A 144,179-nucleotide genomic window follows, 5' to 3' on the forward strand; every position below is an offset into this window, starting at 1 on the left:
CTGAACTCTGCACTCTGTGTGTTGTGCAGCCCTGAACTCTGCACACTAGATGCAGCTCACCCCTGAACTCTGCACTCTGTATGCAGTGCACCCCTTAACTCTGCACTCTGTATGCAGTGCACCCCTTAACTCTGCACTCTGGATGCAGCACACCCCTGAACTCTGCACTCTGTGTGTTGTGCACCCCTGAACTCTGCACTCTGGATGCAGCGCACCCCTGAACTCTGCCCTCTGGATGCAGCACACCCCTGAACTCTGCCCTCTGGATGCAGCACACCCCTGAACTCTGCACTCTGTATGCAACACACCACTGAATTCTGCATGCAGTGCACTCATAAACTGTACACTATGTACATAGCTCACCTCCAAACTCTGTGTTTAACCCCCCCCCCCCAACTCTGTACTCTGCATTCTGTATATAAGACCCTTCTGCTGAAATTGACTAAACCCGTTATTTAATGCAGTTTGGAGGGTGTGTGTTGGGGGAAAGGGGGTTTTGGGGGGGTCGTGGTTAAAGCGGTTGTAAAGGCTCAAGGTATTTTACCCATTCTGTGCATGAAGGTAAAAAACCTGTGTGCAGCAGTGCCCCCCAAACATTTACCTGAGCCCCATCACGATCTATCAATGTGACATGGCTCCATGTGTGAATGGACACACTGAACAGCGAGTGCCCCCATAGCAAGCTGCTTGCTATGGGGGCACTAGACAGAAAGAAGGAGCCAGGAGCACAGGCGGGGGACCTAAAAAGAGGAGGATCCAGGCTGCTCTGTGCAACACCACTGCACACAGCAGGTAAGTATAACATGTTTGTTATTTAAAAAAAAAAAAAAAGAACCTTTGGTAGCACTTGAAGTTCCTGCACCCTATTTTCTAAGAAAAAAAGCCCTGGGTACATGTAACCTTTTTTTACAAAGTGGCTGAACAACACAGTCACAGAATGCCCAGCAGATAGTCAAAACCTTCTACACCTACATCCTCCCATGTGAAGGGCAACCAATTGTCTGCCAGCTTTCCTAGTGCACTCTCTTCCCCCATCTTCTCTTTGAGGCTGTCCATAAACATCATACTGTTCCATAACGCCTTGTACAGCTTCCACACATCCCCCCAAACCTGTAATTTAAAGGATTTATGTACACTGCTCAAAAAAATGAAAGGAACACTTTGAAAACACATCAGATCTCAATGGGGACAAATGTCCTGCTGGATATCTATACTGATATGGACTGGGTGATGTGTCAGGAACGTAAGGATGCCCCATTGTTTGTTGGAAATGAGAATTATCAATCTACAGAGGACTGAATTCAAAGACACCCTGAAAATCAAAGTGAAATAATGATGCAGCAGGCGAGTCCATTCTGCTGAAATGTCATTGCAGCAACTCAGAATGGTCCTCAGTAGTCTGTATGGCCCCCACGTGCTTGTATGCATGCCTGACAACGTCGGGGGAGGCTCCTAATGAGACCACGGATGGTGTCCTGGGGTATTTCCTCCCAGATCTGGACCAGGGCCTCACTGAGCTCCTGGACAGTCTAAGGTGCAACCTGGTGGCGTCCGATGGACCGAAACATGATATCTCAGAGGTGTTCTATTGGATTTAGGTCAGGAGAGCGTGGGGGCCATTCAATGGTATCAATTCCTTCATCCTGCAGAACTGCGTGCATACTCTCCCCACATGAGGCCGGGCATTGTCGTGCACCAGGATGAACCCAAGACCCCCTGCCACCAGCGTAGGGTCTGACAATGGGTCCAAGGATTTCATCCCGATACCTAATGGCAGTCAGGGTGCCATTGTCTAGCCCGTAGAGGTCTGTGCGTCCCTCCACGGATATGCCTCCCCAGACCATCACTGACCCACCACCAAAATGGTCATGGTGAACCATGTTACAGGCAGCAGAATGTGCTCCGTGGCTTCTCCAGACTCTTTCACGTCTGTCACATGTGCTCAGGGTGAACCTGCTCTCATCTGTGAAAAGCACAGGGTGCCAGTGGTGGACCTGCCAATTCTGGTGTTCAATGGTAAATGCCAATCGAGCTCTGTGGTGCCGAGCAGTAAGCACAGGGCCCACTAGAGGATGTCGGGCCCTCAGGCCACCCTCATGAAATCTGTTGCTGATTGTTTGGTCAGAGACATTCACACCTGTGGCCTGTTGGAGGTCATTTTGTAGGGCTCTGGCAGCGCTCATCTTGTTCCTCCTTACACAAAGGAGCAGATATCAGTTCTGCTGATGGGTTAAGGACCTTCTATGGCCCTGTTCAGCTCTCCTAGAGTAACTGACTGTCTCCTGGAATCTCCTCCATGCTCTTGAGACTGTGCTGGGAGACACAGCAAACCTTCTGGCAATGACATGTATTGATGTGCCATGCTGGAGGAGTTGAACTGCCTGTGCAACCCCTGTAGGGTCCAGGTATGGCCTCATGCTACCAGTAGTGACACTGACCCTAGCCAAATGCAAAACTAGTGAAAAACAGTCAGAAAAGATGAGTAGGGAAAAAAATGTCAGTGGCCTCCACCTGTAAGACCATTCCTGTTTTGGGGGTCGTCTCATTGTTGCCCATCTAGTGCACCTGTTGTTAATTTCATTAAGACCAAAGCAGCTGAAACTGATTAACAACCCCCTCTGCTACTTACCTGACCAGATCAATATCCCAGGAGTTTTCATTGACTTGATGCTAGACTCGGATTAAAAAGTGTTCCTTTCATTTATTTGAGCTGTGTGTATTCATTGTGGCCCTCAAAGTCACAAGAAAAGGCTCTCTCTCTGATATAGGTTTTTTATTATTTATTATTATTTTGTTTCATTCTTAGATTGGTACATGTCCCTTATTGCAGTGTGCAGGTTCCAATGCCTCTTTTTTTTTTTTTAGAAGAGCTTTATTAGCCCCACAAAAGGAGCAATATCAAGATCCACCCCTTCTAGAGACTTATAGGATTCAAGGAAAAATCCAGATTTTCTGAATTTTTTCACTTAAGTGGCCACAAATCAAACCTGGACAGGTTCACACATCCCTACTGGACAGCATGGCAAGGCACAAAGCTACAGCAATACTTCTCAGCATGTGAATGCCATCCAACAGCTGTATTGTATAGGCCGAGGCTGACACCTAGTGGTGGATTTGGTTAATGCACTAATACTATAAAAATTACACAAAAGCAACAAAATACAGTATACAGTCTGCATTGATTTAGATACTTTTGTAAGGGCCTGTTCACAAGAGGGGTAGGGACTGTGTCTCCTCTGAAAAGTGATCTATGCTTGGAACACTTTTCAGGAGGTGTTTGCCAGGCACCGAGGAGGCCTATACCTGCCATACTATGGTGCCACAATCGTGGCACAACACCAAACAGCTGGAATAGTCACATTTGGCAGCAGCACTGGCCACCAAATGTGACATGCAGTTTAAGTTTTGCTGCGGCCACAAAGCACAACATCGCAGATGTGACATTTGTACAGCCATGAGCTGCTGTATTAAGGTACAGTTGGGGGGGGGGGCGGTACAGCCGCGACTCAACCTCCTGGTTCTACTGCCCCTCAGCTTCACATGTGAACGAAGCCCAAGGGAATGCATAATCTTTCTAGCACTCGATCACACAAAAGGTTGGGGGGTGGTAAAACCTGGCAATCGAGTCACAGTTTCAATGCTGCTTGCCCACTAACCCCTTTAGTGGCCTGGGGTGTGCACATGCTGTTCGCTGCAGTTGCAATGCTTTGGCAGGAATTATACCCTGGCAGGGGCGGACTGACAACTCATGGGGCCCCCGGGCAATAGGGGATCATGGGCCCCCTGTGTCCTTGCCCAAACTCAAAAAACCTATGAAAAAGGTACCAGGGGCATCTCATGGGGCCCCCTACTGACCCCGGGCCCTCGGGCAGTGCCCGAGTTTCCAAATGGTCTGTCCGCCCCTGTACCCTGGTCACTTTTGGCATGTGTTAGAGCCCACCAAATGCAACCCATACAAGTGAATGGGGCTGCTCTGCAAGCCCCCTTGCAGCCACAAGCAATGAAAGTCAATTATGTTTTAATCAAAACATTCTAATAATAATTCCGAATCTGCTTGCTGAAAATAGATAAGGGTTTTCCTTTTAAAAACAAATCCTTGACCCTAGGTTCACATCTGTGTGGGTGATGCCGCTGCGGATCCGCATGAAAATCCATGCAGCCGCACCACCCGCACAGAGAAATGCGGACCCGCGGGCAGATGACATTAGTTCTAATGGCACGCCGCCCGCACTGAAAAAACGCAACCGTACTGGGAATCGAGGTTTCCATGCGCGCTGCGTTTTCAGAAGTGCAGGGACTTCTTTCACTGCGTGTCACGGGGCACGGGAATCCATTCAAATGAATGGGCTCTAGTGCTCGAGCAAAACGCGTCTCGCAGGGCCGCATAAATGTGAACAGAGGGTCACATGTGGGGGAGCGGATGAAGAAAAGGCAAATGTGATCTTGGTTTTATTGGTGTTGGTTTTGCCGAATATTCAGCAATGGGAGGCATTGAGTTGTTTTCTGTTTTCATTTTTTGTGCCATACAGTTGAGTACTTCCCGCGCAAATGTTTTTGATTTGCACTAATCTAGCTGGTAGTATTTGGTGACATTCAACTGGACTCATTCTGTAATGTTGAAGACGTTTCAGGATTCTAGCCACTTCCTCAATTCCAATGAGCACCAGGAACATACCCCCACCTTCCCCACCTCCACGATCTTCAGGTACAGCAGGGGTTAGTACAACTAAGGAGCACAAGGGACATAACCCCTATGGAAGAAAAATATATTTGAAATACTAAAACTTTGGCCATGTTCAATATATTTCAAAATATATATGTATATACTGCATGTTGAAATGCGCTATTATTACAAAATATATGAAAAATATTTTTAAAAATATATTTCAAATGTACTGTATGTCTTTAAAAATACAAATCTACATTTTTGGAATACATTTACAAATATATGTTAAAATGACTTTTTTATATGTTAAAAAAAAAAATCTGAAGAATATATTTTTTAAAAAAATATATTTTTAAAAATCTATTTTTTATCTATCATATACTGTATGTCTTTAAAAATACAAATCTACATTTTTGGAATGCATTTACAAGATATATGTTAAAGTGACTTTTTTATATGCTAAAAAAAAAAAATCAGAAGAAGATATTTAAACAAATATATATTTTTAAAAATTGATTTTTTTAAAAATATAGTCTTCAGATTTTTTTAACATATAGAAAAGTCAATTTAACATATATTTTTACCTATATTTGTAAATGCATTCCAAAAATGTAGATTTGTATTTTTAAAGACATACAGTATATTTGAAAAGTATTTTTAAAAATAATTTTCATATATTTTGTAATAAAAACGCATATATATATATATATATATATATATATATATATATGTGTGTGTGGGGGGGTGTATATATATATATATATATATATATATATATGTGTGTGTGTGTATATATATATATATATATATATATATATATATATATATATATATATATATGTGTGTGTGTGTGTGAAAATATATATGTGTGTGTGAAAATATATATATGTGTGTGTGTGTGTGTGTGTGTATATATATATATATTTATTTATTGAAATATATTGAATATGACCAAAATTGTAGTATTTCAAATATATTTTTCTTCCATGTGGGAATGTGCAGTCAGCAAAATGTATCCCTTGTGCTGACTCCTCTTCCCTGTAGGTTCAGGGGACTGTTCAAGAAATCTAGGTCATACCTGTTTGTTGGCACAAAGAGGAATGCTTTCCGGTGGCACCTGGATTTGAGCCAGGGACAATCAAAACACTCAACCACCAAGCTATCCCCTGCATTTTCACTTGGGGTTTTATCAGTAGTTTGGAGGGGGGAGGTGCTGTTCAAAACAAGACATTTTCAGCCCATCATTCAAAACCTATGTTTTCTTTCCTACTTTTTTCTTTGATGTGGGTGTGACCTGATGGACACAGTGAAGACACCTTCTAGGGGCACAAAGATTTGCACCAGGGACCTCTTGATCAACAGTCGAGTGCTCTACCACTGCGCTATACCTCCATGTTCTTACAGAATTGTTTGAAACCTTTTTTCTTTGATAACTCCCCAAAAAAAGATATTTGCAGGCCATTGTTCAAAAATCAGAGGATGTGACCTGGTAGATGTGAACAATTATGAGGTTTCTCCTGGGGTAATCCTGGATTTAGCAAAGGACCATATCATTCTACCATCCAGTGCTCTTCCACTAAGCTACCCCAATGCTTTTCTACAGCTTTTCGACTTTTTGTTTCTTTCTCTTTCATAATTTCTTGTAAAGTTATTTTGCTGCTCAGAAATCTGAGGACGTGACCTGGCAGACACAAAGAATGATGACCACGGGACACATGGATTTGAACCAGTGAGCACTTGTTCTGCACTCTACCACTAAACTATATCCACCATTGTTTACACAGGCTTTTTATACTTTCTTTGTTTCTTTCTCTTTGATAAAAGACATTTCCAGGTCATTACTCAAAAGTCAAAGGATGTGACCTGGTGGGCACAAACATTTCCAGGGAGCACCCAAATTTGAACCTGGGACCGCTCAGGCTTTAGTCAAATGCTCTACCACTGATCTATAATACCACATCCTTTACCATTTTTTGTTTCTTTTTGATAGCTCCTAGAAAAGAAATTGGCAGACTATTGCTTGAAAATCAAAAGATGTGACCTGGGAGAAACAAAACAATGATAATGCTTTTTAGGGAGCACCTGGGTCCTCTCCATGTACAGTTGAATGCTCTACCCTTGAGCTACACCCCCATCTGCTCACACATGTTTTTCTCTTTCATAACTTCCTGACAAGAAGTTTGGAGGCCATCCCTTGAAAATCAAAAGGATGTGAACTGGCAGACACAAAACAAGGATATGCCCTAGTAGACATCTGAATTGGAACTAGGGACCTGTTTCTATCACTGAGCTATACTCCCATTAGCATTGCCTTGGTTTTTTTTTTAGCGTTCTCTTTGACAACTCCCTGACAGGTGCTTGGTGGCCATCCTTTGAAAATTAAAGGCTGGGACCTGGTAGACACAAAATATGGTGATGATGCTTCCCAGGATGCACATGGATTTGAAACAGGGATCTCTTGATTTGTAGTCCAATGCTCTACCACAGAGCTATGACTTTCCTTGAACCTGTCTATTTGATAAATTTTAGACAAGACGTTTGCAGGTCATCAGATAAAGTATGTGATCTGGAAGATACAAAGAAAGCGGATGCCTTTCAGGGGGCACTCGGATTTGAACCAGAGACTTCTCAACCAGCAGTTGCATGCACTACATTGAAGCTATACCCCCACAGGTTTCACAGCTTTTTAAATAGTTTTTTTTCTCTTTGTTAACTCCTACTCAAGATATTTGTAGATCACCTTTCAAAAATCAGTGGATGTGATCAGACAGCCATCAGCAAAGATGATGCTTTCTAGGAAGGAACCTGGATTCATAACAGGGACCACTCAATCTGCAGGTGAATTCTCTACTACAAAGCCAGAGTGCTTTGGGCTTCTCAACCTATTCTGAAAATCAAAGGATGGGACCTGACAGACTCAAAACAGCAATGAGGCCTTAAAGATGGTTCCTGGATTTGTCCCTAAAAAGATGTTTGCAGGCTCATGCTTGCCAACACAAACAATGATGATGCTTTCTAGTGGGCACCTGCAGTTGAGCCAGGGACCTCTTGATCTGCAGTCAAATGCTCTACCACTAAGCTATACCTCACATACTATCCAAGGTTTTTTTTTTTTAACTTTTTAAAAAATGTAGATGCAAATGGAGAGTTTGAAAAACTTAGAAGGATCTTTAACAAACATTGCATCCCTGTGTCTTTCAAGCCCGTAATATGCCAAGACAGAGGCTTGTTCATCGAAAGGACCCAACACACAAACACCAGCCAAGTAACATGCAGTATAGTGTAGTGAGGAATGCAATGAAATTATATAGGCCAAGCAGTCTTCCTAAATATTAAGAAAAATTAGCATTCTTTTGAAGACAGTAAGGGCCACATTTTGGACAGAGATGATAATTGGGTCACAAGCAGGGCCGGACTGACAACCCAAGGGGCCCCCGGGCAATAGGGGATCATGGGGCCCCTGTATCCTCGCCCACACACAAACCACACCCAACAAAGCCTATGAAAGGTACCAGGGGCATCTCATGGGGCCCCCTACTGACCCCGGGCCCTCGGGCAGTGCCCGAGCACCTGAATAGTCATTCCGCCCCTGGTCACAAGAGACGTAAAAGTCCATCTATGTCAAACTGTTCAACAACTATCCTTGACCAGGGGTGGGGGCTTTCAACACCTTCTGTATTTAGCCATGTGCCTCAAAGAATCCACACCTATGCAGACTTTCTGATGCCAAGGATGGGATTACGTAACTAGAACTCGGTGGTTCCACAACTTTTACACCTCCCATCCACTTCTTGCACATGAAACATTTACCCTTTACACATTCCGTGATGATTGGAATAATGTTTTGATGCTGCCAGTGTGGAGGTAAATGTCGGGGAATGTTTTCTGACACTTATTAGCTCCAAGGAAGCTTCTTGGATAAGCTATGAAATATCTTCAACATTTCAGAACAAATCCGGTTGAATGTGATTAACTACTACCAGCCATACCATGACCTGAATAAATAAAAATTGTCAGATATATCTGCACTAACCATTACTTTTTCAGTACAAGCTTTTTGGGGTCTCTCTGGCTCGGTCACACTAGTGCAACTCCAAAGTTGCACAATTTTCCAGTGTGACTTCCATGCAACTTTATAATTAGAGATGAGCGAATTATTCAAAAATTCGATTCGGCTGATTTGCCGAATTTGCGGGAGAAATTCGATTCGATGCGAATTTATTCGCTACGAATTTAACTTATAAAAAGGGTTTCTAGGCTTCAGAGAGCCTTTAAATTAGTGCAGAACACTGTACCTTTAATTTAAATGCCCTTGGAGATGAGGAAGGAGAAGGAGAAGGAGAAGGATGAGAAGAAGGAGAAGGAGAAGGATGAGAAGAAGGAGAAGGAGAAGGATGAGAAGAAGGAGAAGGAGAAGGATGAGAAGAAGGAGAAGGAGAAGGATGAGAAGAAGGAGAAGGATGAGAAGAAGGAGAAGGATGAGAAGAAGGAGAAGGATGAGAAGAAGGAGAAGGATGAGAAGAAGGAGAAGGATGAGAAGAAGGAGAAGGAGAAGGATGAGAAGAAGGAGAAGGATGAGAAGAAGGAGGATGAGAAGAAGGAGAAGGAGAAGGATGAGAAGAAGGAGAAGGATGAGAAGAAGGAGAAGGAGAAGGATGAGAAGAAGGAGAAGGATGAGAAGAAGGAGAAGGATGAGAAGAAGGATGAGAAGAAGGAGAAGGATGAGAAGAAGGATGAGAAGAAGGAGAAGGATGAGAAGAAGGATGAGAAGAAGGAGAAGGATGAGAAGAAGGAGAAGGATGAGAAGAAGAAGAAGGATGAGAAGAAGAAGAAGGATGAGAAGAAGAAGAAGGATGAGAAGAAGAAAAAGGATGAGAAGAAGGAGAAGGATGAGAAGAAGAAGAAGGATGAGAAGAAGGAGAAGGATGAGAAGAAGGAGAAGGATGAGAAGAAGAAGAAGGATGAGAAGAAGAAGAAGGATGAGAAGGAGAATTCCAAGCCGGCAAAAAGTGTATCTGCAGAGCTCCGCTATTTCTTAGCGGAGCTCTGCAGATACACTTAGCGGAGCTCTGCAGATAAACTTAGCGGAGCTCTGCAGATACACTTTTTGCCGGCTTGGAATTCTTCTTATTTTCATCCTACTTCTTCTTCTTCTTCTTCTTCATCCTCATCCTCAGAAGAAGAAGAAGAGGATGAGGATGAGGATGAAGAGGAAGAAGAAGAAGAAGTAGGATGAAAATAAGAAGAATTCCAAGCCGGCAAAAAGTGTATCTGCAGAGCTCCTCTATTCTGCAGATACACTTAGAGGAGCTCTGCAGATACACTTTTTGCCGGCTTGGAATTCTTCTTATTTTCATCCTACTTCTTCTTCTTCTTCTTCATCCTCATCCTCAGAAGAAGAAGAGGATGAGGATGAGGATGAAGAAGAAGAAGTAGGATGAAAATAAGAAGAATTCCAAGCCGGCAAAAAGTGTATCTGCAGAGCTCCGCTAAGTGTATCTGCAGAGCTCCGCTATTTCTGACAGTTCTCTGACATTCACTCCATACAGCGGTTGAAACATTGTATCTATTTGTTTCCATAAATGGAAACAAATAGATACAATGTTTCAACCGCTGAGCTCTGCAGATACACTTAGCGGAGCTCTGCAGATACACTTAGCGGAGCTCTGCAGATACACTTAGCGGAGCTCTGCAGATACACTTTTTGCCGGCTTGGAATTCTTCTTATTTTCATCCTACTTCTTCTTCTTCTTCACCCTCATCCTCAGAAGAAGAGGATGAGGATGAGGATGAAGAGGAAGAAGAAGAAGAAGAAGAAGTAGGATGAAAATAAGAAGAATTCCAAGCCGGCAAAAAGTGTATCTGCAGAGCTCCTCTATTCTGCAGATACACTTAGAGGAGCTCTGCAGATACACTTTTTCCCGGCTTGGAATTCTTCCTATTTTCATCCTACTTCTTCTTCTTCTTCTTCATCCTCATCCTCAGAAGAAGAAGAGGATGAGGATGAGGATGAAGAAGTAGGATGAAAATAAGAAGAATTCCAAGCCGGCAAAAAGTGTATCTGCAGAGCTCCGCTAAGTGTATCTGCAGAGCTCAGCGGTTGAAACATTGTATCTATTTGTTTCCATTTATGGAAACAAATAGATACAATGTTTCAACCTCTGTATGGAGTGAATGTCAGAGAACTGTCAGAAATAGGCTATTTCTGACAGTTCTCTGACATTCAATACTCCATACAGCGGTTGAGGAGTGAATGTCAGAGAACTGTCAGAAATAGCCTATTTCTGACAGTTCTCTGACATTCACTCCATACAGCGGTTGAAACATTGTATCTATTTGTTTCCATAAATGGAAACAAATAGATACAATGTTTCAACTGCTGAGCTCTGCAGATACACTTAGCGGAGCTCTGCAGATACACTTAGCGGAGCTCTGCAGATACACTTTTTGCCGGCTTGGAATTCTTCTTATTTTCATCCTACTTCTTCTTCTTCTTCATCCTCATCCTCATCCTCAGAAGAAGAAGAGGATGAGGATGAGGATGAAGAGGAAGAGGAAGAAGAAGAAGAAGAAGAAGTAGGATGAAAATAAGAAGAATTCCAAGCCGGCAAAAAGTGTATCTGCAGAGCTCCTCTATTCTGCAGATACACTTAGAGGAGCTCTGCAGATACACTTTTTGCCGGCTTGGAATTCTTCTTATTTTCATCCTACTTCTTCTTCTTCTTCATCCTCATCCTCAGAAGAAGAAGAAGAGGATGAGGATGAGGATGAAGAAGAAGAAGAAGAAGTAGGATGAAAAGAAGAATGAAAAGAAGAAGCAGAATGAAAAGAAGAAGAAGAAGAATGAAAAGAAGAATGAGAAGAATGAAAAGATTCTTCTTCTTCTTTTCATTCTTCTTCTTCTTTTCATTCTTCTTCTTCTTTTCATTCTTCTTCTTCTTCTTCTTCTTTTCATTCTTCTTTTCATTCTTCTCATTCTTCTTTTCATTCTTCTTTTCATTCTTCTTCTCATTCTTCTTCTTTTCATTCATTCTTCTTCTTTTCATTCTTCTTCTTTTCATTCTTCTCATTCTTCTTTTCATTCTTCTTCTCATTCTTCTTCTCATTCTTCTTTTCATGAAGAAGAAAAGAAGAATGAGAAGAATGAAAAGAAGAATGAAAAGAAGAAGAAGAAGAATGAAAAGAAGAATGAGAAGAAGAATGAAAAGAAGAATGAAAAGAAGAATGAGAAGAATGAAAAGAAGAAGAATGAAAAGAAGAAGAAGAATGAAAAGAAGAAGAAGAAGAATGAAAAGAAGAATGAAAAGAAGAAGAAGAATGAAAAGAAGAAGAAGAATGAAAAGAAGAAGAAGAAGAAGAAGAATGAAAAGAAGAATGAAAAGAAGAAGAATGAAAAGAAGAAGAAGAAGAATGAAAAGAAGAATGAAAAGAATGAGAAGAATGAAAAGATTCTTCTTCTTCTTCTTTTCATTCTTCTTTTCATTCTTCTTCTTCTTTTCATTCTTCTTCTTCTTTTCATTCTTCTTTTCATTCTTCTCATTCTTCTTTTCATTCTTCTCATTCTTCTTTTCATTCTTCTTCTCATTCTTCTTTTTCTTTTCATTCTTCTTTTCATTCTTCTGTTCATTCTTCTTCTCATTCTTCTTCTTTTCATTCTTCTTTTCATTCTTCTTCTCATTCTTCTTTTCATGAAGAAGAAAAGAATGAAAAGAATGAAAAGAAGAATGAGAAGAAGAATGAAAAGAAGAATGAGAAGAATGAAAAGAAGAAGAATGAAAAGAAGAAGAATGAAAAGAAGAAGAAGAAGAATGAAAAGAAGAAGAAGGAGAATGAAAAGAAGAATGAGAAGAATGAAAAGAAGAAGAAGAAGAATGAAAAGAAGAAGAAGAAGAATGAAAAGAAGAAGAAGGAGAATGAAAAGAAGAATGAGAAGAATGAAAAGAAGAAGAAGAAGAATGAAAAGAAGAAGAATGAAAAGAAGAATGAAAAGAAGCAGAAGAATGAAAAGAAGAAGAAGAAGAATGAAAAGAAGAATGAAAAGAAGAATGAGAAGAATGAAAAGATTCTTCTTCTTCTTTTCATTCTTCTTTTCATTCTTCTTCTTCTTTTCATTCTTCTTCTTTTCATTCTTTTCATTCTTCTCATTCTTCTTTTCATTCTTCTCCTTCTTCTCATTCTTCTTTTCATTCTTCTCCTTCTCATTCTTCTTTTCATTCTTCTTCTCATTCTTCTTCTTCTTTTCATTCTTCTTTTCATTCTTCTTCTCATTCTTCTTCTCATGAAGAAGAAAAGAAGAATGAGAAGAATGAAAAGAAGAATGAAAAGAAGAAGAAGAATGAAAAGAAGAATGAGAAGAAGAATGAAAAGAAGAATGAAAAGAAGAATGAGAAGAATGAAAAGAAGAATGGAAAGAAGAAGTATTCCAGTACAGCAAAAAGTGTATCTGCAGAGAGCTCCGCTATTTCTGACAGTTCTCTGACAGTTCCTTCACATTTACAGCGGTTGAAACATTGTATCTATTTATTTCCGAATAAAAACATCTGTATCCTAAATGGAAACAAATAGATACAATGTTTCAACCGCTGTACATGTAAAGGAACTGTCAGAGAACTGTCAGAAATAGCGGAGCTCTCTGCAGGGACACTTTTGCCGGCTGATCGGGAAAAATCCGATTCGCGCACCCGAATTATGCAAATATTCGGATTCGACGCGAATCAAATTTTTCCTGAAATTCGAAACGAATTCCACTTCGCCTGGTTCGATTCGCTCATCTCTATTTATAATGTATGGCACTTAAGTCGCCAGAAAGTTGCATAAACGTAGTGCAGGAACCTATTTCAAAGATGTTGCGACTAAAGTCACATAGATTGGAATCGGTATCATTGAAATAAATGGGTTGCGACTTGTCATGCGACTTTGGACATATGAAGTTCACTCGTGTGAGCCAAGCCTCCAGCTCATTTAGGTATTTGATCCAGATTAAGAGGATAGTCTGCTGACAGCTTGTTCTGAAAAACTGAAATATAACTAAAAGGCAATTTACACTTTTGGACAGAGTAGAGAGGGATTGGAATACCTGTCAGGTTTTTATTGCTGTCAGTGCCCCCATTAGGGACATTTACCTTCTCTATTTGCCCTGGTGACTGTTATCACCTATGTAAGTAAAAGAAACCCCCAAATTTTGGGTTGTCACCAGAACAAGATTATTATTATTCTTATACAGGATTTTTATGGTGCCAACAGTTTGCTCAGCACTTTACAATATAACGGGAGACAATACAGCCACAATACAGTTCAATACAAGAGGGATAGGAGGGCCCTGATCCTGGGAGCTTACAATCTAGGAGGGAGGGCTAGTGGTACAAAAGGTAGTAACTTTGGACTGGTAGGAGGAATAGAAGATACCATTATTAGCTGAGGGCAGGATAGGCTAGAAAAAAGGGGGATATTTCCATTGGGGACATTAATGGATTTTCTCTCACTTCCTGTTTTGACTATGGGACAGGGAGTGAAGGGAAATCTCCCCAATGGGACACCCAACTGTTGTATTAGTGACTTATCCCTTGCTGAGAACTCTAGGCCTGTATAAGCAGATACAATCACCGCAGACACAATCACCGCAGACAGTCTTTATCAGATAGCTGAACTCACCAAACACCTGTTTTCTCTCATCCACGGATCTTGATTTCAATTCAGAAGGTACAGCAGACAACAAGATGTAAAAGATGAATGAAAGGATGGTACGTGCGTGCCACACCGGGTGACACCTACCGCACGGGGATCCCCGCAGGATAGATCAGATCTGCGAATTGAGCATAATGGATCGGAGTCCGATCCATTATGCTCCCCAGTCCATAGATCCCATCCATCCTGCGGGGATCGTCGGCTTGCTTTACAACTTACCTTTATCGTGGAGCGGGTCCGGTGTCACCACATATAGGTTGCATGCTGACGATCCCCGCAGGATGGATCAGATCTGTGGATAGGGGAGCATAATGGATCGGAGTCCGATCCATTATGCTCAATCCGCAGATCCGTTCCATTCTGCAGGGACCGTTGGAGGGGGTGTCACCAAGTGTTATCGCACCAGGTGACACCAACCCTAGGGACGCCCCTGGTAATGTGTCCCCAAAATGTGAGCAGATTACATGTGGCCGAAAGACTAGCAGCTATATTCATCCTTCCCAAGAAGACAGTGAAGTAGAAAGAGGAAATACATCACAAGTGGGAGGGACCACAGAAAAGGATGGTGCCATAACCAAAATTTCCACAAGATGGCAGTATATTAACATTAGCCATAACTATGCATTGCATTCTATTGTTACACAATAAGTGTACCAGCATAGACAGGGATGGCAAAATAAATTCTGACAGGGGTTAGAACACTCCCTAGGTCTATCCAAAATTCAGAAAAGGTTTGTCTTTAGTTCTACTTTAACAGTTAATGTAGTTTAAAAAAAAAAAAAGTATCACAGATGGTACTCCACTGCAAGTGCACTAATGGTTGTAATCACCTGCCACCTGTAGAGAGATAGATAGAAGCTGCATGGAGTCAGTATATCAGAGGTCGCTTTGTGCCAGGACTTAGCCAATAGTTCAGAACAGCTCAGTAAAGGTAGTCATGTAATGTAACATTTAAAGTAACCCTGTCATTAAACTATAAGGGAGGCCATTGCCGACTGCTTTCTGTAAATGCTAACCGCCTGGCTCTCATGCTCACCGGCTGGGTTAAGTCGCTTCGGCAGCTGACCTGGAACAAATCTGCAGACGGAGATAGACTCATTCACTAATTAACCTGCCTAAATAATTTCTGCAGTTTTGTTTTTTTTTTGGCTATGCGGTTTTGTTTTTATTAATTTGCATTTTCACTTCTTTTACATTTATGTTTTTTGATCCATTTGTTTAAATTTGTTACATTTGTTTATTTTACACACTGTAACAAAGGCAGTCTGCCAGCTTCAGCTGTCATAGCACCTTTCTTTGTGTGACAGCTGCATCCTTGCGGGTTTTGTTTGTAAACAAACCTCATGGGGCCACCATAAAGATCCACTCCGATTGGTTTCTGGAATCGGAAGCTGTTGTTGACAAGTGTGGTTTATTGAACTAGAAATGAGCACAGCTGGAAGGTAGTTTAAAGTTGACTCAACATTGGGCACCATGAGAACATTATTCTACAGACTGCAAGCAGAAAGGGTTTTAGGGGTGTATGGCAGCCAGGCAGTTAGCATTTTTCAGAGGGGAATTGATGGATTGATCCTTGATTAGTTAACTCCTTGGATCACTAATTGATATTTATTCATTATCTTGCAGATATCACTGTTATATGTCCTTGGGAGGCGTTCAGCCACCTGGAGTTGCATGAACTGTCCCAGTTCGGGATCATCTGAGAAGGAATGGACCAGCTCTGCTCTTGTATTTTGTGCTCATTTTCTCTCCTGCCAGTATAATATGCTACCTCCGGGGGGCTCCACAGTTATCAATGAATGAACACATCTTTGTTGGAATTAAAATGATAGAATTTAGAACAAAAAAGAAAGACCTTATCAGTGTCTCCATCAGATTCCCCTCTTACATCATGGTCCACATCATGTTCATCATCAAACCCCCCCCCTTACATCATGGTCCACATCATGTTCATCATCAAACGCCCCCCCCCCCTTACATCATAGTCCACATCGTGTTCATCATCAAACCCCCCCTTACATCATGGTCCACATCATGTTCATCATAAACCCCCCCCCCTCCCCTTACATCGTGGTCCTTATGAGAGCGTCCCCTCCCCCACCTTATACCATGTGCTTCACCAGAGTTCCCGCTTTCATCATATTCCCCATTAGAGTCCCTCCTTAGATCATGTCCCCATCTGAGTTCCCCCCCCCCCCCCTTACATCATGGTCCACATCATTGTAATCATCAAAGTCCCCCCTTACATTATAGTCCACATTATGGTTCCCATCAGAGCCTCCCTTATACAATGGGCTCCACCAGAGTCCCCCCTTACATCATGGTGCCCATCAGAGTTCCCCCTTACATCATGGTCTCCATCAGAGTCCCTCCTTACGTCATGGTCTCCCTCAGATTCCCTCCTTATATCAGGGTGCCCATCAGAATCTCCCCTTACATCATGGTCCACATCATAGTTCCCCTCAGAGTCCCTACTTATACCATGAGCTCCAACAGAGTCCCCCCTTACATCATGGTCCATGTCAAGGCTCCCATCAGAGTCCCCCCTTATACCATGGGCTCCATCAGAGTCCCCCCTTACATCATGGTCCATGTCAAGGCTCCCATTAGAGTCCCCCCTTATACCATGGGCTCCATCAGAGTCCCCCCTTACATCATGGTCCACATCATAGTTACCATCAGAGTCCCCCCCTTATACCATGGGCTTCATTAGAGACCATCCTTACATTATAGTCCCCATTAGAGCCCCCCTTCCACCCCTTACATCATGGTCCCTATCAAAGTTCCCCCTTATACCATGGTCCCCATCAGAGTCCCCTCTTACATAGGTACACATCAGAATCTCCTCCTGCCTCATGGTCCTCATCACAGTCCCCACTTATATCAGGATCTCCACAAGAGTACCCCATTACACTAGTGTCTAAATCAGAATCCCCACTTATATTAGTGTCCCCTAATATGAATCCTCAGTCTGTGCACTGATTATAAATGATTTTCCACTGACTCTAGCTGCAGGCTGGATAAAATCCCATAGAAGGGTAGATTTGGTCCACGGGCTGTAGTTTGGAGAGCCCCGTGCTACTATATTAAAGTATACCTGTCATATACGGCAACATGTAGAAAAAAAAAAAGAAGTATAACAATAAATATATATGTTTTGTATTACTGTAGGCACCAGAAAATGTAGCTGCGCACACTATTGTTAGCTTAGAATACACTGCTCAAGAAAATGAAAGGAACACTTGATCGACCGACGGATGACTGAATTTAAAGACACCCCAAAAATCAGAGTGAAAAAATGATGCAGCAGGCGAATCCATTTTGCTGAAATGTCATTGCAGCAACTCAAATTGGTCCTCATTAGTTTGTATGGCCCCCACGTGCTTGTATGCATGCCTGACAACGTCAGGGGAGGCTCCTAATGAGACGACTGATGGTGTCCTGGGGGATTTCCTCCCAGATCTGGACCAGGGCATCCCTGAGCTCCTGGACAGTCTGAGATGCAACCTGGTGGTGTTGGATGGACCGAAACATGATATCCCAGAGGTGTTCTATTGGATTTAGGTCAGGTGAGGGTGGGGGCCATTCAGTGGTATCAATTCCTTCATCCTCCAGGAACGGCCTGCATACTCTCCCCACAGTGATCAGTGAGGTCAGGTATTGTCGTGCACCAGGAGGAACCCAGGACCCACTGCACCAGCGTAGGGTCTGACAATGGGTCCAAGGATTTCATCCCGATACCTAATGGCAGTCAGGGGGCCATTGTCTAGCCTGTAGAGGTCTGTGTGTCCCTCCATGGATATGCCTCCCCAGACCATCACTGATCCACCACCAAAACACACATGCTGAACCATGTTACAGGCAGCAAAACGTTCTCCACGGCTTCTCCAGACCCTTTCATGTCTGTCACATGTGCTCAGGGTGAACCTGCTCTCATCTGTGAAAGGGACAGGGTGCCAGTAGAGGACGTCGGGCCCTCAGGCCACCCTCATGAAGTCTGTTTCTGATTCTTTGGTGAGAGACATTCACACCAGTGGCCTGCTGGAGGTCATTTTGTAGGGCTCTGGCAGGGCTCATCCTGTTCCTCCTTGCACATATGAGTATATACCGGTCCTGCTGATGGGTTAATGACCTTCTAGGACCCTGTCCAGCTCTCCCAGAGAAACTGCCTGTCTCCTGGAATGTCCTCCATGCTCTTGAGACTGTGCTGAGAGACACAGCAAACCTTCTGGCAATGGCACGTATTGATGTATCATCCTGGAGGAGTTGGACTGCCTGTGCAACCTCTGTAGGGTCCAGGTATGGCCTCATGCTACCAGTAGTGACACCGACCCTAGCCAAAAACTAGTGAAAAACAGTCAGAAAAGATGAGGAGGGAAAAAAATTTCAATGGCCTCCACCTGTAAAACCATTCCTGTTTTAGGGGTAGTCTCATTGGTGCCCATCTAGTGCACCTGTTGTTAATTTCAATAACACCAAAGCAGCTGAAACTGATGAACAACCCCCTCTGCTACTTACCTGACCAGATCAATATCCCAGGAGTTTCACTGACTTTATGATATAAAAAGTGTTCCTTTAATATTTTGGAGCAGTGTACTTCAGCACCAATCCCATGGGGAGGTATGCAAATTCTGACTTTTTAGAAAGTCAGTGTTTAGACATGCCTGCCACAATCCACAGTGCAGTGCGGGTTCTGCTGCCCAAATATTATGGTGGGGCTTTATATATGACATTATAGTTTTTTTTAAGCCTACCGCTGGCTGAGCCTAATTAGGACTAATGAAAGATCTCATGTCCCGAGTTTTCCCTTACATCTATCCATGCAGACCAGCAGCTGATAATGGTGTCCTCCCCCATCCAATGGTTCTGGGTTTATCTGCGGTTCTTCTTGCAACATGGACACCCATTTTATCCACAATATGGCTGCCTGCAACGGAAAAACAATGGTGCTCTTTAAGTGTGCTTGCTTATGAAAATTTGTAAAATTGGAGGTTACCAAGTTGATTCACGATTTTGGCCTGAGAGACCTTTTCCTCCTTAAATGGTGTCATAAAGAATTTTTCATAGTACTAATTATGTCAGTCATTCTCAACCAGAGTTCAACGTGTGCAAATCAAAAGTGCAAAGGAAACCAGCGCTCAAATCTTCATGCAGACTGGAAGGAATTTTGAATGCCAAACGTTGAGGTGCAGCCCTTCAAAGATCGGGACATATTGGTACTGGTAAACAAGGGCGCACTCTCATCGGGCAGTACTGTGGTACACCACTCATTTATTTACAAAACATAGATGTATACTCACAAACCAAAGAGAATAAAAACAGAGCAGATAAATCTGTAAGTCCAGTCAGTCCAATGGAATACTAGACCCTTATAGGGATAGGCCAACGCGTTTCGGGAGACAGACTCCCTTCTTCAGAGCCCTGAAGGGTCCCTATAAGGGTCCAGTATTCCATTGGACTGACATTACGGATTTATCTGCTCTGTTTTTATTCTCTTTGGTGTGTAAGTATACATCTATATGTTTTCTAAATAAATTTGTGGTGTACGGTAATGAGTGGCTAGGGGGTTCCCTGAGCAGTGACCTCCCATCCGATGGTGCCTGCATAGTTCCAGGTCCAGTGGCACTTAGTAGAGCCAGCGGCATGAGGGTAAGGGTGTCATTCTGGCCACCCTGTAAGAGGAGCATTCTTCCCACTTACTACCACCAATGTGAGGGGCAATTCCCAATGACACCTGATGGACGGATCATATCAGGGGTTCCCTGTGGCTTGCATTTTTTTTTTTTTCCAAGGGGTTCCTCTGGGGTAAAAAGGTTTAGAAAGGTTGACCTAAGTCCTAGATAGAGAGAAAACAGGTGGCGCACACACCTAGTGCATTATCCAAGGTTTATTGTAGGAGTGAAAGAATAATAAAAACATACTCACAGACGAAGCATGTATCTAAAAAGCATAGAAAAATGACAATGGCCACAACGGCAGGCAAGGTGTTCTCACTGTCAGTGCGGTCAAATGTCTGACGCATTTCGGGGATGAATCCCTTTCTTCAGAGCTGATGACTAACCTCTGATGCATGATGAATGGAAAGTAAGAGCCTTGCTGTTGATGCCTGACTTAAGTCCTAGCCCCATAAGAATGAATGATGGTCCTGTGATATATACATACTATGAGTGTATATCTATCTATATTTCTATATATATATCTCAATCAATCATACACACATACAGTGTATTCCTTTTTTTGTTCTTTTCCACTTCTATTACAGATCAAATCAAGAGTTTTACTACGGATCTATTCAATTTGGAGCTTTACTAGAAGAAATCCTATTTAAAGTGGAGCTATCGAAGGAAAATTAAAGTCATAGTTAATAGTTCATTTTAAATAAAATACATTTAGTGGAAAAAATAAAATAATTTTTAAAAAAAGTATATAATTATATATAAATAATGTAGTATATATTTGTGATCTCTAATGTTACTTGTCCACATTTCACATGCCATTCTATACCTATTTTTAAACGTCATATTATGCTGAACAAATATCTATGAACCACATGTTTGTGAAGATAGCATTAAATAGATATTGTTCTAATAAAATGTTTTTTCTTACGTTTTGTTTCCTTACGCTTTCTGATGTTTTAAGGCCAATCACGTGATGCACGAGGTCCTCTGCCCTCTTCAGTCTCCTCCTGGAGGTGGTCCGTTTAAGATGATGCAGGGAGGGACATTGACACTATGACATCACAGCTACTCACTGCATCGTAGGGCACCATTCTCAAGGGGGCGGGGCCATGACACTCTATACTCACTGTCATGCCTCAGTCCATAAGATGTCCAGTTTCACTCAACCCAGAAGACTGAGGACATCTTGTGGTGAAGAAGAGGTATTACGGGGACAACTTCATAGTGCCGTTTTTTTTTTCTTTAAACTTGTCCTGAGATAAATTAGGGACAGCCGTTGCTGAACTCTGAAAATGCCGGTTCCATGGCTGGCACAGTAATTCAGTTGGTTCTGTTCTGACAAATGGGAAGGCCAGCAGATCCAACTACACTGTCTGCATGCTTTTTGAGATCATTGGTCACCCCTGTATATCTCTCAGATTTGTTAGCGTATGTTCACATCCCAAGTGTGTTAGGGTAAAAAAAAAAAAAAAAAGTTCTTCTTGTTGGATCTGAGATTCAGTTTCCATCAAAACACACATTACATTTTAAAGTGTTTTTTAAAGAGTTTAAAGTGTATGCTCAGCCAAAACTTTTTTTTTTTGCTTGGATAGATTAGGAAAGGTTAGAAAACATCTTTTATTTCGGCTCCGACAGATTTCTCATCACTACCTGTTCTGCTAACCAAAAAGTTTAGACTCATCACTGGATCTCTGTGCTTCTCTATGCAATGCAGACAGATCATGGTTGGTGGGAGGGGCTAGCAGGGTGCTGTACATAGTTTTTGGAAAACATCCCAGCACCCTGCCTCAGTACTCCTCTCAAGAGTTCTCGCCTTGATACAAGCAGTGGGCTGGATGTTGGGAGGAGCTATGCAAATATCAAAATGCCTTGATGGGTGGGCATTCCTATTAAGACTATTCATAAGGGCTGCCCACAGAGATGCTGAGCCTCCATGATTGAAAGGGGAGGGCCAGGGACAGTCAGGCTGGGGAAAAAAGGGGCAGGGTGTCAAACGGACGGCCTTCCAGCTGTTGCGGAACTACAAGTCCCACCATGCCTCTGCCTTTGGGAATCATGCTTGTAACTGTCAACCTAGCAATGCCTCATGGGACTTGTAGTTCCACAACAGCTGGAGGGAACCAGTTTGACACCCGTGCCAGGAAATGAGGCGGAGCTCTGACTTGCTGCAGCTTCTAATGCACATTGTGAGAAGCTCACAGTGTGCAGTGATATCAGAGTAAGCCATTTCGGTCCAGGAGAGCAGCCGGTACCACTGTGCAAGACTGAAGGGAGGGCCGGAGGTCAGCTTTAACTGGAACACACTCCATGCATACAACACACCCACAAGGTCCAGAGAAGACCAGCCCTTTATAAGGTATCCATGTGACAACACAAAACAACAGACTCCACGCAATTCGCTTTCAATTCTTTATTCTTTGGTTGGATTTGAAAAATCACTTGCAAGGTTTCAAGTTAAAAAAAAAAATCTATCTATTCATCATTGAACCTGCTTTATGCATTACTCCCATAGAGCTCGTCAAAGGTCTACGGTGCAGGGCGGAGTAAGGAGCAGCCCATACCGACCACTCCAACCACATTTCATCATTCCGACCACACTTTCAGGAAGAACTACAGGCAAAACTTTTTTTTTTTTTAAACTTTGGACAGAATAAAGGAGGGTTATAACCCGTGTCAGTTTATTGGAGAGACACGCAGTAATCAATCAAAGCTGCTCCAGGGGATTAGTATCTCTCACGGACCATGATAGGTGAAGGTGCAGGAGCAGCTTGTCTGCAAATACGCAGGAAAAGGGAACCCCCGGAATCCACTGAACTTCTTCCACTTTATTGACGCTTTCCTAAACAAATATCACATACAGTGTCAGGAAGAACCGTTAACGCGTTTCGCACTTAGAACTAGCTCTTACAACCTCACTGGTGGAATTAGGAGTAAGCGCCAAACGCGTTTTCTTTGTTCCCGATCCTAATGCGTTTTGCACTTACCTCACTGGTGAGATTATAAGTAAGCGCTAGTTCTAAGCACAAAACGCGTTTTCTTTGTTCCCGACCCTAATGCGTTTTGCACTTGCCTCACTGGTGAGATTATAAGTGCTAGTTCTAAGCGCAAAATGCGTTTTCTTTGTTCCCGACGCTAATGCGTTTTGCAGTTACCTCACTGGTGAGATGAGTAAGCGCTGGTTCTAAGCTTGAAACGCGTTCTTTTCTTTGCTCCCGACACTGTAGAGCATCTTGCGCTTACAACTAGTGTGTACAATCTCACCGTTGAGGTTATAAGTAAGCGCAAACCACGTTCTTTTCTTTGTTCCCAACATTATAACACGTTTTTGCGCTTACAGCCTCATTGGTGGGATGAGTAAGCGCTAGTTCTAAGCTCGAAACGCGTTCTTTTCTTTGTTTCCAACGCTGTAGCGCGTTTCGCGCTCACAACCTCATTGGTGAGGTTATGAGTAACTGCTAGTTCTAAGACGTGAAACGCATTCTTTTGTTTCCACCGCTGTAACGCGTTTCGCGCTTAGAACTAGCACTTACTCATAACCTGACCTGTGAGGTTCTAAGCGCGAAACGCGTTACAGCGGTGGAAACAAAAGAATGCGTTTCACGTCTTAGAACTAGCAGTTACTCATAACCTGACCTGTGAGGTTCTAAGACGTGAAACGCGTTCTTTTCTTTGTTCTCAACAATAATGCATTTCGCACTTACAACCTCTCTGGTGGGGTTATGAGTAAGGACCAGTTCTAAGCACAAAACATGTTGCCTTTTCTTTGTTCCCGACACTGTAACGCGTTTCACGCTTACAACTGGCGCTTACAACCTCTCTGGTGGGGTTATGAGTAAGGACCAGTTCTAAGCACGAAATGCGTTCTTTTGTTTGTTTCCAACGCTGTAACGCGTTTCGCGCTCACAACCTCATTGGTGAGGTTATCAGTAAGTGCTAGTTCTAAGACACAAAACACATTCTTTTCTTTGTTCTCGACAATAATGCATTTCATGCTTACAACCACACTGGTGGGGTTATGAGTAAGCGCTAGTTCTAAGCACGAAATGCGTTCTTTTCTTTGTTCCCGACACTGTATGTGATTTGTTAATATGAAAGCATCAATAAGTGGAAGAAGTGCATTCCAGATTGCCTCCCGTCAGTTATTTCTTCCATTTTTGTCCCCTTGGGAAGATTTATCTTTACTCCCTGTCCCATAACCAAAACAGGAAGTGAGAGGGTGAATCTCCCTAATGGGGACACAGGCAGCAATAACAACCAGACAGGGGTTCCAATTCCTCTCCACTCTGTCCAAAAGTAAAAAAAAAAAATGCCTCTAGTTACCCTTTAAATGTAAATTATCTGACTGGCTGCTACAGGTAACTGGACTTCAACATTCCATGAAGAAATTCTGAATAAAACATTTAAAAGGTATATTCCCCTTCTTGCTGTGACAAGCGACAAGTATGACATCACTTCCGGGTCAGTGCTGTCACTTTCTCACACTATAATAGTCGGGGAAGGATGTTTTGCAATGTGATCTGCATTCCAATGACGATATTTCAGTGGTTGGCAGTTTAAAGCATTATTAACCTCAAAAAAAACAAACATTATATTGAAGCTTACCAATTCTTGGCTGGGATGGCTGCATTAGTTTTCTTTTTTAGGCTTGCTTTCTTCTATTTTCATCTGGTAATCCAGCCAGTAAGTCTGTTTTTCAAAAGCTCAAGATGCCCAGCAGAATGTATCAAGCTTACATGGATGAGACTATTCACTTACCACTGACAGGGGTGCTTACAATGATCAACTTTCATTTGTTTATGTAAAACCTTTATCCCAAAAGGAAAAAAAATGGTTTGCTGCGCTTTACATATATATTGTACATTCACATCAGTCCCTAACCCTCAAGGGGCGTACAATCTAAGGTCCCTAACCCTCAAGGGGTGTACAATCTAAGGTCCCTAACCCTCAAGGGGCGTACAATCTAAGGTCCCTAACCCTCAAGGGGCGTACAATCTAAGGTCCCTAACTCACATTCATACATACACATACTAGGGATAATATACACAGGAGCCAATTAACCTACCAGGGGCGGACTGACCATTTGGAAACTCAGGCACTGCCCGAGGGCCCGGGGTCAGTAGGGGCCCCATGAGAGGCCCCTGGTACCTTTTTCATAGGCTTTTTTAAGTTTGGGCAAGGACACAGGGTCCTTAAGATCCCCTATTGCCTGGGGGCCCCATGAGTTGTCAGACCGCCCCTGCTTACCAGCATGTCTTTGGAGTGTGGTAGGAAACTGGAATACCTGGAGGAAACCCACACAGGCACAGGGAGAACAAACAAGTTTCAGGCAGGAAGTGCCGTGGTTGGGATTTGAACCAATGACCCGAGTACTGCCAGGTGGAAGTGCTAACCATTTAGCCGCTGTGCGTGTGTATGTATTATATATATATAAATATATATATATTTTGTTTTATTCTTTTTTTCCGCATTTAATAGTTGAGCTAGATGGACGTGTCTCTTTTTCAAACAGACAATTCTAATCTGCTAATACATTTAACACGATCCTCCCCTCCAGACTGGCAATGCTGCTGTGTCCTGTGCTCATTCCTCCAAAGTGGTGTCTCACTAATACTGGAGGTGTGTTACTGGCCAGATCACAAGCTGAAAACAGAGGGGGAATCCAAAGAAAAGAAAACTAATGCAGCCACCACATCTAATGATTGTTAAGCTACAAGATAATAGTTTTTTGGATTTCGGCTCAGTACCACCTTAAGCTCCAGTGTCTGCATACCTACTGTGACCATTGTGGTGCGGCTTTAACCCTTTCACTGTCTGGTTCATACATCATACAGACCTGACAGCAGGGGGGGGGGGGGGGGGGAGGGTTTACACACAATCCAGTGGCTGCAGCATCCGGGGTTGTGTATGAAATGGACAGGCAGACTCCTGCCTGTGGGAGGGAGGGAGGGAGGAGAGCGGACACACATCCGCTCTCCTCCCCTTCTTGCTGTGACCCGGAAAGCGATGAGTATGATGTCCCTTCTGGGTCATTGCTGTCACTTTCACACACTAGAATAGTCGGGGAGGGATGTACTGCAATGTGATCTGCATTGCAATGCATCCAGTGGAGCCCAGAGGAGACATTAGTGGTCTTACAGACCCTGCATGTCTCATTAAAGGGAACCTGTCACCTAAAAATCATCACACTTTGACTTATGTGATGAGAAAAAAGTTATGTAAAAATTTTTTTGGTGCAAAATAATAAAGTTACACCTAAGCAAATAACATCCCCCCCCCCAAAAAAAAAATTAATTTGAAGAACCACCCCCCCCATATATAGGCAGGTAAACCTCTGGGGTGCTTACACGTGAAAATATCAATTGCGATACACGTTACATATCGCCGCACACGCCGGACAGAGCAACAATTCTAGCACAAGACCTCCCCTGTAACACTAACTGATGGCCTGTAGGGGGCTTTTGAAGCGTCACCTATAGAAAATACAGGGTACTGAAGTTTGTCGCCATTTTTGGCACGTTGGGTATCTGTGTACTCGGTACAACCTAATTTTTTATATTTTGACAAATAATTGCGTTTGTTTGTCCTAAAATTTAGTGTTTCCTAGACCTCTGCGATAATATCGTGTGATAATAATAATTGGGACTACCACCATTTCATTCTCTAGGGTCTCTGCTTTCAGAAAACAGATCATGTTTGGGAGTTTTGAGTAATTTTCAGGCCTAAAAATGATTTTTTAAACACGTGTGCAAAAAACGTCTTTGGCAGCAAAAGGGCTAAAGTGTCTCTAAGTCCAGGAACGAAGCTGTAAAATATTGCTGCTTCCCAGGCTATAGATGTGGTGGCTGCATTAGTTTTCTTATTTAGGCTAAGGCCATTTTCAGCAAACACAGAACAATGCCTGTTGATCCTGCCTGAAATGTAGTGTTCTTTTCACTTCCTGTGAGCTTAACAGAGCGCACAAAGAATCTTCTATTTGTTGTATAAACTACTAGTCCCATCAATCCACCACGTCAGGGAGATGATCAAAGGCATACATGCCTGAAATCCAAAGGAAATGGGCTGTGGTATGCGTCTGTCATCCGAAAAGAAGCTCCTTTTTGTGGGCGACAAGTTTCATTCAATTTTTAAAGGCGTGGTTTGCTGCATAATCCTTGTCGCGTGAAAAGAACCACATGGCGTTTGGGGTGCCATTGAAGGATAATGGCTTCGAAACCCGCGTCACATGCTTTACAACGATTGCTATGCGATTCATAATTGCACCGATTCTGCCCGTGATTCCAAATCGCGAAGGCTGGAAAGGGCCTCAGTGTTCTGGAAAAGCAACACAAGAGCCCCGTTTGGGACCCCCTCTTCCCCCAAAGTGTTTCACCCAAATGATGATTAGCCCCTCTCCACTTGCACTAGCACCCCATTAACAATTTAGGACCCCCTGGAGGACAGAAAGGATCAGTGATTATGTGACCACTGTGATGGGAGCTCATGCTGGTCACAATTAGGAGCCAGTCCCCCGACCAGCTACTGGTAGCTAGTTTGGACTGAGAGCTGTCTTTGATAGCTCACTCTCTGTGCTGAAAGTGTGTAGTGAGTGTGCTCTCAATACAGTAACATCGGCTGCCCTGCTACACATATGTGCGGTGGGGGGGCATTAAAACCCACCCTTTTTGATGTATCATGCGGGCAGCAAGAGGTTAAAGTGTTACTATACCCTGGACCCTGCATTCACTATATCCGGTCTCCTAAGACCCTGCATTCATTATATCCGGTCTCCCCGGACCCCGCAGTCACTACATCCGCTCTCCCCGGACCCCGCATTCACTACATCCGCTCTCCCCGGACCCCGCATTACCTACATCCGCTCTCCCCGGACACCGCATTCACTACATCCGGTCTCCCCAGACCCCGCATTCACTATATCCGGTCTCCCCAGAACCCACATTCACTATATCCGGTCTCCCCAGAACCCGCATTCACTATATCTGGTCTCCCCGGACCCTGCATTCACTATATCTGGTCCCCCCGGACCCCACATTCACTATATCCGGTCTCCCAGGACCCCGCATTCACTATATCTGGTCTCCCACAGTACACAGAACATGGAAATGCAACTATTTTAGTAAATGTAAACTGCTAAATACCTTTCTCATCAGCAGTATATAGCAGTCTTGTGACTTCTATCAGTGTCCAGCAGAGCACTGGTTAAAGCTTGTAGGAGGAGTTTCTTTTTGCTCTAGGAGGATGCAGAACCCCTTCCCTCTGTCTGGACAGTGCTGATTGGCCCTGTGCTGATCACATGCACTCTCCCAAGAAAAAATAAAACCTCTTTAACCATACACACCAAGCTGAGCATGTGACTACCGGTTCAGTCTGTCTTATCAGGTGGACATTTGAATAAGAGGAGGGGCAGAGAAGACAGGATCAAACAGCCTTTTTACACAATGCAGAGGATTAACCCCTTAGGTTCTACAGTGAGTATAACAATCATGCTTTACTGCATATACAAACTGATTGTACTGTTGTGGGTTTAGTAACACTTTAAGTGCAACTCCAGTGTCATTAAAGCAAAACTCTGGGCAAAAAAAAAGGTTTCCTATGCAGTGGGGCTGTGCCCGCATTGGATGGGTTAATTGCTTGTTTTGTCCAGGGGCAACAGAAAGCTTATACTCATCCGATCCTCCACTCCACAATAAAGAGCACTCCCCCGCGATCCAGTGGTGGACTGTTCCTGATGTCCTCACACCCAGAGCAGGTCTATGGGTGTGATGACGTCAGGAACAGTCCAACATACAAGACCGCAGGGGGGCAGGAGCAACAGGGACACATCAGGTGCGGGGAGGATTGGAGGATTAGAGAAGTACATCCCCCCTTATCCAATCCCCGATACAACAAACTTGCAGGTAACTCTTGCAATGCCGGCACAGTTCAGCTTCTGCAGGACAGGGAGACTTCCCACGGCATCATGGGACCTTCGTTCTTATTCTGGTTTAGACCTGCTCAGCTATGAAACCAACATCCATTTAGAAGACAAGATTCAAATCTGCACTTCTGTGCAGAGACATCAGGAGCCCGAGGGCTTTTTCTTGACATTTATAAGAAGGATAATTTATTTAAGTGTAAACAGTTCTCAGAGTTCCTCTTTGATCTTCCCAAACGATCCCGCCACCCGACCCGAGTCTCTCCCGCCTCATATTGCATTGTTTCTGGATTTTAAAAAATGATTATTATTGCTTCGCAGCGCCGATCATTCGGATCATCTGGATTTCGCTCATGCATATTGGATTTGATTTCGGCACATTCAGTGGTCACTGAATCTAATGATCTAATTAAGGCATCAAGACATGCAGCCAAAAACAACCCATTTTTTTTTTTTCCTTAAAGCTGAACTCCAGGCCGGTGTGAAAACCACCAATGATTGTAGTTATATATTCAGTAAAAGAAATTAAACTACCTGAAGTACTTAATTCTGTCTTTATATTACCTCCTTGTAGTACCCTGGCTGACTAGTGAGAGAAGGGCGGCACTTTGGGCCATTTAGACTGTCCTGTATGTACATGACAAAGGACATCCTTAAAGCAGAGCTCCACCCAAAAGGGGAAGTTCCGCTTTAAGGACTGCTCCCCCGCTCCCCATTAAGGATTGGCACCTTTGGGGGGTGGGGGGGAGCAGGTACCCGAATTTGACAGGTACCCGCTCCCACTTCCAGTCCGATTGCCTAGGCGATTGGAAGCGGAAGGTGTCCTCCCTCCCTGTAGTCTTTTTGAACATGTGACAGGTCCCAGAAGACTACAGGACCATTCATGCGCATGCGCAGTGGGCACCCGGCTCTGAAGCTGCAAGCAGTCACAGCCGGGTGCCCACACTGAAGATGCTGGCCTCCTGGAATACAAGACGGCCGGTGAAACGGGCTGCGGGGGACACACCACGGGACCGAGGGACAGGTAAGTGGCTGTTTTTTAAAAAGTTAGCAGCTACAGTTTTTGTAGCTGCTGACTTTTATTTTTTGACAGGTGAGTGGAACTCCGATTTAAAGCACATTTTCACTTTTTTTTTTATTCTCCCAGCCCCCTTCCCTAGAACCCATCGATGCACAGAGTTGTCTTTTGCCCTCCCTCTCCACTTACCACAACATGCTATTTACCTCCTCTAACAGCTGGCAGCCAACATTATGTATTCACCAGCTAGGCTGCTGACAGTGCAGGGGGCCACAGCCATGGGCTGGCACAGGGAAGGGGAGAGCTCTGTGTATTGAGGGGCTAGGGTGGGACACTAGTGATTTTTTTTTTTCTTAATTAGACATGCACTTTAAAAAAAGGAAGAGAGATCAGAGAAATGGCCTCATCCATCTCCCGCTGTTCTTCCATTACCCAACCACAAGTTTAAAATGGAACACTTGACCCCTTGATGGGTGCAGGTTAGCTTAAAGGAGAAGTATAGGTTTAATTTTTTTAGCTTCATCCTATTCTCTGTGAGCTGCTAACACAAACAAATCTTTCCAGCCCTCTGAGAAGTGCTCCCTGTTAAAAGCAAGGTAAATACCTGTGGGAGGGGCTACAGTCTTTTCTGGATTCTTGTGCCGACAATCTTGTCTGGATCCACCTCCCTTTCCTTCACTTGTGTTTGATTGATGTTGGCTCTGGGTTGTTCGCTACCCCCCCCCCTCCTCTCACAATACACAGCTCAGACCGATTCTCTTACAGTGAGCCTCTATCTGCACACTGTGTAGCTGCCTGCTATGCTGCAGTTCTGACATGTGATGTTCCCAGAGAAATACGGCTGTGCTGCATTCACAGGCAGCTACACAGTTGGCAGATAGAGGCTTGTCTGTAACAGAATCGATCTGAGCTGTGTTTTATGTGAGAGGGGGAGAGGAGCTATGCTGCCTGTGCGGAGACTGTGAGCAGTACAGGGATGTGAAGAGCTCAATGGGCACAGCTTCCAAGGAGGATGGGGGATACAACTGAAATCTGGGGGGAGCACAGCCCTTCCCAACACCTCTCTCTACATCCAGCCACATCTACATCCCACCTATGTATTTTCCACTATGCACAGGAATAGCACAGTATCTGAACTCTTTTACTGTTCAGGTGTGTGCCTGTTCAGTAGGTGTGGCCGCATCTCCCAGTGGGGGAGGGACAGAAGGACGGGGCGGATTGCTGAGCTGTAACCGCCCCTTCTAAATGTTCAAACAGCAAACAGACCATTATAGGGACCTACATGTCAGATGAAGTGCCCCTGATGGAAAAACAAAATGACAGAGGAAAGAAATAACAGCTGCTTCAGGATTAGGGTAACATTTGCGAATTATTGAGCCTATCCCATACTTCTCCTTTAATGTATTCTGCCTAAAGGCAGCCCTCTGTTACCCAGGGTGTCGCTAAGACTCCATGGAGAGGTCAAAATGGTATATAAAGGAAGAGACCACCACTGGTATATACCAAGTCCAGTAAAAGTTTATTTAGCTTGACAGCAGGTCATGATCAACGCGTTTCTGGGTTAACAATGTCCCCTTCATCAGGGATTAAGTGCTGGGAATTATAAGGATATAGGAGATATCACTTATAGAGTTTGTTCACACTTGCTTTGCTCACTGAAGAGCAATTTGCATTTGGATTGCTCTTCAAAAAGCGTTTGACAAGCAGGGAGGAGGCATTGCACCTGCTTCTCACTGTTGACGTTAAAGAATATGTAAATCCCACATTTCATATTCCTCATCTGTGCCTGCTGTACCATGACTTGTATGAAAAAAGTATCCTGTTCTCTTTGTATTGCTTCTTTTGTGTGAAATCCCTGGTGTTTCTACCAGTCCCTCTGCTTTCTTATTAAAAACTGACCACACTAAGCATAGGAGAACAGCATGGTCACTTCTCTAGCTATGCTGGTAACTCAGTCAGTTCTAGTCCAATGATCAGACTTGTCCTGACACAGCACCCCCCCTCCGCCCAACAGTGTACTGCTGTTTCTCCTCCTCCAGCTCTCTGAGCTCCTTAAGCAGCAGAGAACAGAGGGCATGTGATCATATATAGAAAGGGGGTATTTATAATGCTTTTTTGATATCTATGCACAGCTTTTTCACCTTTTTATTTAATGCATGGGTTGTTTTACAAGGTGAGAGGTTACATATACTGTGACGGGAGTCACTTTGGGTGGGGGGGCCCGTGGAACCCAGCTCACTTTAGAGAGGTGGGGAGACCCCTGTCTCAGCTCCCCATATCCCTCTTATGTGTAAGTCACCCTGTGCCTGTTAGGGGTACAGGGTGATCTGTTCTAATATTGGGGTGGGGAGTTGTTGATTGTTTGATGTTATATGGTTGCATCCCATTGTTCTATTGTGTGTATGGCTTGGGAGCAAACTATTATGGGATGTATGTGTTTATGTGTATTGGCTTGGTGGGGGTGGGGGGGCTCTCCAGCAGCCCTCCCTCCTGATGGGACTGTCTGTTGGTGTGTCTCTTGTTACTAAATGTAGATTGCCTGCCCTGTGTCATTATGCAGGGAGAGGGATTGTTCCCTTGAGTGTATAAAAAGCCAGTTTAAGTTTCAAATAAAGAGTTCCATGTTCAAACAGACTGGTGTCGTCTGGTCTTGTTTGGTCGGCTGTGGTCGGTGTTCGGACGGGGAAGCCGTATTATAACGGAAGTACCCAAGCGCAGACTGGGTTGGTTCCGTTACATATACTTTAACCCCTTAAACGCAGAGCAGCCCCATCTATTTGGATGGGTCATGCTAGGTGGGTGCTACACCCAGCAAAAGCGACAGGGGGTATAATTCCTCTTGTGGTCACGGTAGGTGTACACCCCCAGCCACTGCCTCTGCAGCTAAAGGTGGAGCGGTCAGGGGATGTTAAAATACAGCTCAGCTGCAGGATTTTACCATTGCTCAACAGCTAGTGTAAATGAGCCCTTAGGAGACAAGGATCAGCATGACACCAGTCTGACAACCTAAGCCAAGAATATCAAGACCACAGTGAGAGTTACCAAGCTGGCATCTTCATAGTCAGCTAGTATATCCCAATAATTGCCAGCACTCGTGCCCCGATGAAGGGGGAGTTGAATGCCCAAACGTGTTGGCTACACCATCTCACCTGTTGTCAAAGTAAATAAACTTTTACTGGACTTAGTATATACCAGTGGCACTCTCATTCTTTATGTACTGTTTTGACTATCCAATGACAGACTGTGAGCAGAGATGTGACCAGGCTGTATTACCAAACTGCAACAGAGAAAAGTCAGGTCCCCGAACACGCTGACTGGCTTAGCTGAGCAAATCTCGATTGGCTGGACAGAATCTCAAAACCTTTGGCAGGAAAACCAGCTCCCATATAAAATTTCAATGGCATATTAACCGGTCTTCCTGGAATTCAGCTTTAGGTCCTTAAAATATATAATTGCGTGAAGGTACAAGAAAGACATAATGCAAAAACGCCCCCCCCCCCCAAAAAAAACGTAAAAATAAATAAGTGTTCAGAATGGAGGGGTGTGTGCAATTCACAGAAGGTTCTCCAGCACCGATCTCCATAAACCAGAGAAGAAAATTCTCTGTTGATCTGGAGAATCAGAACTTTGCAGTCTCTATTCCCTCACGGAGGTTAAGAATAAAACTGGATAGTGGCCTTCTTCCAACAGAGTCTATTAAATAGAAAGTACGTCAATTCCCTGTGTTGTGTTTTTTTCCCCCCCTTTATATATTTTTACTCTGCTCTACTATAAAACACAAAAAAGAAAAAAAAAAAAAAGTGATTAAAGTGCAAAAGCACTCGATTAAAGTGACTGGCGTCAGTGTTTGGAATTTAGCAGAAAAAAATTTAAAATGGGTCATGTGACCACGTACAACTCCTCCCGGTCGTCTTTACAGATCTTGTATCCGCAGTCCAGCATCTGTGACCACTTCCACGATTTTGATTTTCTCTCCCGGGGTGGCAGCAGGAAGGCCACGCTTGTGGCCACCATAACGTGCCACAGGCTGTGGGTGTAGTAGTAGTTGGCGTTGGTCTCGGCAAAGACGTAGACGGAAATGGCTGTCAAGGCCAGGGCTATTCCGGGTAATAGGAAGAAGACCCATCGCTGCCAGCTCGGAGGGTAACAGTGGCGACGTCGGACTCCTCTCCAGGACTGAAATGGAAAAAAGGGAGGAATTCAGCAGAGTTGGCAGTAGGGCAAGCATTTTGTTAAGTAATAAGATGTTGCAAATTATGACAGAATTACTGTATGCTGGAAAGGCTCCAACATATAGTAATGAAGTCTCTGTATTCTGTAATAAAAAGTTCTTCAATATTTCCAAATTGTTCATTAACCCCTCGCCTACCGGGCACTTATACCCCCTTCCTGCCCAGACCAATTTTCAGCCCTGTCACACTTTGAATGACAATTGCGCAGTCATGCAACACTGTACCCATATGAAATTTGTATAATTTTTTTCACACAAATAGAGCTTTCTTTTGGCGGTATTTAATCGCCACTGGGTCTGGGGGGGGGGGGGGCGGGAGTGTTAGAGGTACTAACAGATTTAGATACACTAACACACTGAAGCCAAACTCCAGCTCACACTTTATAATTAGTCACAGCAAACAGGTTTTTTCCTTTTAGGATAAAGGTTTTACATAAATAAAAGCTGATTGTTGTAAGCAACCCTGTCATTGTTGAACCGATTTGTCTTTTCCCTGTAACCGAAACATTTGGAGGAGATTGGTCTTTTGAAAAACAACAGACCTACTGGCCAAAAAAATGGTAAAAATAAAGGAAAGAAAGCCTGTAAATCTAAGAATTCATAAGATGAATATCATAAGTGTTTGCTTTTGTGTTTAATACTGCTTTAAAAAAAATTTCTTTAACTTTTCAATGAAAATCATTGGAAAATAAAAAAAAAATGAAGAAAAAAAAAAAAAAAAAAAAAGAAAACACCAAAGTAAAGGTTAGGAATTCCAAACTATCTGTGGTAAAGAAAAGAAAAAGGAAGAAAAATCAATAGGAAATAAAGGAAAAGAAAAAGTATAAAAACAATTAATGTAAAATAAATAAATTATCTATCTATCTACATACACACACATTTTTTTTAAAATAATAATAATTATAGAAAACAAGAAAAAAAGGAAGAAAGAAACTTAAAAAAAATGCTGTTGCTTCCAAAAAATAACAAAACAGTGTATAAAAGAAGGCCTGCTTTCCTGCTGCCAAAGACTCTTCTACATTGGATAAGCACCCTCCACTGTGCTCTATGGTACCTCCCTCCAACCCAGGGGCGGACTGACAACTCATGGGGCCCCCGGGCAATAGGGGATCATGGGGCCCCTGTGTCCTTGCCCAAACTCAAAAAAGCCTATGAAAAAGGTACCAGGGGCATCTCATGGGGCCCCCTACTGACCCCAGGCCCTTGGGCAGTGCCCAAGTTTCCAAATGGTCAGTCCGCCCCTGTTCCAACCCCTACATCTCTGCTCTGCCCTGTAGCTATACAGCGACAGGCAAGAGGAACTACAAAGCACAGAAGGGGTCCAAGCGTCCGACAAACCCAGATGTGTCGAATGCAGAAGCTTCTTCTGGCACAGTTGGGTCTGCAATGCTGCTAGATCAACGGTGCGGACAGGAGAGCAGGTAAGTATTCACCTTTCTCTTTTACGGGCTGTTTTTTTTTAATGAAGACACTTTAAAAAACAAAAAAAAATAAACCAAACAGAAAAAAAAAAAAATCTAACAAGGAGGGAGAAATGAGAAGAAAAAAAATAAAAAGTAGAAAAAGAAAAAAACAAAGAAAAATACCCCTTTCCTTTGCTCTTACCCAAGCGATGATTAGGATCATCAGAGCAAACAGACACGGCCCCAGCATGTTCCAAATTCCTCGCCGATCAAGTTGCATAGACATTGCGATCACCAGGGATCCCAGCATGAAGAGCACCTGAGACAGGTAGAATGAATGTGTCACTACGAGCATAATCCTACATTGCCTGATATTTTTAAAGAGAACCTATCATAAGAAAAATGTGAGGGCTGCCGTAGCTGACTTCCTTGTGAAAATGTCATTGACCCTGGCTGTCTTTATTCAACTATCGCTGAAATTAGTGACCCCAAAAAAGCCTGCAGCAAGTAAAGCCAGTGATCTGAATCCTCATTACATTCAGGCCAGTGACTCAGAAATCAGATGGATCAACATAACAGCCAAGCAACCGGCATTTTCAGGAGAGGTCAACATAGACACCAAAACTTACAGCAAGGCTTTCCTTCAGAGCAATTAAAGTAGAACTCCAACTATTAAACCCCCCCCCCCTTCATTTCCTGTATATGAAAAAAAATTAAACTTATTCCCACTATACTTCAGTGCTGTCCTCGGCCTTCTCCTTGGGGTAAAAATTCAGATACGTCATTCTGCCCATTTCCTGTGAGCCCAGCCTGACATTTACAGGCCCCCAAGGGGGCACATGATCATGGAGACTGGGCTCATAACTCCGGGACTAAGCTGAGCTCACACGTCATTATGCAAGTACCGCTCAGTTCTGGATGAATGACCCTCCCACGCTGCAGGAAGAGGAGGCTGCTGTGTTGTCACCAGACTGGCTAGAGGACTGGAGAAAAAAATGGGTGTACTTTTTTTTTTTTTAATTAAAGTGTTACTAAACCCACAACAGTACAATCAGTCTGTATATGCAGTAAAGCATGCTTGTTATACTCACTGTGGAACCTAAGGGGTTAATCCTCTGTTTTATGTAAAAATACTGTTTGACCCTGTTTTCTCTGATCCCCCCATCTTCTACTGTCTCCAATCCTGATAGAACAGAGCCTTGGAGGCAAGGTCCACATGCTCAATTTGGTGTGTATTGCTAGAGTTTTTTTTTCTTGGGAGAGTGCATGTGATCAGCAAAGGGCCAATCAGCATTGTCTAGAAAGAGCGTCAGGGGTTATGCTGCCTCATAGGACAATAAGAGGAGAATAAAAACTCCTCCTACAAGATTAACCAGTGCTCAGCTTGACACCGACAGAAGTCACAAGACTGCTATATACTGCGGATGAGAAAATAAATTTAGCAGTTTATAAAATAATTGCATTTCCATTTTCTGTGTACTATAGGAGAGCAGATATAGTGAATGCAGGGTCCTGGGAGATCAGATACAGTGAATGCAGGGTCCGGGGAGACCGGATACAGTAAATGCAGGGTCCGGGGAGACCGGATACAGTGAATGCAGGGTCCGGGGAGACCGGATACAGTGAATGCAGGGTCCGGGGAGACCGGATACAGTGAATGCAGGGTCCGGGGAGACCGGATACAGTGAATGCAGGGTCCGGGGAGACCGGATACAGTGAATGCAGGGCCTGGGGACACCAGATATAGAGAATGCGGGGCCTGGGGACACCAGATATAGAGAATGCGGGGCCTGGGGACACCAGATATAGTGAATGCAGGGTCGGGGAGACCGGATATAGTGAATGCAGGGTCCGGGAGACCGGATATAGTGAATGCAGGGTCCGGGAGACCGGATATAGTGAATGCAGGGTCCGTGGAGACCAGATATAGTGAATGCAGGGTCCGGGGAGACCAGATATAGTGAATGCAGGGTCCGGGGAGACCGGATATAGGGAATGCAGGGTCTGGTGAGACCGGATATAGTGAATTTAGGGTCCAGGGAGACCAGATGTAGTGAATGCAGGGTCCGGGGAGACCGGATATAGTAAAGGCAGGGACCAAGGAGACCAGATATAGTGAATGCAGGGTCGGGGAGACCGGATATAGTGAATGCAGGGTCCGGGAGACCGGATATAGTGAATGCAGGGTCCGTGGAGACCAGATATAGTGAATGCAGGGTCCGGGGAGACCAGATATAGTGAATGCAGGGTCCGGGGAGACCAGATATAGTGAATGCAGGGTCCGGGGAGACCGGATATAGGGAATGCAGGGACCGGGGAGACCAGATATAGTGAATGCAGGGTCCGGGGAGACCAGATATAGTGAATTTAGGGTCCAGGGAGACCAGATGTAGTGAATGCAGGGTCCGGGGAGACCGGATATAGTAAAGGCAGGGACCAAGGAGACCAGATATAGTGAATGCAGGGTCCAGGGAGACCAGATATAGTAAATGCGGGGTCCGGGAGACCGGATATAGTGAATGCAGGGTCCGGGGAGACCAGATATAGTGAATGCAGGGACCAAGGAGACCAGATATAGTGAATGCAGGGTCCGGGGAGACCGGATATAGGGAATGCAGGGTCTGGTGAGACCGGATATAGTGAATTTAGGGTCCAGGGAGACCAGATGTAGTGAATGCAGGGTCCGGGGAGACCGGATATAGTAAAGGCAGGGACCAAGGAGACCAGATATAGTGAATGCAGGGTCGGGGAGACCGGATATAGTGAATGCAGGGTCCGGGAGACCGGATATAGTGAATGCAGGGTCCGTGGAGACCAGATATAGTGAATGCAGGGTCCGGGGAGACCAGATATAGTGAATGCAGGGTCCGGGGAGACCGGATATAGGGAATGCAGGGACCGGGGAGACCGGATATAGGGAATGCAGGGACCGGGGAGACCAGATATAGTGAATGCAGGGTCCGGGGAGACCAGATATAGTGAATTTAGGGTCCAGGGAGACCAGATGTAGTGAATGCAGGGTCCGGGGAGACCGGATATAGTAAAGGCAGGGACCAAGGAGACCAGATATAGTGAATGCAGGGTCCAGGGAGACCAGATATAGTAAATGCGGGGTCGGGGAGAGCGGATATAGTGAATGCAGGGTCCGGGGAGACCGGATATAGTAAAGGCAGGGACCAAGGAGACCAGATATAGTGAATGCAGGGTCCAGGGAGACCAGATATAGTAAATGCGGGGTCGGGGAGAGCGGATATAGTGAATGCAGGGTCTGGAGAGACCGGATATAGTGAATGCAGGGTCCGGGGAGACCAGATATAGTGAATGCAGGGTCCGGGGAGACCAGATATAGTGAATGCAGGGTCCGGAGAGACCGGATATAGTGAATGCAGGGTCCGGGGAGACCAGATATAGTGAATGCAGGGTTTGGGGAGATCAGATGTAGTGAATGCAGGGTCCGGGGAGACCGGATATAGTGAATGCAGGGTCCGGGGAGACCAGATATAGTGAATGCAGGATCCGGGGAGACCAGATATAGTGAATGCAGGATCCGGGGAGACCAGATATAGTGAATGCAGTATCTGGGGAGACCGGATATAGGGAATGCAGGGTCTGGTGAGACCGGATATAGTGAATGCAGGGACCGGGGAGACCAGATGTAGTGAATGCAGGGTCCGGGGAGACCGGATATAGTAAAGGCAGGGACCAAGGAGACCAGATATAGTGAATGCAGGGTCCAGGGAGACCAGATATAGTAAATGCGGGGTCGGGGAGAGACCGGATATAGTGAATGCAGGGTCTGGGGAGACCAGATATAGTGAATGCAGGGTCCGGGGAGACCAGATATAGTGAATGCAGGGTCCGGGGTTTAGGAACACTTTAAATAAAAACATTACTGGGAAGGGGGCCTCAGGGGGTGGGGTGGGGGAGACAGGTTATTATTATTATACAGTATTTATAAAGCGAGAGTAGGTGGCGAGAGTAGAGAGTTGAAGGTGGAGAAGAGTCGGCGAGGATTGGAGGAGAGGGCCTTGATGAGGGTCAGGAAGTATGCTTGTTTGGCAGTATGGAGGGAGGAGGTGTAGGTGTGGAAGGCAGATTTGTATCGGGTGAAGGCTTGTTGGGATTTGGTTTTGCGCCATAGTCGCTCCAGGGCACGACTGTGTTGTTTGAGGGTTTTGGTGTGATCAGTCTGCCAGGGCTGGAGCGGTCGGGGTCTGATGTTGCGTGTGGTTAAAGGCGCTAGTGAGTCAAGGGCTGTTGACAGCGCATTGTTGTAGGCGGTCATAGCCAAGTCGGGGCAGGACAGGAGGAGGATGCGGTCATGGAGTTGATCAGCTGCGGAGTGGAGGGGGGCAGGGTTAAGGTTGCGGAGGTTACGGCTGGTAGAAGTGTGACATTTGGAGGGGTAGGCGTTGGAGGATGAGGAGATAGAGAAGGTAATCAGGTTGTGGTCAGAGAGAGGGAAGGGGGTGTTAGTGAGGTTGTGGGGAGCGCAGCGGTTGGAGAAGACAAGATCAAGGATATTACCGTCGGAGTGGGTGGTGGATTGTATGCACTGTGCAAGTGCAAAGGAGGAGGTTATGGGGGTAAATGGTGGAGTTCTGCTTTTCAATAGCTGTGGTGAGTGGGTCTGTGAATCGGAACCTTCAGTGAAGGTTCTGGTAGAGCTGAGCTCTGCATTGAGTAGCTCTTCACAGTCCTGCCAGCAGAGGGCAGCACAATAGTACATTGAAAAACTCAAAAACTGGAACATCTAATACTGTATATAACTGCATTGCAGTGATAAAAAAGAAAGCTTCGGTTGGGCCTTTGTGAGCACCCAAAACGTATGTGCAATGGCAAAAGGGTGGGCTTTAATGCCTAAATGCCGCACAGATGTGTCAGTAGGCAGCCAATGTTTACGTGATGAGAAAATATCCGCTGAGTGCTCCCAGCACAAAGACCGAGCAGTCAAAGACACCTCTTGGTCCAAGCTAAAGATCAGTAGCTGGCGGGACCGGCTTCCAATTATGTGACCATGGTGATCACTCATTTCTCCCACCCCCAGGTGTTCCAAACTATATAAAGGGATGCCAGGGTAGACGGGAAGGGGTTAAAAGCAAAAAATAAAATTGCCCAAAACCATTATCTCTTAACACCACAGGAGTTGTACACACAAAAGACCATTCATTTGCTACTTACATATTTAACTGGCTTTTTTAGCCTGGACATACACAGAATGGTCACCCAGATGGCGACGACAGAGCCAAAGAAGTCGCAGAACTGCAGGGTGTCGTAGTCCATGATACACATGACAGTCACTCCGGGCTGATCACAGGCATGATAGAACTGAAAAACAAAGCAGAATTCTGTATGATCACAGATGGATCTAGGTAATGCAGGAAGACAGACGCCTAAGGCGTACACAAGGCAGGGGTGCAATATCGCACATGAAGAAATAAAAACACAGAAAATGTCTTGTGAGGTCTTTATATCATCGACAATCACAATTACAATATAATAAAATCCATATGGTTGTAATGTGTGATTTTTGTTTTTAAAGGAAAAGAAATAGTCAAAGACACCTCTTAGTCCAAGCTAAAGATCAGTAGCTTGCAGAATTATTGGAAGCTGGTCCCGCCAGCTACTGATCTTTATTTTGGACCAAAGGGTATCTCTTTGAATGTACAATATCTCACACACACTATATTGCCAAAAGTATTGGGACCCCCCTCCAAATCATGTGATTCAGGTGCTCCAATCACCTCCATGACCACAGGTGTACAAAGTCATCACCTAGGCATGCAGACTGCTTCTACAAACATTGGTGAAAGAATGGGTCGCTCTCAGGAGCTCAGTGACTCCAAGCGTGGTCCTGTGATAGGTTGTCACCTGTGCAATAAGTCCATCCGTGACACTTCCTGGGTACTAAATATTCCACGCTCAACTGTTAGTGGGATTATAACAAAGTGGAAGCAACTGGGAACAACAGCAACTCAGCCACCAAGTGGTAGGCCACGTCACATGACAGAGCGGGGTCTGCGCATGATGAAGCGCACAGTGCGCAGAAGTCGCCAACTGTCTGCAGAGTCAATAGCTAAAGACCTCCAAACTTCATGTGGCCTTCAGATGAGCACAACAACAGTGCGTAGAGAGCTTCATGGAATGGGTTTCCATGGCCGAGCAGCTGCATCCAAACCTTCCATCACCAAGTGCAATGCAAAGCGTCGGATGCCATGGTATAAAGCACGCCGCCACTGAACTCTAGAGCAGTGGAGATGTGTTCTCTGGAGTGACCAATCACGCTTCTCTGTATGGCCATCCAATGGACGTGTCTGGGTTTGGCGGTTGCCAGAACGGTACTTCCCCTGACTGCAAGTTTGGTGGAGGGGGGATTATGGTGTGGGGTTATTTCTCAGGGGTTGGGCTTGGCCCCCTAGTTCCAGTGAAGGGAACTCTTAAGGTGTCAGCATACGAAGACATTTTAGACTGTTTAAAGCTTCCAACTTTGTGGGAAGAGTTTGGGGATGGCCCCTTCCTGTTCCAACATGACTACACACCAGTGCACAAAGCAAGGTCCATAAAGACATGGAGGAGCCAGTTTGGGGTGGAGGAACTTGACTGGCCTGCACAGTCCTGACCTCAACCCCATAGAACACCTTTGGGATGAATTAGAGCGCAGACTGCGAGCCAGGCCTCCTCCCCCGACATCAGTGCCTGACCTGACAAATGTGCTTCTGGAAGAATGGTCCAACCTTCCCATAGACACCCTCCTAAACCTTGTGGACGGCCTTCCCAGAAGAGTTGAAGCTGTTATAGCTGCAAAGGGCGGGGCCAACTCAATGTTGAACCCTACGGACTGAGACTGGGGGGCCATTAAAGTTCATGTGTGTGGAAAGGCAGGCCGACCAATACTTTTGGCAATATAGTGTATATATGTAACGTGCTGCGTAAATTTACGGCGCTATATAAGTACTTGTAATAAATAAATATTGATAGGAACTACAAAGAACTAAAGTAATACTAACTGAATTTTTTTTTTTTTTTTACACAGCTGAACTCCAGGCAAACATTTAAATAGACAGCATGCAATACATACATGAGGGCGGTTTTACTAGCCAAAGGATTTACATTTCTGTCCATCCATTCCTGAGATTTACACAGCTATGTCACACAGCACAAGCAGGTGGATGACGCCACTAGCAGTGAAAGGGTTCACAAAAAAAAAAAAAAAAGAAATGTTGAACCAGCTCTAAATAACCTGGCCACCCCTCCAGGACCCTGTTGCATGCGGTGGCCATCATGGCCTCTGCTGCTGTTATAGCAATCTGCACACCCCACACCACAATATACAGCCTCAAAATGAGTATCCATCATAATGCTCGCAATAGAAAACGTTCATTCATCAGCATGCCCACGTGACCAATGGGAAGCACTTCTTTCTTCTGGGTCAACTTACCAGAAGAAGAATCCTCGGATGCACTTCTCATTGGTCAGCTTAGTCACGTGGCTGCACTGACCAATAGGATCTTGCCAGTGCGAACATTATGAAGGATACCCAGTACAGGGCTGTGTGTGTGGTGCACAAACTGCTACACTGTCAGTATGGGGAATCACAGCAGCTGTGTATGGTGGGGTCTGGAGGGGTGGCTAGGATATATGGAGTTAGCGAACCTTCCCTTTAAGGGATACAATGCTGCCTTCTCCCCAAAACCAGCCTTCTGACTGGGCTGTGAATGAGCAGCTGCAGACTGATGAGGTCATTTCTCAAATCACTTCGCTCTCTCTTCCGATCAGCATGTTCCTAGTCACACCTAGCACACCTAATTGGGCTCCCAGCCCTGCCCTTCCCTCTCCCAATCTGCATACTTACACTAATTGCATATATAAAAAAAAAATGTATTAACAGCTACAGAGCTGAAATAATTTGTGTCTTATATCTGCCAGGAGTTCAGCTTTAAAAAAATAAATAAACTATATAGACTTATAACTTTACTATACTACCTCAAAAGGCATAAGATTCAGAGAGGACAGGTAGAATATTTATACGAGTAAGGGGCAGAAAATGGCAAATGACATACCGTAGAGAAAAACATGGTGTAGGCGTAGACCGCGGCCTCTACAAAATACAGGTTGTAAATGGCGACTATAATAGTGGGTACAAACATCAGATTACTGAGCGTCAGCAGCATTGTGGAGGTTAACTGCTGCGCCACGGACAGTGCGTTCCGGTCATCTGTACAACTCCAGCCAGCCCAACCTTGAAGAAGAAAACAAAATAAAAAAAAAAAAAATCACAATATGAGGAAATCATTTTTGAGGTATCTAAAACGTTCACCTTGTTATTTTTACCTTGCAGAGCATCACCCTATTCCAATGCCCTTACATACCACGTAGGAGACCTGCTCACTACAATTTATAGTTTAAAAGGAAACTGGAGGTATGAGAGAATTCAAATCCATTACAGAACAGAGAACACCAGGGTATGAGACCATTCTAATTAGAGTCTACTATCCAACAGTAAACAAGAGGATATTAAAGCCTTTTAATAAGAGTCCATTATCCAACAGTGAACACAAAGGTATGAGACCTTGCTAATTAGAGTCTACTATCCAACAGTGAACACCAGGTTATGAGGCCCTCCTAATTAAGAGTCTACTATCCAACAGTCAACACCAGGGTATGAGACTCTCCTAATTAGAATCTATTCTCCAACAGTGAACACCAGGGTATGAGACCCTCCTAATTAGAATCTATTCTCCAACAGTGAACACCAGGGTATGAGACCCTCCTAACTAGAATTTATTCTCCAACAGTGAACACCAGGGTATGAGGCCCTCCTAATTAGAGTCTATTCTCCAACAGTGAACCTTAGGGTATGAGACCCTCCTAATTAGAGTCCATTATCCAACAGTGAACATCAGGGTATGAGACCCTCCTAATTAGAATCTATTCTCCAACAGTGAACACCAGGGTATGACACCATTCTAATTAGAGTCTACTATCCAACAGTGAACACAAAGGTATAAGACCCTCCTAATTAGAGTCCATTATCCAACAGTGAACACAAAAGGTATGAGACCCTCCTAATTAGAATCTATTCTCTAACAGTAAACACCAGGGTATGAGGCCCTTCTAATAAGAGTCCATTATCCAACAGTGAACACCAGGGTAAGAGACCCTCCTAATTAGAGTCCATTATCCAACAGTGAACACCAGGGTATGAGACCCTCCTAATTAGAGTCCATTATCCAACAGTGAACACCAGGGTATGAGACCCTCCTAATTAGAGTCAATTATCCAACAGTGAACACCAGGGTAGGAGACCCTCCTAATTAGAGTCCATTATCCAACAGTGAACACCAGGGTATGGGGACTTCTAATTAGAGTCCATTATCCAACAGTCAACACCAAGGTATGAGACCCTCCTAATTAGTCTATTATCCAATATTGAACACAAGGGTATGAGATTCCGCTAATTTCAGCCGATTATCCAACAATAAACAGGAGATATGGGACTCTTTTTTTGGAGCTTTTATTCTAACAGTGAACATGAGGTAGGAGACCTTCCTAGTTAGAGCTTATTATCTAACAATGAACAGGAGGGTACAAACCTAATTAGAGTTTAAATAATTAGTTTTCCCCGTCATCAGCATGCACTGATCAGCGTTGCTGGCTCTAGTCAGCATAGCTGATTGAAGTGGGAAAATCTGACAGGGCAATTGTACAGAAGTCGATCAGTAAATTGACTTCTGTACAACCTCCCTGCCTAGACCAGGTCCATGCTGAACCAGCCAAATTGCGGTTCATGTATTGCCAGGTTTATTAGAGCTTATTGTCTAATGAGGAACAGGTTCTTAGAGCATACTATCATTATGAGGTTGGAGGGTCCTCTAATTACAGCTCACTAGCATAATGAAGGACAGGATATAGTAGGCTGTATTGAGGAGGACCTTCATGTCTAGCAGTAAACCGAAGGTATGAGAGCCTCCTCATTAGAACCTACTATCTGACAGGTAACAAGATATAGGACAGTCATCCTGCATTGAGCTTATTACCAAACAAGTAAGAAGAGATATGAGGGTACTCCCTACTAGAACTTGCTATCTAATAGAGAACAGATGGTATGAAGGGCCTTCTCATTAGTGGTTACAATCTAATAGGATACCAGAGATATGAGCGATCTCCTCAATAAAGATTGAGTAAAAAGAAACAGAAGATGTGATAGTTTGAGGGTCTTCCTCATTGAAGCTTACTATTTTTTATCAGAAAAAGGAAGGTATGAGGATCTCCCTCATTGGAATGTACAACCCAATGGGAAACCAGAAGCATGAGTCTATTACAGCGTACTCCTTGACAGGAAAAGTTCAGTAATTAGTTCTCCCTATTAGAGCTTACTATCAAATAGGGAATATGAAGTATGAAGATCTTCATTAGATTGTACCATCTACCAGGAGATATGAAGTTCTCCCCATTAGGGCTAACTGACAGGGAGTGGGAGGTAGGAGCTCTCTCCCAATTACAGCTTACTCTACACTTTCTCAGCCTTTTCAGCACAGAGAAACCTTTGAAAGAACTTTCCAGTCTCGGGGAACCTCTACTAATAATCACTATATCGACAGCTCATTAGTGTGACGGTCAGTAGAAAAAAATGTTCCTTACATGTGTAGTCATTGGGAAGATTTACCCCCTTACAGAGAGCTAAATAGATCAATGGTGTCAGTGGGAACTTATCGGAGTCAGAAACCTTGGCTTACTCTCTAGCACACAGAAAAGTAGGTTTGAGGGATTCCCCATTAGAGCTTAGTCTCTAACACAGAATAGGAGATAAAAGGGTTAGACCCATTAAGGCTTGCACACAAGGAACAGGAGGTATGGGGGCTCTCCTAATTAGAACTTACTCTTCAACAAAGAACAGGAGCTATGGGGGTTCTCTTGATTACAGCTTACTCTCTAAAAGGAACAGGATGAATTAGTGTTCTCTTTAACCACCTTCCGCCTGCCATATAGTACAATGACGGGCGCAAGGTGGTTCTCTCGTTCTGATAGGACGTCATGTGATGTCCTTCCATTCTCACCGCGCATGCGCGGCTCAGGGAGCGCGCAGCGCGGCGATCGCCGGTGTGCTGTGTCCCTCGGACACAGTGGATCACGGAAAGAGCCGAAGATGTCGGTTCGGTCATGTGATCAGCTGTGTCCAATCACAGCTGATCACATGTAAACACGAAAATGCCGGTTATCGGCATTTCTCTCCTCTGGAGCTGTCACGCTGACAGAGGAGAGCCGGTAATCGGCTTTCCGCGGAGGGGACATGTACACTGATCATCAGGGCACTGACGATCAGTGTGGCCCCCAAAAGTGCCACCTGTCAGTGTCCATCAGTGCCAGCAGTCAGTGCTTATCAGTGCCACGTGCCAGTGCCCATCAGTGCCACATCAATGCCACATTGCAGTGCATACCAGTGCACATCAATGCCACATATCAGTGCCCATCTGAGCTGCCTTTCAGTATCACCCATCAGTGCCAATCAGTGCCACCTAACAGTGCTGCCAATCAGTGCCACCTATCAGTGCTGCCAATCATTGCCGCCTATCAGTGCCAGTCAGTGTCGCCTATCAGTGCGCATCAGTGCTGCATATCAGTGCCACCTAACCGTGCCAGTCAGTGCAGCCTAACAGTGCCAGTCAGTGCTGCCTATCATTGCCATATATCAGTGTCATGTATCAATGCTGCCTTTCAGTGCCCATCAGTGATGCCTGTCAATGCCCATCAGTGCAACCTAGCAGTGCCTCCTCATCAGTGCAGCCTATCAGTGCCCATCACTGCAGCCTCATTAGCGCACATCAGTGAAGGAGAAAAATCACTTTACAAAATTGTATAACAAAACCTAAGAAAAAAATTGTTTTTTTTCAAAATTTTCAGTGGTTTTTGGTTTGTTTAAGAAAAAATTAAATTCCCAGAGGTGATTAAATACCACCAAAAGAAAGCTCCGGTTAAAAAAAAAATGATAAAAATTTCATATGGGTACAGTGTTGCATGACCGCGCAATTGTCATTCAAAGTGTGACAGCGCTGAAAGCTGGAAATTGGCCTGGGCAGGAAGGGGGTAGAAGTGCCCGGACTGGAATGGGGTAGAAGTGCCCGGACTGGAATGGGAAGAAAGTGTCCGGACTGGAAGGGGGGGAAAGTGTCCGGACAGGAAGGGGGGGAAAGTGTCCGGACAGGAAGGGGGGGAAAGTGTCCGGACAGGAAGGGGGGGGAATGTGTCTGGTAGGCAAGGGGTTAAAACAGAACAAAAGGTATGAGGGCCATGCTCTTTACAGCTTTCTATTGGCCTTGGTTCACATATATGCGGCTGTGCAGGCCGCGTTTTGCGCGGGCACGAGAGACCATTCATTTGAATGGACTCCCGTGCCACGCAGGGAAGAAGTCCCTGCACTTCTTCCAAAAACGCAGCCCGCGCGGGAACCTCGGTTCCCAGTAAGGTTGCGTTTTTCAGTGCGAGCGTCGTGCCATTAGAACTAATGGCACCCGCCCGCGGGTCCACATTTCTGTGCGGGTGGTGCTGCTGCACGGATTTTCATGCAGAACCGCAGTGGCATCACCCGCACATATGTGAATCTAGCCTAAAATGGGGAATAGAGAACTTTCAATGTAACAAGAAAAATAAAAAGCGCATATACATACATACATATACATCCATATAGCAAAAGTTGACACAAACTAGGCAACCGTATAACTATCACAGCACAGTTGACGCTCTTCGCAGGGCAGATATCAGTAAAAGGATCCTGAAGAACACTACAAGTAACAGAATCAGGGATGTGCTTGTATTGCATACATTGAATTCTGAAGACTATGAAGAGATCTCACAAGAATGGAAAGCTGTACAAAACGGATCAAATGGGAAATCACCATAATTCATGGTAGGTACTGTAAGTGGCTACCAAGAACAGTCGTGCACTCAGGAAGCCCTTGAAGTGAGGAGTTCTGGACCAAAGGTGCAGCGCAGAGGAAGTCCTGACTTCAAGGCCCTTTGTGGTAACAAAAGGAGATGAAAGATGTTCTTCTCACCAGCTTTGCAGCTGCAGGCGGCGTACAGATATCCGTTCCTCCGCAGCAGGCGGCATTCCCCGTATGGGCCACAGTCATCCAGGCAGGGGCTGAGGTAGGCAGACACGATCACTGTGGACACCTGCTGTTGACATGCACTGAAAAAAAACAAAACGTTTAGCAAAAAAGTTATTAAAATTCCATTACTGATGTACTATGAAAACCCTTGCAAAGCATACATACTACCCAGACTGGACTATTTTGTGTGTACTGAGCATCCCCTAAGTGGTTTATACTTGCAGTTGGGGGGTAGGGGTGGATAAAACATGCTGTTGAGCTGTGTTTTTACCACTGACCCAGCCCCCCCTCAAACAGCTCAGGCAGCCATATGGAGATATACACATGCCGAAGTTGCAATGCTGTTCATTGCAGTGTGGCAAAAATGATACTCCCCAGCAGTTGCAGGTGGGATTTTAGGAGTTAAAAGAGAAGTGAGTAGGCAACATAACGCCTCCTCACCACCTGTAAAACACCCTCTGAATAGCATCCCAGCTTAGATCACTCTTCAGAGGCTAATGATACTAAAAACTAGCCCTTAAAATCAGCCTTTTGAACATGAAGGAACCCTTGAAATCACTTTCCGGTCTCAGGGAAACCCTGCTAAATATGACTAGATCTACAACTCATGACACATTAGTGTGATGGTCAGAGGTAAGAATGCTCCTTACACTTGTGGTCATTGGGAAGAATTACCTCCTTACAGAAAGCTAAAAAGATCAATGGTATCAATGGGAACTTATCTGAAAGGCAGAAATTGCTCAAGGAACCCCTAGCAACCTCTGGATGAACCCTAGGGTGTCACGCTTTAGACTGTAAGCAACTTGAGGGCAAGGACAGATGTGAATGTACAGTATGATAGGGCTCGACAAATCCCAGGCGCCAAGTCATCATGGTGACTAGAAATTGTGTCCTGATGCCTGGGTTCACACATTGCCTCCCATTGATGTCCATGCAAAAACGCCTCCCATCGGCTTCAATGCAAAAACACGTCCAGTCGACGTCAGTGCAAAAACGCCTCCCGTCGACGTCAGTGCAAAAACGCCTCCCGTCGACGTCAGTGCAAAAACGCCTCCCGTCGACGTCAGTGCAAAAACGCCTCCCGTCGACGTCAGTGCAAAAACGCCTCCCGTCGACGTCAGTGCAAAAACGCCTCCCGTCGGCTACGATGCAAAAACGCCTCCCGACGGCTACGATGCAAAAACGCCTCCCGACGGCTACGATGCAAAAACGCCTCCCGACGGCTATGATGCAAAAACGCCTCCCGTCGGCTTCAATGCAAAAACACCCCCCATCGGCTTCAATGCAAAAACACCCCCCGTCGGCTTCAATGCAAAAACACCCCCCGTCGGCTTCAATGCAAAAACACCTCCCGTCGGCTTCAATGCAAAAACACCTCCCGTCGGCTTCAATGCAAAAACACCTCCCTTCGGCTTCAATGCAAAAACACCCCCGTCGGCTTCAATGCAAAAACACCTCCCGTCGGCTTCAATGCAAAAACACCTCCCGTCGGCTTCAATGCAAAAACACCTCCCGTCGGCTTCAATGCAAAAACACCTCCCGTCGGCTTCAATGCAAAAACACCTCCCGTCGGCTTCAATGCAAAAACACCCCCCCGTCGGCTTCAATGCAAAAACACCCCCCCGTCGGCTTCAATGCAAAAATGCCTCCCGTCGGTCACAATGCAAAAATGCCCCCCCGTCGACGTCAATGCAAAAACGCCCCCCCCCCCCCCATCAGCTTCAATGCAAAAACGCCTCCCATCGGCTTCAGTGCAAAAACACCTCTCATCAATGTCAATGCAAAAACACCCCCCATCGGCTTCAATGCAAAAACACCTCCCATCAATATCAATGCAAAAACGCCTCCCATCAATGTCAATGCAAAAATGCCTCCCGTCGACCTCAATGCAAAAACGCCTCCCACCGACGTCAATGGAAAAACTCCTGTCAATAGCAATCCTACCTGAACACTTATCTCTGCAGATCACTTTACTCCATCACTTGCGAGTCTGGAACGCACTGCTACAAACTTGCACAGGACCCTTTTGGTAATGGCACTGAAACCACAATGCGTGTGGATCGCGTCTATGTGAACCACCTCAAAAGCAACACAAAATATCCAGCCAGTGATGCGAATCCGAGTTTAAAAATGCATCGAGAATCGCGTATGTATAAACCAGGACAGATACGTTTTGGGATCGTGGCAGAATCGCTGTGTAATGTCACCTGAACACAGGTTCAGGTGAAATTATTTTTAATGGAACCTAAAATGTGGTGCGGTTTTGCCATGATTGCATCGCGTGAAGCATGCCGCCCAAAAGTTGCCTTACCCCAGGCGCAGTCAACCCACGCTACGCAAAAAAACCCTAAAAACTGGTTCTTAACTTTTTTAGCTGCTCCTAGCTTCAAAGCAAATTTGCCAAACCCTGCTGTATGGAATGCTGTATATTATATTATTATATATTACTTCCATATTCTGCTACATAAATAGCAGGAATAATACATAAAGGAATACATTGCTCAACAAAAGGCCCCTTTAAATCAGCGGCTAAGCCGTGCATATATAAAGCATATGTTTACATTTCATTAAAGAGTTGGCATGCAGAACGGCTTTTAATCTCAACAGTTGGAAAGCGTCCAAAATTTCTACCGCGTCCGGGGAACCTAGATCTAGCCATAAGCAGGCAAGCGAGCAGAAACACAATGCGGCAACACGTTCTGATGTTGACACGATGGAAAATGGTGTTTGCTCAGTGGTAAGTTACACCAGAGGCCAGGTGTCACAGATCAGTAGGAAGTATTGAGTATTTCATAATGGATAGTCTCTTTCTGTACTGAGCAGGTTGTGTCCAACTTTGCAGCTTCTTTATCATTTAATTCTTCTCTATGTTCCAACTTAAAGCTCCACCCAAAAGGGGTTTCCACTGACATCAGTATATTCCATGTATTCGTCTGTCCGGGTTTGCTCCAGCTACGATCCAAAGCTGCGAGCGCTGATCTGAAGTGCATGGTGATGTCATTTCCAGCACCTTCCCTACGCGTTTCGTCATTCAACATCTTGGTGAGTTTATTTTGGTGGTGGATACACTGCATGATGATGAATTAAAAGAAGAGCTCCACCCAAAAGGGGAAATTAGGCTTTAAGCCTTTGTCCCCCGCTCCCCATTAAGGATTGGCACCTTGGGTAGCGAGCGGGTACCCAAATCTGACAGGTACCCGCTCCCACTTCCACTGCGATCGCCAAGGCCAGGGGTGGGCAACTGTGGCCCTCCAGCTGTTGTAGAACTACAAGTTCCATGAGGCATTGCAAAACTCACAGTTACAAGCAAGACTCCCAAAGGCAGAGGCATGATGGGACTTGTAGTTCACCAACACCTGGAAGGCCACAGTTGCCCACCCCTGGCCTAGGCGGTCTTTCCCCCCTCCCTCCCCGTAGTCTTCTGGGACACGTGACAGGTCCTAGAAGGCTACAAGACCATTTACAAAGCGCAGCATTTAACTGAATGAAATCGTCATTACGGTTTTTTGTTGTGATTAGCTGTGATTGGCCACGGCTAAATCACATGACACAGATGGGCTTGTGATTGGTCCAGCCTGTGCATGTGATCACTGTGACCAGTCACAGCTAGACACACTTGTATACAATGGATGGCATGAAAGGAAGCCATCCAATGTTTCCAACTGTCATGTGACCTGCTGTGATTGGTCACAGCAGGTCACATGGTACTGGCAACGGAGCCGGTACACAGATCTGTCATTGGCCGTGTCCGAAGTACGCAGCCAGTGACAGGTTTCGGTGACAGATTTGCACACGCAATGCACGATCCAGGAAGGACGTCATATGACGCCCTCCTGGATCGGCGAGAGGCTCACCCGGCCTTCATTTTACTATAGACTGGGCAACAAGTGGTTAAGTTAAACGTTTGCCAATAAAAGAGTGTTTTACCTGTCATTGTCTGAACATAGGAGCTGCATGGAGAGGTACCATCTGTCTGTCTCGGGGTACGGTATGTTGTAGGTGCCACCATAGGCAGTTGAGTTCAATCTGTAGGAATAGCCCTGGGAAAAAGCTACAGGAGAGAGAGAGAGGGGAAAAAGGGTCAGTAATGTGCAAGATCAGCACAAAGATACAAACCATGCTCCAAGTACAACCGCAAATGGAATGTCAAGTCATATAAAGTTTCCTTCATAAATAAATAATACACAAATTCCCAACACGCAACTAGATGATCCTGAACTGGCAATAATAATGGTTCTGTTCTGAGAATGTGCATGTGGGGGCTCACGGGGGGGTTCTCTCTTCTCTCCTGAAGTCTGAGCCGTGGGGTAATGAGAGGGAGGTGAGCTATGTGCAGCGAAGAATGGGGGTCATTAGATGTCCATGTAAACCCACCCATGAAAATCTCATAGAAGCTTCCTATCATTCCAAAAGTCATTTTCAATCATTTAAAATCTGCAGCTTTAATAATGGCATGATTCACATCTATGCAGGAGTCGCAGCGATTTCCGCAACCCGCAGTCAAAATGTGCTGCTGTTTGAAAATACACGGAGCTGCCATTCATTTTGAACGGGTCCCCCCCCCGTGTATCTAAAAACATAACACAATGGCGAGTGCGGGAACTTCAGGGAAATGCCATGCTGAAAAAGCATTTCCCGGCCGCTGTGTTTTTAGAATGGTGCAGGAACTCTTTTCCTGCGGGAAAAGCAGGCATGGCAGACCATTCAAATGAATGGGCTGCCATGCTCGCGTGAAGGTGGACCAAAAATCCGCATAGATGTGAACCAGACCTCAAACAATATCTGGTGATCCAGCCATGCAGGTCATTTGCTCAGGCACTTTCTGTCATACAGTGACAATGCTAGGTGCCTGTCTGCAAATAGTTACATGCGGTCATTTCAATAGCACATTGCATTAGGTGCACAATATCTAGAAACTCATCTGAGAAATGCCATGCAATAATGACGGGATATATACATTCATGGCCGAAATTGTTGGCACCCTTGATATTTCTCCAGGAAATCATGTATTTCTCACGAAACGTATTGCATTAACACATGTTTTGCTATACACATGTTTATTCCCTTTGTGTGTATTGGGACAAAACAAAAAAAGGGAGGAAAGAAAGCAAATTCGACATAATGTCACACAAACCTCCAAAAATGGGCTGGACAAAAGTATTGGCACCCTTTCACAACTGCGGATAAATAAGAATGTTACAAGCATGTGATGCTCCTGTAAACTCACCTGGGGCAAGTAACAGGTGTGGGCAATATAGAAATCACACCTGAAAGCAGATAAAAAGGAGAGACGTTCACTTAACCTTTGCATTGTGTGTCTGTCTGTGCCACACTAAGCATGGACAACAGAAAGAGGAGACGAGAACTGTCTGAGGACCTGAGAACCAAAATTGTGGCAAAATATCAACAATCTCAAGGTTACAAGTCCATCTCCAGAGAACTAGATTTGCCTTTGTCCACAGTGCGCAACATTATCAAGAAGTTTGCAACCCATGGCACTGTAGCTAATCTCCCTGGTCGTGGACGGATGAGGAAAATTGATGAAAGATTGCAACGCAGAATAGTCCGGATGGTGGATAAGCAGCCCCAAACATGTTCCAAAGACATTCAAGCTGTCCTGCAGGCTCAGGGAGCATCAGTGTCAGCGCGAACTATCCGTCGACATTTAAATGAAATGAAACGCTATGGCAGGAGACCCAGGAGGACCCCACTGCTGACACAGAGACATAAAAAAGCAAGACTACAGTTTGCCAAAATGTACTTGAGTAAGCCAAAAGCCTTCTGGGAAAACGTCTTGTGGACAGATGAGACCAAGATAGAGCTTTTCGGTAAAGCACATCATTCTACTGTTTACCGAAAACGGAATGAGGCCTACAAAGAACAAAACACAGTACCTACGGTAAAATATGGTGGAGGTTCAATGATGTTTTGGGGTTGTTTTGCTGCCTCTGGCACTGGGTGCCTTGACTGTGTGCAAGGCATCATGAAATCTGAGGATTACCAAAGGATTTTGGGTCGCACTGTAGGGCCCAGTGTCAGAAAGCTGGGTTTGCGTCCAAGATCCTGGGTCTTCCAGCAGGACAATGACCCCAAACATACGTCAAAAAGCACTCAGAAATGGATGGCAAAGAAGCGCTGGAGAGTTCTGAAGTGGCCAGCAATGAGCCCAGATCTAAATCCCATTGAACACCTGTGGAGAGATCTTAAAATTGCTGTTGGGAAAAGGTGTCCTTCCAATAAGAGAGACCTGGAGCTGTTTGCAAAGGAAGAGTGGTCCAAAATTCCGGGTGAGAGGTGTCAGAAGCTTATTGATGGTTATAGGAAGCGACTGATTTCAGTTATGTTTTCCAAAGGGTGTGCAACCAAATATTAAGTTAAGGGTGCCAATACTTTTGTCCAGCCCATTTTTGGGGTTTTGTGTGACATTATGTCATATTTGCTTTTCTGCCTCTGTTTTATATTTGTTCCAATACATACAAAGGGAATAAACATGTGTATAGCAAAACATGTGTTAATGCAATACCTTTTTGTGTGAAATACTTGATTTTCAGGAAAAATATCAAGGGTGCCAACAATTTCGGCCATGACTGTACATTATACAATATATATATACAGATGTGTTCAAAATAATAGCAATGTGTTGAAAAAAGTGAATAAAGCTCAAAATCCTTCTAATAGCTTTTATTTCCATCCACACAAATGCATTGGGAACACGACACATTCTATTCCAAATCAAAACATGAAGAAAAATAGATCAAATTTGTGTTGTTCCTCTAAAAAAATTGAAGAAAAGTGAATATTAGACGGTTCAAAAAAATCGCAGTGCTTGTATTCTTCTTTACAAACTCAAACATTCACTATATAAACTGAGAAAATGTTTGAAGATTTTGCTTTCCTTTGAATGACTTCATGAATATTTGGTTGTAGTCGCACTGTTTCTGAGAACTGCTGTACATCTGTGTTGCATGGAGTCACCCAACTTCTGGCCCCTGTGATCAGGTATTCCAGCCCAGGATGATTGGACCACATTCCACAGTTCTTCTCTATTTCTTGGTTTTGCCTCAGAAACGGCATTTTTGATGTCACCCCACAAGTTTTCTATTGGATTAAGATCCGGGGATTGGGCTGGCCACTCCATAACGTCAATCTTGTTGGTCTGGAACCAAGATGTTGCACCTTTACTGGTGTGTTTGGGGTCGTTGTCTTGTTGGAACACCCATTTCAAGGGCATTTCCTCTTCAGCATAAGGCAGCATGACCTCTTCAAGTATTCTGATGTATTCAAACTGATCCATGATCCCTGGTATGCGATAAATAGGCCCAACATCGTAGTATGAGAAACATCCCCATATCATGATGCTTGCACCACCATGCTTCACTGTCTTCACAGTGTACTGTGGCTTGAATTCAGTGTTTGGGGGTCGTCTGACAAACTGTCTCCGCCCACTAGACCCAAAAAGAACAATCTTACTTTCATCAGTCCAAAAAATGTTGCGCCATTTCTGTTTAGGCCGGTCAATGTGCTCTTTGGCAGATTGTAACCTCTTCAGCACATGTCTTTTTTCCAACAGTGGGACTTTGCGGGGACTTCTTGCAGATAGCTTGGCTTCACATCGGCGTCTTCTAATTGTAACAGTCCTCACAGGGAACTTTACACCTTCTTTCATCTTCCTAGAGCTGATTGTTGGCTGAGTCCGCACCATTTTGGCTATTCTTCTATCCATTCCAATGGTAGTTTTTCTCTTTCTTCCACGTCTTTCAGGTTTTGGTTGCCATTTTAAAGCATTTGCGATCATTTTAGCTGAGCAGCCGATCATTTTCTGCACTTCTTTATATGTTTTCCCTTCTCCAATCAACTTTTTAATCAAGGTACGCTGTTCTTCTGAACAATGTCTGGAACGACCCATTTTCCTCAGAATTTCAGAGAGAAATGCACTATAACCAGCATGTCCAACATTTGCTGCCTTCCTTCCTTAAATAAGGGCAATAATTGCCACCTGTTTATCAAAGAATGAATGACCTCACTAATAGAACTCCACACTGCTATTATTTTGAACATGCCCCTTTCAATGAGTGATTCAATTACACAGAATCAGCAGCATGCATGTCATGACTGTTGGGTCTGTTGGATCTCTATTACTCTACTACATCTGCTAGTAAATTATTTGCCATGTAGAAATATCATTTCTACCAAAAACAGTGATTGATCCGGTTAGTGATGTCTGACTGCTATTATTTTGAACACAACTGCATATATACACACACACACACACACGAAGTGGCTGCAAAGAGGCCACAAGAGATCACTAAGATGTAACAGAGCATAAGAGGAAAAAAAAAAAAAAAAGAAGGATGAACACAATATTTTCTTAAAAACAACAACAAGTTAGAACAATTTATGATACACAGTGGACAGAGCATACTAGATGTTTGAGTTTATATCTACTGTAAGAGAACCTGTCGCTATGCCAGGCACAAGTAAAGCACAGCTTCACAGCACTTGCAATGAGTGGTACAAGGGCTGTCACTACCAACCTGAAAAGGTTAGCAGCTTGGCTCTCCTGAAAATACCTTTTTTTATCATTTGCTGTCACTGGTCTAGAATGGATACAGTTTGACTTTTTTTGCCTTTCCCTTGCTGCACTTTTCCAGAACTGGTCTGGCTTTTGCAGATGTTTTTTGGCAAAGTCTAATCTGGCTTTTCTATTCTTCAGGCTTATGAATGGTTTGCACCTTGTGGTGAACCCTCTGTATTTGCTCTCGTGAAGTCTTCTCTTGATTGTAGACTTTGACAATGATAAGCCCACCTCCTGGAGAGTGTCCTTCACTGGGTGTTGTGAATGAGTTTTTCTTTACCACAGAGAGGATCCTGCGATCATCCACCACTGTTGTCTTCCATGGACGTCCATGCCTTTTTATGTTGCTGAGCTCACCACTGCGTTCTTCTTTCCTCAGAATGTACCAAACTGTTGGTTTGATCACTCCTAATGTTGCTGTGATCTCTCTGATGGATTTGTTTCATTTTTGAAGCCTTACAATGACCTGCATCACTTGCATGGACAGCTCCTTTGTAGGTTCACAGCAATAGATTCCAAATGCAAACACCACACTTAGAATCAACTCCAGACCTTTTACTTGCTTAATTGATGAAGAAATAACGAGGGAGTAGCCCACACCTGGCCATGAAACAGCTGTTGACTCAATTGTCCAATTACTTTTGGTCCCTTGAAAAGGGGGTGATGGCTACTTATAAGAGCTGTACTTCCTCCAATTTGGATGTACATACCCTCAAATTAAACCAGAGAGTGTGCACTTTCAGCCCATATCCATTATATAACTAGAGCTTGAATATGTTTTGGTAAATACCGGAAAAAAACTAAAATTGCGCCTGTGTCCAATTATATAGTCCAAATATATATAGACCTAACCATATATATCTCAAACGAAAATTATTTAGGTGAATGAAATACAGGTATGGTAAATTTGGCATCAATGACCTCTGGGACCAAACGGTTAAAGCCAAGAGGCTGCTGTGAAAGTATCATCCTGGGAAGGAGGTCAACAAAACCATTCCCCATGTATCGCATGACTGATGTGCTCTAAACATAGGCATCTATCACCAATGTCACCCGAGATAGTATCCCAGGCTTGTATGGTGAACCGGCATACATCTGTCAAGCTTCCCACAATTTTCTTTTTCAGCAAACCCAAATCTGAGCTCATATCAAAGTTCTACCCACAGGCCAAAAACCTGATAAATATCATTTGACACATGGGAACATGAGTGACGCAGTCTGTCCTACCTGACGATCTGGTATATTAGGTATTGTTTGAGGCCGCTAGTCATGTTCATACATGCCCAGTAAGGTGCAACCTGTGCTACATACTTCTACTGGGAAGGACCTGCAATCATCATCATCAGCCTAAGGGAACTAATGCTGCTGTCTTCAGTTGATGCTTAAAGTGGTTGACATGAAATATGAACAAAGGATATGCCTCTATAGTGTGTACTTGTCTCAATTCAGAGCACCAACTGTCATTTCTGTCTGCTGCCTCCTTCCTCTGCTATAAGAAGGAATGACTTCTGATGAGTTTATCTGACACCAAGAAAAAAAATGGTGATAGGGGAGGGACCTCCAGCAGATTGACAGCTTCATCTCTATTCCTATGTTCTGTGTGAAGGGAGGTGTGTCCCTTCCATCCAATCAGCTCTTAGAGCTCTTCTCAAGGCTGGAACTTCAGGTCCCCGCTCCCTGCTTTTCAGAGCTGAGAGATCCTGTGTAAATTCTGCACTTTGAATGGATGTAGGGGACAATGTATTAGTTTGAATGGATGTAGGGGACAATGTATTAGTTTGAAAAACAACAGACTTACTGGCCAGATCGCCAGGTGAAAAGAAAGGAAAGAAAGCCTACAAGAAAACTAATGCAGCCATCACATCTAAGAATTGGTAAACTGCAATAAAATAAATGTTTGCTTTTGGGTTGAATACTGCTTTAACTAGAGTATGTAGAATATATTGGACACCTACTTGTATGGTGTGCAGCTAATATTTTTTGTCAAATCTACAATATAACCTCACAGTAAGAAAGAAGAGATGCAAACAATCTGAAGAGTGACACGCTATAAAAGACAACAAAGCCTTCATCGGAAGGAGAGATAAACCCGACATCTTTACCTACCCTTCCTGTTTCACGGCATGTTTATCATGATCTAAAAGGCGCTCTTAAATCTTAATGGCAGATGTGTCACATTACAAAAATAAGCGTAGCCAAGCAGGTGGAGACATGTATCTCTCCTCTAACAATCCCCGAGGAAGTGAAATGTTACCTGTTGTGCAACTTTCCGTGGTATTCAGAGCGAGTACAGGAGCAGCCGAGCTCAGGCACGCCACCACAGTGACGTTGGAGCTGCTTTTCCCCGTCTAGAACCAAAAAAGAACAAGATGTAAATAGAAGTGTCAGGAGCCTAGAAGTGTTGCCAGCCTTTCTCAACTTCTTTATCATGGAGGAAACCTTGAAATCATTTTCAGGTCTCCTGGAACCCCTACTATAAAATGATTAGACCGGCTGCTCATGGTAATTAGCCCTATAATGGTCAATGAGAAAAGGGATCCCTTACAATAGTGGTCGGTGAGAAGGCGGCCTACTACAATGGAGGTCGGTGAGAAGGCGGCCTACTACAATGGAGGTCGGTGGGAAGGCGGCCTACTACAATGGAGGTCGGTGAGAAGGCGGCCTACTACAATGGAGGTCGGTGAGAAGGCGGCCTACTACAATGGTGGTCGGTGAGAAGGCAGCCTACTACAAAGGTGATCGGTGAGAAGGTGGTCTACTACAATGGTGGTCAGTTAGAAGGCGGCCTACTACAATGGTGGTCGGTTAGGTGGCCTACTACAATGGTGGTCGGTGAGAAGGCGGCCTACTACAATGGTGGTCGGTGAGAAGGCGGCCTACTACAATGGTGGTCGGTGAGAAGGCGGCATACTACAATGGTGGTCGGTGAGAAGGCGGCCTACTACAATGGTGGTCGGTGAGAAGACAGCCTACTACAATGGTGGTCGGTGAGAAGGCATCCTACTACAATGGAGGTCGGTGAGAAGGCAGCCTACTACAATGGTGGTCGGTGAGAAGGCGGCCTACTACAATGGTGGTCGGTGAGAAGGCGCCCTATTACAATGGTGGTCAGTGAGAAGGCAGCCTACTACAATGGTGGTCAGTGAGAAGGCGTCCTACTACAATGGAGGTCGGTGAGAAGGCGGCCTACTACAATGGTGGTCGGTGAGAAGGTCTACTATAATGGTGGTCAGTGAGAAGAAAGCCTACTACAGTGGTGTTCGGGGTAGTTCTCCCATACTTTTGGAGACAGTTGGAAGAATTCTGCTTATGCTGGTGGTCTTTTACAGAGAACCTAAATGGTCATTGGTGCCAGTGGTCAATTACCTGAGAGACAACAGAAGATCCACTGGTCCTATGCTGCTGGCTCTGCTAAGTGGCGTTGGTGCTGGAGTCACATTCAGGCATGAGATCCACCACTGCTTACTACTCAAGAAACCCCTAACAAAATCTGGAGGAACCATGGCTGAGAAAGGCTGCTGAATGCATCATCAGCACTTTAAATATGCACCTTCTAACCTAAATGCAGCTGCCACTTTTTGTAGCCCAGGTCATATAAATAACATTAAACTGTACTGTGGATGGCAAAAGGTATAGGTACCAGTGTTGCTGTGGGGTTCCTGCAGCTGATCTTTTAAACACTACTGACTTGACATGTGTTGCACACATTGCGTTTGTGTGTAGGGGGCCACCATCTTGGTAGAGACAGGGCTTTTTGGTTCTCATGTCAGAGCCTTCAGCAAGAACAGTAAGCAACATGAGTGACATCCCCAAATCCCGAGACTAGCAGTCAGAGGCTAGATTTCACATGAGTTATCTAGATATGAAGCTGTAGACATAGCACCCTCACATGCCCAGAAGTACAGGACTTGTCTACAGGAAATTCAAGGAAAGGTACATTTTCAGGGTGCTGTCCATTTCAAATGTTCAGTATACCATAGCAAATCTTCACATCTTGGGTTCACTTTAACACATTGTAACAAACGTTCTCTTCATATTTGTTCTTTAACATCAAAGTAAACCATACCTAGGTTCATGCATGGTCAAGCAACAGGTTCTAAGGTGGCCCCACCAGAAGCACATATTTGCATTTCCTTGACTCCTCCGCAGTCACTGGAAGCAAAGGGCAATCTATTGTACTTCTAAGAGTGGGGGGCTTGTACTTCACTCACCTTCCTGCCACATGACAACATTGAAGCTTGGTAATTGGCTACTCAGGTACTAATGCTGGTACAAGGAGGCAACCAGAGAGGTCTTAGCCTTGTCTAAGCTCCACAGTTCTTCTCTTAACTCTTGAAGGTCAAATGGGAGTGGCAAGGGAAGGAAAGGAAGTGGAGTCAGCTGGTGGGTCCAGCATCAAAACAAACCTTTAGGATTGCCTTTAGGATTCATACTTCCTTTTACGTTCACCTATAGAATTGAAGCTATTGCTATACCTATAGCTCTAACAGTTAATAGGTGTAATACACCTACCTTGATAATTGTATAGCACCGTGTTTGACATTTGTCTACACTTCTGTTGTCCAGCAGTCAGTTCTAGAAACTGCCAGCCATTTCTGAGTGACACCATATAACTCATGGTGTTGTTCAATTCCTCCAAGCTATCTACATCTTGTGATTGCGAAGCCTGACTGGGAAACTCATCCTCTGTGCCCTGATGCTGTCAAAGACGTAGACGGCATGAGGGGGGCTGAGAACCACCATGAGCTGCATGGTGCCGATCGAACCTAAACGCCTGAAAGTTTCCAATGCTGGTTGCTGGACAACCTGAGCATGGACCGAATTCAAACATGGCGCCATGCATTTGTCAAGGTGCATACCTGGTATGGCGGTTTAAAAGTTCATAAAACAATTCTAAGGAGAACCTCCACAATTATTACCACTCATAAGCAGGCAGTCTATCAGTTTCACAAACCAATACTCTGTTAAAATATGAACACTCACCCTGTTTAGTTGCAGACTGACCACTAGTATCCCTCCATTGTCCATTTCAGAATCGAGACTCAGCATGACCACACTTGGCAGCTGAGCCACCACTGGCACTGAGGGGCCGTTAATGACATGGAACCTCACTGACACCACATCCAGGTCCTCCCGGATCACAGGGTATTTCTTCAGGCAGGAGCTGGTCCCAATAGGCAGGACAGTGGCATTGCTGGGGGACAGCTCACCATCTTGTAACAAAGTGTTGTTGGATGACAGCGAGTTCAGGAAAGACAAGATTGACCTGGTTCCAATTATTCCCGGCTTACACACTAGAAAACAGACGTGTAGTTTTAATTTGTAAGAAAAATACCAGTAAAATTAAAGTAGATCTAAACCCAAAAAGTTCAAAGCTCAACCCTGGGGCCATGTGCTGATGGGTAACAAGAAGCTAATCTCCAGGCAGGAAATGAGCAATTAATAAGCAGTTACACCCTAATAGAGTGTCATTCAGCTACTGTGCAGCACAATGGCTAAATGGTTAGCACTTCTGCCTGGCAATACTAGGGCCGTTGGTTCGAATCCCAACCACGGCACCACCTGCCTGGAGTTTGCATGTTCTCCCTGTGTCACCCTGTGTTAGCAGCAATAAGTCACTTCTACAGGGATCTGTTGCCAGAAGGTAGGTGGGGCAGTTTTAAAATTTTTACAGCATAACCCTAGCCTTACTTTTTCCCCACACTATTTATTTCAGGTACTTATATATCGCTGTCAATTTACTCAGCGCTTTACATATATATTGTACATTCACATCAGTCCCTAACCCTCAAGGGGTGTACAATCTAAGGCCCCTAACCCTCAAGGGGTGTACAATCTAAGGCCCCTAACCCTCAAGGGACGTACAATCTAAGGCCCCTAACCCTCAAGGGACGTACAATCTAAGGCCCCTAACCCTCAAGGGGTGTACAATCTAAGGTCCCTAACTCACATTCATACAGACACATACTAGGGACACTTTAGACAGCAGCCAATTAACCTACCAGCATGTCTTTGGCGTGTGGGAGGAAACCGGAGTACCTGAAGGAAACCCATGCAGGCACAGGGAGAACATGCAAACTCCAGGCAGGTGGTGCCATGGCTAGGATTTGAACCAACGACCCTTAGTACTGCCAGGCGGAAGTGCTAACCATTTAGCCACTGTGCTGCCCACTTATAGCAAGTCCTCTCCTGTGCTGAAGCCATTTACTCTCAATTGCACCTCCACAATATAACCCTTTGAAGATGCAGCTCCTTGAGCTGCGTCCCTTTATCTGCCTGAACTACTGGAGTCAAAATCAATCCCCTATCCTGATCTGTATTGTTGTTTCCCTGCATGTTACACCAAACAGGTTTCTCTGCCATTGTTTTGTTCCTAAGGATTATATGAAAAAACACGTCCACAACATTCCTTTAGATGTGCATGCTCAAGCAACTGATCAGCACATTGCACAGCTAACGTCTGTAACACCCATTAACTAGCATCATAAAATAGCACACACACATCTAAAAGGAATGCTGGGCATTTATTCTTTTATACAATGTTTTTGAAAGAAGATCAGAGGTAGGGTGCTGTGGCATTTACGAGAGCCTGTAAATCACTCCCACCAAACTCGGAGCAAAAAGACAGGCACAGTGATGACGTGACTGGGACTCAGAATTAGGTATTTTTTTTAAAACAAAATGTTATTGTAAACTTTTAAAAAGGGGGGGAGGCAATGGAAAGCATTATATGCATACATTACACTTTAGCTTTACATTTTCAGCTTTTATTAAAATAGTACCTGGTGATTCTGCCATGAAAGTCCTTGTATAGGCACTGACTGTTAGAGGGTGACTACGCTCTGATCCTATCTCCTTATTGTTGTCATGTGTTGTCACCCTTTAAGTGCCCTTTATAACACACTCTGCACAGGCACAGTACTTTAATTAAATATCATTCGGTGAGGGTATCCACCTACTTTAAATCTTTGCCGGCTCTGGAAGGACTCTGCGTTTACACCATAGTAAGGGAAACATTGGAACACCATATATCATCGCCTTCAGCACACAAACTGTCAATGGCCTGCTGGCCTCGGTGTTTATGTGTTTACGATGCTGAGAGGTTCTCTGAGGTTTTATATCCTGCCGGGAAGCTAAGTGCTCCAGAACTGAACCGTCGCTGTGATTAACGCTTGGCGGTCCCAACAGAGCAGATTGATCGTCAGGGATCACAGACAGCTCCCATAAACTGACATTATGAATTAACAGCTGATACAAACCCGCAGGGTCGCCGGCATTTTATTATCGTATAAAAACAAAACACCGAGCAAGGCAGCGAGGACAAATCAAACGGACTGGATCATGCTATTCGAGAAACATCACAACGGAGCTAAAAGGAGAACGCTGGCCCCGTTCACCTTCAAAGAGACCCTGTCACCAGCCGACAAAATGGCAGAGAAAATCACGTCATTTAAAGGCTTTCTTATATTGTCTTTCCTATTCGTAAATTATTTATACTGACTTCCAATGTGCCTTTGAACTGGATAGAATATTTGACAACTCCAGGAAAAGCCAATTTCCTAGCACCGCCCCCTCCCTCCTTGCATGTCAGAGCCCTCAACTCTTCTGGGAGTGTCTAATTGCCGTCTGTGCTGGCCCAGCTTCTCTGCCCCTCCCCCACCTCATAACATAACGTTTTATGTAGCTGCTGGTGGAGGAGCAAAGGAGAATAGCATAGAGCCATGGTGTCCAACCTGAGGCCCTTTGGCACTTTTTATGTGACCCTCAGGGCCCCTCCAGACATTGCTCTACCTTTTCCTATTGCCTTGTTATAGTGGTGATTTCTAGCAGTCTCATGTAATATGTCTCCAGTCTCCAACAACTGCTATAGCATGTCCACGGTCTCTGACCATCTCTTGTATCATGTCCGCAGTCTCTGACCATCTCTTGTATCATGTCCGCAGTCCCTGACCATCTCTTGTATCATGTCCGCAGTCCCTGACCATCTCTTGTATCATGTCCGCAGTCCCTGACCATCTCTTGTATCATGTCCGCAGTCCCTGACCATCTCTTGTATCATGTCCGCAGTCCCTGACCATCTCTTGTATCATGTCTGTAGTCCCTGACCATCTCTTGTATCATGTCTGTAGTCCCTGACCATCTCTTGTATCATGTCTGTAGTCCCTGACCATCTCTTGTATCATGTCTGTAGTCCCTGACCATCCCTTGTATCATGTCAGCAGTCCCTGACCATCTCTTGCAACATGTCTGCAGTACCTGACCATCTCTTGTATCATGTCCGCAGTCCCTGACCATCTCTTGCAACATGTCTGCAGTCCCTGACCATCTCTTGTATCATGTCCACAGTCTCTGACCATCTCTTGTATCATTTCCACAGTCCCTGACCATCTCTTGTATCATGTCTGCAGTCCCTGACCATCTCTTGCAACATGTCTGCAGTCCCTGACCATCTCTTGCAACATGTCTGCAGTCCCTGACCATCTCTTGCAACATGTCTGAGAGACAGAATAGCAACAAAAAATTCAGAAGTGCATGTCTAACAAATTATGACTGATCTGCATGTTCCTGAGGGAAATAAGGATTTGATCCCCTTCACAAAACATGACTTAGTACTTGGTGGCAAATCCCTAGTTGGCAATCACAGAGGTCAGACGTTTCCTGGAGTTGGCCCCCAGGTTTGCACACATCTCAGGAGGGATTTTGGCCCACTCCTCTTGGCAGATCCTCTCCAAGTCATTAAGATTTGGTGACTGACGTTTGGCAACTCAAACTTTCAGCTCTCTCCACAGATTTTCAGTCGGATTAAGGTCTGGAGACTGGCTGGGCCACTCCGGGACCTTAATGTGCTTCTTCTTGAGCCACTCCTTTGTTGCCTCGGCCGTGTGTTTCGGGTCATTGTCATGCTAGAACACCCATCTACGACCCATTTTCAATGCCCTGGCTGAGGGAAGAAGGTTCTCACCCAAGATTTGATGGTACATTGCCCCCTCCTTCGTCCCTTTGATGCGGTGCAGTTGTCCTGTTCCCTTAGCAGAAAAACACCCCCAAAGCAGAATGTTTCCACCACCATGTTTGACAGTTGGGATGGTGTTCTTGGGGTCATAGGCAGCATTCCTCTTCCTCCAAACACGGCGAGTTGAGTTGATGCCAAAGAGCTCGATTTTGGTCTCATCTGACCACAACACTTTCCACCAGTCCTCCTCTGCATCATTCAGATGTTCAGTGGCAAACTTCAGAGGGGCTGGACATGTGCTTTCTTGAGCAGAGGGACCTTCTGGGCACTGCAGGATTTCAGTCCTTGTCGGCGTAGTGTGTTACCAATTGTTTTCTTGGTGACTGTGGTCCCAGCTGCCTGGAGATCATTGACAAGATCCTCACGTGTAGTTCTGGGATGATTCCTCACTGTTCTCATGATCATTGACACTCCACGAGGTGAGATCTTGCATGGTGCACCAGACCTAGGGAGACTGATAGTTGTTTTGTGTTTCTTCCATTTGTGAATGATTTCACCAACTGTTGTCATCTTCTCACCAAGCTGCTTGGCGATAGTTTGGTAGCCCAGTCCTGCCTTGTGTAGGTCTACAATCTTGTCTCTGACATCCTTGGACAGCTCTTTGGTCTTTGCCATGGTGGAGAGTTTGGAATCTGATGGTTTGATTGCTCCTGTGGACAGGTGTCTTTTATACAGGTAACAACATGAGATTAGCAGCACTCCCTTTAAGAGACCGCGACTAATCTCAGCTTGTTACCTGCATGAAAGACACCTGGTAGCCAGAAATCCTGCTGAATGATAGGGAATCAAATACTTATTTCCCTCATGAACATGCAGATCAGTCATCATTTGTTAGACATGCATTTCTTTTGAATTTGTTGTTGTTATTCTGTCTCTCAGTGTTACAATACACGGAACATTCCATTGTTAGACCGATCATTTCTTTGTGAGGGGCGAACGTTCAACATTAGCAGGGGATAAAATACGCATTTCCTTCACTGTACCTACAGAAATGCAGTGCTGACCACAGAGGCATGCGGGTGACATTCTAAATGGCACTCCCTTACATCTCGCACACGTGGCTGCGTTCATGGCCAGCACAATACTTGGTACTGCAGCATCATGCGGTTTTTGAGGCACAATTTTAAAAATGGTTCCTGACGCACTTTCTGCGGCTTCCAGTATAATCGACAACCTATTGAAATGCATGGGCTGCCGCAAACATGCAAAAACCGCGTGCGCTCGGACGCAATAATATGGTGTGAATGAGCTCTGAAGGACTTTTAAAACCGATACATAATTGCATTCGCTTTTTTTTTTCTTTTTTCCTTACCTGAAATGTTGTAGAGAAGCTGGAAGGACACGTTGGCTTTCAGCTCCTGGGGCATCTCCACCATGACGGTCAGCCACTTCTCCCAGGGCGGGGATGGAAGCAGTAAGCCGCACGCCGAGCTCCCGCTGCAGGTCACTTGTTGCTGGGCGGAGGTGTCCGGCTGGGTGACCGACCCAATACTGACCTTCAGCGGGCACCCGCTTTGACTCACATTGGGGGTGCATTTCAGCAGCTGCAGCTGTAGCTCCCGGGTGTATTCCGGGACATAAAGCCTGTGAACAGACAAGTCAAATCAATGATCAGCTCATTGTCCTACTTCTCAAAAACATCAACCCAGCTGACCCCGGCCTCCCCTTCAGTCTTGCACAGTTGTACCGGCTCCTCTCCTGGACTGAAATGGCTTCCTCTGATTTCACTGCACACTGTGAGCTTCTCACCATGTGCATTAGAAACTGCAGCAAGAAGAGCCCACCTCATTTCCTGCCTGTAGGACATCCAGTATCATCTAGCACTTTCCTCCTCAGCCAAACTGCCCTGGTTCTGCGCTTTTCATTTATTAGATTTCAGTTCTTTGATCATGGAGGCTCAGCATCCCGTATGGGTGCCACATAGGGTGGTCTTCATGCAAATACACCCTGCCTAAGTCCACTCCTCCACCCATCAAGGCATTTTAGGATTTGTATAGCTTTTTACTGATTGCATCGGGGCTGAGGGCTCTTGAGAGGAAGCAGGGTGCTGTGATACTTTAAGGAAGCCATGTGGAGTACCTTGCTGGCCACTCCCATCAGACATATTCTGCCTGCATTACCTAGAGAAGCACAGAGACCTAAACCAATATATGGGCAGCACAGTGGCTAAATGGTTAGCACTTCCGCCTGGCAGTACTAGGGTCGTTGGTTCAAACCCCAGCCACGGTACCACCTGCCTGGAGTTTGCATGTCCTCACTGTGCCTGTGTGGGTTTCCTCCACATAATCTGGTTTCCTCCCACACTCCAAAGACATGCTGGTAGGTAAATTGTCCTTAGTATGTGTATGTATGAATGTGAGTTAGGGCCCTTAGATTGTACACCCCTTGAGGGTTAGGGCCCTTAGATTGTACGCCTGTTATGGGTTAGGGACCTTAGATTGTACCCCCCTTGAGGGTTAGGGACCTTAGATTGTACGCCCCTTGAGGGTTAGGGACCTTAGAGTGTACACCCCTTGAGGGTTAGGGACCTTAGATTGTACCCCCCTTGAGGGTTAGGGACCTTAGATTGTACACCCCTTGAGGGTTAGAGACCTTAGATTGTACACCCCTTGAGGGTTAGGGACCTTAGATTGTACACCCCTTGAGGGTTAGGGACCTTAGATTGTACCCCCCTTGAGGGTTAGAGACCTTAGATTGTACACCCCTTGAGGGTTAGGGACCTTAGATTGTACCCCCCTTGAGGGTTAGGGACCTTAGATTGTACTCCCCTTGAGGGTTAGGGACCTTAGATTGTACACCCCTTGAGGGTTAGGGCCCTTAGATTGTACGCCTGTTATGGGTTAGGGACCTTAGATTGTACCCCCCTTGAGGGTTAGGGACCTTAGATTGTACACCCCTTGAGGGTTAGGGACCTTAGAGTGTACACCCCTTGAGGGTTAGGGACCTTAGATTGTACCCCCCTTGAGGGTTAGGGACCTTAGATTGTACACCCCTTGAGGGTTAGGGACCTTAGATTGTACACCCCTTGAGGGTTAGAGACCTTAGATTGTACACCCCTTGAGGGTTAGGGACCTTAGATTGTACACCCCTTGAGGGTTAGGGACCTTAGATTGTACCCCCCTTGAGGGTTAGGGACCTTAGATTGTACTCCCCTTGAGGGTTAGGGACCTTAGATTGTACACCCCTTGAGGGTTAGGGACCTTAGATTGTACGCCCCTTGAGGGTTAGGGACCTTAGATTGTACACCCCTTGAGGGTTAGGGACTGATGTGAATGTACAATATATATATGTAAAGTGCTGCGTAAATTGCTGGCGCTATATAAGTACCTGAAATAAATAAATAAATAATAATACACCCATCATTTTGATATTTTCATAACTCCTTTGTGATTTCATCAGGCTGGGGAAGCAGGGTGCTGTGATATTTTAAGGAAGCCATGTGGAGTACCTTGCTGGCCCCTCCCACCAGCCGTATTCTGCCTGCATTACATAGAAAAGCACAGAGACCTAAACCAATATACACCCATCAAGGCATTTTGATATTTTCAGAACTCCTTAGCAATTGCATCGGGGCTGAGGAAGCAGGGTGCTGTGATATTTTAACCTCTTGGCGCCGGCCGAACGCAAATGTGCGGCCTCCCGGCGTCTGGGCCTAGACACCGAGCATCCACACATTTGTGTTCTATTAAAAGAAAACATATGTGATGAGTGCGTGTGCCCTGCACACTCCCAGCACACGTCTGGTACTCACGGAAAGGTCCTGATCTTCTCTTTCGATCAGGACCTTTCCTGATCATGTGAGCGCCAGGACGGTGTGTCACAGCGGTCACATGACCCTAAACCCCGCCCCACCTCCCGGCTTGTGAAACCCTTAAAGGACCGGGAGGTGCCAGTGCCAAGGGGTTAAGGAAGCCATGTGGAGTACCTTGCTGGCCCCTCCCTCCAGCCATATTCTGCCTTCATTACATAGAGAAGCACAGAGACCCAAAACAAAATACACCCATCAAGGCATTTTGATATTTGCATAACTCCTAAGCGATTGGATCAGGGCTGAGGGCTCTTGACAGGAGGCAGGGTGCTGCAATATTTTTGGGAAGCCATGTACAGTACCCTGTTGGCTCCTCCCACCAGCCACAATCTGCCTACATTACAAAGAGAAGCACAGAGACCCAGTGATGAGGTCACTGGGTATCATATAAGGTATGTGATGTGAATGGAAAGTATTTATTGAAACATTTCATTAGTATGTTGATGAGAAGGGGAAGGGGTAACCAGGGGATGCAATGCAAAAGCATCTAAAAAAGGGAGGTGATGCTGAAAAAACCAGATTACTTCATTAGTGCTTCTGCCAAAGTTCCACATAAAGACAATGAATGTAAAATGCAAGTCTGGTACCTGAAACCCCTTACACTATTTCATGTGCCTCTATGACCAATGATTATCATGTAAGCTATGAAGGAGATGCACTGAGAAACCAGGATCTTAGTACATGTGCAGTTCTTGGCTGTATTCACAAATGTCTGATGCAGATCAGCCCCTGCTGCAGCCTACAAAGTTACAATGTAAAGTCTGATCACTGGGGGGGGGGGGTGAGTTAGGAAATTATTATTATTATTATACAGGATTTATATCGCGCCAACAGTTTGTGCAGCTTTTTACAATATGAAGGCAGACATTACAGTTACAATACAATTTGGTACAAGAGGAAACAGAGGGCCCTGGTCATCAGAGCTTACAATCTAGGAGGAAGGGTTGAGTGATACAAAAGGTAATAGCTGTGGGGGGGGATGAGCTGATGGAGGAAATAAATGGCGGTTTACTAGATAGAAGCAGGATAGACTTCTTTAAAGAGAAAGGTTTTCAGGGATTGTCTAAAAGGTGGATAGTTTAGGAGACAACCGGACAGATTGGGGTAGGGAGTTCCATAGGATGGGAGAAGCTCGGGAGAAGTCCTGGAGGCGAGCATGGGAGGAGATGACACGGGAACTAGAGAGCAGAAGGTCTTGGGAGGATCGAAAGAGAGCGGTTTGGTTGATATCTTGAAACCAGGTTGGAGATGTAGCTGGGGGCAGAGCGGTGGATGGCTTTGTAAGCTTCCTCCTGCTTGCAGCAGACTGATAACGTCATCCAGTCCCTGAACTGGAGCTCAAGATTTGTTCTTAATTAAAGGTGAAGCTATTCTGAAAAATGATGCTGTTGCTATATATTATTATTATTATACAGGATTTATATTGTGCCAACAGTTTGCTCAGTGCTTTACAATATAAAGGGAGACAAAACAGCAACAATACAGTTCAATACAAAAAGGGTTAGGAGGGCCCTGGTCCTAGGAGCTTACAATCTAAGGCTGGCCATACATTATACAATTATCTGGAGATTCTTTCTCTAGATTTACCAAAAAACATATAATAGGAGGACAAACCTAAACAACACTTTCAGTTGTATCCAATGAGGCCGGCCCTTGCACTACATAGTTGAAGGTAAATCTAAAGGAAATTGGGCAGAAAATTGGAAGATAATTGTATAATGTATGGCCAGCCTTAGAGATATATATTGTGACATGTCAGGAATTTATGCACACAAGTATATATAAAGGTTTATGTCTATGTAAAAACAGCGAGCATTATTAAAACCATAACCTCTGTAGAATTCCCATGCCTTCCCCGTACCGCTGTAATGATGTTTAGCGTCTCATCCATGTATTCATCTATATGCCATGAACATATGAGGTTTCATCGCGGTGCCTCACAGCTGGGAAAAGGTCAGACACTGCTGATCTAATGAGACGTGATCTGTCTGAGAACTGAGCCACTCTCTGACTGATGACCTATTAACATCCCGCTGTCAATATTTATTTACATCCCTCTAATAGGAAGTATTGATCTCTATGGTGTTGTATGCAGAGAAGAGTTGATTAAAGCTGACCTCTGAGCACAAACACTTTAAATGAAATAAATTCCTCAGCAGACACAAAGGATACAATTCCACTTTGTGTGCACCAAATGGCTTTGCAAGCCCAAGTATTAGTTTGGAAATGTAGCAGTGACATCATTATTGTGCTGTACATAGAATAGACAGACAGCAGAGCTGTGGGAGGGGCCCAGCGGACCCCACCCACTACAGGCTGCCTGCTGAAAAAGACAGAAGAGGGTGGAGACATGACTGGTCACCCTGCACAAGGAGAGACAGCACCAAGGAGCAGTCTTGATCATTTGGATTCCACAACAGCCGCCATGGATTTAGATCAATGTACGGCCACATACAGAGGGAGAGCCATTGTACAGCCGCACATGGAGGGAGAGGGTCATTGTACAGCCACACATGGAGGGAGAGGGTCATTGTACAGCCACACATGGAGGGAGAGGGTCATTGTACAGCCACACGTGGAGGGAGAGGGTCATTGTACAGCCACACGTGGAGGGAGAGGGTCATTGTACAGCCACACATGGAGGGAGAGGGTCATTGTACAGCCACACATGGAGGGAGAGGGTCATTGTACAGCCACACGTGGAGGGAGAGGGTCATTGTACAGCCACACATGGATGGAGAATGTCATTGTACAGCTGCACATGGATGGAGAGTGTCATTGAATGGCCATCCAGAGGGGGAGATTCAATCTACAGTCATAATATTTGGGGGAGTCATTGTATGGCCACACTATGAGGGGGAGAGTCATTGTGCTTCCAAACATTTGGGGGGGGGGGGTCTTTCTTAGAGAACCTTAGTATGGCCAGAATGCCGTTGCGCAACCACACACAGAGGGAGAGAGTCATTGTATGGCCACACATGGAGGGAGAGAGTCACACAGGGAGGAAGAGAGTCATTGTATGGCCACGCATGGAGGGAAAGAGTCGTATGGTCACGCATGGAGGGAAAGAGTCGTATGGTCACACATGGAGGGAGAGAGACATTGTATGGCCACGCATGGAAAGAGAGACTCATTGTATGGCCACGCATGGAGGGAGAGAGTCATTGTATAGCCACGCATGGAGGGAGAGAGTCATTGTATAGCCACGCATGGAGGGAGAGAGTCATTGTACAGCCGCACATGGAGGGAGAGGGTCATTGTACAGCCGCACATGGAGGGAGAGGGTCATTGTATGGCCATCCAGAGGGGGAGATTCAATCTACAGTCATACATATTTGGGGGAGTCATTGTATGGCCACACTATGAGGAGAGTCATTGTGCTTCCAAACATTTGGGGGGGGTCTTTCATAGAGAACCTTAGTATGGCCAGACTTGGAGGAAGAATGCTGCTGCGCAACCACACACAGAGGGGAGAGTCATTGTATGGCCACGCATGGAAAGAGAGACTCATTGTATGGCCATGCATGGAAGGAAGAGAGTCATTGTATGGCCACACATGGAGGGAGAGAGTCATTGTATGGCCACACATGGAGGGAGAGAGTCATTGTATGGCCACGCATGGAGGGAGAGAGTCATTGTATAACCACACATGGAGGGAGAGAGTAATTTAGACAACAGCAATAATGCAATTACTTGAAGCTAGATGAGGTTTTTGTAGGGTCCAGGACTTGCTGCGTGGGAGTATCCGCACTTAAAATTGGCACATCGACTTCTCGGAGGACGAACAACTCCGCTTGGAAGATGTAGGTGCAGGATTTTGTGAAGCCCTGAAAAGAAACAAACATAATACTTGTAACTCTGGAGAGCACACCTTAGCCAGGGCCTGGTGCAAAGAAGAAACCTCTTTTGGTATATCAGAAGGTCCTCAAACATGTAAACGTATGCCACTTCCACGAAAAAAAAAAAAAAATTAGTCTTTTCAATGTATTTCATAGAAGGCAGTAGTACAAAACATGGTGACTTTAAAAGCAACATTTCAAGCCATGTCCAGTTCTTTATCAAGCTAGGAGTTGTTAGAAGCTACTCCAACACCTAAATATAAGTTCTGGGTGGACTGACCTTTTAAATAGGAACTTTGCCTGTTCAGGAGAAAAACTCCTGAACGTCAGTTTATCAGCTGCAGTGTACATGGAACCTTGAGAATAATAATAGAAAAAAAAAAAAGATTTCCTTTAATAATGCACTAGGCATGTGAGACACGGCCAGAAGGATTATACAGGTTATTGCTCAGGGCTAATAATTAGCAGACAATATACGGACTGTAAAACAGAATACAAAGGTCAGTTTGGTTTTTCATTAGTAGCAGCCCCACAGTGTTAAAATTAAAATGGACCTGTCATTGGCCCCATGACCCTACCTAGTTATATACTTCTGCCGCCAGTCTGTTCACCTAATTTGTAAATACCAAGTCACTTTGCTCAGAGTTTACACAGAGCTAAGGGTTCACTGTCTGCCCCACATAACAGCAAGCTAAGGAATTGCCTGTAGTGTGAGGGGAAGGGAGTCACATGGCCCCCATATCTAGAAGTACTGGATCTTTGCTGATGAAAACAGAGGGGTGGGTGAGCAAAAGGAAGGTGAGCTGCTGGGGAGTTAGACCCGTCGCCTTGTCCTTCAGGGTCATTTATAGCGTATGTAAGCAATTATAATGAACCTGTCTCGTTTGCTCCCTTTTAAGGCCCCATGTACACGTGTCACTTCTAAATGATGGAAACTGACTGCTGGAAAACGTAGGTTAAAAATAGTCTGTTTAGCCGCGTTTGCATAACGCGTTTGCGTTTAGAAGCTTTTTTTAAGATAAGCACAGGAGAACCTCCCAAATGCCCAGAATGCACTGAAAAGTGGCAAAGTATTAACTATTTCAGACTGTTTCATAGAAATACAGAGAGTAGAAGCAGAGACAGCAGTATGTGTTGACATTAGCTTAGGTGTGCGTTGCTCATTAACATTTGTTTTGTTTCCAAGGGTGGGAAAGGTGTCTGGTGAAGGTAGTCATTAAGGCCACCTGGCAGGGGGTCTTCATGAGGAATTTGAGGTGTGAATGGTCATTAACATATCTTTTGTTTCCAAGGGTGGGAGAGGTCATTACAATGTGTGAAAAGCTTGGTAGGAACATCCTGTGTTCAGTGTTTTGTCTATCTGTATACCTTGAAAACGCTTTGCATGCATTTTTCATGATGAAAAAAGGCTCTGGACAGCATCGGGAACTGGAAGAGTTAAAAAAAAATTGCAAACGCTTACACACGCGATTTGCAGCATTTACAAGCGTTTTGCGTTTGAAACGCTGATAAAATCGACTGCTGAACGCAAGTTTGGTGCGTTACACTTCCATGTACAATACCATTTTAACATTTGTATTCTGGCGTTTTGACACCTATTCACATCTTCAGCCATGTAAATCGATGGATTAACACAAAGGATGGGATGGGAAGAACATGGTGGTTCCTCAAATGTCACAAATTCCATCCTGGTCTTGGACAATAACTTTGGCCTTTCCATGTGGATTATGGTGTTGGTGCTACCTGTGTAGCAGGTAAGTGTAAGGGTATGTTCCTGACACTCATTAGAACGGAAGCAGTGACTTGGACAACAAAAAGGCATATACATATATAAATGTTCTCTGTTGGCATTTTTCTGTAATTGCTGTTTTTATAGGAGGTTGGTCATGGATGTGCACTGGCTTTATATGGTAATGTTGTGGGTGGAGGTGTTATCCACAGATGATTGTGAATCAAGAGGCTTGCTATTTAAAGATAACAGGCCTGTTGGTCAGGTAGCCCTGGGGAGGAGGGTTTGCCCTTAAAATGCGTCAGTAAGAAGCATACCTTAGGCAGTGACTACTTTCTGATTTACAGAATCAACAGTTAAGGAATTCCTGTATCCAGCGAGTAGAGAAGGTCCCATGTTGGATGAATCTGATGAGATATGCTGTTTTAGGAAGTACCTTTGTGGGTAAAAGATAGGAACTATATAATACAGCTTTATTGAGTATATCAGACTATGCTGGTGGACTATTTGTCACATTTTCTACAGATAAAAAGACCTTGTTGGACAATGGATGCATAGCCTGCTGTTCACATGTATCAGTGAGACATCAACCTGGCCATAGTCTCCCAAACCACTGGAGAAGACATCAGTACCCGGGTAGGTCAATAAAATACAGTCTTCCTTTATTAAATCACATATATACAGCTTCATACATGTGATTTAATAAAGGAAGACCGCATTTTGTTAACCTATCCATGAAACCCTCATAGTGTGAGCACTGGGTCTGGAGCGTTGAATTGAGAAGGTGGTGGCACTGTTACAGCTGTTTCCATAGTCACCCAAGCTTTTGTGTCTTTTATATATGACCATCTGCAAAGGTTTTGGTAAGCATTTACCAGTTTTCTTGATTCCATCCTTCGGCTGTGTGTTCGGAGATCATACAGAATAAAAACTGTGTTTTGCTCCAGGTCTCCATCACAAGTTCCAGTGACTCTCACTGAGAGGAGTGCTGGCATGGAGAGAGCCCGTCCAGAGTTTTTATAAAAAAAAATTGCTGGTCCATGTAGGGCATATACAGTGAAGGAAATAAGTATTTGATCCCCTGCTGATTTGGAATGTCCGCCCCTCACAAAGAAATGATTGGTCTAAAAATCGAATGTTCGGTGTATTGTAACACTGAGAGAATAAAAACAAAAAATTCAGCAGAAATGCATGTCTAAAAATGATGCACTGATTTGCATGTTCATGAGGGAAATAAGTATTTGATCCCCTTCACAAACCATGACTTAGCACTTGGTGGCAAATCCCTTGTTGGCAATCACAGAGGTCAGACGTTTCCTGTAGTTGGCCACCAGGTTCGCACATCTCAGGAGGGATTTTGGCCCACTCCTCTTGGCAGATCCTCTCCAAGTCATTAAGGATTGGTGGCTGACGTTTGGCAACTCGAAAATCTCAGCTCCCTCCACAGATTTTCAACTGGATTAAGGTCAGGGAGACTGGCTCGTTCATATGTCTTTTTTGAACTGTGCACTTGTTGATCTGAAGCAGTTCTGGACACATCAACTTCAGGTTTATAGTTCTAATGTACCTTTTTTCTTATGTTCTTGATTAAGACTCAGCAGGAATGGGTCATGATGTATAAATGCCCATAGCTACATCAATTCCTCACCTCGAATACGACTAATCCCTGAAGGCGGGGCGAAACACGTTGGGGCGAAGCCTGGATGGAGCCATGTTGAAGCGACTTCTCATTTGTCCGATACCTGGGCTTTCTCTGGTGTGCAGCAGTTTGGATCCCTGTTTGCCTTCTGTATGTCTCGGGGATGTTAACCTAGCTCTAACTGCATGGTATTTAATGCGATATAGTGTTGGCTGCACATTATTGCTTTGGATCAGCTTTTTGACAGTGACAACGTCGCAACATGCCTGTGCAACGTGTGCGGACATCAACTGTAATCTCAGTTAGGGGGGCAAGTGACAGGGTGACAATGCAGGAGTACAAGTGGTTGACAGCTGTCACCCTATCACAGGAAGTGCCTGAGATAGGACCTTTATGGCAGAATCACCAGTTAAAGTAATGAATATTTCTGCAGTCATTACCCCCTAATAGTTCTGAGTTACACTTTTTTTTCACCTTAATGCAGAGAATGCATTAACATAAAAAAACCTTCATCCTTTGGAACCACTTTAAAGGTTATATGAGATTTTACTGACTGGATTTAGATCCAATTTAAATTCAAAATCTTTCTGGGAATGCCAGATGATACTTAAAAAAAAAAAAAAAAAAAAATGGAAATTGAATTGCATTCCACTCTCCCTTCAAAGTGTAAGTTTAGTATCACATTCTTCAATTGCAATAGAAATCAATAGATTTCTCAATCCACGCATAAACAGCATAGATGTAGGAATCTGCAGTGCCGGCTAGTGCATTCTGACAGCCGCCGACACAATTTCTTTTCACCCGACAAATTGAATTTTTCAATCAGTCTGTTGAGCCGGGTGCTGCTGACGGGGCCACCCACATGGCTCCGATTTTTTCAGATTTGAGACTGGCAGAAATTCGAGTCATGTTTGGCTAGCCTAAGTAAATCCAAACAAGGAACTTCTTATTTTCTCACTTTTGATCTCTACACAGGATTTGATATGCATCTGAATTCCTTCAGAGTGGCTTTTGTATTCATATGGTCTTCAATGGAGAGAAAAGCAAACAAATGCCTGTGTATACAAGCCCTGGGTTTACCCAAGAGATCTGTCCTTGTGATATTCACCATTAATGCAAAAGTCTGACAGGTTAGGTTGGCCATCCCTTGTTGGGGATCACAGTGGTCAGAGGTTTCCTTTAGTTGGCCACCAGGTTTGCACACATCTCAGGAGGGATTTTGGCCCACTCCTCTTGGCAGATCCTCTTCTAGTCATTAAGGTTTGGTGGCTGACGTTTGAAAATCTGTGGAGGGAGCTGAAAGTTCGAGTTGCCAATCGGATTAAGGTCTGGAGACTGGCCACTCCAGGACCTTAATGTGCTTCTTGAGCCACTCCTTTGTTGCCTTGGCCATGTGTTTTGGGTCATTGTCATGCTGGAACACCCATCCACGACCCATTTTCAATGCCCTGGCTGAGAGAAGAAGGTTCTCACCCAAGATTTGACGGGGATCAAATACTTATTTCCTTCACTGTATAAATGAGTAATATAAAATATGTGCTGTACTTAAAACAGGAGTAACAATGTAACCTCAATTACAACATACATTTACATGAGGCAGCCATATCTGCTCATTGCATTTTGCAGGCTCTGCTTCCTGCTGGAAGTACTGGACGGTGACTGTGCTTTACTGTTCCTATCACTAAGACCATAGAGGAGTTAGGTTCTTTATGTTCAACCAGCAGGTTGAACAAAAAACAAAAAAATGGGGGACCCTCCCCGCAGAGATACTGTATTCTGACAGCAGGGAGACTTCCCTGCTAGACTTGTGTGTTTCCTTATAACACGTTTTTTGGACAAAAATTTCATTTTCGGAGATTCAGATTTATACTGGTCTCCGAAAGGACATAGTACTGAATGTTAATGAATCTTAAAAAAATTTATAACAAAATTAACTTCTGCATTTGTATCATTCGGATGACGTCACATGATGTGATAGCAGTTTGGGCCCATGGGAAAATAATTTTTTAATTTGTTTAATAATTTGGATAATAAATGGATCAGAATTTCATTCCAGTCATTAATTCGGATGCACATGACGCCAGTGAATGTCATTCAATCAGCTCAACCCATTTCTCTTGGTAGCTTGGACTAGCGTCTAAAAATATCAAATCTTTCCAATTCGAATCCATCTGATTCTATAATATATAGCAATCTTAAGGAAAAACTGCAAACTTTTTCAAATCCACCCGAGCCAACAAATGTATGAAACAAATGCCGATCCACAAAATTCACCCATCCAGACAGTTGATGTGGATGGGGGACCCTCCCCGCAGAGCTACTGTATTCTGACAGCAGGGAGACTTCCCTGCTAGACTTGTGTGTTTCGTTATATGTTTTTCAGACAAAAATTTCATTTTCGGAGATTCAGATTTATACGAGTCTCCAAAAGGACATAATACAGAATGTCAATGAATCTGAAAAAAATTTATAATGAAATTAACTTGTGCATTTGTATCATTCGGATGACGTCACATGGGAAAATAATTACGATTTTCGAATTTGTTTAATAATTTGGATAATAAATGGATCAGAATTTCATTCCAGTCATTCATTCGGATGCACGTGATGCCAGTCAATGTCGTCCAAGTAGCTCAACCCATTTCTCTTGGCAGGTTGGACTAGCGTCTGAAAACATCAAATCTTTCCAATTCAAATCCATCTGATTCCAGAATACATACCAATCTTAACCCCTTGGCGCCGGCGCCTCCCGACCCTTTAAGGGTTTGAGAAGCCGGAAGGCGGGGCAGGGTTTTAGGGTCATGTGACCACCGTGATTCGCCATCATGATTGGGAAAGGTCCCAATTGAAAGAGGAGTTCAGGACCTTTCCGTGAGTACTGGACATGTGTGGTGGGAGCCCGCAGGGTGCGCACTCTCAGCACATATGTTTTTCTTAATTGCACACAAATGTGCGGCCGTTCAGCGTCTAGGCCCAGACGCCAGGAGGCCACACATTTGTGTGCGGCTGGCGTGAAGAGGTTAATGGAAAAACTGCAAACGTTTACAAATCCACCTGAGCTAACAAATGTATGAAACAAATGCCGATCCACAAAATTCTCCCATCCAGACACTTGATGTGGATGAGAGATCCTCCCCGCAGAGCCACTGTATTCTGACAGCAGGGAGACTTCCCTGCTAGACTTGTGTGTTTCGTTGTGACACGCTTTTCAGACACAAATTTCATTTTCGGAGGTTCAGATGTATACGAGTCTCCAAAAGGACATAGTACCGAATGTCAATGAATCTGAAAAAAATTTATAAACAACTTAACTTGTGCATTTGTACCATTCGGATGACGTCACATGATGTGATAGCAGTTTGGGCCCATGGGAAAATGATTACGATTTTCGAATTGGTTTAATAATTTGGATAATAAATGGATCTAAATTTCATTCCAATCATTCATTCGGATGCAAGTGACGCCAGTCAATGTCATCCAATCAGCTCAACCCATTTCTCTTGGGAGGTTGGACTAGCGTCTGAAAATATCAAATCTTTCCAATTCAAATCCATCTGATTCCATAATATAGAGAATATATAGCAATCTTAAGGAAAAACTGCAAATGTTTTCAAATCCACCCGAGCCAACAAATGTACGAAACAAATGCCAAAGATACGAAGCGGATTCCAAAAACAAAGAATGTAATGAAACAAAATTCTTCAATGAACGAATGCATCAGAAACTAAACTAAAATTTCCGGCGTGCACAGGGGCGGACAGACAACTCATGGGGCCCCCGGGCAATAGGGGATCATGGGGCCCCTGTGTCCTTGCCCAAACTCAAAAAAGCCTATGAAAAAGGTACCAGGGGCATCTCATGGAGCCCCCTACTGACCCCGGGCCCTCGGGCAGTGCCAGAGTTTCCAAATGGTCAGTCCGCCGCTGGACGTGCACATCTATTTCCCGCCATCAGAATATACTGATCAGCATTGCTGCCTATAGCCTGCAGCGCTCAGCAAGCAGAGAAAATCTGGCAGGTTGGTTCTCCAAAATTCGACTGGTAGATCAACTTCTGTACAACCACAGTGCCCATACATGGATTGAAGTCTCATTTAGTCGTAAATGGCAATTACCATATCAAAAAATGTTAAATTACATTTCTCTCAACTGCCAACTCTTCCCACTTCCGGTACAGCAATTCCAACCCTTAGGTTTTAAGCTCTGGCACACAGGACAATGTAAACATTTAGGGTCCTGGCCCTTTGCCCATCCTTTATTCACTGTACATTCGGACTGACCTGAATTTCAATCTTCTCCGAGTTTTTGGGCAGGTGGGCAGCGATGAACCAGTCCCCAGGGGAGGGGTTGGTGACATTCAAGTAGATGCTACTTTGCAGGGCGTTCTGGAAGCTCAACGTCCGGTTATAGGAGAACGGCACTGATGTGTTGACCGCAAAGCTGTAGCCCAAAGGGTTAATCACCGGTGGAGCCCCATATCGGAAATGCCTGGGAGATAGAATTAAATTACTCATGGCGTCCGCTGAACAAACACCAAAAGGATTACAAAACAGCGAAACTTACGTCGTGATCTCCACATTCTCACACCCATCTCCTTTTCCCCGAGTGGCCACCAGGGTCCACCTGAGCAGGACCGTGTCGGAGGGAACTTGGAATCGGAACAGCCGTACATTGCCATACCAATTGTAGAAAGACAATCGCTGAGGACCTTGGGAGTAAATCTCGGAAACATATGACAGATCTGCAAACAAACAAAAAAACACAACTCATTTACAGGCTTCTCTCAAAAAGGTAAAAATAATGGCAGTACACAAAAGTGATTTACAACAGTGAGGGCTTTTTCACACCATGTGAGTTCAGCTAAGATTTTCGGCACAACATCGCACATGTATACACCATACACAAGGCACATGGAAAAGAGTTGTTTTCTACAATTCTGTACGAACCATACATGAATAATGGGTGTGCAGAAAAATGCACCTGGACAGGGTGTGTACAAGTCCCTAAATGTAGACTCCACTTACATTTCAGGTTAGTGTGGTTGCTGACAACTTATGAATGCTAATACCTCTCATATAATTCAATCAGAGCCTCCAGATACAGATCTCACCCCCCCCCCAGTGTACATCTCCCCCTTGGATAAATCTCCTTTCCCCCACAGTAAAGCCCTTACCCAGTACAGCTCTCCCTCCAGTAGGGATCTCCACCCCAGGATAAATGTCCTTTCATGCAGTACCAACCTTAACCAGTGCAGCTCTCCCCCAGTACAGATCTCTCCCCCGGGTAAACCTCACTCCCCAATTACATACATTACCAAGCACAGCTTCCCCCCAGTAGAAATCCCCCCCCCAGGGTAAATCTCCTTCCCTCCCAGTAGAGATCTATCTCCTCTTAGTACAGATCTACCTCTACCCCCAGGGTAAATGTCCTTTCCCCCAGTACCGACCGTAACCAGTGCAGCTCTCCCCCAGTCCCACAGCACAGATCTCTCCCCCGGGTAAACCTCCTTCCCCGATTACATACATTACCAAGCACAGCTCCCCCACCATAGAAATCTCCCCCGCCTCCCGCCCCCCCCACGGGGTAAATCTCCTTCCCTCCTAGTACAGATCTATCTCCTCTTAGTACAGATCTACCTCTACCCCCAGGGTAAATGTCCTTTCCCCCAGTACCAACCTTAACCAGTGCAGCTCTCCCCCAGTATAGATCTCTCCCCCGGATAAACCTCCTTCCACAATTACATACATTACCCAGTACAGTCCCCCCACCCAGTAGAAATCTCCCCCCCCCACAGGGTAAATCTCCTTCCCCCCCCCAGTACAGAGCTATTCCCTTTTAGTACAGATCTACCTCTACCCCCAGGGTAAATTTCCTTTCCCCATTACAGACCTTACCCAGTACAGCTCTTCTCCCTCCAAGGTAAAATTACCTTTCCACCAGTACAGACCTCTCCCTCCTTAGTACAGATCTCCCTCCACCCCCCAGGTAAATCTCCTTTCCCCTGTACACACTTTAACCCACTACAGCTCTCACCCAAGTACAGATATCTGCTTTGGGTAAATCCCCCCCCCCCCCCCCAGTATAGACCCTACTGAGTACAGCTCTCCCCCTATTCCAGATCATTTTCACCAGGGTAAATCTCCTTCTCCAGAACAGATCTCCCCCCCAGGATAGATCTCCTTCCCCGTAGTACAGCTCCCCACAGATCTACTTCTCCCACTTCCCCAGTACAACCCCCCCCAAAAAAAAAAAATCCATTGACTGGACATAGCAGTCCATAGCGAGTCCTTCCTCCAGTGTGTTACGTGACCTAAGCAGAGCTGGAGCCTTCAAGGAGAGAATTCCTCTCCCAACCGCTTGGCTCTCTCCCAGAACTGCCTGTCTCTGAGGTCTGACAGGAGGCAGCAGGGGCTGCAGTGCTTCCTGTGGCCAGCGGCTTAACCACAGATGCCCTGGGGGTGCTTGGACCCCCCTATCCCCACCTTATCTACGCCCCTGATTTCAATGAAAATATATTACCACTGCAATCCCTCGGTTTGTTAATCCACATTGATGTTGTTTGTGTTGATATTCACCAAAAAGAACAATAACAATAATAAAATATAAGAAGGCAGCCCAGTGACAGTACAACTCCTTTGTTATGGCTTTTTGTGAGGGAGAGGAAACAGATTACTGTGGGGAACCATCAAAGATTCCAATACATACAGTATATGGTTGATTCAGCTCAACAGTGCGCACAGAAAACTAGTATCTGTTTAGTACGTAGAAGGCTTTAAAATATTTGAACGTAAAAAGACGCCCCTCATGTCAACAAAAATCTTCACATAATGTACATTTAACATATTTTATGCCTCCCTTTTGTACAGAACCAGAAGCCCTCTGCTTACAGCTGCCATCTTGAATGTGATGTCCGCAGCCCTAACAGACTCAGACCTGTCATTCCGTTGACATTCTACAGTATTTATTCTCCTTCACGCCTCTCCCCCAAAAGCTACATAAAAGGTTAGCTAGGAAGGTAGGGGGAGGGGAAGAGTAGCTGGGCCAGCACAGACAGCAGCTACACATTCCCAGAAGAGGAAAGTTTTATGATGTGCAAGGAGGAGAGATGGGGCTGTGATAGGGAATCGACTTCTCTAACAGTCAAACAGTCTAACAGTCAAATTTTCTGTACTTTTACCTGCAATTGTGTAAGTAGTATCACTTTAACCCCTCGCCCTCCATAGGATTTACCCCCTTTCCTGACCAGGCCATTTTTTGCGATATGGCGCTGCGTTACTTTAACTGACAATTGTGCGGTCATGCAACGCTGCGCCCAAGTGAAATTTATGTCCTTTTTCCCAACAATTAGAGCTTTCTTCCAGTGATATTTGATCACCTGTGCAGTTTTAATTTTTTATGCACTATAAAAACAAAAAAAGACCAACAATTTTGAGGAAAAAAAAAATACAATATTTTTAACTTTTCGCTATTAAACATGTCCAGTGAAAAAATTTTAAAAATCAAATTTCATCATAAATTTAGGCCAAAATGTATTCTGCTCCATGTCTTTGCTAAAAAAAAAAAATCCCAATACGTGTAAATTAATTGGTTTAAGTGAAAGTTATAGCGTCTACAAATGGCGGTATAGATACTGGCATCTTTTATTTATTTATTTTACTAGTAATGGCGGCAATCAGCGACTTTTAGCAGGAGTGCGGCAGGCATTCTGACACAGCGGAGGGGGGGGGGGGGGGGGGGGGGGGGAACTGACTGACTTGGTGTCACTAACTTCCCCATTGACACCAATACAGTGATCAGTAATAATAAGCACTGACACTGTACTAACGGCACTAGGCAGGAATTGGTTAACATCTGGGACAATCAAAGGGTTAACCGTGTGCTGTGTGTATCCTTCACTATGCAGAGCCATACAAAGCAGTGTGCAGGAGCTGACAGGGGAGGGATCTGTGTTGCTTATACACAGGTCTCTCCGTCGGTAATACTCAGCGATCACCGGGTGCTGGCGAGTGATCACAGGGCGGGAGCCGGTGATTGACAGCCGAGGCCACAAATGGCGGCGCGGATAGGGCAATCACCGACTTAAAGCAGGACTGAGGTGGGCATTCTGACACTGGGGGGAACTGACTTGGTGTCACCAACATCCCCATTGACACCAATACAGTGATCAGTAATAATAATAATAATCACTGACACTGTACTAATGGCCCTGGACAGGAAGGGGTTAACATCTGCGACGATCAAAGGGTTAACTATGTGCTGTTTCACATTATGTGCTGTGTGTGCCCTTCACTGTAAGCACACCGTTTTGTATGGCTCTGCTATGCAGGAGCTGACAGGGGAGAGATCTGTGTTTATCTCCCCCGTCGGTAATACTCAGCGATTACCGAGTGCCGGCGACTAATCACCGGCCGGGACCTGGTGATTGACAGCCGAGGTTGCGAATGGCGGTGAGAGTAGAGCACACGTGTGCCCCCTACCTGGGAAGGCAAAATCATGTATATATACACGTAATTTTGCACACCCCTGCCGCCCTGTAGCAGTATATCTGCTATAGGGTGGAGGGGAAGCGGTTAACACTACATAAACATATGAAAAAAATCTTCCATTTGGGCTGTGTAACACGAAAGGGAACGGCCAAAAATGGATCAAAATTTGGCCTGTCCCTGCTGAACAGGTTGAATTTCAATGCATCTGTTGCCAGTTTTAGTTTTTGTAACATTTCCTGGAACTTCTGTAACATTTATACCTAAAATACCGAATTTGTGTTATGAGCGTCATCCTACAGACTGGTCACATGCAACCGAGAGACAGAGGCAGAAGACAAAAAAAGGTGCTGCTGACCCTTGCCATATCCACCAGAAAAAGAAAGCAATGGAAAGCAGAAATCACAGCGTGTTTTCAGTACAAGGGCTGAAGGATACAATAAAACCACCCTTGTTAAACATACATTCCAGCAAGTGTGATAAAGGTTACAGAACAATAGGCCAAGGCAAGGCAAACAGCACAGGGTGCTATATATCCAACCTAGCAATTGTCAGGAAAGACTCAATCTCCAGTATGAAAAAGACTGAAAGAATAAAGGCAACCCCACTGTTACCCAATTCAGCATTTCCCATCCTTTATATCCCAGAGGAAACCTTGAAATCGTTTTCAGGACTCCCTTGCTTAAAGGAGAAGTACAGCCAAAGCTTTTATGGCTGTACTTCTGTGGATCACAGGAGTGCAGTTCGTTCTACACTTCTGTGACCCGATTTCAGCTGACAGCGTGATGAAGCCGATGGTCACCGCTCTCCGCGGCACTGAGAACTCAGCGATCAGCGGTCGTGTGATCGTTGAGTTTGCGCCCCTAGAGCCGGCGTGGGGGCAGCTGCATTGGACCGATGCTGCATCCACCTAGGTAAGTATGATTTGTTTTTTTTTTTAAGGTTTTCCATACTTCTCTTAACCACTTATGGGTTATTTTTTCAATATTTGTGGTCTTTTCTGTTTATATAATAAAAAATACCTAGTGATGATCAAATACTACCAAAAAAAAGCTCTCTTTGTGTGAAAAAACATTTTTTTTTTGGGGTACAGCATTGCATGACTGCGCAATTACCAGTTAAAGTAGAGAAGTACTAAATAGCAAAAAATGCCCTGGTCATGAAGGGGGTAAAACCTTCCAGAGCTCAAGTGGTTAAATCAATTCACTTGTGGCCAGTGGGAAGAATGCCCCTTACATTGGTGCCCAGGGGGAAGAATACCCCTTACATTGGTGCCCAGGGGGAAGAATGCCCCTTACATTGGTGCCCAGGGGGAAGAATGTCCCTTACATTGGTGCCCAGGGGGAAGAATGTCCCTTACATTGGTGCCCAGGGGGAAGAATGTCCCTTACATAGGTGGTCAGTGGGAAGAATGCTCCTTACATTGGTGCCCAGGGGGAAGAATGCTCCTTACATTGGTGGTCAGTAGGAAATATACTCCTACATTGGTGATCAGTGGGAAGAATGTCCCTTACATTGGTGGCCAGTGGGAAGAATGCTCCTTACATTGGTGATCAGTGGGAAGAATGTCCCTTACATTGGTGGTCAGGGGGAAGAATGCTCCTTACATTGGTGGCCAGTGGGAAGAATGCTCCTTACATTGGTGGCCAGTGGGAAGAATGCTCCTTACCTTGGTGATCAGTGGGAAGAATGTTCCTTACATTGGTCGTCAGTGGGAAGAATGCTCCTTACATTGGTGGCCAGTGGGAAGAATGCTCCTTACATTGGTGGCCAGTGGGAAGAATGCTCCTTACATTGGTGGCCAGTGGGAAGAATGCTCCTTACATTGGTGGTCAGTGGGAAGAATGCTCCTTACATTGGGGGTCATTGGGAAGAATGCTCCTTACATTGGTGGTCAGTGGGAAGATTGCTCCTTACATTGGTGATCAGTGGGAAGAATGCTCCTTACATTGGTGGTCAGTGGGAAGAATGCTCCTTACATTGTGATCAGTGGGAAGAATGTCCTTTACATTGGTGCCCAGGGGGAAGAATGTTCCTTACATTGGTGGCCAGTGGGAAGAATGCCCCTTATATACGTTGCCAGTGGGAGGAATACAGCCTTTACAGTGGTGGTTAGAATGCTATCCTACAAACGACAAAGAAGATCATTGGTGTAATATTGCCATGTGACGGTGGCCCCAGAACTATCCAGGTACCATCAAATGGAAGGTCAGTCAGCAACCTATGTAAGAACCCTAGTGTTTTATAGAACCCTGGAGGATAAGGGCTGACCTAATTCAATTGACTTAGAAAACGATTTTCCAGGTTGGATTCGATGTAATAAATTGAAAGAATATTGGTGATCTAGTAGAATGGATAGAAAACCAGGAACCCCGTCAAGCAATCCAACCCAAGTTATTGGATTTTCTGCCGTATTTATTGGGGGATTCTGTTGCCCAGTGTTTGATCCAAAACAGTGTATTATCCATTTCATTCTTTCTTGTGGAAAAAATTGAACTAAAACAAATAAGACCAAATGATTGAATTTATACATGACCAGCATAAGCATGCCTCAAGCCAACTACATATCATACCCAGATACTATCAATTATTTCATCAGAATATTAGTAAATCAGACATTTTCTAACCAGCCCAACATACCCTACTGCAAAAAAATGGTGGGGTGCTGATCCAGCTGGAAATGTGTGGAGCACCCAGTAAATGAGCCTTTCATAACAAAGGAAACCCCAATACTTCTTGGTCTAACACTGAGGTTTTATGACACAGGACTGAAAGTGCCCCCATGGTTTGACCTGACCATCTGGGGCAGTGCACTTTTGTTTTATTTTTATAATTCAATAGCACAATACAGACTATTTATAACCTATTTATGTTGCAGAAAACAAATGTTCCCAAAATTAGATTTGCAGTCCAGTCACAACCCTTCCTCTCCACCAACAATGTTGCTCCATTCCATACTAAAATACGGAAATCAGGGAAACTAGGAAGATTAAGGAGCAACTACACAATTTTTATATATATTTTTATATATGACATTTTCCACATTTTGTCATGTTACAAACAAAAACATAAATGTATTTTATTGGGATTTTATGTGAAAGAAGGACACAAACTTGTGAAGTGGAAGGAAAATGATTAATGGTTTTCAAAAATTTTTAACAAATAAATATCTGAAAAGTGTGGCGTGCTTTTTGTATTCAGCCCCCTTTACTCTGATACCCCTAACTAAAATCTAGTGGAACCAATTGCCTTCAGAAGTCACCTAATTAGTAAATAGAGTCCCCCTGTGTGTAAACAAACAGCATCATGAAGGCCAAGGAACACACCAGACAGGTCATGGATAAAGTTGTGAAGTATAAAGCAGGGTTAGGTTATAAGAAAAATCTCCCAAGCTTTGACCATCTCATGGATCACTGTTCAATCCATCATCTGAAAATGGAAAGAGTATGGCACAACTGCAAACCTACCAACACATGGCCGTCCACCTAAACTGACAGGCCGGGCAAGGACAGCATTAATCAGAGAAGCAGCCAAGAGGCCCATGAGAACTCTGGAGAAACTGCAGAGATCCACAGCTCAGGTGGGAGAATCTGTCCACAGGGAAACTATTAGTCATGCACTCCACAAATCTGGCCTTTATGGAAGAGTGGCACGAAGAAAGTCATTGCTGAAAGAAAGCCATAAGAAGTCCTGTTTGCAGTTTGTGAGAAGCCATGTGGGGGACACAGCAAACATGTGGAAGAAGGGGCTCTGGTCAGATGATACCAAAATTGAACTTTTTGGCCAAAAAGCAAAACACTATGCGTGGCGGAAAACTAACACTGCACATCATCCTGACCACACCATTCCCACCGTGAAGCTGGTCAGAGCTGATGGGAAGATGGATGGAGCCAAATACAGGGCATTCTTAGAAGAAAACCTGTTTGAGTTGGCAAAAGACTTGAGACTGAGGTGGAGGTTCACCTTCCAGCAGGACAACGACTCTAAACATACAGCCAGAGCTACAGTGGAATGGTTTAGATCAGTAGTCTCCAAACTGCAGCCCTTTGCTTGCTTTTATCTGGCCCTTGGGGCACTATTTTCATCCACTGACACCAATGATGAGGCATAATTCCTCCCAATGACAGTAAAGATGGGGCACAATTCCTTCCAATGACACCAACGATGGGGCACAGTTCCTCCAACTAACACCAAAGACATGGTTTACTCCACTGACACGGGACCTTTTCTACTCCCAATGGCCACAGTGTGGCCCCCCTTCGGTCTGAAGGACAGTAAACTGGCCCTTTGTTTAGAAAGTTTGGAGACCCTTGGTATAGATCGAAGCATATTCATGTGTTAGAATGGCCCAGACAAAGTCCAGACCTAAATCCAACTGAGAATCTGTGGCAAGACTTGAAACATTGCTGTTCCCAGACGCTCTCCATCCAATCTGACAGAACTCGAGAGATTCTGCAAAGAAGAATGGGCAAAAATGTCCCTCTCTAGATGTGCAAAGCTGGGAGAGACATCCCCAAAAAGACTTGTAGATATAATTGCAGCGAAAGATGGTCCTACAAAGTATTGACTCCTGGGGGGCTGAATATAAATGCTGCCACACTTTTCACAGATTTACAAAACATTTTGGAAACCATTTATCGTCTTCCTTCCACTTCACAATTAAGTGCCACTTTGTGTCGGTCTATCACATAAAATCCCATTTACATTTTTGGTTGTAACATGACAAAATGTGAAAAATTTCAAGGGGGTAGGAATACTTTTTCAAAAGGCACTGTATGTGTGTGTATTATATATTTATTAAAAATTCATATGTGCTTTAAAATATAAATGCCATTTTAAAAATACATTTTCAATATTCCTAATTCTGCAACTTTCGTTAACAGAGTACCAGGGGATCCTACCATGACCATGCACGTCCTGTTATGGGGTCACAGCGTTGCATCCTTGTTCCCCAATCGTGTTCCTGCATTTCACCCGGTTAAAAAGAGAAACTTGAAAGCAACCTTTGCCTTTGTTTCCTTCTGAAAGTTCTAGTTGCTTGGCCCTCAAGCTGATCCTTCGCTTTGACAACTCTTGAGTTGCTATCCCAGAACAAACAGAAGGATGAAAACGTCTGACTTTTCTCCTGCTTTGTACTCTCAAGTGTCGAAACCTGAAGATCAGCCTAATCCCTCAAAATCATGAAAATATTTTTGTACGTATTTTCAAGCCCAACTCCAGTCAAAGATAACAGGATAAAATGAATAGCCCATTAACCCCTTGGCGCCAGCGCCTCCTGGCCCTTTAAGGGTTTCAGGGAAGGGTTTAGAGTCACATGATCGGGAAAAACATTGGTGCGCACTCTCAGCACGTTTTTTTTAATAGAATGCATATGTCCGGCCACTCAGCGTCTAGACCCAGACGCCAGGAGGCCATACATTTGCGTTCGGCCGGCGCCAAGAGGTTAAGAAATAAAATTAACCAAACCAGCTCTTGCTGCAATAATCACCTTCAGAGATCTACCCCCTGCAGTACACTCTTTTCTGCCACTAGATGTCCTCAGTCTAATGGATAGCATCCTTCAACCCACACCCTCTGAGCCAAGGTCATCCCGGACGTACCCCCAACCTGTGACTGGACAGTGAAAGGAGAAGCAGCATAGTAATGAGCGCATCTCTCTGTTACCTTACTCCCTCCTCCTATCAGAATGCTTTTGTCACCACATTTGCGGATTGGTTCCTTGCACTGCTTCTTCCTCTCCCATTCTGAGCTCTGCTGTACAGGGAGTGTCAGAAGTAGATGCCAGGTCAAATTTAGATACTTACACTAATAGTCTTTGTGACGGGAATCACTTTGGGTGGGGGGCCCAAGGAACCCAGCTCATTTTGGAGAGGTGGGGAGACCCCTGTCTCAGCTCCCCATATCCCTATTATGTGTAAGTCACCCTGTGCCTGTTAGGGGTACAGGGTGATCTGTCCTAATATTGTGTAAACATGTCTAGGAGATAGGTGGGGTGGGGGTTGTGGATTGTTTGGTGTTATGTGGTTGCATCCCATTGTTCTATTGTGTGTCTTGCTTGGGAGCAAACTATTATGGGATGTATGTGTTTATGTATTAGCTTGGGGGGGGGGGGGTGTCTCCAGCAGCAGTCCCTTCTGATGGGACTGTCTGCTGGTGTGAAGTTTTACCACCTGTGTGTCTCTTGTTACTAAATGTAGATTGCCCCGCCTTATGACATTATGCAGGGAGGGGGGATTGTCCCCTGAGTGTATATATCTTGTATCTGTGTTCTACTTTCTGACTTCAAATCTGCGGTGTCTGTTGGTGTTCGGACGGGGAAGTCGTATTCTAATGGAAGTACTCAGCCCAGGCTGGGGTCGGTTCCGTTACAGCCTTTAAAAAATACTATTATGGATCTGCTGCCAGGCATTCCGCACCCTGCAGCCATACATATACCCACCCATTGTACACACGTGGTTATGGGGAGTACCCCGGTACAGCCCACCGAACACACCTGAGCTCATCACTGATGTCAAATACAATTGGGTTCTTTTTTGGTCATGCTCCAGGCCACCTGCTGATTGCCGTTGGCTGGTCAGCAGCTCTGAGGAAAAGGACTCGTCCCCGAAACGCGTCAGATATTTGACCGCAATGACCGTTGGGACACCTTGCCCGCCGCTGTGGCCATCTTCTTGCTTCATGCTTCATCTGTATGTTTTTGTCTTTTATACCTTTGAATAAACGTTGGATAATACACTAGGTGTGTGCGCCACCTGTTTACTCTTTATCAAATACAATTTGCTCCTATGTAAAAGAAGCCATAACCGTTCCCAAAGCGCACTTCTTGACGACTATGACACTCCGGTCCATCTGTGTGCCATGTCTAGTCATAGGTTTCTTGGTTCTCACGTTACGTGTTCTATAGACACAAGGCCTCCATTGTCCGCTGTCTGTTTTGCATGGCTAATGATTGGAGTTTACAGTACAAGATTACACAACGTTCCTCTGCCAGGAATCAAGGTGCCCATGTCCTGTACCGGATGCGGTTAGAAAGGGATTAGAGTGTGTCTATTCCTCTACGTCTGTTGATAGTCGGTGCTCAGTGACGAGACTACACATGGCAAACGTTCAGATGAAACACCAATCCATAAACAGTAGAAAACAATCATAACATATTCAGCAGAAAAAACATGATATCATAGCCTTCGGGTACAGGAATTGCTTTATGTATACAATGGTTTGATCATCTTAGGGTGACCATACACACTACAATCCGATTGCATAACCCCTGTACAATCTCATTTCAATAAAAAAAAAAAATCAAATTGTAATTTGAGTGCAAGCCTAGGCAATCCAATCAATCTGGTTGCACCAGCCCTTAGGCCTATTTCACATGGGCAGCCAGGTAGCGGTAATAAAAAGGTGGCTGAGCCGCAGTTTTACTGCCACCCACACAAACAGGGCAGTCTGACAGGGGTGTAAACATGCCGCAGAGGTGGAGGTTTTTAACTCAGGTTTGCCCATTGAGATCATTGGGACCACACCACAATGCTTGGCTCACAGTTTTGGTGTGGTCCCGCAATGTATAACTGCCATTTGGCAAAAAAAGAAAAAAAAAAAAAAGTCCTATAGCAAAGTGGGGCACAGGAAGAAAGCATGGAGGTGGCAGAGAAGACGTGCTGCTAGGGACAGCTTAGGAATGAAGGCTAGTAATGCAGCAAAAGAAAGGAAGCAAAAAAAAAAAAGGGGAGGTTCTACTTTTAGGTCCCTTTCGCAAGAGCAGCAGTCTGGAAAAAGTGACTTGCAGTGGATTGCCTTTCAGAGGGCAGTAGAGCAGTGGTTTCCAGGTGTTCAGGAGGCAATCCTGACACCTGAATGTTTTTTTTTTTTACTTTTTGGCTTTTTTTCATATTTTTGAATAAAGCGGATCTAAACCCAAGAACAGGAATGTAATACATTGCAGCTGACCAGATGTGGTGGCCATTGGGTTATGGTGCCATCTTAGCGGAAAGAGATCAAGATTTCTGTGGTGTCCTTCGATGAACGTAAGAGAACGAAGGAACCTGCAGGCAGGCCATGGGTCACCCAACAAGCAGGGAGCAGGTTATTCTGGTTATTGGTATCACAGAGTCAGTTGCGATGTTTGCTCTAGCCACCAAGGAACTGGCAATTACCTATGCAGAAAACACACGGAGATGACTCCTACCAGAGATCCGGGACAGGCTGACCGAAATAAAGACATACAGATCTTTATAAAACACGACTTTCCTTTCCTATGAATGGGGTCATTCATGCACATGGAGAAAACAGGTTATCTGCCAAATGACCTGCAAACTATCACGTAAGATGTCCCTAAAATTCACACAAAACGCGGATGTCAGACGGTTATTGTTTTTCCAACAATCTGCCTTGTTCCAAGGTCCGTGTCTGATGAAAGGAGCGGCACCATTTACATATCCCAATTCACTGTGATGGAGACACTATTCTAATATCAGACGTGTAAAGTCACAACATATTTAAAGGGAACCACCAACAAGAGGATGCAGAGCCTGCTACAGCTAACCTGCTGAAAATGCCAAATGCTTGGCTGCCATGCTGATCCAATACATTGAGCCTCTGACCTGGAAGAGGTATGAAGATCAGGAATTCATATGATCCAGTCTTATGTATGGGCTTGGTCCAGGTTAGAGAAAGTAGTCAAGCCAAGGCAGCAGGAAAATCTCCTCCAACTCTCTTTCCTGCTCTTTTCCTCTTTCTTGCTCTCTTTTCCCTCCCCTCTCCTCCTTTCCTCTTTCTTGCCCTCTTCTCGCTTCCCTCCCCTCCTTTCTTGCTCTCTTCTCCCTCCCCTCCTTTCTTGCTCTCTTCTCCCTCCCCTCTCCTCCTTTCTTGCTCTCTTCTCCCTCCCCTCTCGCTCCTTTCCTCTTTCTTGCTCTCTTCTCCCTCCCCTCTCGCTCCTTTCCTCTTTCTTGCTCTCTTCTCCCTCCCCTCCTTTCCTCTTTCTTGCTCTCTTCTCCCTCCCCTCTCCTCCTTTCCTCTTTCTTGCCCTCTTCTCGCTTCCCTCCCCTCCTTTCATGCTCTCTTCTCCCCTTTTCTTACTTGTTCTTTCCCCCTATCTTGCTCTTGTGCCCTCTCTACCTCTCTTTCTTGCTCTCTCCCCCCTTTCCTGCACGCTCCCTCTCCCCTGCTTGCTTACCTCCTACACATTTCTTGCTTGCATTTTATCTATTTCCTGCTTGCTCACCATCTCCCCCTTTTTTGCTCACTCTCTTTCCTTTTCCTGCTCACAAGCTCCCACCTCACTCCTTTCCTGCTTACTCACTGCCCCCTTTCTTGCTTGCTCTCTAATCCTTACCCATGTGCTCCTTCTCTCCCCCTTTGTTGCTTACATACTCTATCCCCCTTCTCTGCTCATCCACTCTCCCCCTTTCCTGCTCTCTCTCCTGCTTGCACTCTTTCCCCCCCTTTCCCGCACCTTTCTTGCTCGCTCACTCCCCCTCCCTTTCCTGCTCTCTCACCTTCTCCCCATTTCCTACTTCCTTTCTGCCCCCCTTTCTTGCTCGCTCTCTCAGTCTTACCTGCCTGCCCTCTCTCCCTCCCTTTCCTGCTCGCTCTCTCCCTTTCCTGCTCGCTTGCTCTCCCTCCCTTTCCCCCTCCCTTTCCTGCTCGCTCGCTCTCCCCCTCCCTTTCCTGCTCGCTCTCTCCCCCCCTCCCTTTCCTGCTCGCTCGCTCTCCCCCTCCCTTTCCTGCTCGCTCGCTCTCCCCCTCCCTTTCCTGCTCGCTCGCTCTCCCCCTCCCTTTCCTGCTCGCTTTCTGTCTCCCCCCTTTTCTTGCTTGCTCTCTCTCTTACCTGCTCGCACATCCTCTCACCCTTACTGCTCACATGTTCTCTCCTACTTTCCAGCTTGTACGCTCCCTTTCCTGCTTGCTCTCTCTCCTTTTAGGTTTGCTCTCTCTATTCTTGCTTGCTCGCTCCCCCACCCCATTTGTTGGCTCGCACCCTTTCTCTCCCCCTTTCCAGCTTGTTCTCTTCCCCCACCCCCTTATTGCTTGCACTGTGTCCCCCTTTCTTGCTCTCCTCTCACCCCCCAACCGTTCCTCCATTATTTCTGCCTCTTGCTCTCTCCCTCCCTCATGCGATCTCCCTTTTTTGTACTCTCTCCCCTCCCTTATTTCTTCTCTCCATCTCACGCTCTTTCCTTCTCCATCTCCCATTCTCTCTTCTAAGCATTTTACGATCATCCATGCCCCATCCGCAATGTGTCAAAAGTTCATTCCCTTTTCTATAGCTCTGTATTGTATTGTTATAGTCTATATTTGAACATTTATTCTGCTATAAAACATTCTTCCTGGATTTGTAATGTACAAGACGTTTCGAAGGTCAAATGTTCCTCTACAAATCCTCCAACTTTTTTCAGCAATTTCCAGATTTACTGACGAATCATTGTTTTCCTTATTATTATTGTGTCCCCAATAAAAGTATATTTCTTCTGTGACACGGCCAAGGATTTATAAAACCTGTCAAGGTGTTCCCTGTATGAGGGTTGATTAACATTATCACATGATTTCACTTACTATGAAACACTCGATGTTTGTAAATGGACAAAAACTGAGCAAATCACCATGGCCAGCCGTACATGGATCGAAATTCGTCTGGTTCAGCCAGGATCGGCCAAAAGTCAATCCATGCATGGACACTGTGGTTGTACAGAGGATGATCGACAAGCTAAGGGCTCATGTACACGGGGTGTTAGAAAACTCTTCTGAATGATGGAAACTGACTGCTGGAAAACGTAGGTTAAAAAACGTCAGTTTAGCCACGTTTGCATATCGCGTTTACATTTATAAGCGTTTTTAAAAGATAACCTCAGGAGACCCTCCCAAATGCCTAGAATGCACTGAGAAATAGTAAAAAATTAACTATTTCAGACATTTTGAGAGAAATAGAGCAGAAGCAGAGAGAGCAGTATGTGTGGAGATGACCTGTCTTTTCTGGTTGTATTCACTATGGATCCCATCATGAGCATAATGCGGTTCATTCTACCATTGTTACCTTCACACGAAACCTGGAACTGACTGCGCTGGTGTACCGGGTCCATTTGAATACATGGAAAACGCTTTGCATGCATTTCTGATGATGAAAAATAGTTAAATGATGAAGAATAGTTAAATAACGCTTCTAAACGCAAATGCATATAAACGCAGTTAACCGCCCTGTTCGCTCTCCTTCCCTCTTTTCCTTCTTGCCCCCCCCCCCCGCCCTGTTGCTCTCCTTCCCTCTTTACCTTCTTGCCCCCCCGTTGGCTCTCCTTCCCTCTTTTCCTTCTTGCCCCCCCCCCACCCTGTTCGCTTTCCTTCCCTCTTTTCCTTCTTACCCCCCCCGCCCTGTTCGCTTTCCTTCCTTCTTTTCCTTCTTGCCCCGGACCCTCCAGTCTGCTCTATGGAGCGGCGGGTGTAAATGGACATGTGTCCGTTCACACCCACCTACATCCGATTCGATCCTACGTGCTAAAAACAGACGGATGGGGAACGGATTGGACGGCGGTCGGGTGTAATTGGACAGATGCCCCATTTACATCCAAACACCTCAACAGGAGAGTGGGCTGTGTCCACTAAGCACTGACCAGCCATCTGCCTGCTCATCGGGGATCAGCGGACAGATCCCCCAACTCCAATAGAGCCCGCCTTACTGGATAATTTATTGCACGATTAGTCTTCAGATCAAAGGCTTCTCTTCTAATCCACCAATTGCTTTCAGCTATAGCAATAAACAGATTTAATCGGTAAATTAAAGCAGGCCATACACCAACAGATTCTTTTTGTTCAACCTGCTGGTAGAACGGAAGAAATCTAACAGACAGGGGCGGACTGACAACTCATGGGGCCCCCGGACAATAGGGGATCATGGGGCCCCTGTGTCCTTGCCCAAACTCAAAAAAGCCTATGAAAAAAAAAAAAAAAAAAAAAAAAAAAAAAAAAAAGGTACCAGGGGCATCTCATGGGGCCCCCTACTGACCCTGGGCCCTACCCAAGTTTCCAAATGGTCAGTCCGCCCCTGCTAACAGATTCCACCATCCATGCTAACAGTGCGCATGGACGAATCCTCCCTGCCAGGCTATTATATCCTGACAGTCACAAATGGCAGTTGTCAGAATACTTTAATAGTGCCTGCAGGCGTTGTTCAGCTGACAAATGTTCAGCTCCTTCAATGTAAATCGAATGAGTAATCACATTTAGTGTCCATGCACAAAGACTGTAATCAACATATTTTGGCTGGAAAAAAAACCCAGGACTAGTGGATTAAAGATTATTTAGCTGTAAAAACGCTCGAACGCTGAAAAACGTGGTAAAACGCTGCAAACTGCCATTTTTGGACTTTTTTCTACCAAAAAAATTATTTTTTGGGGGGAAAAAAACCCCCAAAAAACCACTAAAACATGCAAACACGGAAAACGCCGTTAAACACGCCGTTAACGCAAAAACACTGAAAAAAAAAAACTGAAAAACTCACGTTTTTAACGTGACTTTACACAGCTAATGTTACCAGCGTTATCAAAACGTCCCGTGTGCGTGAGGACTTAGTTGAGCTTGCAGGACCATCATTAGACTGGCCAAGCACTAGCAGAATTTTATTCAACATTTTTCATTTTAAGAACATTTTTTAGATTTTCTAATCATTAATGGGGTCAAATCGACATTCGTTTCCAATCACAGTGATGAGAAAAGTCGAAGTTGCAGGATGGAAATTGTATCTAGTACAAATAAATTTCGACCAGTCTTTGTGGTTTTTCATTCAGGAAAGTCCACGTGTTCCAAAATCTAATTTATTTTAAAGTGTTACTAAACCTACAGCAGCAAAATCAGTCTGTAGATGCAGTAAAGCATGCTTGGTATACTCACTGTGGAACTTAAGGAGTTAACCCTCTGCATTGTGTAAAAATTTGGTTTGATCCTGTCTTCTCTGATCCTCTCCTTTTTCTAGTGTCCCCCTCTTATCTCCTGATAAGACATATGGTGTGGAGACACTCTCCACACGCTCAGTTTGGTGTGTATTGCTAGAGAGGTTTTTTTTTTTTTTCTTGGGAGAGTGCATGTGATCATCTCAGGGCCAAGCAGCACTGTCCAGACAGAGGCCTGGGTTTCTGTATTCTCCTACTGCAAAATGAAAACTCCTCCTACAAGATTTAACATGTGCTCTGCTGGACACTGATAGAAGTCACAAGACTGCTATACACTGCTAATGAGAAAATGTATTTAGCAGTTTATATCTACTAAACTAATTAAATTTCCATGTTGTTTGTACTGTGGGAGACCAGATATAGTGAATGCAGGGTCCGGGGAGAGCGGATATAGTGAATGCAGGGTCCGGGGAGAGCGGATATAGTGAATGCAGGGTCCGGGGAGAGCGGATATAGTGAATGCAGGGTCCGGGGAGACCGGATATAGTGAATGCAGGGTCCGGGGAGACCGGATATAGTGAATGCAGGGTCCGGGGAGACCGGATATAGTGAATGCAGGGTCCGGGGAGACCGGATATAGTGAATGCAGGGTCCGGGGAGACCGGATATAGTGAATGCAGGGTCCGGGGAGACCGGATATAGTGAATGCAGGGTCCGGGGAGACCGGATATAGTGAATGCAGGGTCCGGGGAGACCGGATATAGTGAATGCAGGGTCCGGGGAGACCGGATATAGTGAATGCAGGGTCCGGGGAGACCGGATATAGTGAATGCAGGGTCCGGGGAGACTGGATATAGTGAATGCAGGGTCCGGGGAGACCAGATATAGTGATTGCAGGGTCCAAGGTTTAGCAACACTTTCAAATGACATTCAATAAGAACCTTTTGCATAAATGTTCATGCAAATGTTTGAAAATCTTCTAGTCCACGGCCAGCTTTATAATTTCTGCCAACTCCTCTGAACTGGCCAAAATTCAGGCAGTGGATGGACAGCTTTAGGATCTGTCAGGTTTTGTATTGTTGCTGGTTGACACCCTGTGTGTGTTTGGATTCAAAAAAAAAAAAAAAGAAAGCACGAGAAAAAGGTTCCATTCTATCTAAATATTACATTTTGTAACTGCTGCTAAACAGAAACTGTGAAAAAAAAACACTAAAAACAAATATTAAAATACAAAAAATGGGATGGTCATAGGTGGCCAAGGCTCACTGATGCAAGTGGGGAGCGAAGGTTGGCCCGTATAGTCCGATCCAATAGAAAAGCTACTGGAGCTCAAATTGCTGAAAAAAAGTTAAAGATGCTTCTGATAGGTCAGAACACATAGTACATCGCGGTTTGTTGTGCATGAGGCTGTGAACAGAACAGTCAGGGTGCCCATGCCGACCCGTGTCTACAGCCAAAACTGCCTGAAATGGGCATGTGAGCATCAGAACAGGACCACAGAGCAATGGAAGAAGATGGCCTGGGCTGATGAATTCAAGGATGGTTTGAAGGACACAACAATGAGTTTGGTCTTCAAATTTTATGGATCTCATTCCAGCGGAGCATCTGTGGGATTGGCTGGAAAAACAAGTCGGATACCTAAAAACTTACAGGACTGAAAGGATCTGCTGCTGACAGCTTGGTGCCATATAGCACGGCGCACCTTCAGAGGTCTCTTGCAGTCCATGCTTTGATGGGTTATGGCGAGTTGTCATGTTATTGGCTGATCTGTGTATATACACCCTACCATGCAGGGTGGATAAAAATCAATGATTTAAAAAAAAACAAAAAAAAAAAAAAAACAGATTTTTTTTATTTAAATCGGATTTTTTTTTAATTTAAATCGGATTTTTTTTATTTAAATCGGATTTTTTTGAATAAAATGCTTTTTGAGGAAAATATATTACCATCCAAAGGTTATTCCATCATGAAATAAAGATTAGTTTTTTAATTATGTAGAATAAGGCTGTATATGTTTAATTGTTTTGGTAAATAAATCCCATGAATCCATTCACAAGGTCATGCTCTTCCAGAGGTTTCTGTAAGATTATTGGGCAGTTTCTCTGCCTACAAGATATTATCACAGATGATTGGTTTACTTTTGCAGTTCTCAAAACTGAATTTGACTCAGCGGAGATCACATGCCTCTTCTTCACAGCAAAAATGTTATAACATGAACAGAGTTAAGAAAAAGACCTTCATCCTAACTTCTACAAACCTATGAATACAGAATCAACCCCTTCACTGCTAAGGTTCAAGAAGTTCAGTGAATAGAATAGAAACAATATTTTTCTGATTGTTTGGAGTGGAATAGATCTGCACAAGAAGAAAGTGAAACTAAGTGTGAGGGGGAGGGGCTGACAGTCTAAGTTTCTTAAAATATATATATTTTGTTTAGCCAAATTAGTTAACAAACATGGATGTTTAAGCAAATCACATCTGCTGGAATGTTATTGTTTCAGATGAATAAATCTATTTAAATTGTTATTATTAAGGTAATGATTATTTTTCTCCTTCCTAAATACAACAGAAAAGTTGTCCAAATATGAATGATTAACCTATTAAACTGGGGATAAAAAAACTAATATGGAAAGTTATTCTAAAAATCTTCATCTACTTGTATATTAAAGTTATACCAGCAAGAATTAGTCTTTATGTAGAAAACTAGGATTACATCAAGCCTTACTGACTAGTAATTTAAATCAAATCCACCCTGGTACCATGCATACTGTACATTGTATAAATAGAAAGAGCCAGACTCGCCCAGAATGTATTCAAAAGGTTATAAGTACCTGTACTGTTATTTTCTTCTGAAATATTTCTGTACCTGACATTTGGTCACATGACGTAATTACACAGAATGCCTTTCATCATGTAAGGTGAACAGGTACGCATCTTTTCACAACAAAAATAGAAAGGCTTTTGTGCAGTTGCACCCACAGCCGCCACCTCTCCCTTGAAGCTAGGTTGCCTACCGTACTTTGATGCTGCTAGGACTTAAAGTTCAGAGCTATATTTTCAGCACTGCGACGCACGCCATCAACCCCCGGGGTAGGGAGACACTAAATGTTATAGGATACAAAGGATGAGGCCACTCAACTTCCAGAAAACCAGAATAAAATGTATTGATATTATCTGATACAAGGAAAATCCACCTGCTCTGCTTCAAAACTTTGCTCCATCAGGACCTCTATGAATAAGCCACGAGGTATCCCACATGGAAGGAAAATATATTTTAAAAAATTTACATACCGTATTTGCCGGCGTATAAGACGACCCCCCTACTTTTCCTGCTAAAATGTAGTGTTTGGGCTATATTCGCCGTATAAGACTACCCCTCTTCCAATGCACACCAGTGGGAGGAATAGTGCCCCATCATTGGTATCAGGGGGAGGAATAGTGCCCCATCATTGGTATCAGGGGGAGGAATAGTGCCCCATCATTGGTATCAGTGGAAGGAATAGTGCCCCATCATTGGTGTCAGTGGGAGGAATAGTGCCCCATCATTGGTATCAGTGGGAGGAATAGTGCCCCATCATTGATGTCAGTGGGAGGAATAGTGCCCCATCATTGATGTCAGTGGCAGGAATAGTGCCCCATCATTGATGTCAGTGGCAGGAATAGTGCCCCATCATTGATGTCAGTGGCAGGAATAGTGCCCCATCATTGGTATCAGTGGGAGGAATAGTGCCCCATCATTGATGTCAGTGGGAGGAATGGTGTCCCATCATTGGTGTCAGTGAGGGGTGGAATAGTGCCCCATCATTGGTGTCAGTGGGGGGTGGAATAGTGCCCCATCGTTGGTGTCAGTGGGGGGGGGGAATAGTGCCCCATCATTGGTGTCAGTGGGGGGGAGGAATAGTGCCCCATCGTTGGTGTCAGTGGGAGGAATAGTGCCCCATCATTGGTATCAGTGACACCAATGATGGGGCACTATTCCTCCCACTGAGACTTGCTGACCCTGTTCTCGTATGGTGCTGCTGCAGCCAGCATATGTGGTTGCAGCAGCACCTCTACACAGAACACTTACCTGCTGCTCCGGCACTCAATTTTCGCGGGGCCGCTCGGCTCCGCCCCCTCGCCGGTGATTGGCCGCCTGTGTGCCTTTCCTGAGCTACAGTTCTGGCGGCCAATCACCGGTGAGGAGGCGGAGCCGAGCAGCCGCACGAACATCCAGTGGCCGAACTGAAGGAGGCGCCGCGCTTCCTGGACCGGATCGTCGTGGGACTGGATCCAGGTAAGAGACATCAGCCCCTGCAAACCCCTGTACTTAATGCCGCAGCCCCCCTAAACATGTGTACCGGCGTATAAGACGACCCCCGACTTTTGAGAAGATTTTCAAGGGTCAAAAAGTCGTCTTATACGCCGGCAAATACGGTATATTTGAAATACTACAATTTTGGCCGTATTCAATATATGGCAGCACAGTGGCTAAATGGTTAGCACTTCCGCCTGGCAGTACTAGGTTCACTGGTTCAAATCCACCAGTTTGGCACCAGCTGCTTGGAGTTTGCATGTTCTCCCTGTGCCTGCGTGGGTTTCCTCCAGGTACTCCAGTTTCCTCCCACACTCCAAAGACATGCTGGTAGGTTAAATGGCTCCTGTGTATATTTGACCCTTGTATATGAATGTGAGTTAGGGACCTTAGATTGACACCCCTTGAGGGTTAGGGACTGATGTGAATGTACAATATATATGTAAAGCGCTGCATAAAATTGATGGCGCTATATAAGTACCTGAAATAAATAAATAATAGATGGCTTCAAGACAGTTTAAGAATATGAACTAGTTGTGCCTGGGTGCCAAGCATGCAATGATCAGGGGTGGCTAGAAGCAGGCAAAGGCAGAATTCATTATCCAAGCAGGGGTCATGGCAGGCAGCGACCAACCAACAGAATAATCTGTATTGCATGCAAGTGGTCAGGTCAGGTGGTAACCGGTAGAATAATCCACGTTCTTAAAGGGTCAGGCAAGGGGTTAAGCAACAGTAGCAATACGAGGCAAAGCAAAAGGACAGAGGAAGCTAAAGGTGATCCCAAGCCCCAAGCCAATAGACTTGAGTAGAGAAAATACTTCATTAAAGGGCTTTATTGATGTACATGATAAGAGGCGTGTGTTGTTCAGAAAATGGGGTGAAAAATAATGTTTTTTTCAACTAATCAGTAGAAGAATGTCTTTTTTTCCCCAGACACTCCCCCTTCATCAGAACTCATACATTATGTGAGCTCTGCTGGTGGCAGGATATTACTATACAAGTATGATTACATAAAGTGATTGTAAATCCTCACCTTGTAAAACTACCTATTCTGATTATAAATAGAAATGAAAAGGCAAAACATTTGTGTATAGCTATGTTTTAAAAAAAAAGAAAAAAAAAACCCACTCTAAAAACATTTTTTAAGAGATCACTTACCCTCTATTATCAGTTGCATAAGAGCTGGGGGAGAAGAAACAGCAGCACACTGATCTTCCCAGTAAGTGGCTGTGCAGGGAGGGAGGGGCATCACAGGAAAAAATCTTATCATTGGAGAGCAGGCTGAGTTCTCAGCACAGCTAGAGAATTGACCATGTCATGTTCCTCTGCTTAGTGTGGTCAATGCACATAGGAAACAAATGTCCTTGCTCCCAAATTGCATTGGAAGTCGCACGACTTTGGGATTTCAGCAGTGTGAACCGAGCCTTGGCTCATTTTGAGTTGTTTAACCCCTTGCCTACCGGGCACTTACACCCCCTCCCTGCCCAGGCCAATTTTCAGCTTTCAGCGCTGTCCCACTTTGAATGACAATTGCACGGTCATGCGACACTGTACCACATGAAATTTTTATAATTTTTTTCACACAAATAGAGCTTTCTTTACTCGCCGCTGGGGGTTTTATTTTTTGTGCTATAAACAAAAAAAGAGCAAAACATTTGAAAAAAAAAGTTTTTCTTTGTTTCTATTATAAAATTTTGCAAACAGGTAATTTTTTTACTTCGCTGATGTGCATTGATGAGGCTGCACTGATAGGCAGCACAGATAGGTGGCATTGATAGGCAGCACAGATAGGTGGCATTGATAGGCGGCACAGATGGGTGGCACTGATAGGAGGCACAGATGGGTGGCATTGATAGGCAGCACAGATAGGAGGCACAGATAGGAGGCACAGATGGGCACAGGTGGGTGGTACCATCAGTGCCCTAACGATCAGTGTCGATCCCTTCGCTGACAATTGCCCGTTCTCGGTAGTACTTTCCTCACACTGTGACAGCGTGAGGAAAGTGCAGCCGATAACTGGAAAACTGCATTTACCCGGTGATCTGCTGTGTCATTGGACACAGCTGATCACGTGGTAAATGGCCGCTGTGATTGGCTGTTTACCGTATCACGTGATCAGCGGTGTCCGTAGGACACAGCAATCACCGGCGGCGCCGGGTGCTCGCAGGGGGGGCATGTTCTGGAATGACGTACATGGACGTCATCCCAGGATTACACAACTGCGCTGTAGCCGTCCTTCGGCTATAGCGCGGTTGTGAACTGGTTAACTGCATTTGGGTTTGTTTTGGCATCGCTCCAAGCTATGGATGGAAGGAAAGGGATCACCCCACCGGCAAGTGAGAAGAGGGGAGCATGAGTCCGAGCGATCCCAGTGTCAGCCAATACAAGTGAAGGGATGGACGCTGCTCATCCAACCCAAGGAGTCCAATGTAGAGGAATGGCTTCAGCTGCCGTACTGGCTTCACCCTCTGATGCATTTCACCGCATCCACCGGGGCTTGGTCACAGAGGTAGTCACCTCCTCTACATTGGACTCCTGGGGTCGGTTGAGCAGCGTTCATCCTGTCACTGGGGTTATTTGGCGTTTGGCTCCTCTCGAACGCACAAGTCTGTAAACGCCTATGTGTGCATGGAAATATAGGCCAATACTGTATGGAGGGCAGTTTTGTGGTCAAACGCATGTTAAACAGGTGTTTTTGATCTCAAGTGTGCATGAGGCCTTAAGTTTGGTGGCAAACCAATGAGATCATTTTACTACCCTAAGCACTTCGTATTGGTAATGTAGCCTTAAACAATTGGGAGGTTTATTTGGTACTTAAGATGTGTCAAGCTTTAGCTGTTCTGGCCTCCGTACAGACACACAAGGTGACACACACAGGTTAAAATGGCAATTAAAGGTCGATTTTAAATTACAAATTAGTGTCTGTGCATAAGTAGCCAATGAGTATGTCAGGATGCACCGAGTAGGCTAGATACTGAGCCATGGGGAGCAGAAAAGAACTGTCAAAAGACCTGCGTAACATGGTAATGGAACTTTATAAAGATGTAAAAAGGATATAAAAAGATATCCAAAGCCCTAAATATCTCAGTCAGTACTGTTCAATCACTCATTAAGAAGTAGAAAATTCAGGGATCTGGGACCAAGCCAAGGTCAGGTAGACCAAGAAAGATTGCAGCCACAAATGGCAGAAGAATTGTTCAGGATACAAAGAAAAACCCAAAAGGTAATCTCAGGAATCTCAGGAGAAATACAGGCTGCTCTGGAAAAAGGTGGTGTGGTTGTTTCAAGAAGTACAATATGATACTTAAAGGAAAGTGAGCTGCATGGTTGCGTTGCCAGAAAGAGGCTTTTACTGCACCAATGCCAGAAAAAAGCCTGATTACAATATTCCCGACAACACCTTGACACACCTCACAGCTTTTGGCACACTGTAATCTGGAGCGACAAGACCAAAATAGAGCTTTATGGTCACAACCATAAGTGCTGTGTTTGGAGAGGGGTCAACAAGACAAGAATACCATCCCCACTATGAAGCATGGTGGTGTCTCACTGATCTTTCATGGGTGTGTGAGCTCTAAAACAGGGGTGTCCAAACTATGGCCCTCCAACTGTTGAAGTGCTACAAGTCCCATCATGCCTCTGGGTGTCTTGCCTGTGGATGTCAGAGTCTTGCAAGACCTCATGGGACTTGCAGTTCCTCAACACCTGGAGGGCCATAGTTTGGACACCCCTGCTCTAAAGGAATTGAGAATCTTGTGAAAATTGATGGCAAGGTGGATGCAGCAGGTCATCAGAAAATACTGGCAGACAATTTGCATTCTTCTTCATGAAAGCTGTGCATGGGAAGCTCTTGGACTTTCCAGCACAACAAAGACCCTAAGCACTAGGCCAAGTTGACCCTCCAGTGGTTACAGAAGAAAAAAGGTGAAGGTTCTGGAGTGTCCGTCTCTGGACCTTAACATCATCGAGCCACTCTGGGGAGATCTCAAACGTGTGGTTCATGGAAGACGACCAAAGACTTTGCATGACCTGGAGGCATTTTGCCAAGACGAATGGGCAGCTCTACCAACCGCAAGAAATCGGAGCCTAAAAGACAACTATTACAAAAGACCGTATGCTGTCATTGATGGTAAAGGGGGCAATACACAGTATTAAGAACTAAGGGGATGCTGAGTTTGAATCCCATAAGAAATAAAAGAATGCATGGTCACGCACATTTTACCACATTATTCTGCAACAGATGAGAATCCGGACTCAATGAACCCTTGACCTCAGTGACCTTAGAGGACATGTAAGGTCTGCATGACGAGATGATAACAACGATGTGTCATGGATGGTCTGTATGATGAGATGATACACCACAGTGTCATGGAGGTGTAACCTGGAAGATCATAGAAGCCAGAGATCTACTCCTGAGATACCATCACACAGCCAATGATCTCCAAAGTCACAGAACCAGTTTACAGGAGAAAAGGGGTGGGGGGGGACACTAGTCACAACAAGAGAAAGGCCTAGAATTTCATTGGAGTCATCCAGAAGGAGAGGAAAAGCGAGTTCTTCTGTATTGGCGGCACCATGACACCTACAGGGAAATTACACATACTTGACTCCTTTTGGGTTGCCATTCCACCCACTTTCCAATACATCTCCCGACTCAATAGTCCCAAATGTTGTATTAGCATCCAGGCCCAACACCGCATCTTTGTTTTTTTTTTTTTAAGTGCCATTTTTACTAAAGTTATAGTTAAACAGCCCCCCCCCCCCCAAAGAAAAAAAATAATTATTGCTTACTTTTTATTTCCCATAAATGATTACTTATTCATTTGCAATGGGAATTTGACCCTTCCAAAAAGAGGCTATTGACGATCAATAGATTGACATGGGTTCAATCAGCTGGCCCATAGATGGATCAAAATTTGGCTGGTTCAGCAGGAACCGTCCGAGATTCGAACCATGTATGGCCGGGTCAAGTCAGGGGAAGGGGGCAAAAAAGGATAAGTGTGCTTTGTTTTAGGGCTCCATTTACACTGCAGCTGATAAACAGACGTTGAGGAGATTTTCTGCATTTTTTTTTATAGCAGCCCCTGAACTCTCCCTAATGTTCTCCTATGTGTCCATGTACACATCGTCCTTTACAGGCAGTTGGGTTTACAGTAATTTTTTTGAACGCACCAAACTTGCGTTCAGGAGTAGATTTTATCAGCATTTCAAACGCCAAACGCTTGTAAACGCGGCTAACCGTGTTTATAAGCGTTTGCATTTAGAAGCGGTTTTTTTAACTGTTCCATGTCCAGATGCTGTCCAGAGCCTTTTTTTCCATCATCAGAAATGCATGCAAAGTGTTTTCCATGTATTCAAATGGACCCGGTACACCAGCGCAGTCAGTTCCAGGTTTCGCGTGAAGGAAACAATGGTAGAACGCACCGCATTATGCTCATGATGGGATCCATAGTGAATACAACCAGAAAAGACCGGTCATCTCCACACGTACTGCTCTCTCTATTTCTCTCAAAATGTCTGAAATAGTTAATTTTTTACTGTTTTTCAGTGCATTCTGAGCATGTTGGAAGGTCTCCTGAGGTTATCTTTAAAAAAAATGCTTCTAAACGCAAACGTGCATAAACGCGGTATGCAAAGGCGGCTAAACAGATGTTTTTTAACCTACGTTTTCCAGCAGTCAGTTTCCATCGTTCAGAAGTGTTTTTCAAACGTCCCGTGTACATGAGCCCTTAGTGGACTTATCCTTTAAGTTAATATTTACTAATAAACACAAAGCCAGTTCCACGGATGGTATTTAATAGGACAAATATTTGCCTGCTGAGTCCTGAGACAATGACTGACCCAGTGATATTTGCTAGAAAGTGATGTTGTAAATCGTTGCTGTAGCTAAAACCCGCAATTGTGAAATATCATGAGGTTTCTTCTGATGACAAATCTATACCCTACAGGACATGTACGCAATACACATGACTAATGAGGAAGACTGGTACAAAATGATGAAACGTGATGGCATCATCCTCTGCTGTTTTACATCCTGTATATCTATATAGTATATAGACGGGTGAACAGGGTTTTCTATACAAGTAACCAGGTGGAGCCCAAAAAAACCCACCAAACACCTTTTTCACCCCTTCAAGTCACCCTCGATTCCGCCCCCTACCCACCTCCAAGCACCGTCCCTTAGTTCTACCCCCTACCCACCTCCAAGCACCATCCCTTGGTTCTACCCCCTACCCACCTCCAAGCACCGTCCCTTGGTTCTACCCCCTACCCACCTCCAAGCACCGTCCCTTGGTTCTACTCCCTACCCACCTCCAAGCACCGTCCCTTGGTTCTACTCCCTACCCACCTCCAAGCACCGTCCCTTGGTTCTACCCACCTCCAAGCACCGTCCCTTGGTTCTACCCACCTCCAAGCACCGTCCCTTGGTTCTACTCCCTACCCGCCTCCAAGCGCCGTCCCTTGGTTCTACCCCCTACCCGCCTCCAAGCGCCGTCCCTTGGTTCTACCCCCTACCCGCCTCCAAGCGCCGTCCCTTGGTTCTACCCCCTACCCGCCTCCAAGCGCCGTCCCTTGGTTCTACCCCCTACCCGCCTCCAAGCGCCGTCCCTTGGTTCTACCCCCTACCCGCCTCCAAGCGCCGTCCCTTGGTTCTACCCCCTACCCGCCTCCAAGCGCCGTCCCTTGGTTCTACCCCCTACCCGCCTCCAAGCGCCGTCCCTTGGTTCTACCCCCTACCCGCCTCCAAGCGCCGTCCCTTGGTTCTACCCCCTACCCGCCTCCAAGCGCCGTCCCTTGGTTCTACCCCCTACCCGCCTCCAAGCGCCGTCCCTTGGTTCTACCCCCTACCCGCCTCCAAGCGCCGTCCCTTGGTTCTACCCCCTACCCGCCTCCAAGCGCCGTCCCTTGGTTCTACCCCCTACCCGCCTCCAAGCGCCGTCCCTTGGGTCTACCCCCTACCCGCCTCCAAGCGCCGTCCCTTGGTTCTACCCCCTACCCGCCTCCAAGCGCCGTCCCTTGGTTCTACCCCCTACCCGCCTCCAAGCGCCGTCCCTTGGTTCTACCCCCTACCCACCTCCAAGCGCCGTCCCTTGGTTCTACCCCCTACTCACCTCCAAGCGCCGTCCCTTGGTTCTACCCCCTACCCACCTCCAAGCAACGTCCCTTGGTTCCACCCCCTACTCACCACCCAGCACTGCCCGTTTAATACAGAGCCAACTATCATTTTATGGTGCTAAGTAATTAGTATGAAATTTGTTAATAACAAGAAAAGCAGTAAAATAGATCTCCTGCAGCCAGCTGCAATAGATGCACCCCAGCAACAATATATCCACCTCAACAATAGATCCACCTCAACAATAGATGCACCCAGCAACAATAGATGCACCCAGCAACAATATATGCACCCCAGCAACAATAGATCCACCTCAGCAATAAAGGCACCCCAGCAACAATAGATCCACCTGAACAATAGAGGCACCCCAGCAACAATAGATCCACCTCAACAATAGAAGCACCCCAGCAACAACAGATGCACCCCAGCAACAACAGATGCACCCCAGCAACAACAGATGCACCCCAGCAACAACAGATGCACCCCAGCAACAATAGACCATTGGCAGCAGCAACCAATCTCCCAGCAGCCAGGATCAATATCCCAGGAGTTTAATTGACTTGATGCTATACTCTGATTAAAAAGTGTTCCTTTTAGTGGTGCACCGAAATGAAAATCCCTTGAGGGATAGGGACTGATGTGAATATATATATATATATATATATATATATATATATATATATATAGTGCTGCGTAAATTGACAACGCTATACAAGTACCTAAAATAAATGTAAAAAATGAAAATAAATAAACCCTGCCTTGTGTGTGACTGGGTCTACATACAGTGTGTGTTGCCCATAGCAACGAAGGCCCAAAGCCTGCAGGTAGCAAAATAAAAAGGACTTGTAACCGGTTGCCAGGGGCAACAGACAACCCTGTCAGATATTCTTATGGCCTGGTCTCCGCATCAGCCTAAATTTTTACTTTCAACGTGTTTTTTATTGTGTTTTGGGTGATAAAAAGTGTCCTAGCGTCTTAATTTCCTCAGATACATATGAAGAAAGTGAATGTTTTCAAAATGTAAAACGGACACATACCATCAGCGCAATGAGGATCACAGGGTCAGGCCCAGGAAAAAGGGGCAAAGCCCGGACATTTACCGTTTAGTCATGACAACATAATGGAAGCGTAATAATGAGAGGTGGGAATGGATTCTGGCTGTGAGTGGCACAGGGGTGTCTCTGAGGACACTACCGCCTCAGGAGCGCACCGGCCTTCCTTCCATTCTGTCACATTCATCCTTCTATCGCAGTATATAGTTCCACAAGGCGGTAATGTCCCTGTCTCGGCTGGCACAGCGTTTAATGAAGAGGCACGGTGCCAGCTGATGGGTTACCGTCACACAGCGGACGTTCATAACCAGAAAATCTTAATTTTCTCCTCCTGCTGAAATTAAATGCCATCTTAGCTGAGACGCACAACAGGGCGCTAAAATCTAACTAAAGCTAAAACTGATTTCTCTTCATTTCCTGCCCCGGCACGGCATTTCCTGCCTCCTGACACGTTGAAGGTAAAAATTTAGGCTGACGAGGAAACCAGGCCTTAAAAATATCTGATAGTGTCGTCTGTTGCCCCTGGCAACCAGTTACAAGTCCTTTTTATTTTGCTACCTGCAGGCTTTGGGCCTTCGTTGCTATGGGCAACACACACTGTATTTAGACTACACACAAGGCAGGGGGACATCCCCCGTTAGTTGTCAGTGTCCCCAATGGAAGATTTCCCCTCACCCCTCTGCCAGTGACAACTGTACGATTTCTGTCCCAGTAGTCACCAGGAATAGTACAGAGGGTGAGTCTCCTCAGCAGGGCTCATTCACACAGGAGTACTTACACGTGTGTATGGGCCGTGTTTGCCCACATGGGATGTACAGGTGTTCTGTGCAATATTTTGCGTACAGGCCGTGTCCCCGAATGTACACAGTGTAATTTCGGGGACACGCACGCGAATGTCAAATTGCGAGGAGCAACCATACCCATACAGCAACGGTGTCCCACTTGACATGAATGGGACTTACTGCAGGAGACTACACGGAACATTTGGACATCCCGTGTTGACAAACACGGGACTCACACAGCTGCATACTTAAGTATGCGCATGCGCAGGCCTTACCACTATGTCCCCACCCTCTCTATTACTTCCAGTGACCACTGGGACAGAAAGCTCACAGTTGTGACTGGCAGAGGGGTGAGAGGAAATCTGCCAATGGGGACACTTGTTCCGGTGACAACAAGGAATATCCCCTCGCTTTGCAGAGGTTGAGTGATGTCCTCAACTAATGACTTAACTACTTCAAGTCCGGACACTTTCACCCCATTCCTGCCCAGGCCAATTTTCAGCTTTCAGCGCTGTCGCACGTTGAATGACAATTGCGCGGTCATGCAACACTCTACCCATATGAATTTTTAAGCATTATTTTGAGACAGATTTTGGTGGTTCACCACTGGGATTTTTATTTTTTTGCTATATAAATGAAAAAGTCCAAAAATTTGGAAAAAAAGTGTTTTTCTTATAAAATAAATAATCTTCCTTCATAAATCTTGGCCAAAATGTATTCATCTATCTTTTTAGTAAAAAAATAAAAAAAAAACCCAAATTAGTTGATAACCAAAAATTACAATTTTTCACCAATGCTGGGGGTTATTGCTGCGGTCGCCGACACCAATGCTGGGGGTTATTGCTGCGGTCGCCGACACCAATGCTGGGGGTTATTGCTGCGGTCGCCGACACCAATGCTGGGGGTTATTGCTGCGGTCGCCGACACCAATGCTGGGGGTTATTGCTGCGGTCGCCGACACCAATGCTGGGGGTTATTGCTGCGGTCGCCGACACCAATGCTGAGGGTTATTACTGCGATCGCCGACACCAATGCTGGGGGTTATTGCTGCGGTCGCCGACACCAATGCTGAGGGTTATTACTGCGATCGCCGACACCAATGCTGAGGGTTATTACTGCAGTCAATAAGAGTGGCTATCAAAGGGCCACATACAGCCCCCGAGCTACAGATTGGGCACCAGGCAGTCAGAACCTCTACAATTAAGAATCTCATTTAAGTGCACCACACACATTACAATCGGATTGTACAATCTCCTTAAGATCTACCACCAATAATGTAGCACCGGTGGGCATGATTGGATAGATCCTCGTATGACATCATTTTGGTAGATCTACAGCTTACAGAGATTGTACGGTCAGATTGTAACATGTATGGTGCACAACTGCTATTACACGGTATTGGTGAATCTATGGGTTACTGTACGGGTTCCAATCTGACCGTACAATCTCGGTAATGTCAGCTGTAGATTTATTAATAAATGTAATATGTAGATCTGAAGGAGATTGCACAGTGTGTGGTCAGTAATAGTGGAGATCATACAATCAGATTGCACCGTGTGTGGTCAGTAATAGAGGAGATCGTACAATCATATTGCACAGTGTGGTCAGTTATAGAGGAGATCGTACAATCAGATTGCACCGTGTGGTCAGTAATAGTGGCGATCATACAATCAGCTTGCACAGTGTGGGGTCAGTAATAGGGGAGATCGTACAATCATATTGCACAGTGTGGTCAGTAATAGAGGAGATCGCACAATCAGATTGCACAGTGTGGTCAGTAATAGAGGAGATCGCACAATCAGATTGCACAGTGTGGGGTCAGTAATAGAGAAGATCGTACAATCAGATTGCACAGTGTGGGGTCAGTAATAGAGAAGATCGTACAATCAGATTGCACAGTGTGGGGTCAGTAATAGAGAAGATCGTACAGTGTGGTCAGTAATAGAGGAGATCGTACAATCAGATTGCACAGTGTGGGGTCAGTAATAGAGAAGATCGTACAGTGTGGTCAGTAATAGAGGAGATCGTACAATCAGATTGCACAGTGTAGGGTCAGTAATAGAGATCGTACGATCAGATTGCACAGTGTGTGGTCAGAGGACAGGGTGCGCGCGCACCTGGCAGTACCTGGAGTTGGGGAAGGAGAAAGTAAGCAGAAGAAATACAAAGTAACTCTCAGGTTAACCCTTCATCATCCGGGTACTCACCCTGGGAGGAGCCCGGTGCCGCCCGAAAGATGATCCCCAGGGACAGGACGAGCAGCAGCCCGGAGAGGTCCATGTCAGCCGAGCAGTCCCGGGGGGTGAGGACAGGCTGTGTGCCCGGCACTGACCTCACTCATCATGTGCCCGGACACCGCGCACACCTACAGCCGGGACAGCCCGACACTGCCAATCATCCCAGCCGGCTCATCCCTTCCCAGGCCTCCGCCCCTCCCACCCCGGGGGAGACTGCCTCCCCGGCCACGCCCACTCGGCGAGCCGTCCTCCCCTCCAGTGACAGCATGACATCCACGCCCACCCCCGGGTTCGCGGCCACTCCCCCTGCCCCATGAGCTGCCTGCCTCCCATTGGCTGCCTGCTCTGCAGCGCTCTCTAGGAGGAAGTAGAGACTTTCGCTCATCATTCACTGCAGGGGAATCCTAAACACGGCAGTGAGCCGTTCTCCCCCAGAGAATGTTTGATGTCATTGACAATGATGACTGCAGGTCAGGAGCGCTGTGCCCCAGATGGGTTCCATGTTATTATTAGGGCCAGTTCACACTCCGTGCGTTTCAGTTGCTTTTTTTCTGCATCCAAAATGCACAGAAAGTAGGTGATATGGCAGTCAATGTCACAGTTCACATCAGAGCTCGCAGTTCCGGTGCGTTCCGATTGCAGAAAAAAAGTAGAACAGGCAGCATTTTTTCTGCGCAGAGCTGTACTGGAACGCGGTAAAATGAAGAAAAAACGCCCCGAAATGCACGTCACTATTTAAATTTAGGAAAAGGAGGGAAAAAACGCATCAAAAATGTATACAAAATGCACCAGAACATGTCGAAAATGCACCAGAATGCATCAAAACATAAAAAATGCATCACAACATGTGGAATATGCACCAGAATGTGTCAAAAATGCACCGGAACACACATGTAGCTATTTAAATTGAAGAAAAAGAGGAAAAAATTAGCTGGAACGCATAAAAAAAAACGCACTGGACCGCACATATCCCTATTTAACCATTTGTTGCCTGGCCAATAGCCGTTTGGCGACCGTCAAAATGCTTTAGCTTTCCAGGTGGACGCTATATGGCGTATTCCCGCACATGCGCAGTTTTCGCGATTGCAGAGCCACGCAGCAGCGCGATCTGTCACCAGCCATGTACCTCGGACACGGCCGATGACAGATCTGAGTACCGGCCCCCGTTGCCGGTACCATGTGACTGCTGTGACCAATCACAGCAGGTCACATGACGGTTGTATACAATGGATGGCTTCATTCATGCCATCCATTGTATACTAGTGTCTAGCTGTGAATGGTCACAGCAGGTCACATGCACATGTCATGTGATTAGCCCTGGCCAAATCACAGCTAAGCACAAAAAAAACCCTGAATGAATCGATGTCATTCAGGTAAATGCTTGCTTATAGCAAAGTAATTCTTTGCTGTAAGCAAATTGTGTAAAAAAAAACAAAATACTGATCACTTCCCCAAAGTAGTACAATGTTACTATGGTAACATTGTACTACTTTGGTCATAGTGAAATATGAAAAAAAAATCTTAAAAAAAAGAAATGTAATAAAAAATTAAAAATAATAAAATTAAATAAAAAATATATATATTTTTTTTTTTCATACTGTCACCAGTCAGTGTCCCTGATCACCGCCATGCCAGTTATATGATGACGCTGTACTGCACTGGTGACAGTATGTAAAAAAACAATAGTGAAAATAATTTTTAAAATTTTTTCATTTTCCAAAAAAATTATGACAAAAAAAATACAACTTCAAAAAACTCGCCATTCCTCTTATGAAGTACATCGGACTGTCTACTCTGCAAAAAGGGGTCATTTGGGGATATCTGTACAATCCTGACATTTGGGGGATATCTGTACCGTTCTGACATTTGGGGGATATCTGTACCGTTCTGACATTTGGGGGATATCTGTACTGTCCTGACATTTGGGGGATATCTGTACTGTCCTGACATTTGGGGGATATCTGTACTGTCCTGACATTTGGGGATATCTGTACCGTTCTGACATTTGGGGGATATCTGTACTGTCCTGACATTTGGAGGATATCTGTACTGTTCTGACATTTGGAGGATATCTGTACCGTTCTGACATTTGGGGGATATCTGTACTGTTCTGACATTTGGGGGATATCTGTACTGTTCTGACATTTGGGGGATATCTGTACTGTTCTGACATTTGGGGGATATCTGTACTGTTCTGACATTTGGGGGATATCTGTACCGTTCTGACATTTGGGGGGACATTTGGACCTCAAGAAATTAGATTGGCTGTCAGTACTTCAGGATTGATCAATATTCAGATCTATACCATAGTTTGTGAACTCTATAACTTTCAATAATACATCCTAATTTGGGTTATTTTCACCAAAGACATGTAGCAGAATACATCTCGGCCTAAATTTATGAAGAACAATTATTTATTTGTAAACTTTTATAACAGAAACAAAGAAAAATGTGGGGTTTTTTTTCAACATTTTCTGTCTTCTTTTGTTAATTTAGCAAAAAATAAAAACCCCAGTGTTGCTTAAATACCACCAAAAGAAAGCTCTAGTTGTGTGAAGAAAATGATAAAATTTTAGTTTGGGTACAATGTTGTATGACCGCGCAATTGTCATTCAAAGTGTGAGAGCGCTGAAACCTGAAAAATGGCCTGGGCAGGAAGGGGGTAAAAGTGCCCGGTATGGAAGAGGTTACATTTCAGAAAAGGAGGGGGAAAAAATGAACGCATCAAAAATGTACCAGAATGCGTCAAAAACTCATAAAAAATGCACCAGGACATGTCAAAAATGCACCAGAAGGCGTAAAAAAGCATCAAAAACACACTATAACCTGTCAAAAACGCACGTCCCTATTGAAATGACAGAAACAATTTACCTGGAACAATTTACCTGGAACTCATAAAAAATGCACCAGAACACCTCAAAAACGCACTGGAACACACATGTCCCTATTTAAATTTAAGAAAAGGAGGGGAAAAAATGAACGCATCAAATATGTATAAAATATGTATAAAACATGCACCAGGACAAGTCGAAAATGCACTGGAATACACGTTTCTATTTAAATTGAAGAAAAAGAGGAAAAAATTAACTGAAACGCATCAAAAACGCACCAGAATGCATAAAAACTCACTGGAACGCACATGTCCCTATTTAAATTTAAGAAAAGGAGGGGAAAAAACAAAACGCATCAAAAAAGCATAAAAAATGCATCAGAACATGTGGAATATGAGCCAGAACGTGTCAAAAGCACACTGGAATGCACATGCCCCTATTTAAATTTTAAAAAAAGAGGAAAAAATGAACTGGAACACATAAAAGATGCACCAGAATGCATCAAAAACGCATCAAAAACACACTGGAATACACATGTCCCTATTTAAATTTAAGAAAAAGATGCAAAAAAATTAACACATCAAAAATGCACCAAAATGTGTCACAAACGCACTGGAATGCACATGTCCAGGGGCGGACTGACAACTCATGGGGCCCCCGGGCAATAGGAGATCATAGGGCCCCTGTGTCCTTGCCCAAACTCAAAAAAGCCTATGAAAAAGTTACCAGGGGTATCTCATGGGGCCCCCTACTGACCCCGGGCCCGAGTTTCCAAATGGTCAGTCCGCCCCTGATACACACTGCACACTGTGCATGCGGCACACGCTACACACAGCACACACACTGCACACACGGCACACTGCATACACTCTGCACACGGCACACACTGTACACACTGCACATCCAGGTCACTACCACCAACTGCCGCTAGCCAATGACTGCTCACACGTTTAGTTGTATTATTGTGCCATCTTGTGGTTAAAAAAGAGAAGAGTAGCTAAACCGGAGAGGAATGCAGATCATGGGGCTGATTTACTAAAGACAAATAGACTGTGCACTCTGCAAGTGCAGTTGCTCCAGAGCTTAGTAAATGAGGTGAATCTTCCCTTTGCCAAGAATATCCAATCACATTCAAGGAAAATAAAATAAACCAGCATTTTTGCTTGCACGTGATTGGACGATGGAAGTCAGCGGAGCTTCTGCTCATTTACTAAGCTCTGGAGCAACTGCACTTGCAGAGTGCACTACCTATTTGCCTTTAGTAAATCCACCCCTGTGTGTTTTTCTCATTTTATAGCACACAGACAATTTTTCCAGATACAGGTGAACCTCGGTTTACAAACGCCTCGGCTAACGTCATTTCCGGTTTACAAATGAAAATCCATTGAAAATAATACGAACGGATTAGTTGATTTTCAATGCATTTATGAATAATTTTTGAATGATGTTCCTGTACAGTATTTATGCCTTTAATGTCCACTCTATTTTCAACACATAAGACATTTTTAAAACTTTTTTCTGATCTCCGGAATGGATTGATTGGTTTTCAATGCAATTACAAATTCATTTTTAATCGTGTCTCTGTACAGTATTTATGCCTTTAATGTGCACTTTATAAAGAGTTTTCAACAGACAACATTTTTTTTTTTTTTACTATTTTCTTTTTTACTTTTGTTAACCCCTCGCCTACCAGGCACTTTCACCCCCTTCCAGTCCGGACACTTTCACCCCCTTCCAGTCCGGACACTTTCACCCCCTTCCAGTCCGGACGCTTTCCCCCCCCTTCCAGTCCGGACGCTTTCACCCCCTTCCAGTCCAGACACTTTCCCCCCCTTCCAGTCCGGACGCTTTCACCCCCTTCCAGTCCGGACGCTTCCCCCCCTTCCAGTCCGGACGCTTTCACCCCCTTCCAGTCCGGACACTTTCCCCCCCTTCCAGTCCGGACACTTTCCCCCCCTTCCAGTCCGGACACTTTCCCCCCCTTCCAGTCCGGACGCTTTCACCCCCTTCCAGTCTGGACACTTTCACCCCCTTCCAGTCCGGACACTTTCCCCCCCTTCCAGTCCGGACGCTTTCACCCCCTTCCAGTCCGGACACTTTCCCCCCCCTTCCAGTCCGGACGCTTTCCCCCCCTTCTAGTCCGGACGCTTTCCCCCCCTTCCAGTCCGGACGCTTTCCCCCCCTTCCAGTCCGGACACTTTCACCCCCTTCCAGTCCGGACGCTTTCACCCCCTTCCAGTCCGGACGCTTTCACCCCCTTCCAGTCCGGACGCTTTCACCCCCTTCCAGTCCGGACGCTTTCCCCCCCTTCCAGTCCGGACGCTTTCCCCCCCTTCCAGTCCGGACACTTTCCCCCCCTTCCAGTCCGGACACTTTCACCCCCTTCCAGTCCGGACACTTTCCCCCCCTTCCAGTCCGGACACTTTCCCCCCCTTCCAGTCCGGACACTTTCCCCCCCTTCCAGTCCGGACACTTTCACCCCCTTCTAGTCCGGACACTTTCCCCCCCTTCCAGTGCGGACGCTTTCACCCCCTTCCAGTCCGGACGCTTTCCCCCCTTCCAGTCCAGACGCTTTCCCCCCCTTCCAGTCCGGACACTTTCCCCCCCTTCCAGTCCGGACACTTTCACCCCCTTCCAGTCCGGACACTTTCCCCCCCTTCCAGTCCAGACACTTTCCCCCCCTTCCAGTCCGGACACTTTCACCCCCTTCCAGTCCGGACGCTTTCCCCCCCTTCCAGTCCGGACGCTTTCCCCCCCTTCCAGTCCGGACGCTTTCCCCCCCTTCTAGTCCGGACACTTTCCCCCCCTTCCAGTGCGGACGCTTCCCCCCCTTCCAGTCCGGACACTTTCACCCCCTTCCAGTCCGGACACTTTCACCCCCTTCTAGTCCGGACGCTTTCACCCCCTTCCAGTCCGGACGCTTTCACCCCCTTCCAGTCCGGACGCTTTCCCCCCCTTCCAGTCCGGACGCTTTCCCCCCCTTCCAGTCCGGACACTTTCCCCCCCTTCCAGTCCGGACACTTTCACCCCCTTCCAGTCCGGACACTTTCCCCCCCTTCCAGTCCGGACACTTTCCCCCCCTTCCAGTCCGGACGCTTTCACCCCCTTCCAGTCCGGACACTTTCCCCCCCTTCCAGTCCGGACACTTTCACCCCCTTCCAGTCCGGACACTTTCCCCCCCTTCCAGTCCGGACACTTTCACCCCCTTCCAGTCCGGACACTTTCCCCCCCTTCCAGTCCGGACGCTTTCTCCCCCTTCCAGTCCGGACACTTTCACCCCCTTCCAGTCCGGACACTTTCCCCCCCTTCCAGTCCGGACGCTTTCCCCCCCTTCCAGTCCGGACACTTTCCCCCCCTTCCAGTCCGGACACTTTCACCCCCTTCCAGTCCGGACACTTTCACCCCCTTCCAGTCCGGACACTTTCCCCCCCTTCCAGTCCGGACACTTTCACCCCCTTCCAGTCCGGACACTTTCCCCCCTTCCAGTCCGGACACTTTCCCCCCCCTTCCAGTCCGGACACTTTCCCCCCCTTCCAGTCCGGACACTTTCCCCCCTTTCCTGCCCAGGCCAATTTTCAGCTTTCAGCGCTATCACATTTTGAATGACAATTGCGCGGTCATGCAACACTGTACCCAGATTAATTTTTTAGCATTTTTTTGAGACAGATAAAACTTTATTTTGGTGGTATTTATTCACCGTTGGGATTTTTATTTTTTTGCTAAATAAATGAAAAAGTCCAAATATTTTGAAAAAAAAGTGTTTTTTTTATAAAATTTTGCAAATAAATAATCTTTCTTCATAAATCTCGGCCAAAATGTATTCAGTTATCTTTTTAGTAAAATAAATAAATAACCCAAACTAGTTTATATCCAAAAATTATAATTTTTCTAAATTTTTTTTTACATTTTAATTTTTTTAAAATTATTAGTTATGTGTTTTTTTTTTTAAAGATACTGTCACCCTAGCAGTACAATGTCACCATAGTGACAATGTACTACATGTGTGATAACATTTCTTTTTCTTTTTTTACACTGATTGCTTTTACACCCATAAAGGCTGTAAAAGCAATAATTTCTACTTCTCTCTGGCTGCATTCCTGCAGCCATTGAGAAATACTGTGTGAGCTGTGATTGGTCACAGCTTGTCACATGGTACAAGGCTGTTGTGAATAGCCCTGTACCATGTGACCTCGGTGATCATTCACAGATTTCACACGTAGTAAGCAATGATGTCAGAAGTGACATCTTGCTTACTACTCTTCATGTGATCACTGATTGACCAATCAGTGATCACATGATCGGGACCTCACATAGAGGTCCTGTACAGCGATCGGTGTTCCGCTGTATCCTCCGGACACAGTGGGCACCGATTGCGGTGCCGCGCGCACAGGCAGTGAACGCCGGTGATGTTTAGAAGTGTCAACCCGCTTCGGCAGCCGTTTATCTTCGTGGGCCGGACAGGAAGTGGTTAAAGTGCACTTTATAAAGAGTTTTGAACAGATAAAACTTTATGTTTATTTTTTTCTGACCTCCGGAACGGATTGATTTTCAATGCATTTCCAATTTTTTTTCAATCATGTCCCTTTACAGTATTTATGCCTTTAAAATGCACTTTATAAAGAGTTTTGAACAGATAAGACTTTTTTGGACTTTTTTCTGACCTCCGGAACGATTAATTGGTTTTCAGTGCATTTACGAATTAATTTTTAATCACGTCCCTATACAATATTTATATCTTTAAAATGCACTTTATAAAGAGTTTTGAACAGATAAAAGACTTTTTTAAACTTTTTTCTGACCTCCGGAACGGATCAATTGTTTTTCAATGCATTCCTATGGGAAACTGCGTTTCGGTATACAAATTTTTCACAATACGAAACATCCTGCAGAACGCATTAAATTTGTAAACCGAGGTCCGCCTGTAGTATTGTCAGTAATGATGAGGGAAGCTGCTGGTGATCTGGAATGTCTTGCGCTGCGGTCTGTTATGCAGGGTGGACTGTTTGACGTGGACCCGTTACTTGGGGTGACCGGATGAACCCGCTTTCCAGGTACAGTCTGAACGTTTTGCGCGGTCACACGGACACATGTTTAGTCATAAGTCGTTAATCGCGTGCAACGCTTTCACAGCTAGCACTGTCCTGGCGCTATTTGTGTCTTTTTGTGGATTCATAAATATGTGATTGTTTCATCAAACCTCCGGCGTGCAGCCAAACCCTTCTTCTTTTCCGTGTTGGCGTGGCGGTGAGCCAGGGTCGGCACCTGTGTTGGGTTCACATTGATTGTTTTTCCTGAGCTGTATTCCTTCTCTTAATTACAGTCCCCTATTTTAGGGGTTGTCCCCGGGGAAAAGAGTGTCCCTGATTTCACCCCCGGGTTAATAGAATGCATCCATGATTTCCTTCCAGCTTTAACCACTTGGTAACCACGCTATAGCTGAATGACGGCTACAGTGCGGTTGTCCAGTTCTGGGAGGGCATGACGTCCTCCCGTGCACCCCCAGAGGCTCGCACCTGGCAATCTCAGTGATTGCTATGTCCTACGGACCAGGGGCGGACTGACAACTCATAGGGCCCCCAGGCAATAGGAGGTCATGGGGCCCCTGTGTCCTTGCCCACACTCAAAAAAAAGCCTGTAAAAAGGTACCAGGGGCATTTCATGGGGCCCCCTACTGACCCCGGGCCCTCGGGCAGTGTCCGAGTGCTTGAATGGTCAGTCCCCCCTTGCTATGGACAGAGTTGATCAGGTGACGAGTTAAACAGCCAATCACAGCCCTGCCCACCAGTGCCGCCACAGGATATGAAGGGAAATTTCCCCTTTGGGGACACAGGTGACAATAAATATCTGATGGCGGCTCTAATCCTTACCAGTTCAATCAAAAATCAAATGAAAACCGTTTGGGCTGCTAATGGGTTGAAGTCACGATGGTGTGACATTATATTGTTAAAGCAGAACTCCATCTAAAAAATAGCAAGATAAAAAAAAATAGCCAACTGAAAGATAAACAAAATAACAAACAAATAACCAAATAACAAATAACTAAAATAACAAAACCAGCATTTTTTTCAATATTTACTTTCCATCCAGAGATTTTCCCAGCAGTACCTTTTTGCTGCCACTAGATGTCCTCTGTCTGATAGTATTGGGAAACCTTCTTCCTCTGAGCTCAGGTCATCCCGGACGTACAGGCGGACCGCGGTTTACGAACGCCTCGGGTAACGTCATTTTCGCTTTACGAATGAAAATCCATTGAATAACTGCTCGGTTTATGAATTTTTTTCACAATACAAACGGATTACTTGCTTTTCAATGCATTTACGATTTTTTTGTAATCATGACCCTATACAGTACAGTATGACAATTGCGCGGTCATGCAACACTGTATTTATATGAATTTTTTAGCATTTTTTTGAGACAGATAAAACTTTATTTTGGTGGTATTTATTCACCACTGGGATTTTAATTTTTTTGCTAAATAAATGAAAAAGTCCAAATATTTTGAAAAAAAAGTGTTTTTCTTATAAAATTTTGCAAATAAATAATCTTTCTTCATAAATCTTGGCCAAAATGTATTCAGTTATCTTTTCAGCAAAAAAAAAAAAAAAATAACCCAAACTAGTTTATAGCCAAAAATTATAATTTTTCTAAATTTTTTTTTACATTTTTATTTTTTTTATATTATTATTATTTTTTTTTAAACATACTGTCACCCTAGCAGTACAGTGTTACCATAGTGACAATGTACTACATGTGTGATGAAATTTCTTTTTCTTTTTTTTACACTGATAGCTTTTACACCCATAAAGGCTGTAAAAGCAATAATTTCTCCTTCTCTCTGGCTGCATTCCTGCAGCCATTGAGAAATACTGTGTGAGCGGTGATTGGTCACAGCTTGTCACATGGTACAAGGGTGTTGTGAATAGCCCTGTACCATGTGACCTGTGTGATCATTCACAGATTTCACAGGTAGTAAGCAATGATGCCAGGAAGTGACATCTTGCTTACTACTCTGCATGTGATCACTGATTGGCCAGTCAGTGACCACATGATCGGGACCTCACACAGAGGTCCTGTACAGCGAACGATGTTCCACTGTGTCCTCCGGACACAGCAGGCACTGATCGCGATGCTGTGCGCTCCCAGGGAGTGTGCACAGGCAGTGAACGCGGGTGATGTTTAGAAACGTCAACCCGCTTCAGCAGTTAATATGCACTTTATAAAGAGTTTTGAACAGATAAAACTTTTTTTACTTTTTTCTGACCTCCGGAACGCATTAATTGGCTTTCAATGCATTTACGATTTGTTTTAAAATCATGTCCCTGTACAGTATTTATGTCTTTAAAATGCACTTTATAAAGAGTTTTGAACAGATAAGACTTTTTTTTACTTTTCTGACCTCCGGAACGAATTAATTGGTTTTCAATGCATTCCTATGGGAAACCGTGTTTCGGTTTACGAACTTTTTGCAATACGAAAAGTCCCGCAGAACGCATTAAATTCCTGTCCTGACAGGATATGAAGGGTAATTTCCCCTTTGGGGACACAGATGAGAATAAACATCTGATAAAAAATCAAACAAAAACATTTTGGGCTGCTAATGGGCTGAAGTTCTGATGGCATGATATTATATTGCTACAGTAGAACTCCAGCTAAAAATAGCAAGATATAAAAGAATAGCCCATTAAAGTATAAAACACCAAAACCAGCTATTTTCTGTAATATTCACATTTAATCTAGAGATTTCCCCTGTAGTACTTTTTTGCTGCCACTAGATGTCCTCAGTCAGTTAGAATCATTATACCCTCTTCCTCTCAGCTCAGGTCATCCCAGACATGTCCCCAACAGGGGCGGACTGACAACTCATGGGGCCCCCGGGCAATAGGGGATCATGGGGCCCCTGTGTCCTTGCCCAAACTCAAAAAAAAAAAGCCTATGAAAAAGGTACCAGGGGCATCTCATAGGGCCCCCTACTGACCCCGGGCCCTCGGGCAGTGCCCGAGTTTCCAAATGGTCAGTCCGCCCCTGGTCCCCAATCAGCAATAAAAACATTGTCAGAAGTTGTAACCCTTCCTCACTAAAGATTTCATTTTGCTTCTGTCCACGGTTGGAGGGATTTCCCATCACTTCCTGTCCTGACAGGGTATGAAGGGAAATTTCCCCTTTGGGGACACAGATAAGAATAAATATCTGACGGAGGCTCTAATCCTTACCCGTTTGAATAAAAATAAAATTAAATTTGGGCTGATAATGGGTTGAAGTTATGATAGCGTGATGTTATATTGTCAAAGCAGAATTCCAGCCAACAATTGCAAGATAAAAACGAATAGCCCATTAAAAGATGAAAAAACAAAACCAGCTTTTTCCGCAGTATTCACTTTTAATCCAGAGATTTTCCCCTGCAGTACTTTGTTTCTGCCACTAGATGTTCTCAGTCGGTTAGAATTATTAAACCCTCTTCCTCTGAGCTCAGCTCATCCCGGACGTACCCCCAGCTTGTGACTGGACAGTGAAAGGAGAAACAGCACAGTGATGAGTTCTCATATTGCCAGAATATATACATAAACAGATGTACTGTGCTATAAAAAATAAACTCAAATACTATATATATATATATATATTTATATACTGTGTGTGTATGTTTGAAGCTGGACCTTCAAATTATAAAAGGTCTGGAGTGCGGAGTCCCCCTTGAAGCCGGGACAAGCTCTATTGGAAGATTCAGCCTTATTCACCATATGATCAACCAAGGAGAATCCCAGACAATGGCTCAAGATAAAAAAAATAAAATATCCATAGTGCCTTCCGTATGTATAAAACCTACACACAGATTTTGTTATCATGAGAGGGCGGGGACAGCTCTGGCAGCTCACTGGTATTGCTGCTCGGGACCAGGGGTGGACCGACCATTCGAGCACTCTGGCACTGCCCGAGGGCCCGGGGTCAGTAGAGGGCCCCCATGAAATGCCCCTGGTACCTTTTTTATAGGCTTTTTTGAGTGTGGACAAGGACATAGGGGCCCCATGATCCCCTATAGCCCCCCCATGAGTTGTCAGTCCGCTCCCTGCTCGGGACAGAGCTTCTGCAGACCCTTGGCTGCGGCCGCATGCTTTCTATTCTTGCTCCTCTGCGTGCAAATGTCAGGGCTCGGTGCTTCGCCCTATTTGATATAATATTTTTAAGACACAAAATACAAAAATGGAGAAACCTCAGAAAATAGGGACTTTTAAGGCACCTCCCTGGCGGTCTGATTATTTCCGATTTTTGGTGCTGAAAGCGGTACCATTATTCTGCATGGAAATATGTAGTTTTTTTATTGTAGGCTGTAATATTTAGGAATAACTCACTGAAATCTGTCCGAACAAGAGTCTAGTAAACATCCCGGGGATGATAAAATTTGAAACACAAAATCATAAATTATAATTTAATAAATAATCATAAAAAATAATAATATAATAATATTACATTTAATTCAATAATATAATCAAACCAAAAACACTGAAATGTGAAATATAGCGCCAAGTTCGCACATCGCTGAGCAAAGTCGCAAAATCGTTTTCAGTGTCTGATGAGGAATTTCCCCCACGAATCATTATCACTCAATTCTGCAAGTGGTTCTGATTTACTATCGCTGTTATCTAAACCCGCTTTTGACCTAAAGGGACGCTTTTTGGACGCCATGGACTTTCCAGGCAGAAAGAACATTCAAAATGCAGACAGGGGACAGGACAAAGCACTCGGGACAAAATGTATGTGAAATGGGTTGATACAGTAATGTTTTACTATGAAAAATCGTTTTGAAAAAAATGACATTTTTTTTTAATTTTCAAATTTTCCGCCGCCAGCGGCGGCGCCCGTACGTCCCGACGTCACAGGGACCGGAACACAGAAGCCGGATGCCGGCATCGGCCAGAGGAGATGGCCGGAGACGCTGCAGGGGACACATCGCGGGAGCGAAGGACAAGGTAAGTGCTGCAGGGACTCCCTGAGCAACGCCACATGGTAAGCCTGAGTGTAGCTCGGGGTTACCGCTTTTGGTATAGAGATTTTACCCCGAGCTACACTCAGGAATACCGCTAGGGAGGTTAATAACAAAACAAGAATAGACTATAAAATTAATGTATTTATTAAAGTCCATTAAAACAGTGGACCATAAATTCCACCACTTAATAAGCAAATAATTGATAAAACATAACCAACAAGTCACATACAGTCATGGCCGAAATTGTTGGCACCCTTGATATTTTTCCTGAAAATCAAGTATTTCACACAAAAAAGGTATTGCATTAACACATGTTTTGCTATACACATGTTTATTCCCTTTGTATGTATTGGAACAAATATAAAACAGAGGCAGAAAAGCAAATATGACATAATGTCACACAAAACCCCAAAAATGGGCTGGACAAAAGTATTGGCACCCTTAACTTAATATTTGGTTGCACACCCTTTGGAAAACATAACTGAAATCAGTCGCTTCCTATAACCATCAATAAGCTTCTGACACCTCTCACCCGGAATTTTGGACCACTCTTCCTTTGCAAACAGCTCCAGGTCTCTCTTATTGGAAGGACACCTTTTCCCAACAGCAATTTTAAGATCTCTCCACAGGTGTTCAATGGGATTTAGATCTGGGCTCATTGCTGGCCACTTCAGAACTCTCCAGCGCTTCTTTGCCATCCATTTCTGAGTGCTTTTTGACGTATGTTTGGGGTCATTGTCCTGCTGGAAGACCCAGGATCTTGGACGCAAACCCAGCTTTCTGACACTGGGCCCTACAGTGCGACCCAAAATCCTTTGGTAATCCTCAGATTTCATGATGCCTTGCACACAGTCAAGGCACCCAGTGCCAGAGGCAGCAAAACAACCCCAAAACATCATTGAACCTCCACCATATTTTACCGTAGGTACTGTGTTTTGTTCTTTGTAGGCCTCATTCCGTTTTCGGTAAACAGTAGAATGATGTGCTTTACCGAAAAGCTCTATCTTGGTCTCATCTGTCCACAAGACGTTTTCCCAGAAGGCTTTTGGCTTACTCAAGTACATTTTGGCAAACTGTAGTCTTGCTTTTTTATGTCTCTGTGTCAGCAGTGGGGTCCTCCTGGGTCTCCTGCCATAGCGTTTCATTTCATTTAAATGTCGACGGATAGTTCGCGCTGACACTGATGCTCCCTGAGCCTGCAGGACAGCTTGAATGTCTTTGGAACATGTTTGGGGCTGCTTATCCACCATCCGGACTATTCTGCGTTGCAATCTTTCATCAATTTTCCTCATCCGTCCACGACCAGGGAGATTAGCTACAGTGCCATGGGTTGCAAACTTCTTGATAATGTTGCGCACTGTGGACAAAGGCAAATCTAGTTCTCTGGAGATGGACTTGTAACCTTGAGATTGTTGATATTTTGCCACAATTTTGGTTCTCAGGTCCTCAGACAGTTCTCGTCTCCTCTTTCTGTTGTCCATGCTTAGTGTGGCACAGACAGACACACAATGCAAAGGTTAAGTGAACGTCTCTCCTTTTTATCTGCTTTCAGGTGTGATTTCTATATTGCCCACACCTGTTACTTGCCCCAGGTGAGTTTACAGGAGCATCACATGCTTGTAACATTCTTATTTATCCGCAGTTGTGAAAGGGTGCCAATACTTTTGTCCAGCCCATTTTTGGAGGTTTGTGTGACATTATGTCGAATTTGCTTTCTTTCCTCCCTTTTTTTGTTTTGTCCCAATACACACAAAGGGAATAAACATGTGTATAGCAAAACATGTGTTAATGCAATACGTTTCGTGAGAAATACATGATTTCCTGGAGAAATATCAAGGGTGCCAACAATTTCGGCCATGACTGTATTAAGATTTCACGATTCCATATCCCACGGTAACGCCGACGTGTTTCACAGTCCACATCTGCTTCTTCAAAGGCTTTGCGGGGGTCGTCTACAAAAACATGTACATAACTTCACAGTAACGAATATATAAGCTGCTTGGCGATAGTTTGGTAGCCCAGTCCAGGCTTGTGTAGGTCTACAATCTTGTCCCTGACATCCTTGGACAGCTCTTTGCCATGGTGGAGAGTTTGGAATCTGATTGTTTGATTGCTCCTGTGGACAGGTGTCTTTTATACAGGTAACAAAATGGGATTAGCAGCACTTCCTTTAAGAGACTGCTTCTAATCTCAGCTTGTTACCTGTATGAAAGACACCTGGTAGCCAGAAATCCTGCTGAATGATAGGGGATCAAATACTTATTTCCCTCATGAACGTGCAAATCAGTCATCATTTGTTAGACATGCATTTCTGCTGAATTTGTTGTTGCTATTCTGTCTCTGTGTTACAATACACCGAACATTCCATTTTTAGACTGATCATTTCTTTGTGAGGGGCAAACATTCAACATCAGCAGGGGATCAAATACGCATTTCCTTCAATATATGTGTTTATACATGAGAATATTACAACCAATAATACACAGTGTATACATATTTTGTTGAAACTCTTACCGCAGTATTCATTTAGATCACAGAACGTTTATTGGTTCAAAAGCGATGATAACCACTGATGTCTGAATAAGACAGAATAGAAAAGAAAATTAACAAATAGAAAGGTATAGAACAGAAAAGAATAGTATAGAATAGAATAAAATAGAAGAATATAGCTGTCTTCTGAAATCTGAATGTAAATAGAATAGAACCAGTTATTGTTCACAATGAATTCAGATTGATTCGATAATTTTGAAACAAATTTGATTCAAAATACTTTTGAATCCACTGGAAAGATTTGAATCTGGTCCAAAACGAATAAACAAAATTAAATTAAACTAATTTTGTTAGAAATAAAATTAGTAACTTAACGAATCGATCTGAAATGAAACATTTTTTTTTCGTTCTGTACATATCTAGAGATGAGCGAATGAATGTTCACTGGTCTTCCTCCCCTTCACCTACTGACACCTGCCATGAGGGTCCCAGGTCTACAGGAGGGACAGCAGAGCCTGGGAAGCATGGCAGGGGTCACTGCGGAGGGGGTCACTCCAGGGGGGGCAGACTTTGGGGGTCACAGAAAGCAAACTGGCAGCTGTACTACCGCCAGATCATTTTCATTGGAAAGTTGACAGCCGGCTTGTGGAGTGTACACCCCCAGTGCTCCCCGGTGACACCATCATAAGACATACAGTGGTGGCAGTAGAAGGACTTTCAAACATAATTAGTTGACTCAATGATGGCAAGAGAAAATGTCCTGATGAACGATTTCCGTACAAACATATGAAATTCTACATGTGTGCACCCAGCTTAAACCCCGGAACCTGCATTCACTACATCTGGTCTCCCCGGACCCTGCATTCATATGTCTGGTCTCCCCAGACCCAGCATTCACTATATCCGATCTCCCCGGACCCTGCATTCACTATATCTGGTCTCCCCGGACCCTGCATTCACTATATCTGGTCTCCCCGAACCCTGCATTCACTATATCTGGTCTCCCCAGACCCCGCATTCATTATATCCGGTCTCCCAGGACCCTGCATTCACTATATCTGGTCTCCCCGGACCCTGCATTCACTATATCTGCTCTCCCCGGACCCTGCATTCACTATATCCGGTCTCCCAGGACCCTGCATTCACTATATCTGCTCTCCCCGGACCCTGCATTCACTATATTCGGTCTCCCTGGACCCTGCATTCACTATATCCGCTCTCCCCGGACCCTGCATTCACTAGATCTGGTCTCCCCGGACCCTGCATTCACTATATCTGGTCTCCCCGGACCCTGCATTCACTATATCCGCTCTCCCCGGACCCTGCATTCACTATATCTGGTCTCCCCGGACTCTGCCTTCCCTATATCTGGTCTCCCCAGACCCTGCATTCACTATATCTTGTCTCCCCAGACCCTGCAGTCACTATATCCGCTCTCCCTGGACCCTGCATTCACTACATCTGGTCTCCCCGGACCCTGCATTCACTATATCTGCTCTTCCCGGACCCTGCATTCACTATATCCGCTCTTCCCGGACCCTGCATTCACTACATCTGGTCTTCCAGGACCCTGCATTCACTATATCCGCTCTCCCCAAACCCTGCATTCACTATATCCGCTCTTCCCGGACCCTGCATTCACTATATCCGGTCTCCCCGGACCCTGCATTCACTATATCTGGTCTCCCTGGACCCTGCATTCACTACATCTGGTCTCCCCGGACCCTGCATTCACTATATCTTGTCTCCCTGGACCCTGCATTCACTAAATCTGGTCTCCCCAGACCCTGCATTCACTATATCTGGTCTCCCTAGACCCTGCAGTCACTATATCTGGTCTCCCTGGGCCCTGCATTCACTATATCTGGTTTCCCTGGACCCTGCATTCACTATATCCGGTCTCCCCGGACCCTGCATTCACTATATCCGGTCTCCCCGGACCCTGCATTCACTATATCCGCTCTCCCCGGACCCCGCATTCACTATATCCGGTCTCCCCGGACCCTGCATTCACTATATCTGGTCTCCCCGGACCCTGCATTCACTATATCCGGTCTCCCCAGACCCTGCATTCACTATATCCGGTCTCCCCAGACCCTGCAGTCACTATATCTGGTCTCCCCGGACCCTGCATTCACTATATCTGGTCTCCCACAGTACACAGAACATGGAAATGCAATTATTGTAGTAAAAATAAACTGCTAGATCCCTTTTCTCATCAGCAGTATATAGCAGTTTTGTCACTTCTATCAGTATCCAGCGGAGCACTGGTTAAGCTTGTAGGAGGAGTTTTCATTCTGCTACAAGAGGATGCAGAACCCCTGACCTGTCTGGACAGTGCTGATGGGCCCTGTGCTGATTACATGCACTCTCCCAAGAAAAAACCCCCCTCTAGCAATACACACCACACTGAACATGTGCAGAGTGACTCCACACGATATGTCTTATCAGGAGATAAGAAGGGGACACTGGAAGAAGGGTAGGGTCAGACAAGACAGGATCAAACAGTGTTTTTACACAATGCAGAGGATTAACCCCAGCAACTGAGCATGTGCAGAATGGCTACGGTTCAGTCTGCCTTATCAGGTGGACATTTGAACAAGAGGAGAATCAGAGAAGACAGGATCAAACAGCTTTTTTACACAATGCAGAGGATTAACCCCTTAGGTTCCACAGTGAGTATAACAAGCATGCTTTACTGCATCTACATATACTATTAGTAACACTTCAACCAGTTCCCCACCGTACTATAGCAGAACTGTGCAAAATAGATATATATACACATGATTTTGCATTTCTGGGTAGGGGGGACATGCTCGCCATCCTACCCACGCTGCCATTGGCGGCTACAGCTGTCGATCACCGGGTCCCAGACGGAGATTCCAATGCTGGCTCCTGGTGATCGGCGAAGAACAGTGAAAGGGGAGAGGTCTGTGTGTAAACAACACAAGCCTCTCTCCTGCCAGCATGGACATGCTGCTTTGTATCTCTCTGCACAGCATGTCTCCCTAGTAAAACACACGCAGCACACAGTTAACCCTTTGATCTCCCCAGATGTTAACCCTTTCCTGCCCAGTGCCATTAGTACAGTGTCAGTGGTTTTTATTAGCACTGATCACTGTATTGGTGTCACTGGGGATGTCAATGACACCAAATCAGTTCCCCCCCAGTGTCAGAATGCCCGCCGCAGTCCCGCTATAAGTCGCTGATCACCGCCATTACTAGTATATAAAAAAAAATTCAAGTATATATACCACCATTTGTAAATGCTATAACTTTATTATTTATTATTTCAGGTACTTATATAGCGCCGTCAATTTACGCCGCGCTTTACATATATATTGTACATTCACATCAGTCCCTAACCCTCAAGGGGCGCACAATATAAGGTCCTTAACCCTCAAGGGGCGTACAATCTAAGGTCCCTAACCCTCAAGGGGCGTACAATCTAAGGTCCCTAACCCTCAAGGGGCGTACAATCTAAGGTCCCTAACCCTCAAGGGGCGTACAATTTAAGGTCCCTAACCCTCAAGGGGTGTACAATCTAAGGTCCCTAACCCTCAAGGGGCGTACAATCTAAGGTCCCTAACCCTCAGGGGGTGTACAATCTAAGGTCCCTAACCCTCAAGGGGCGTACAATCTAAGGTCCCTAACCCTCAAGGGGTGTACAATCTAAGGTCCCTAACCCTCAAGGGGCGTACAATCTAAGGTCCCTAACCCTCAAGGGGCGTACAGCCTAAGGTCCCTAACCCTCAAGGGGTGTACTATCTAAGGTCCCTAACCCTCAAGGGGCGTACAATCTAAAGTCCCTAACCCTCAAGGGGTGTACTATCTAAGGTCCCTAACCCTCAAGGGGCGTGCAATCTAAGGTCCCTAACCCTCAAGGGGCGTACAATCTAAGGCCCCTAACCCTCAAGGGGCGTACAGTCTAAGGTCCCTAACCCTCAAGGGGTGTACAATCTAAGGTCCCTAAGTTACATTCATACATACACATACTAGGGCCAATTTAGACAGGAGCCAATTAACCTACCAGCATGTCTTTGGAGTGTGGGAGGAAACCAGAGTACCTGGAGGAAACCCACACAGTCACAGGGAGAACATGCAAACTCCAGGCAGGTGGTGCTGTGGTTGGGATTGAAACCAGTGACCCTAGTACTGCCAGGCGGAAGTGTTAACCATTTAGCCACTGTGATGCCCCAGCTTTCACATAAACCATTTAATTTACACGTATTGGAATTTTTTGTTAGCAAAGACACAGAGCAGAATACAGTTTGGCCTAAATTTATGATGAAAATTGATTTTTAATGGATATGTTGTATAGTAAAATGTAAAAAATGTATTTTTTCTTTTTTCAAAATTGTCGGTCTTTTTTTGTTTATAGCGCAAAAAATTAAAAAACTGCACAGGTGACCAAATACCAATGAAAGAAATCTCCATTTGTGGGAAAAAAGAATGTAAATTTCATTTGGGTGCAGCGTTGCATGACCGCGCAGTTGTCAGTTAAAGTAACGCAGCGCCGTATCGCAAAAAACGGCCTGGTCAGGAAGGGGGGTAAATCCTCTGGGGGGCAAGTGATGGAGTCTATGGACTGGAAGAAGCATGCATCCATGAGACGTGATGACCTCTGATAGGCACAGGCTTGTTCCAGGCAGAAACTCATAAAACAATAAAAGGAAGCTGCAGAAATCATCGGTTGTAAAACTGCTGAGCAATGGCACTTACCGTGTTTTATGTTGACCTTTCTACTTCTAATCCTTTAATAGACAAATGAGCAGAAACTTTGAAACCGTAATAAATGGATCCATATGAAGCAGAAGTGGGATGACTCAAGGCTAGGAAAAGACAATTCAGCTTTACAACGTGAGTGAGGTGCGGAAAACCCTCAGTGATGAACCTATGGACCGGTGGGGCATGTCAGGAGTCAACCAGGAAAATGTGAAGGCGTAACGCAGAATCAGTTACGTTGTTTCCCCGCAGACAGGATTCAGATTAATCGCACGTATTCACAGCTCACAGCAGCGGAGGACGATCAGTGAGAAGACCATGTGATAGACTAATCCCAACGTCGGCCAGCTTGGCACACCGGTCAGCTATGGTCATAGCGAAACTTCCTCCCAATACAAGACAATGAAACCTTTGCTCGCCACGTAAGTAGGAATTCATTTTGCTGGCAGCCAGCACCCTTGCCTCTTCACAGTCCGTCATTCAGAAGGACTGTCCCTCTTTTGGATTCCCTCTGTCCCTTCTTTCCCTCTCATTTGTCCCTCTTGTTCGATGGATGTGTAGACCCCTATAGTAAATGCTGTACTTAACGATTTAACGTGTTACTAAACCCACAGCAGTACAATCAGTCTGTATATGCAGTAAGGCATGCTTGTTATACTCACAAATATATATATATTTTGCACAGTCCTGCCGCCCTGTACCAGTAGTTCTGCTATAGTACGGTGGGGAACTGGTTAAAGTGTTACTAAACCCACAACAGTATATGTAGATGCAGTAAAGCATGCTTGTTATACTCACTGTGGAACCTAAGGGGTTAATCCTCTGCATTGTGTAAAAGGCCATTTGAATCTGTCTTCTCTGCTCCTCCTCTTGTTCAAATGTCCACCTGATAAGACAGACTGAACCGTAGCCACTCTGCACATGCAGGTTTTTCCTACCTTACTACATAGAATTTATAAAAGTGTTACTAAACCCACAACAGTACAATCAGTCTGTAGATGCAGTAAAGCATGCTTGTTATACTCACCGTGGAACCTAAGGGGTTAATCCTCTGCATTGTGTAAAAACACTGTTTGATCCTTTCTTCTCTGATCCTCCCCTTCTTCCAGTGTCCCCTTCGTATCTCCTGATAAGACAAATTGTGTGGATTCACTTTGTACATGCTCAGCTTGGTGTATTGCTAGAGAGGGTTTTTTTTTCCCTTGGGAGAGTGCATGTGATCAGCACAGGGCCAATTTGGCACTGTCCAGACAGAGGTCAGGGGTGCTGCATCCTCTTAAAGCAAAAACAAAAGTCCTCCTACAAGCTTTAACCAGTGGTCTGCTGGACACTGATAGAAGTCACAAGACTGTTCTAACTGCAGTTTATATTTACTAAAATAATTGCATTTCCATGTTCTGTGTACTGTGTGAGACCAGATATAGAGAATGCAGGGTCTGGGGAGACCAGATATAGTGAATGCAGGGTCCGGGGAGACCAGATATAGTGAATGCAGGGTCCGGGGAGAGCGGATATAGTGAATGCAGGGTCCGGGGAGACCGAATATAGTGAATGCAGGGTCCGGGGAGACCGGATATAGTGAATGCAGGGTCTGGGGAGAGCAGATAAAGAGAATGCAGGGTCCGGGGAGACCAGATATAGTGAATGCAGGGTCCGGGGAGGCCAGATATAGTGAATGCAAGGTCCGGGGAGGTCAGATATAGTGAATGCAGGGTCCAGGGAGACCGGATATAGTGAATGCAGGGTCCTGGGAGACCAGATATAGTGAATGCAGGGTCCGGGGAGACCAGATATAATGAATGCGGGGTCCTGGGAGACCAGATATAATGAATGCAGGGTCCGGGGAGACCAGATATAGTGAATGCAGGGTCCGGGGAGATCAGATATAGTGAATGCAGGATCCGGGGGGACCAGATATAGTGAATGCAGGGTCCGGGGAGACCAGATATAGTGAATGCAGGGTCTGGGGAGATCAGATATAGTGAATGAGGGGTCCGGGGAGACCAGATATAGTGAATGCAGGGTCCGGGGTTTAGTAACACTTTAATTATAAAAAAAATTGCATAGCAGTTCGCACAGTGACAGTGCATGTATATTCATCATATGCAAATGGAGCAAAAAAACCCACAAATATTAGGCTATTTCCTGAGTTAGCAGAATGGTTTTCATTGATTTAAAATTGGCCACATTTGGCCACTAGTTGGCGCTGGGTATCAGAGGAATTTCTTATGGTACTTGGCGCCATCTAATGGCCAAATGTGGTAACTTCCAGGTTTTACCCCCTTCATGACAAGGCCATTTTTTGTTGTTCAGCACTTACCATCAAAAGAAAACTCTATTTGTGGGGGAAAAAAAGGACATAAATTTCATTTCGGTGCAGCGTTGCATGATTGTGCAATCAGTACCAGGGGCGGACTGACAACTCATGGGGCCCCCGGGCAATAGGGGATCATGGGGCCCCTGTGTCCTTGCCCAAACTCAAAAAAGCCTATGAAAAGGTACCAGGGGCATCTCATGGGGCCCCCTACTGACCCCAGGCCGTCGGGCAGTGCCCGAGTTTCCAAATGGTCAGTCCACCCCTGATCAGTACTTTAACCGCTTGCCCTCAAGAGGATTTACCCCCCTTCCTGACCAGGCCATTTTTTTGTGGTACGGCACTGCATTATTTTAACTGACAATTGCGCGGTCATGCAGTGCTGCACCCAAATGAAATTTATGTCCTTTTTTTCCCCCACAAATAGAGCTTTCTTTTGGTGGTATTTGATCACCTCTCTCTTTTTATTTTTTGTGCTAGAAACAAAAAAAGACTGACAATTTTGAGAAATAAAACAATATTTTTGACTTTTTGCTATTAAACATGTCCAGTAAAATTTTTTAAAAAAGAAATCCCATTTCTTTTATGGGCTATTGATGGCCCCTACGTGGGCGGGCCTCTTGCACTGTTGGAGTTACGGTACTGTGCTCTTTATTTTTTATGTACCATGGATAGCCCCTGTGTGGGCGTGTCTTTTGCTTTAATCCTTCTTCTTAAATTGTTTACAAAAGTTAATAAAAACCATTGAAATACAAAAAATCTAATTTCGTCATAAATTTAGGCCAAAATGTATTCTGCTCCACGAAAAAAAAATCCCAATATATGCAAATTAATTGATTTACCTGAAAGTTATAGCGTTTGCAAATGGCGGTATATAGACTGGAATTTGTTTTTTTATAGTAATGGTGGCGATCAGTGACTTATAGCGGCACTGCGGCGGGCATTCTGACCCGGGGGGGGGGACTGACTTGGTGTCACTAACATCCCCAGTGACACCAACACAGTGATCAGTGCTAACAAAAAAGCACTGACACTGTACTAATGGCCCTGTGGAGGAAGGGGTTAACATCTGGGGCGATCAATGGGTTAATTGTGGGCTGTGTGTGTTTTTCACTGTGTACATACATAGTTACATAGTTAGTCTGGCTGAAAACAGACAAAAGTCCATCCAGTTCAACCATAAAAAAAAAAAGTTATAATCCTACACCCACAGTTGATCCAGAGGAAGGCAAAAAAACCCAGCAAAGCAAGATCCAATTTGCTCCTGCAGGGGAACAAATTCCTTCCTGATCCCCTGAGAGGCAATCGGATATTCCCTGGATCAACTTTACCTAGAAATGTTATATCCAGTTTAGGGGCGGACTGACAACTCATGGGGCCCCCGGGCAATAGGGGATCATGGGGCCCCTGTGTCCTTGCCCAAACTCAAAAAAGCCTATGAAAAAGGTACCAGGGGCATCTCATGGGGCCCCCTACTGACCCCAGGCCCTCGGGCAGTGCCCGAGTTTCCAAATGGTCAGTCCGCCCCTGATCGAGTTATATTCTGTGTATCCAAGAAAGGATTCAGGACTTTGTATGGCTCTGCTATGCCACCTTGTAGCAGTATTTCTGTTAACTGGCAATTTCTGAGTCATGCAACACTGCACAGAAATGAAAATGATATCATTTGTTTCACATAAATAGAACTTTCTTTTGGTGGTATTTGATCACCATTTTTTTTATTATATAAAAAAACAGTATTTTCTACTTTCTATTATAAACCATATCCAATAACAATAAAATAAAATCTAATTTCTTCATAAATATAAGCCAAAATGTATTCTGCTCCATGTCTTTGGTTAAAAATCCTAATAGGTGTATTAACTGGTTTGTGTGAAAGTTATAGTGTCTATGAACTATGTTATATATACTGGAATTTATTACAGGTACTTATATAGCACCGTCAATTTACACAGCACTTACATATATATTGTACATTCCCATCAGTCCCTAACCCTCAAGGGGTGTACAATCATCCCTAACCCTCAAGGGGCGTACAATGTAAGGTCCCTAACCCTCCAGGGGTGTACAATCTAAGGTCCCTAACCCTCAAGAGGCGTACAATCTAAGGTCCTTAACCCTCAAGGGGAGTACAATCTAAGGTCCCTAACCCTCAAGAGGCGTACAATCTAAGGTCCTTAACCCTCAAGGGGCATACAATCTAAGGTCCCTAACCCTCAAGGGGTGTACAATCTAAGGTCCCTAACCCTCAAGGGGAGTACAATCTAAGGTCCCTAACCCTCAAGAGGCGTACAATCTAAGGTCCTTAACCCTCAAGGGGCGTACAATCTAAGGTCCCTAACCCTCAAGGGGAGTACAATCTAAGGTCCCTAACCCTCAAGAGGCGTACAATCTAAGGTCCTTAACCCTCAAGGGGCGTACAATCTAAGGTCCCTAACCCTCAAGGGGTGTACAATCTAAGGTCCCTAACCCTCAAGGGACGTACAATCTAAGGTCCCTAACCCTCAAGGGGCGTACAATCTAAGGTCCCTAACCCTCAAGGGGTGTACAATCTAAGGTCCCTAACCCTCAAGGGGTGTACAATCTAAGGTCCCTAACCCTCAAGGGGCGTACAATCGTCCCTAACCCTCAAGGGGTGTACAATCTAAGGTCCCTAACCCTCGAGGGGCGTACAATCTAAGGTCCCTAACCCTCAAGGGGCGTACAATCTAAGGTTCCTATCCCTCAAGGGGCATACAATCTAAGGTCCCTAACCCTCAAGGGGCATACAATCTAAGGTCCTTAACCCTCAAGGGGTGTACAATCTAAGGTCCCTAACTCACATTCATACATACACATACTAGGGACAATTTAGACAATTAACCTACCAGCATGTCTTTGGAGTGTGGGAGGAAACTGGAGTACCTGGAGGAAACCCACGCAGGCACAGGGAGAACATGCAAACTCCAGGCAGGTGGTGCAATGATTGGGATTTGAACCAATGACCCTAGTACTGCCAGGCAGAAGTGCTAACCACTTAGCCACTGTGCTGCCCACAGCTTTTACGCAGCTATAGATAGTATGCTGGTAATGGTGGTGATCGGCAACTTATAGTGGGACTGTGATAGTGTGGGACAGTCTGGCGCTAACTGATACTGGCTGGGAGGGGCACTAACTGACTGACACTGACTTTGCTAGTGACACTAATCCAGTGTCAGTGTTGCTAAAAGCATAGAGAATGTACCAAGATGGCCACCGCTCTGACCATCGGCAGCAGCGGTGTGATGTCAGAAAATGGCAGCTCCACTCAACGCGTTTCGTGCGCATGCAATTCCTCAGGGTTACGCCTATAGGCATGCACACGAAACATTGTTTTTTTTCTCAAAATTGTTGGTCTTTCCACCCAACGTGTTTCGTGCGCATGCACGTCCTCAGGGGTACTCCTATAGGCATGCGCACAAAACGCGTTGGGTGGAGCCGCCATTTGCTGACGTCATGCCGCCGCTGCCGATGGTCGGAGCGGTGGCCATCTTGGTACACTCTTTATGCTTTTTGATTTGTCTCCACATGGATACTTTTTAATGCTCTAATAAATACTACACTATAAACAACCTTATTGGCTCCTGTGGTGAGCTATTCCCTCTAGGACAAGGGCTGACCTCCCATCCGAGTGCCCCGGATGAATTTGGTCCGGTTGACCCCTTCGGCCGCCTTCCATTCTCAGATGTGTAATGCTTGATTGCCTGTTAGCAGTTTTCATCTGGTGAGTGTACGTCCGAGAGAGGCGGTGGATTCTTTCATGTGATCATCAGCACATTTGCACTCTGCACCGTAATTATACCGCGCCTGATGGCTTCACGTACAATTGTTTCCATTTATGGATATTGGACTCTATAAATAGCACGTTAACCACGACATTGATGTAGAGTTGTATCCTATTTATAGATCTCAGATGTTATGTTTATTGTATGTATGTGTATTGTATTACTACTGCACTTTACATCACGGATCACCACGGACATTGATGTAGAGTTGTATCCTATTTATAGATCTCAGATTTTATGTTTATTGTACGTATGTGTATTGTATTACTACTGCACTTTACTTCACGGATCACCACGGACATTGTTGTATTTAGATTTTGCCCGTGATACACTTTATTGTTTGGCATTTGCTTTTTGAGCCGTTTAGCTGATATTTTCATGCTTTTACTTGATGCACTTTACTGTTTCACACAGCTCATTACATTCATGATGCACTTTACCATATTGTTAGATTTCGCATTTACTAATGTTTTTTGCACTTTTATGTGTTGCACTTTACCATTCCACAATTTTTTTAGCGCTGCACTTTCTTACATATACTATTGTAGGGGATTGTTACCTTCACCTTGTGTGCTAGCTGCTCCCCAGATATCGCCAGCGCTCACCTATATATTAGATTCTGTTACAAACCCAAATATGTGAAGCTAATTCTGGAAATGAATGATTGTTATATAACAAATAGGACAAAATTAATATACAAAACAAATCCAAACATACGAAACAAATCTGAATATATGAAACAAATCCAAATATATGAAATGAATTCCAAATATATGAAATGAATTCCAAATATATAAAACGAATTCGGAAAATGAATCATTGTAACATAACTAATATGACAAAACGAATCCAAATATACAAAATGAATCCATATACTGTATACAAAATGAATCCGAATATACAAAATGAATCCGAATATACAAAATGAATCCATATATACAAAATGAATCCAAATATACAAAATGAATCCAAATATACAAAATGAATCCGTATATACAAAATAATCCGAATATACAAAATGAATCTGAATATACAAAATGAATCTATATATACAAAATGAATCCGAATATACAAAATGAATCCATATATACAAAATGAATCCAAATATACAAAATGAATCCGTATATACAAAATGAATCCGAATATACAAAATGAATCCGTATATACAAAATGAATCCGTATATACAAAATGAATCCGAATATACAAAATGAATCCGAATATACAAAATGAATCCGTATATACAAAATGAATCCGTATATACAAAATGAATCCGAATATACAAAATGAATCCGAATATACAAAATGAATCCGTATATACAAAATGAATCCATATATACAAAATGAATCCAAATATACAAAATGAATCCGTATATACAAAATGAATCCGTATATACAAAATGAATCCATATATACAAAATAAATCCATATATACAAAATGAATCCGAATATACAAAATGAATTCCAAATATGCGAAACAAATTCCGAAAATGAATCATTGTCACATAAAGAATATGACAAAATTAATCCGTGTATACAAAATGAATCCTAATATACAAAATGAATCCGAATGTACAAAATGAATCCGTATATACAAAATGAATCCGTATATAGAAAATGAATCCATATATACAAAATAAATCCATATATACAGAATGAATCCGAACATACAAAATGAATCCGTATATACAATATGAATTCCAAATATGCGAAACAATTTCCGAAAATGAATCATTGTCACATAAAGAATATGACAAAATTAATCTGAATATACAAAATGAATCCAAAAATACGAAACAAATTCAGAAAACAAATCATTGTAACATTGTGAATATCACGAAATTAATCCGAATATATGAAACTGATCTGAATATATACGAAACAAATCCAAATATATGAAAAGAATCGAAATATATGAAAAGAGTCCAAATATATGAAACGTAAATGTACAAAACAAATTCCAAAAATGAATCATTGTAAAATAATGAATACGATGAAATGAATCCGAATATATGAATCAAATCTGAATATACGGAATTAATCCAAATGTACAAAAAACAATTCCAAAAATGAATCATTGTAACATAACGAATATGACTAAATGAATCCGAATATATGAAACAAATTCTGAAAACAAATCATTGTTATATAACAAATAGGACAAAATGAATATACAAAACTAATCCAAACATAGGAAACAAATCCAAATATACGAAACAAATCCAAATATATGAAACGAATCCGAATATATGAAATTAATTCCAAATATACAAAACAAATTCAGAAAACAAATCATTGTAACATAATGATTATCATGAAATTAATCCGAATATATGAAGCGTAAATGTACAAAACAAATTCCAAAAATGAATCATTGCAACATAATGAATATGACAAAATGAATCCGAATATACGAATCAAATCTGCATATAAGGAATGAATCCAATCTACAAAAAACAATTCCAAAAATTAATCATTGTAACGTAACGAATACGACGAAATGAATCCAAGAATATATATGAGTCGAATCTGAAAATACGGAATGAGTTTGAACATACGCATCAAATCTAAATATATGAAACGAATTCCGAATATACAAATTAAATTTCTAAAGCGAACCATTGTAACAGAACGAATATGACAATTTTTGCGAATTTGACAATGGCCGGGGACACTGCAGAGGGGACATCGCGGGAGCGCAGGACAAGGTAAGTGCTGGAGGGATCCCGGAGCAACGCTGCAGTGTATTCCCAAGTGTAGCTCGGGGTTACCGCTTTTGGTATTGAAAGGTAACCCCGAGCTACACTCGGGAATACCGCCAGGGAGGTTAAAAAAACCCAAAATAAAAAAAACTCTCAATATGGTATTTATTATTTTATTTTATTTATTAACTTCTTTTTTTATGCTTTTATCAGAATTGAATTAACTTTTTTTTTTAATACTTTTATCAGAATAGTACAATGTTACCATAATGTGTGTGTGTGTGGGGGGGGGTGATCTAGGATTTTTTATTTTTTTTTTATTTTACACTTTGCTTTGCTGGAGCAATAAAGATCATTTCTCCTGCAATGCACAGCTTGCTGTCATGAACCTAACTCATACACGGACTGTCATCAATGAGTTAGGTTCTGGACGGCTCAAGATAGTGATCTGTGATTGGCTGGAACTAGTCACATGGTACAGGGTGCTGCGATTGACCCCCTGTATCATGTGACAGCTGTGGGACAATCACAGCTCACTAGGAGGAGAAGCAGAGCTGTTATGAATGAGATTGATTCATAACAGCTTTGCTTACATTGTGATCACATGATCGGATTGGGGGGGGGGAGCTGCGCCCCTCTGTGTTAATGCAGCCAGAGTGACATATGGGGTGGGCAGGAAGCGGTTAACCACTTCCCGACCGGCCGTTGCATATAAACGGCCGGACGGTGGCAGTGCAGGGTTTATAAACGGCCTCCCCGCACCCTGCTTGTGAGTGCTCCCTGAGAGCGCGAAGCACTGCGATCCGGTGCCCGCTGTGTCCCCCGGACACAGTGAAACACCGATCGTTGGACAGGACCTCTGTACGAGGTCCCGATCATGTGATCACTGATTGGCCAATCAGTGATCACATGCAAAGTAGTAAGCAAGATGTCACTTGTGACATCATTGCTTACTACGTGTGAAATCTGTGAATGATCACAGAGGTCACATGGTACAAGGCTATTCACAACAGCCTTGTACCATGTGACAAGCTGTGACCAATCACAGCTCACTCAGTACTTCTCAATGAGTGTAAGAATGCAGACAGAGAGAAAGAGAAATGATTGCTTTTACATCCTATATGGGTGTAAAAGCAATCAGTGTAAAAAAAAAAAAAAAAAATCTTCATCACCCCCCACAAGTAGTACTGCTAGGGTG

The 144,179-nt window shown here is 44.6% G+C and overlaps 3 protein-coding genes across 3 annotated transcripts in view; 2 read left to right on the forward strand and 1 right to left on the reverse strand.

Moving 5' to 3' along the window:
• Positions 1-16,184, forward strand: part of LOC149440672 (retinal cone rhodopsin-sensitive cGMP 3',5'-cyclic phosphodiesterase subunit gamma-like) — a 24,641-nt gene extending 8,457 nt beyond the window's left edge. Inside the window, exon 3 of the mRNA XM_089658260.1 lies at positions 15,977-16,184. Coding sequence (XP_089514386.1) covers positions 15,977-16,053 — 77 coding nt within the window. The 3' untranslated portion in view covers positions 16,054-16,184. The remainder of the gene's footprint in view (positions 1-15,976) is intronic.
• A 12,927-nt stretch (positions 16,185-29,111) lies between these two features.
• Positions 29,112-114,310, reverse strand: LOC149440673 (post-GPI attachment to proteins factor 6-like). Its single transcript, XM_089658242.1, has 13 exons — positions 114,110-114,310; positions 81,866-82,043; positions 81,583-81,790; positions 73,790-73,923; positions 67,601-67,872; positions 62,259-62,569; positions 59,530-59,623; positions 52,628-52,751; positions 48,644-48,780; positions 43,652-43,830; positions 40,773-40,919; positions 35,794-35,910; positions 29,112-34,133 (listed from the first exon to the last, which is right to left on the reverse strand). The coding sequence occupies exons 1-13, from the start codon at positions 114,180-114,182 to the stop codon at positions 33,837-33,839; spliced, it is 2,271 nt and encodes a 756-aa protein (XP_089514368.1). The 5' UTR covers positions 114,183-114,310; the 3' UTR covers positions 29,112-33,836.
• Positions 114,311-134,265: 19,955 nt separating this feature from the next.
• Positions 134,266-144,179, forward strand: part of LOC149440674 (NXPE family member 4-like) — a 72,373-nt gene continuing 62,459 nt past the window's right edge. The window contains exon 1 of the mRNA XM_089658243.1: positions 134,266-134,586. Coding sequence (XP_089514369.1) covers positions 134,567-134,586 — 20 coding nt within the window. The 5' untranslated portion in view covers positions 134,266-134,566. The remainder of the gene's footprint in view (positions 134,587-144,179) is intronic.

The sequence above is a fragment of the Staurois parvus genome, unplaced genomic scaffold (assembly GCF_062004578.1).
Source record: "Staurois parvus isolate SC_StPar_1 unplaced genomic scaffold, SC_StPar_1.0 ptg001060l, whole genome shotgun sequence".
Lineage (NCBI taxonomy): Eukaryota > Metazoa > Chordata > Amphibia > Anura > Ranidae > Staurois > Staurois parvus.

Excerpts from the sequence above, each read along its gene's own strand:
- LOC149440673 (XM_089658242.1), bottom strand. The coding sequence starts at position 114,182 with ATGGACCTCTCCGGGCTGCTGCTCGTCCTGTCCCTGGGGATCATCTTT. Across the intron at positions 82,044-114,109 it reads GGCACCGGGCTCCTCCCAGG|ATCTGTCATATGTTTCCGAG; the intron begins GTGAGTACCCGG and ends GTTTGTTTGCAG. Across the intron at positions 34,134-35,793 it reads TGATCCTAATCATCGCTTGG|TCCTGGAGAGGAGTCCGACG; the intron begins GTAAGAGCAAAG and ends TTTCCATTTCAG.